The 106,709-nt window shown below is 42.7% G+C and overlaps 6 protein-coding genes and 2 long non-coding RNA genes across 11 annotated transcripts; 3 read left to right on the top strand and 5 right to left on the bottom strand.

The window, feature by feature from the left end:
• Positions 1 to 10,768: 10,768 nt before the first annotated feature.
• wu:fb55g09 (coiled-coil domain-containing glutamate-rich protein 1) lies at positions 10,769 to 12,576 on the bottom strand. The gene has a single exon (XM_053435526.1). It carries the CDS (start codon positions 12,121 to 12,123, stop codon positions 11,458 to 11,460), a length of 666 nt encoding a protein of 221 aa, XP_053291501.1. The 5' UTR covers positions 12,124 to 12,576; the 3' UTR covers positions 10,769 to 11,457.
• Positions 12,577 to 14,389: 1,813 nt separating this feature from the next.
• On the top strand, positions 14,390 to 31,035 carry nisch (nischarin). 3 transcript variants are annotated; one of them, XM_053435523.1, is made up of 28 exons: positions 14,390 to 14,600; positions 15,818 to 15,901; positions 16,273 to 16,455; positions 17,858 to 17,906; positions 18,501 to 18,664; positions 18,767 to 18,862; positions 19,150 to 19,245; positions 19,341 to 19,493; positions 19,877 to 19,945; positions 20,201 to 20,386; positions 20,631 to 20,759; positions 20,859 to 20,972; positions 22,001 to 22,193; positions 22,644 to 22,768; positions 23,022 to 23,158; positions 23,498 to 23,761; positions 23,899 to 24,191; positions 24,372 to 24,583; positions 24,703 to 25,151; positions 25,394 to 25,569; positions 25,699 to 25,756; positions 26,017 to 26,155; positions 26,398 to 26,548; positions 26,754 to 26,873; positions 27,049 to 27,210; positions 27,607 to 27,779; positions 28,020 to 28,207; positions 29,302 to 31,035. In XM_053435523.1, the coding sequence occupies exons 1-28, from the start codon at positions 14,520 to 14,522 to the stop codon at positions 29,627 to 29,629; spliced, it is 4,572 nt and encodes a 1,523-aa protein (XP_053291498.1). In that variant the 5' UTR covers positions 14,390 to 14,519; the 3' UTR covers positions 29,630 to 31,035. The 3 variants fall into 3 exon arrangements, with proteins under 3 accessions (XP_053291498.1, XP_053291499.1, XP_053291500.1); XM_053435524.1 differs by lacking the exons at positions 26,398 to 26,548; positions 26,754 to 26,873; positions 27,049 to 27,210; ... (1 more) ...; positions 28,020 to 28,207; positions 29,302 to 31,035 and having other exon boundaries at positions 25,394 to 25,609; XM_053435525.1 differs by lacking the exons at positions 23,022 to 23,158; positions 23,498 to 23,761; positions 23,899 to 24,191; ... (9 more) ...; positions 28,020 to 28,207; positions 29,302 to 31,035 and having other exon boundaries at positions 22,001 to 22,201.
• A 5,310-nt stretch (positions 31,036 to 36,345) lies between these two features.
• stab1 (stabilin 1) lies at positions 36,346 to 82,986 on the top strand. Its single transcript, XM_053411428.1, has 70 exons — positions 36,346 to 36,959; positions 39,376 to 39,503; positions 39,973 to 40,088; positions 40,921 to 41,006; positions 41,261 to 41,330; positions 41,476 to 41,571; positions 42,284 to 42,397; positions 42,763 to 42,950; positions 43,157 to 43,293; positions 43,397 to 43,524; positions 43,771 to 43,847; positions 44,851 to 44,973; positions 48,864 to 49,001; positions 49,311 to 49,382; positions 50,117 to 50,230; positions 50,508 to 50,561; positions 51,386 to 51,466; positions 51,571 to 51,729; positions 52,446 to 52,508; positions 53,211 to 53,303; positions 53,391 to 53,477; positions 53,575 to 53,686; positions 54,364 to 54,550; positions 54,777 to 54,870; positions 55,305 to 55,463; positions 55,740 to 55,835; positions 56,485 to 56,577; positions 56,721 to 56,768; positions 56,918 to 57,054; positions 57,647 to 57,758; positions 57,903 to 57,980; positions 58,127 to 58,228; positions 58,365 to 58,469; positions 58,862 to 58,996; positions 59,197 to 59,325; positions 59,842 to 59,895; positions 60,178 to 60,291; positions 61,055 to 61,250; positions 61,911 to 62,006; positions 62,195 to 62,240; positions 63,049 to 63,128; positions 63,210 to 63,335; positions 63,801 to 63,874; positions 65,181 to 65,252; positions 65,543 to 65,662; positions 65,755 to 65,802; positions 66,726 to 66,806; positions 66,985 to 67,131; positions 67,466 to 67,600; positions 67,680 to 67,739; positions 67,928 to 68,104; positions 68,263 to 68,355; positions 68,561 to 68,707; positions 69,236 to 69,292; positions 69,376 to 69,535; positions 70,099 to 70,248; positions 72,117 to 72,221; positions 72,481 to 72,597; positions 73,210 to 73,342; positions 73,439 to 73,499; positions 73,993 to 74,137; positions 75,075 to 75,208; positions 75,987 to 76,152; positions 76,642 to 76,748; positions 77,079 to 77,198; positions 77,698 to 77,832; positions 78,745 to 78,849; positions 79,745 to 79,894; positions 80,127 to 80,231; positions 82,428 to 82,986. Exons 1-70 carry the CDS (start codon positions 36,906 to 36,908, stop codon positions 82,482 to 82,484), a joined length of 7,638 nt encoding a protein of 2,545 aa, XP_053267403.1. The 5' UTR covers positions 36,346 to 36,905; the 3' UTR covers positions 82,485 to 82,986.
• LOC128424974 (nuclear factor 7, ovary-like) lies at positions 44,999 to 47,768 on the bottom strand. The gene has a single exon (XM_053411441.1). It carries the CDS (start codon positions 47,458 to 47,460, stop codon positions 46,057 to 46,059), a length of 1,404 nt encoding a protein of 467 aa, XP_053267416.1. The 5' UTR covers positions 47,461 to 47,768; the 3' UTR covers positions 44,999 to 46,056.
• On the bottom strand, positions 82,826 to 84,348 carry LOC128424981 (uncharacterized). The gene is made up of 2 exons (XR_008333075.1): positions 83,346 to 84,348; positions 82,826 to 83,255 (listed from the first exon to the last, which is right to left on the bottom strand). It is a non-coding gene; the product is annotated as an uncharacterized LOC128424981 (long non-coding RNA).
• A 1,687-nt stretch (positions 84,349 to 86,035) lies between these two features.
• ccdc71 (coiled-coil domain containing 71) lies at positions 86,036 to 97,212 on the bottom strand. Of its 2 annotated transcripts, XR_008333070.1 has the most exons (3): positions 97,087 to 97,212; positions 86,552 to 89,542; positions 86,036 to 86,510 (listed from the first exon to the last, which is right to left on the bottom strand). XR_008333070.1 is itself a non-coding variant. In XM_053411415.1 (2 exons), the coding sequence occupies exon 2, from the start codon at positions 89,530 to 89,532 to the stop codon at positions 88,471 to 88,473; it is 1,062 nt and encodes a 353-aa protein (XP_053267390.1). In that variant the 5' UTR covers positions 89,533 to 89,542; positions 97,087 to 97,212; the 3' UTR covers positions 86,036 to 88,470. The 2 variants fall into 2 exon arrangements, 1 of the variants encoding a protein (XP_053267390.1); XM_053411415.1 differs by having other exon boundaries at positions 86,036 to 89,542.
• An 812-nt stretch (positions 97,213 to 98,024) lies between these two features.
• On the top strand, positions 98,025 to 104,460 carry LOC128459184 (uncharacterized). Its single transcript, XR_008342108.1, has 3 exons — positions 98,025 to 98,503; positions 102,619 to 102,672; positions 102,996 to 104,460. It is a non-coding gene; the product is annotated as an uncharacterized LOC128459184 (long non-coding RNA).
• On the bottom strand, positions 101,770 to 106,269 carry kctd6a (potassium channel tetramerization domain containing 6a). The gene is made up of 6 exons (XM_053444274.1): positions 106,158 to 106,269; positions 105,148 to 105,262; positions 104,359 to 104,528; positions 103,469 to 103,721; positions 103,025 to 103,183; positions 101,770 to 102,373 (listed from the first exon to the last, which is right to left on the bottom strand). The coding sequence occupies exons 2-6, from the start codon at positions 105,172 to 105,174 to the stop codon at positions 102,263 to 102,265; spliced, it is 720 nt and encodes a 239-aa protein (XP_053300249.1). The 5' UTR covers positions 105,175 to 105,262; positions 106,158 to 106,269; the 3' UTR covers positions 101,770 to 102,262.
• Positions 106,270 to 106,709: the final 440 nt, after the last annotated feature.

Here is a 106,709-nt window from a genome sequence, read left to right as displayed (position 1 = left end):
AAAACAGGATTTTGGGTTCCTTAAGATTGTTCTAATGAGGAAAACATTATAGCCTGCAGAAACTAATTTATCCATTAATTAAATTACACACAAATTGTCACTGTGTGAATTAAAAAGTTGTATTTGCATCTGACAAAAAATTCTCGTCCACTGAGGAAACAACTGATTTTAATTTATCGAAGATGAGAAACATAACTTAATTCTAATGAAAAGGTTTTTTATTTCTACCTTTTCACGTGGTTAGAATAATGATGTATTTATCTTCTCGTTCTTTTCCCTGATGCAGATGTGACTGAAAAGTGGATTCAGTGTTTTCTAGTCAATTTCACTCCAAACATCAGGCCTCAGTTTTTATATGACACTGATTAACCAGAAGGGGGCGTCTGAGCGTCTTCTGTCATTTTACATCATGGACTCTCATGAATAACTTCACAAAGTTCACACCTTTAAAATAAAGTTTTCAAACGAGATGCCTTTTTCGAGACTGGAAAATTGTGTTCTGGAAAATGAAGTAAACTAGAAAGTGAGGACATTTTGGAAAGTTGGACAGTTGGAGAAGTTCCGGACAAAGTGAGGACATTTGTCCTGTCTCCACTTTGAACTGAGGGTCAGACTTTATTTAAGGATCGAATGAGTTGAGGTTGGGTTTAGGGCAGGGGGCCTGAAGTACAGGTACAAGTACAAACCTCCTGTGTGTCATCAGATCAGCTGAATACTTCCTGCAAAGCTCACCACAGAGGATATGATCGTGTGTGAGGCGTCTCGTGAGGACTGGAGTTGAACAGAGTGTCCTCGTCCCTCTGTGAGGCTGCAGAGCAGGTGTCCCTTTATCAGCCTCTGGGAGTTTTTCCACTTCAGCTCAAGGTCACAACCAAACTTACACAGAAGAAAAAAAAGACCATTTCCTAAACAGTTTGGTCTTTCTATCGTTATGCTTTATTCCATCTAATATTAAATACAAAGATGGAAACGAATATTTAGCAGCTCCAGTTTTAAGAATAGACATTGTGTTTTGCTTCAAAGTAAAGTCTGTGAGTTATCAGGGTTCCATAAAAACTACTGGATGGATTATCATGAAACTTAAGGTTCAGGAAAGAACCCATTGAATTTTGGTGCAGATCCAGGATCAGCAGGCGAATCCAGGATGTTTTCTGTCACATTGCATGATTGCTGAACATTTTCATTGGTTCCCCAGAGAACAATTCATGGATCTTGATTAAAGAAACCAGACGTGTTTAGAGGACTGATATTTATGAGTGTTTGTGCAGATCCAAATAAAAATGTGGATCTAGAGAATTTAACTGTGGCTCATAAGGAGACTGTTGGGCCTCTGTGAACTAAGTGTTCTTTTAATCCATGGATCTGTTTGTGGACTTTGGGAGGAAGTCAGACTGCACACACACACAAGGGGATCAAACTCCACACAGAAAGGCCCCACTCGTCTTGCTGTGATGGGACACTGCTAACCACTACACCACCGTGCCACCCCCACACCCCCTTCAGATAATGTATCATGTACTCAGGAACCGTGTCAGTTCCTACATTGAATACTTCTGAGGAACTGTCTGTTGATGAAGGAAACTTTGACTCAACTCTGTATCATAGAAATGAAAAACTTCTGTGTGAAAAGACGTATTGTCAGTTTGAGTCGGTGGTTTGCAGCGTCACTGTGGGCCGAGCTGTTCCTGGATCAGAGTATCACAGAACATGTTGAGACTGAACCCTCTGCTGCATTTCTCTTCACTGGAAGGTGACGACAGGAAGAGAAAGACAGAGGGCCTGTGTCGGAGGAGGAGCTCAGCCTCTCTGTGCTCTTGTGAAATTTGTCAGATCGGTGTGTGTGTGAGTCTCAGCCAATCAGAAGCTGCAGTTTCCCGTTTCACTTGCCTGTTGTGTACCCACAGGGCAGATACACACGTAGTACGAGTTCTACGTGACCTACACACAAACGCTTGTGTTGTTTGTGTTGTGAGATGTTACCTCAGAGACATTTTAATCACGGCTGGATATTAACTGTACATGTACTGCACAGCACACGTTACTGTAAAACTTATGAGTTTCTGCTTAATGCATAATAAAGATCTCCAAGCAACCAGCCAATGATGAGACGGTTAATTATGGTGCAAGTTTCGTTATAAATTCCTTTGCATCTTTCACTACTGACACTCGGCTGACTAAAACTTTGACTTTGTTTTGCTGCAGTAACTTTATTTTCCTACTGCTGATAAACTGATGTCTTTTAAAGACCTTTTAATGTATTCGTCAAATGAGTGGTTGTTGTTTACGTGTATAAAAATAGCATTTTACATTAGGTTACAATATTAAGGATATATTGATAATTTGTCACTAAGTTAAGTACACATCTCCTCCAGGGCCCAACTGTCCTCTTGTGGAAATACATTTAATTTTACTGCATCTGGAAAAACTACAGTACAGATTAACACAGAACTTGGTGGACAGATGTTCGAATGTATCAGACTGATATTATAATCTGGTTCATAACTAATTTAAATCTGGATCTAGTGAATTTAAATGTGGTGGAGCTTCACTCATTCTAGGTTTTCAGGTTGCGCCTCTGTGTGTGATTATTGATTAACTCTGCATTATGTTTCATAGAGTACACCAGGGCCACTTAGTGTTAAATATGATATCTATAGTAGACTTGACAAACACAGCAGGGTCTTTGTGAAGCATAGGGAAATAATTAGTGTGATGCTCCAACCAGCAGGAGGCGCTGTGACCTGTACCAGCTGAAACCATCAGCAGCCCCAAAGGAAGGCCTCAGAAAATGGATGAAATGAAATACACAACTAATCAGATCTTAGTGTTCTCTGTGGTAAGTTACACATAACACTCGTCTATGTCCCTCTGTCATAAATACAGAGTGTGTGTGTGTGTGTGTCTATCTCTAGTTATGAGGCCCAGGTTTGGTTCAGTACCACCATTGTGAGGACTTTGTCACTGGTCCTCACGGATTCAAACACTTGGTTTTATGCTTAGAGTAATATTATGTCAGTCCTGTGACACATTCAGCACCACGCTGCTCCAAGAGAGATAAGTTGAGCTCATGCTACCAGAATAACAACTCCCTCCCTCAGCCCCTTAACTGGGCTCCTCTGTGTGTATGTGTGTGTGTGTGTGTGTGTGTGTGTGTGTGTGTGTGTGTGTGTGTGTGTGTCAGTGTGTGTGTGTGTCAGGTCAGTGGAGCAGTATGAAACAGATCACACCGGTCGTCTGACACACTGTGCACATGAGGTCTGGAGGCCGGTTTTATCACAGTGTGTGTTTAACACGTTGTGCGTCTGTGTGTGTTTTTGTTACGTAAGAAGATCAATACCTGCTCTTCTTGCTCTTTGACATTGTTAGCCTAGCTTAGCAGGAAGATGCAGCAGGACACAGCTGACATGGAAGTTTTCACATTAAAAAAAACACAGGCACATTTAAAAGACATCTGTTAACACACTGAATATGTATTAACTTTGTGTTAAAAAAAAGTGAAGCCAATTCATCTTGATCAGTTATTTGTGGTTGGCTGTAGAATAGGCCATAAACCCAGCCTCCTCCATGTTAGCAGATAGGACATGGACCAGTCAAAATACACGTCAAAACGTAAGTTTGGTTTTAATGAGTCATTTGATGCTAGAAAAACGGGGTTAAACGCCATGATTGACAGCTGAGACTGACTCGTGATTGGTCGATCTTGTGTATCATCGGGACTTCGATGCCGCAGCTCCGCCCCCCCCCCCCCCCACGCTACCCGGAGGAAGTGAAGACGCGTCGTCCATCTTTACAAACAGTCTACAGTCTTGTCTAAAATGCGTGTAGGCATCTGCCCAGCACCCAATCTGCCTCTAGATGGAAATGTCCCGATACAGAATACTTCATTCATTTATTTATTTGTTTTCACATTTTTGTTCACACACAGATTGAATTAATAAGAAGAAGATAATGAATGGCAGCCAGAGAGCAGATAAACCTCCGGCGCAGGCCCAGTTGCACAATGTAGGAAAACAAACAAATCAACTTTGAGGTATAAAGACGTCCATAATAATACTCGGGAAATAATTTGTAACAACATGATGCACGAACATGAAACATGTGTATGTTTGAAGAGTGTTCAAAATTATTCTCATCAAGAATTACAAAGATTAAGAAAGTAAACTGTACATGTATTTTGTAAACATTGCAATGTTGTAATTTATGTCAAGATTTTAATCTCAGTGCAGCCAAAGAAAATCCAGTAATTGCATGTAAACTCATTTTTTGGTGGATTCACCGTCAGCTGATCATCAGGTTTGACTCATCATCAATGAACACAAACAGCATTTAAAAGAAAAATATATATACACATGCATTTAAATATAAAGCGATTTAAACGATTTAAATAATACCTCCCCACACTTGTAATAATGCTGATGTGTAAATGTACAAACTTTTAAAACTTTGGTAAAATCCTAAATGTTCGATTTGAATCAGTTCAGAAGCTCAGAAACTTTTCACATTAAATCTCCTGTGACTGTCGTATAGTCATAAGACTGAAGTGTGTGTGTGTGTGTGTATGTGTGTGTGTGTGTGTGTGTGTGTGTGTGTGTGTGTGGAGGCAGAGTTCAGAGCTGGAGCCTCACTGTTGGTTTGACACGGTGCTGAGCTTGGCTGTCAATCATTGTGTTTTTCTGCGCTCTGATTGGCCGGTTTGTGTTCTCAACAGAAAAATCTCCACCTCCAGAGCAGACTGCTGTACTTTTCCACTCCGAGCTCACTTCACCATCCAGCTCCAACTACTTCCTCCCTCCTTCACTTCATCTGTTCCTCACACACACACACTCAGACACACACACACACACTCAGACACACACTCAGACACACACACACCCACAAACTGAGGGAATGGAGGTTTGGTCCGTGGTTTGTTGGTTGTGTAAAGAGCCACAACTATTGTTTAAAAGTTCTGGTAGAAAAACAACAACACTGTGGTTCAGAGTGTTTTCACAATACATGATAATATTGTGTCAATCTTTTTGTTTTCTATTAGTTGTCTGACGATATTTCCTTCCTGTGAGTAAACTTAGAAAAGATCATGATTTTCATAACTGAAACTTTCCTGCTGATATAATAGTCTCAAATGTTTCCAGACGACATCAGATTCTCAATGAGTCAAACTGTTTCTCCTCGTGTGTTTCCTGTCGTTCCACCCTCAGTGTTTGGAGTTAGGTTTATTATGATCTGCTCATGAAGAAGAAATTAAAACTATAACCTTCACTCAGGAGCAGAAATCATTCTTTAAACTGGAAATAGATAATAATATAATAAATAATAATAATGTGAGTAACTGGACATCCAACACTGCAATTGCTATATATGTTTAATTATTTATGATCTTTACAAAGGCGGCTTCCGTAAAGCATAGTCGAGCACATTCATTACACTCTGTCCCGTTGTTATTAAAAACATGTCTGAATAGAAACAGAAATTATAGAATAACCAAACAGATCAAAAATGAATAATGGTAATAAAAGGTAACCTTTCTTATCTGATTATACAAAGTAAACCACATGACAAACTGTTAAGAGTCAGGTTATGCTTCAGGTCTGGAGTCTCAGGTATTTGGCATTTAACGAATGAAGATGGAATTTCCAAGCTGAAGATTAACAATGTTTGGATTTGCTGCCGTGGCTCATTTACAGATATTTGGCTCAGAAATCTTAGATGTATAAGTAACTATTCCAAAGTTTAAAATCTTAGTTTATTATACAATGCGTGATTTTACAAGATGTGTTCCTCAATAGACTGGAAATTAACCACAACATCCCCAGTTCAGATCTGTCTCCACCATGTTCCAGTCAGTGTCTGATAAAAAGTGTTGGCTGCTCCACAAATAAAATAGAATTTGAAAAGTGCAGGTTTTCAATATTTTCAGGCCTTAAAGTTAGAAACAGATTAAAACTTATATTTGTGTAGTCATGTGTCCAGCTCTCAGCTTTTCGTCTGTCTCCATAGCTTTGGTCGTGTAGTGTGAAGAAGATCAGTCACATCAACCTTATTAAACTTTATTCAAACTCACATCTTAGCATCTCACAGATTTCAACAACTAGGTCAGCTGTAATGTCAGTTTGTGGGTGTGTCAGTGATCTTTCTAACTGTCGTTCATACAGTAACTGTCTGTACTTGTTGTTGGACGGCTGCCTCCTCACCAATAATTCACAGCTGCATGTGTGTGTGTCTGTGGGGGGGGGGGGCTCTTCTTTGTCTTTGTGAGGACTCATGAGCATGAGGACGTGTTTAAAGACTGATTTAAATAGTGACATTTTCTTTGCTTCTCACTTTATCAAAAGACTTGGACTGTTTCATTTGGGTGCACAAATGTAAGAAACGTTTTAACATAGTTTTTACATATTTATATATATATAATAAAGGTTTAGGATAACAATTTGAATATTTAGTGACCGTCCTTACAAGTGTAAACACAGACAAATGTGTTTGTTTCAGCAGATTGGCGTTACTGCAGCTGGTGGGGAAGTATTTGTAGTGTGCAGATCCACCTCCTTACTGCCGTGTTTGGTGTCTGTGTGTGTGTGGTGTGTGTGTATGTATGTTGTGTGTGTGTGTGTGCGTCTTCCAGCTCACTTTCTCTTCCTGTTTGGCAGTCAGCTGTCCAATCAGAGGCAGCATTACACAACACCTCCACAGAAGCTGCTGCCTGTGGCCGCTAGCAGCAGAAAGTGAAAACTGCAGCGACAGACAGTTGCTACATGAGAGACGTGAAAGCTTTGACCTGCTACCGTGTCCCTGAGCAAGGCACTGAACACTTGGTGTGTGTGTGTGTGTGTGATTAGATAAGAAACAGTGCAAACACCCTGCGGGTCAGTGTGACCTTGTGTGACCGTATGTTAACAGGTTGGATTTCTTCTTATCGTGTGTTCTCCTTTAGATAATACTATATATGAGTTTTATTACCATTAGTTTTGATGAGGTACTCAATACAATGATGTGAGCAAATTAAATCATCCACCATTAGATTAAAAACCAGATGAAGTTGAACTCTTAGGCTTCATACACACCACTGCATTTTCATTTGAAACCTGCTGGGAATACGCCGGCATCCACACTACTCCCTGAACTGCCGGTCCAGTTTTAGTTTGAAAACTCCTGAGCTGTCTTTCAATCTGCTCGAGCAGAAACAAACATGTTTGGAAATGATGATGGAAACACAACAGCTTCCTGATTGGGTCATTTCTGTCCCAATGAGGCCTTCGCTGATTGGTCAGGCTCCTATCACATGACCCCCTTCTGGAAGAAATTACCAGCATTAATCTCAGCTACCAGTGTGGAATGTAATATGGTAAATCAATGACATGTGCTTTTTCAAAATGATGCAACTGTTTACAAGCGTAGGACACAAGCTGTTCTTCTTGTTTACAGCGACACACGTGCACACAACATGTGATCGTGAGTGATCGCGTGTCATATGTTTTCAGGCATGTTCGTGCGGATTGGGATTCAAACTCACGTGGACAGAGATTGATTTAGTTTGACGACACTGTCTTTAAACGGAAATATTATTATAATAATATAGCCAAAGCTAAATCAAACGAGCTGCACCAGGGCCCTAAAGCTGCGCCCTGCACGCTCCATGCTCCAAAGTTCATTTAATGAACCAAATTAAATATGCAGCAACTCTTGAAAAATGTCTAAAGATTTCAAACGAACCTATTCTTGGCAATGTTTGTCCACTTTCCTCTGATTGGTCAAAATCCGGAAGCCTGATGAGGGGCAGAGCAACATGTGAACGACCCTTTCAGAGAATATTTGGTTGAACAATAAGCGAGGTCACTGCCTCCCCAGTAACAAACACTGCATTACCAGGGAGCTGAAGGCCCTGCTCAACAAGAAGAAGAAGCTAATGAGTAATGAGTTGAAACCACTTTCCCAGTATGTTATACTCAGCACCCACAACCACCCACCTTAGTCACCCATCCCCCCCAGACGCTGCAACCCCCCACCAGCCAACAGAAGCACCCTGACCCCGCAGCTCAGACTCGTCAGGGCATCAGGGGAAGGTGGAGCAATCCAATTGAATCTGGGCTTGAGCTCTAAAACCCTTGTGGCAACCAGCTCTGTGCATGTTCTCCAGCACCTGTTAAACCTGAGCCTGTGGCTGAGAAGAGTTTCTGAGATGGGAACAACTTCTGCTTGGTCCCAGTCCCTTAAAAAATCAGCCTATCTGCCTTTAATGAGGACAGACCAATGTCCCTGACCTCTCAGATTATGGAGATCATGGAGAGGCTGGTCCAGGAAGATGTCAGAGCTCCCTAGTGGACTCTCTGCAAACATATACTGTCCTTTGATTTCTGGAGCATCTTCATAAGAATCGGTGCTGGAGAGGAGGTTGTGGGAGATGCAGGCCGGCTCCAGCATGATAGAATGGATCACAGACCATAAGACAGGAAGACCTCGGTCTGAGAGGCTTCAGGACTTGGTGTCACGGTCAGATTTGAGTAACAAGAGAGCTCCTGAAGGGACGGTGCTTTCTCCTTTTCTCTTTACGCTTCAGTTCCTTGAAGTAACTCAGAGTCCTGTCACTGGCAGAGGTTTCGTGTTGTTGGAGGAAGCACCTGGTGATAAATGTGGCTCAGACCAAGGAGCTGGCTGTAGACGCTGGCAGAGGAAGAACTGAACTTTCAATCCACATCCAGGGGGGAGATGGGTGTAGCTGCTTTTTAGATATCTGCTGTACAGCTGCTTATTTTCATTTAATGTCTTTGGATTAGGACGACTTTTGTCTTGTTACCATCGCCAAGGAAATTATGTATTTAGCCCAGTCTCTTTGAAGGATTTGTTGGATTGTAAATTTGTTTGTATGAAAAGGAGAAGATTTGTGAAAGGATGACAATTAGGTCAAAAAAGAAAAATGTCAACAAAATGTTGATCTAGAGAAAATTCTCTTCCCCTTTCTTTAACATTGTGAGATCAGGCGTTTATAAAATGTTGATCATTTTACTGGAGAATAATTCATGGATCTTGATAAGAATTGGACAGATTTATGTATGAATAATTAAAGAGTGTGAGCTGTCTATCTATGACTCTCTTGTCCTTGGCGGAGGAATGAATGCTAGTTTTATTCTTTGTCTGGTCCCTGATGGAGCTGCTGTAACAACACTTCATCTCAGGGATTCATAAAGTATCTCTATCATTTTCAGTACATAAAAAAAACCTCTGATCCTGAAACAGCCAACGCTCCTTTGAAATAGATTAATACATCTACAAAGACCAGCTAACATGAAGGAACTACAGCGAACAGAGAAGATTACCTCATCTAAGCTCTCAGCTTTAGCTAAATTAACATTTCTGTAATATGTTATTACAAAATATCACTATAACATCTCTGTAATGTGCTGTTATCCCTTATTACAACATGAGGCAGCGGAGAAATCAAAGTGAAAACCTGCCTGTGCCTGACTTTGACCCGTTTCCATTCTTAGTTTATGACACACAAACACAAAGAGGCTTACACCTCCCTGTCCGTCCTGAGTGGGTGTGACCAGCCCACTCCACTTTATGTAATCCATTTCACCCGCTCTGTGGAACAATGAAGCCTCCTTCTCCCTGCTCCGGTCTCCGTCTGACATTTACGAACAGACTGATATAAAGTCAACAGTACAAGCGACAGGATCATACGGCTGCGATACACACAGGAAACCCTGCTGTCGAAGAAGCAACATGCGCCTCTGGTACAAAATAAGATTTCCCATTAGAATAAATACAAGTTATTAAAGTCTATAAGATTTTGAATCATTAAAAATGGATAATAACTGCTAATAGGTTTAAGTATTAAGCTGCAGCACATGCATATGAATGCCGAGAGTAACTGGGCATGAACCAGACTATTTATAGGTGTTTGTGCAAATAAGAAACCATCAGAGGTTTGATACACACTGGGAATTCATAAACCTGCCTCTTGATCTAAACACGTTCAGTAAATCAGAGCCAGGGTGTAAAGCAGAAGCCCCAAATGAAGAGGGGAGATTAATGTTATAATATATTTGTATAATAGTTATAAAAAAATTGTCATCACACTTTTCAACATTAAGTGTTGTCCAAAGAAAGGAAAATTGAGCAGAAACCAGACACCTATGAACCCCCCCCCCCCCCCCCCCAACCCCACTTAGGACATTAAAATGTTGAAATGTGTCAAAACTATACATAATCTATGAATTGATGTACAAAATATACTGATGTAATAAATCTAAATAAAAAAAATAATGGTAATCTCATATAGGGAATAAGTACTGTATTTCTCTATAATAATATAAAAGCTCATATAAGTGAACAACGATAAGGCTAAAAATGCTAATAGATTTATAAAAACAATGAAATTAAGTAGAATAGATTAAATAAGTTAAACCATAAAAGAGTGAAAACTTATAAAAATATAGTATAATGTCACTGTATAATTGAATGATATATATAATCTGCTGAAACAGATGTCAAGAGGTGTTCAGGAACACTGTGGAATAATGAAAACTAACTGATTTTTTTTTATCTTTGTTTCAGTTTTATCTATTTGATCTGTTACATTGTTTTTTTTAAAGTATATTATATTTCTGTATTCATTTCTTGACATACACTCAGGTTTTGTTTTCTTCTCTTCCACATTTTGAGATGTTTCAACTTTTTTTATGTGCGTTTTATTTTATGGCAAAATTGAAATCCAATCAACTCATCATAATCTATTATTCATTAGTTTATAAAGACAACCACTCAGCCTGTGTAACATCAATCACATGTTTATTATTTCCGTTTTTTTTTATTTTCCAGTCTTTACAGTTAAAGGCTTTATTTTACTTTATTAATGACAGTCTGCATCAGCCAATCGAATGCACTGTAATCCAGGCAGCTTGATACTGATTGGCTGTGCGGACTCACTCCCACCACCGAGCCCATCTTCCTTTGTGTGCAACAACAACAACAGAGAAGGCAACACTTTACAGCCCCCGTACACAATGTACACGAGCAAGCATGAACCAAACAGGACATGTAAAAAAAGAAACCATTAACAAACATCCGTCCTAATAAAATCATTTAATCTTACATCAGAGTTAATGTTGTGTCTTTAACCTGGAAATAAGCCGACAGAGTGAGATAATTCCACTTCCTCTCAGAGCAGTTTCCCTTGTTTGTTCATTTAACATCAGAGCCAGAATCTAAACAAGATGAAATAAGGCAGATAACTGCAGGAATGTAAAGAAAATTACACTTGATTTAAGAGAATTTAAAAACAACTTTGCTCCTGCAGGAAACTAATGGAACGACCTCAGTCTGGCGGCAGATCCCTCAACTTTTAAGGCTAAATGACTTGATAAGGTGGACATTTATTTATTTACTTTCTGTGAACATGAAGCAGAACAAACCTGACTCCGTACAGTCAGAGCAACAAAATGGCCTCCAGAGAGTTTCCCATCAGGATGTGAGGATGTCACAGAACTCAACAAAGTCCCTCTGCATGAAGTTCTGGCTCTGCTTGAGGTCGTCCTCTGAGGGGAAATACTGCATGCTGTCCTCCTGCAGACGCAGATTGTCCTCTTCCTGCAGACGCAGACTGTCTTTGTGCAGTACCAGGAACTGACCTGGTGGTGTCGTCGTCGAGCCGCGTGGGTTGGGACTGTCCAGGAGGGCTCCTCTGGCATTCTCCAGGATGCCCAGGTATGAGTCCATGTCCGTCAGCTCCGTGTCGCTGTCGGAGCTGCTGGCGCTGTCGCTCCCCACCGAGTCGGAGCGCAGGTGCAGCATCTGGTATTTCTCGTGCATGAGAAACTGGTTGGTGTTCTTGGGGGCCCGCATCCCCCTCACTCTGTTCCCCTTGATGTTGACGGGCCGGAGCGACATCACCGACTTCTGGAGGTGTCGAGGATGATGATGATGATGACGTTGAGGGTGGTGGTGATTGCGCCCCCTTGACCACCCTCCCCCCCCTGTCCTCCGCCCCTGCAGGCGCCCCATGCAGCTCTTGGACCAGCCACGCTTCCAGCGGCTGGCAGCGTCCCTCTGTGGAGCCTCCTTTGCATCCTGCTGCTGCTGCTGCTGCTGCTGCTGGCAGCTCCTCCTGCACATCATCTCTGAGAGCATTTTCTCGTCTTTCTTGCAGTGGCCTCCCTTCCTCCCTGCTGCTCTGCTTCACATCCTCCTCCACACACGGTGGCCCACACTACAACAAAGAGAGGCTGGTGTCTGTTTTTTCTGGCTCAGATCACAAATGACCTCCTTCTCACCCAGAGTCTACCTTTTCACTATTCTGTCACTTTTTTTCTTGACCTCTGGCTTTGGCTGGTGCATCGCCTGCTCTTCCTCCCCCTGCTGCAGCAGCTTGCCTTCTCGGCTGGCTGCCTGTCACGCCCTCCTCTGTCTGCTCTACTCTCTCTTCTTCACCTCTCTAAGGTGGAGCAGCTTCTCTCAGCTCTGATTAGTGACCTGAGGTGAGCTGCTGAGGGGAGCTGAGCCTCTTGTAGCTGATTTAAAGCTGGTCTTTTTCTCAGGGCAGCAGCTGTGATGCACTCAGCTCTGACCGACACTGACTGTGGCTCTGCCCCCTTCTCAGAGCGTCTATAAAGAAATGGACGGAACCATTCACAGGGGTTTGCATGCAGAGGGGGGGCCAGTATGTTCATGATTGACCACAATCTTAAAAACAGTGTATTTGACAAATCTGTGTAGAGTATCTATTTTAAATATGGATAATAATATATGTTAGTGTGTATATTGATCTGCGGGGGCTTCAGGTTGTGTGTTGGGGTTGTTATAAGCACAAAGCTGCTCCCGCAGTGAGATGGTTCACTCCGCCTCAGTTTTAGCAGCTGAAATCTGATCCACAGCTGCTGCCCCCCCCCCTTCCTCTGACAACAGACCCACTGTTTAGAAACAACCAGCAGCAACTTTACTTCAGTTATTATGTTTTTTACAAACACAACAACCAGACCATGTAAATATGAGTAACAATAAAATCAAACTGTGGTCAGAAAAGAATCAGGTCTCCAGAAAGCAAACAAAAGAACTACAGTCAAAAAACTCTTCATTTCCACCATCTTGGTTCTGTAGGTGTCAGTGTCTGTCAGTAGGTCCAACATCGATGAGGAATATATCTTCATAAATGCAGGATGGATTCAAATGAAAAATATTTTGTGGCCCAGACAAAACAAACCGGACTCTCGACTCTTCTGGTTCATCTACATTTTATGAGGTTTGCAAAAAAAAAAAAAAAATGTCAACAACTGTTGGTGCATCAGATATTTGGTTCAGTTGCATTCCTGTTGCCGTCAGCATATATTACCACAGCGCTGCTGATCGCCTGGCTTTGCGTGCAGCGCCCCCCTCAGGTCGAAATGCAAATCAAAGGCTTCGTTGTTATATAAAGATCCAACCAAGTTATCAATGCAATGAAGTTATAATTTCCCTGTGTCTTAACCCGGTGACGTCAATCAATATCTGAATGTTAAAATAGAATGAAATAAAAAAGAAATAAAAAGAAATATATATTTTAAGATATTTAACAATATATATATATATAAGATGAAAAAAATCCACTCATCAAACGCATCATACAAATTTTTTGTTCATGTGTAATCCATTCACTGTTTGTTTTCTAAACTGTATATAATATTTATAAAATTTTTCTATATGATTTATATTTCCTTAAGCTTAAGCATTATTATCATTACACTAGTACTGCATTTTCCTTATTTTGTTATTACTATTATTATTACAGTTGTACAACAGAATGGAATTCCTATGTCAATTTGGTCTGTTTCAAAACAATATTTTTAATGAAGATAGCATTGTTTGCTCAGTCCACCCCCCCCCCCCCCCAGAACATGACATTAATACTAAGCAAGGGTGAAACATGGTCTTTTCTCATGTTTATAAAAATGTCCTCAAATGTTTGTCGTTCTCTGCTCATAAAGAACATTTTAGAACCACAACCTTCACTCAGCAGCTAAACATATCTCTGTAAACTTAAAAATAAATAATAATACTGTGACATGGTGATGAATTATTGATATTGACTCATGTGGAAATTTTATCTGGGTAATATTTGTGGCCATATCATCAAGTTTCAGGCCAAAAAAATCAAACATGTAGACAAATCACCACAATTCATGAATTCAGTTTCCACTTAGGGGATATTTGCTTGATAATAACAACAAAAAAGTTGTTTTATTCTATATTTCAGTTTTATAAGGAAATAATTGAATATGAGACCAGATTAATTTGACTTTGTATGTTCGTATGAGCCTTAAAAGATGAAAAAGAAATTAGATTTTATAAAAAAAAATGCGTTGATCGCGATGATCCCTGTAAATAAAGTTGTTTTTAAATTTAAATCAGCTGCTCCGGTCAGCATCACAACAAACATGGCGTCGGGAGGCGGCGGCTAACGGAGGGAAGACGCTGCTCATCCTCCGAACCCGTTGTACCAGGACGTGTTTCTGGGTGTTTCTGCTGCGGAGCGGGTCCCTGTCGGTCCCGGGATGGAGTCCGGGTCTTTCCCCCAGGAGCTGCCGCAGAGACAAGTGTGTGTCGTCGGCTCGGAGCTGGTGGAGAACTACACTGTAAGCCGCGTCCCGCCCGCACGTCACTTAGCCTAGCTTGGAGCTAGCCTAGCCTGGGCTGTGTCAAAGTGACCGGGAGCTAATGCCAGAGACGTGATAACACACCCGCACACACACACATTGTTGAGTTGTTAGTTGTTTATTTGCATGGCAGAATTTGTGTCTTTATCCTCCCGGAGGTGGGTGTTTACAGGAAACAGACAAGCTAACAGCTAGCTGCCGTGCTAGTGCTAACTGTGACAGAGTGTTCCCATCGTGTCCTCTGAAGTTCACACACTTCACCGCCGCGTCCTGCGTCTTTGTCCGGGAGGATATTCATCGTGTGCACGGTGACATGTTGTGTTACGGTAGATTTACACAATGTGGGTTTAAGAAAACCACACGATTGTTCAACAGGAGCGAGAGTCCAGAGTCCCACAGATAGAAAGATAGTGAGGAAAATGCAGAGAGATGAAAGTCTAACCACCAGAGCTACTACCAGCTGTCACTGGGAAGAAGTACTGTGCCAATACTAATATTTAAAGTACAAGGTGATCTGAAGACACAAGTTACCCGAGGCAGAGCATTGAAACCAAATATAAATAAATTAAAGATAAATAACTGAAGCTGTACAAAGTTGTGCTTTAGACTAACCTAGTGTTTCTGATCACAAGTTAAGAGAGAGCCTGTTTTTGTACCAGGAAAATAAAACATTTGGATTTGAAATGATTAAAAAATCAAACCACATTCTTATTTTAAAAATAAAATAAGAGTTCCATGAATAGGTTATTGATGACGGAAGTTGACATGAGATAATCATCCCTCTCTTATGAGTCTGTAGTTATTTGAGCAATCAAGATTTTTGTGAGATAATAAAAACAAGATAGAGCTTTATTAGTCCCACAGAAAGAAACTGTGCCAGTTGTTGCTCTAAAGTTACAGTAAAAAAATATCAAGCGTATAAGGAGTAAATGCAGGGAGACCAGAGCCTGATTAAATAACATAGAAGTAGGATAAGTAAGTAATTTAAGTAAAGATAATGTATTAAACATGTATTAAATGTAGCGAGTGTATGAATTCAAGATTTCTTTGATGAGTGAGGAAATAGCTGAGAGACAATCAATAAGTTCAGACACTGACTGATCTCAGAACAGATCCAACTATTTAATTCCCCCACCTTAAAAGAGGTGGGAGATGGTCTTTGGTGTTTATTGATCCTTTGCTGTTTGGTGTTTCAGGTTTACATCATTGAGGTGATGGATAGAGATCACAGATGGACTGTGAAGCACCGTTACAGTGACTTCCACGACCTGCACGAGAAAGTAAGAGACTCAAACTTCAGCCTCTTCCTCAAACTGTGTGTTCTTGTCTTGAGTTCAGTTTGACTGAGAGCACAAAACACTGAATCAAATGTATTTAAAATTTCAGAACCTCGTAGAATAATGGCGGACTTATTCTGTTAATATTATGATTATAAATCTGCCATCAGAAAAATGTGTTAATAGTGACGTAAATCAGTTTTGAGTTGTGTTTAATTTACTAAAGCCTCAACGTCTGAGTTCTGAAAATGAAACGGGAAGTAGGTGGTTCAGACTTTGGGATTAAACTTCCCAGAAATGAGCTGCGAACAAACCAGACTAGATTTACAATGAATGGTTATTTTTAATTTCTATTTAATTATTATTCCTTCCAGCTGGCGGCAGAAAAGAAGGTTGACCGACGGCTCCTTCCTCCCAAAAAGATTTTGGGAAAGAACTCAAAGAGTCTGGTGGAGCGGCGTCAGAAGGAGCTGGAGCTGTACCTGCAGACGCTGCTGCAGCAGTTCCCACAATCCACGCCCACTCCGCTCGCCTCCTTCCTTCACTTTCACCTTTATGTGAGTTTATTATTATTATCACAATCTTCTGAACATTGTACTGCAACCTGATCTCAGCCTGTTGGACTCTCTGTCATAATGCCATGTGTTTGAGTACTGCTCAGAAACTGCAGCCAGCAAGTACACCACACGGCCAAATGTATATGGACACTTTAAATTAGGATTAGTCTCCCATGCAGCTACATGATAATTAATGTGGTCCAACACTGATGTTGGGTGATACTTTCTGGCTCACAGTCGGAGTTCTGGTTCATCCCACTCAAACCAAACTGGGAAAACAACTTTTTTAATGGACCTGGATTTGTGCATGGACACGAAGACATGTTGAAACAGGAAGGGGTGTTTCTCAAACTGTTGACACAACAGTCTTTTCTTTAGAAACATGTGAGTCTCCTTATTTGGTGGAATTGAAAGTCCTTCTGTTGGTCTTGGCCTTTATAAATCGAAAAATAACAACCATTCACTTGTCAAAGCTTCCTCAATCTGATGATTGGCCTTTTTTGTGTCTAAACGAAACACATTTGCGTTTCTAATTGTTAAAGCAAGTTGAGGTGGTGAAAATGTGTTTTTCATTATATTCTGACTTTAATAGATAATACAACACTTTTTTTTTGTAATTGGAAAAGGAAAAACCTGAGTAATTTAGCTGAACTCTTATTTCTAAATAAATGTCTGATCTGGTGGTAAATACAGTAAAAAAGTTCGATTGAATAAACCTCAGTTAAGTCTTAACTCAGATTCTTCTATGAAGTGCAGCATGATAGACCTGTCAACAGTTCCAGGAACTGTCTGATGTGTTTATAGGATATAATAGAAGTGAGAGAACACTTCAAACAGGTTTATTTTAAATTCAGATATTTTTTTCCAGGCTGAGAATCTCTGTTCCAGATCTGCTGTAGATTGAGGCTGTGTGATGTCAGTGACTGATCATATGATGAAGACAGAACAACAGAGCAGTGTGTTGTCTGAGTTCACAGAAGCTGCAGCGTAAACAGCCAATAGGAAAACCTTCTCATATGATGTGAGATGATCAACACGTGAAAATCCCAGACGTTTATAGTCCAAATAATCAGAGAAACGTTGTGGTGGTTATTATTCACATGCTTCAATGCTTTAACTCTATTTAACCATAACATGGTTTTAAAGGAAATCGTTTAAGTGTTGTTCAATGTCTGAAGGGACATTCAGGCCTCTGCAGATGTTTTTAAATGTGGTTTAACTAATCACGTTATCTTTTAAACAGCGTGTTCGAAAAACATAATCATGAAAGGCAACGTCGGTAAATATTAACTATGGTTGACTCTCTGTTGAGCTGCAGAGAAAAGATGATTCAACCACAAACTTAAAAAATATATTTGTTTTAATTGAATCCAGGTTTTAACAGACTGTTTATCTCTTTCAGGAAATCAACGGCATCACAGCAGCACTGGCTGAGGAGCTGTTTCATAAAGGTTTGCTTCCTGTGGCCCATTTTCTCTCATCTAGAATTTCAAGAACTGTTAATGAAATAACTTCAGCGCAGTGGTGACGCTCCCCAAAGGCCGAGGCTCTCACTGAGAACTGTTGTACACTGTTGTTGAGTAAAGATATAAAGTGCAGGGATCCTAGATGCCCTCACACTTTACTTTATTCATCAGAGACAATACATAAATAATTATATACTTTGGGTGTATATGAAGTGGACATTAGTAAAATGGCTGACTGTCTTCCAGAAATCAAAACTGAGCTGACCTAACATACCAGATTTTATTCACAATGTTAAATACATTTTAAATCATTAAACCTTTTTTTTAAATATTTAAATAACAGTTTAAACTTGTTGGTTGTTGTAGCTGAACAAGTCTCAGCTGCATCTTTCAACTTTCCACAAAATAATTGTTAGTTTGTCATACGGTTGGTGGCCTTTACACAAATATAACAAAACAACGTATAAAAACATTGCAGGTGTTGTCAACATAACTGACTGCCCGACAGAAATATCAGTTGTTCAGATGAAACCTTGCACAGTGAGTCTAACACCTCTGTGTGTGTCTGTGTTTCTGCAGGTGAGCAGCTGCTGCAGGCTGGCGAGGTATTTTCTCTCCATCCTCTGCAGCTTTACTCCGTCACTCAGCAGCTGCGTCTGGCCAAACCAACCTGCTGCAATGGAGACGCCAAAACCGACCTGGGACACATCCTCGACTTCACGTGCAGGCTGCGATACCTCAAGGTCACACATCTCTTTACGTCATTCACATCCAAATCGTACAGTCTATCCCCACCTCTGCCGCTTTTAGTGAACGTTCTTACTGGTTTTGTCTCTGTTTATCAGATCTCTGGTACCAGTGGTCCAGTTGGAACCAGTAACATCCAGGAGAACAGTCTCCCCTTCGACCTGTCTGTTTTCAAGTCATTGCTGCAGATTGAGGTAACTGTCTGTTTGTCCTCAACATTGTACCCATGCAGGATTTCTGCCTCAAGAAACCTCATGTTTGATCTGTACAACTTAACAATTAAACAATAAAATGTTGCTACCTTCACTAGCTGCCACGAGAAATACCAGTGGGTTAAACCAATTGTTAATATTTTATTAAAGTACCATGCTGTTTAATTGTTGCATATAAGATGTAGGACAATAGATGGCTGTTCAGAAATTAATTTGTATTTTGCCAATATGTGAAGAAAATCCTAACACGTGTCTGTGTCTGACTTCAGATCAGTCAGTGCAGCTCGCAGCAGATTCAAGGTTTATCTTCTCTGAGGTCGAGTCTGGTGACCATGAGTATCCACCACTGCTCGGAGACAATGATGGTAAAGCTGAGTTTAAATAGTGCTGCATGTTTATGCAGTTTAAAGTGTGTTGTCCACTGATGCACATGTGTTATGATCTTTATGATGTCCCCCAGTCGATCCTGGTCCCGGAGGCGAGCGAGTTCTCGCAGTGGGAGCCTGAGGGGGCGGAGTCTGGTTGTCCCGTCACTGCTGTTATCCCTGTGTGGAACGACCTGACCACGCTGGACATGAGCCACAACAGCATCAGCACCATCGATAGCTCAGTGGTGAGACACGCGCAACTGAACTTGTTAAACGAAACAAGTTTGGAGTTTTTTAGATAAATGTAAAATATGAGGTTAAGTAACTTTAAATCCTGTAAATTACCAAGAAGTTGCGAGAGCTGATCAGTGGCTGTCCTGCAGTTCCAGATGATTTACATTTGCTTGTGTTCGATTAAAGAGACACATTGATACTGTGCAGACCTTTACCCGCTCCTCTGTCAACACCGATTGGTCAGAGAGATGTTATATCTGGAGGTCAGAGCACACTGTCCTGTGTCATGACACCGGGTTAAAACCTCTGGATCTGTAAATAAGCAAACAACAGAAACGTTTACGCTGCATTTTTCAGTTTCTTTGTGCTGACACTGAATTTATCTCTGCTATAGAAACTGATTCGACAGGTGGAGTTTCTGGATCTGAGTCATAATCAGCTGACCTCAGTGGAAAATCTCCAGGTATGTGAACACGTGAGCTCAGGAGAGACTCTCAGTACCATCTCTAGTTCTGAAATGAAAGATTATAGTATTTTCTCAATAAATTAAAAGAATTGTTTAGTCTGTTAAGTGTCGGATGATCGTCTCCCCCAATGAGTCCAGGGTGATGTTTCAAATGTCATGTTTTGAGTTTATGGTGCTATAAAAAAAAAGAACACCTCATTTGTTTTTTGTTCTAAAAAGGACAGTACAGAACTAGTTGTTTTGTGTTTGCAGCACCTGTACAACCTGGTCCACGTGGATCTGTCCTATAACAGCCTGCGGGTCCTTGAGGATGCTCACACCCGTCTGGGAAACATAAAGACCCTCAGCCTGGCTGGAAACCAACTGGAGCGGCTCACCGGCCTCACCAAGCTCTACTCTCTGGTCAACCTGGACCTCAGCCACAACCAACTCGCCCAGGTAACCCCACTGAGGATGTCCTGATATTCTTTTACTGTGTTTTGGCAAACTTGTGCATTCTTATAATTACAGGAACTGAAAGAAAACATGGTGTTAAATGTACTATTATAAAAAAAGAAGGAAACTGAGTATTTAATTTATCATAACCTCTATTTGATCATTTCTGTCATTGCTCTACTATAGTCTCCTGAATGCTGAGTTTAACAACTGACTCAGTGATAAGTGAATGTTTCAATGTTTTCAGTTGGAGGAGATTAGGAACATCTGCTCTCTGCCCTGTCTGGAGAAACTGAACCTGTCCAGTAATCCCATGTGCATCATCCCAGACTACAGAACCAAAGTCCTGGCCCAGTTTGGAGACAGAGCAGCAGAGGTACATGAACACCATCAACAAACTGTTCATATTACTACTGTACCACTACTATTGCAGCATCCATCTTATCCATTCATCTATCCTGTGACTGTGCGTCAGGTTTGTCTGGACAGTAACGTGACGACAGAGAAGGAGCTGGACACAGTGGAAGTGTTGAAAGCCATTCAGAAAGCCAAAGAAGTCAAAGACAGGATGAGCAGCAGCGACAAGAAGGTACACTCATTTAAAAAGGTCTCATAAAAAGAAAGAGTGGGCGTCAGCAAAACTGAAACATCTGTTTACATGGAAATATGGTCAATACATGGAAATCTGAAATGTTTAAAGAAGTGATTCCTTTGAATTCATGTATTCCGTGTAGATCAATAAAGAAAACCTGAATGTCTTAGACTGTGAAAGAGCAGCGCTAAGATGATCTCACCTCTCAGCTCAGAATTTTTAGTTTTATCACTCACACTATCAGAGGAAATTCATTCATGTTGTGCACTGCTTTGACTTTGACATTTGAATTCACATTTTTGAAACTGTGTCACATTCCATCATCATAGTTTTCAGATTGATTAACCCGGACATCTGCTGTGGTGGCTTTATGATTCTAATCTGATCCTGGACCAATCAGAGATCAGTAGATCTGGCTCCTAGTGCTTCTGACATGTTAGTCACCCACATATCTATGAAACCTGAACATGTATCACATCAGTCACCACAGCAGCTTGTATTTATCTGCTATCTGTGTGTGTTGGTGTCAGAACAGCTGCAGACCAATGATCACATCTTTTTATATTCTCACATCATCTGCACAGTTGACTTGTAATGAAACCACCACCTCTTCTATGTTTGTGGATGGGACATGGACCAAACTGAAAAGTTAGTGTTAATTTCACCAACTTTTAAGCAGTAAATGCTTTTATTTTGAAGACTGGTCCCTCTTTGTTGTACTTGGCTGTTTTTATTATTTCCTGAAGTTTTAGGACGTTGCTCAGCAGGAAATAACACTGATGACAAGTGTTTTCAATGATTTACAACATAACAATAACTTTCAGCACAAAGATGTAGCTCTTGAACTTCAGTTTGGTGTCAACAGAATCTCATTAATGTACTTGTTCTACTGGAGCAGGTCTTTATAAAGTGCGGCAGCCTGTTGCTCTGCTGCTGATGGAGTTGCAGGTTTTAGGAGGTGATCAGGTTGATGATGTAGGTGACACAGCTCTCTGAAGGCTTCCTCCTCTCTGTCCTCTCGTCAGATCAGTGAGGAGACCAGGCTGTCTGCTGCTGCACCTCCTTACCTCTCCTCCTCCTATCCCCCCTCCTCCTCCTCCTCCTCCTCCTGCTGCTCCTCTGCTCTCGCTCCTCCTGCTGTCACCTCCTCTTCCTCCTCTTCCTCTTCCACTTCCGCCTCTTCCTGTCCGGCCCAGCAGGTTGCCTGCCCCAGCCAAGGTAATCATGTATGTATCAGGCTGTGCAGGTCTGAAGGAGGGGGGTGCATATACAAGTCTATTATTATTATTATTATTATCAAGTACAGAAATATGATATTAATTATTATAATGTAGAAACCGTGTCTCTATCACATAGTTTGTCCATCAGGGAACTTGTATCAGAGCAATTACACACAGATTGAGTGGTGGATTTACAAACAGCTGTGGGACTTCAGACTAAATAATCCACGACTGATACTCACTAATGTTTCACTACAGGTCACATGACGATCTGCTAATGCTCACTACTAACCTCTACTAACTAACTACTTGATTGTGATTCATAAGATTTGGAAAAAATGTCCAAATCCTTGCAAGGATTCTGACATGAGCCCCGAGCAAAGTCACATCCCTCAACTTTCTGCAGATCATCACTGTTATTTAACCACAGTTTGGTTTCCTGTTTCAGAAGTGACGATAAGAGAAGAAGCTCCAGTTTCCCCCAGTGTTCCCCCTCCTGTGGACGCTGCACCTCCCCCCGAAAGCTTTCACACCAACACACACCTCCCGTCTGATGAACCCACCCAGGTCACTGTAAGTGAGTTTAGCTGCTCTCAGACATGCACCGAGCTCTTGAGGGGCTGCGAGCGAGCGAGGACACAAAAGTCAGTTTCTGTGGACATTTACCTAGCAGCCCCCTAGTGAAGTATCTGGAGCATGTGAGAGAGATCATTTCACATGACAATAAAACAAAAAGAATACACGATATTAAAAAGACATTCTCCTTGATTTAGTGTTTTAATGTTTGTGTTAAATGTCAACAAGGTTCTAATGTGTTTGCCTGCAGAGACAACACCCGGCTGTCTGTCTGACTGAACACACAAACTGTGGCGCTCCGTCAAGTATTACTTCCACTACCACTACTACCAGTACTACTACTACTACTACTACCGCTGCTGCTGCTGCTACTGCTGGTTCTGTCTGGTCAGTATCAAATAACATATTTCCTCCATAGTAGAAGCAAACAATTCTAAATGCAGACACTTTTGTTTAAAGCTCTTTTGGTTGATGTGTGTGTGTTGAGTCAAATTAAATTAAGACAGGACTGAATAAATGTATTTATTCAGATCTGTATGGATGTGTCTTAGTAAACTCTGATCAGATACACTTCAGATTCAAGATGGAGGCACATGTAGGTCGCTCTGTGTCCAACAGGAGACGCGGCTGCCCTCTAGTGGAGAACAGCATCAGGTTTCTCTTCTGTATTCAGGACACAACACTAAGTTTTGAATTAATCCATGTTTCCTTCTCTCTGTGCTCCAGCTGCCTCTGCTCCTCTTCCTCCTCCCGACAAGTTGAAATTAGTTGCGCGACGTGCAGCGCCACCTGGTGTCCTCTGCTTCCTTCTCACTTGCTCTCCCTCTCCTCCAACAAAGACTTCACTACTCACCTCTCTCAGTGTCTCAGTGCAACCCTGAAAGAGGAGAAGAAGAAGAGAAATGAGCAGGAGGAGAGGAAGGATGTGACAGGGTCTCAATGCAGAGAGGTTCAGTCCCAAGAGGAGAGCACAGATGTGGGCAGTTCCAGGTAATTCATCCAGAATCTTGGATTTTCAGAATTTGCACCTGGTATATGGATAAATATTCTTAAACCAGAAAGACATGAATTATTTAAAGAACTAAAGAGTGACTCCTGATTCCTTCCTTTTATTCTCATTGTTCCAGTCCCGGCTCTGGGGACGGATACTTTGAGATGGGTCTGGATGACTCTGTGGAAGAGTTGGTCTGCTCCTCCTCTATGTCGCTCACTGTTCCTTCTGCAGAGGAGCCCGGCAGCCTCCCGGGGGAGCTGTGTGCAGAGGAGCAGGAGGAGATGCACATCAGTAGGGTTCTGTGGTGCTACTGCCTTCAGGTAGAGGAGGAGGTGGAGCAGAGGGAGGCGTGCCTGGTGCTGACAGACCGACTGTTGGGAATACTGCACCTATCAAATAGTTTCTCGTGGACCAATCAGGACGCAGGTGAACACACAGTCAGCCTCAACAAACATGAAGGCTGTGCCCCTTTTTTCTATTTGTCTGCTGTTCACAAGAAGAATCTGCTGATGTGATTTAAAGAAAGATCAAATCGCATTTTGTAACATTAATGCAGGAAACCAGAACCTAAAGGTTATAAACAATGTGTCCTCCTGTTCTCCTCAGACCTAGAGCAGAATCCACCTGTGAAGGAGGTGCTGTCGAGCCTGCAGGTGGACTTCCTCCTGCCGTACTCCTCGCTCCTCCTGTCCTCCCGAGGCGAGCTCCCTGACTGCTGCCTGGCCTTGGGGCTCCGGTCCGGTCCAACCCGCTGGTACGTTTTCTCCGAGGCTGAGGAGCTCCGGCAGACCAGGACCGAGCTGACGGCGCTGATGCAGGTCAGAGATCAGGATGAGATCCAAGTCACTGCACCGGTTATACGACCCAGTTCATCCAGTAATTGGGTCAAGATGTATTTTATATTTATTGTGAAAACAAAACCTACTTGTCTTTCCAGGCTGCAGACTCCAACACTGACCCAGAGCCCCCAAATTCTCCTCAGCTCCTCCCCCGTTCGCTCCTCAACTCCTGGGAGATAGAGGAGAGTCAGGGGGCCCAGGGAGGCTACCCTGCCCACCTCCTTCCCACCTCATCCTCCTCCGACTCTTCCACCGACACGCAATCCCTCCCGTTGGACATCCTGTCCCAGAGAGACGAACCTAGCCTCCCTTCTCTCCTCTTCCTCACCCACCGCAACCTCTGGGTTCTGAAGATGGACTTCAGAGAGTTGGCAGAGAGAGAAAGGAGCAACGCTGACCTCAATCCCTCCTCCTCCTCTTCCTCCTCCTGGTGCAGACTAGTCCGTGTGCCCCTCAGCTCAGTGATGCTTCATCCCAGAGAGAGAGCTCCTCAGTTCGGGGGCAGAACCAGCTACACCTCCTGCCTCGGCCCAAACCACCACCAGAGGTACTGCGGCTGAGGGATTTATGCAATTTTGTTATTTAACAAATAATAATTAATGGCAACAATATTGTTAACATGCTAAATTATTTCATCCGTTTTATTTAAATATACCTTTTACTTTATTGATGGAATTTAACACAAAGCACTTTTGATTTCTTACACAATTTCTAATCTTATATGTATCCTTTTGTTGTGTACTTCAGTTTCCCTGCTTGTCAATCACGTGTCCATTATGTTGTGTCCAGGAAGAGTCACAGCGTGGAGCTGCTGCTGGGGAATCAGAGGCTGCTGCTGCTCTTCCCTCTGTCCCAGGACAGGAGCTCCTTCTTGGGGGAGCTGAGCCAGCAGAGAGGCTCTCTGGAGGGGCTCAAATTGTTGGCCCTGGCACAAACCTGTCCACACCAAGGAGAACATACACATGGTGAACACCAACTACCTGCTTATACACTCGGAACTACCAGGTCTCATCTCACTGAGTCATTTAGTTGTGTCTCCTCTGGTTTCTTCTCCCAGTGTGACGTCCTTGTTTGACAATTGTTTGTGTCTCCAGAACGATGCAGATCGAGAGACCAGTGCTGTTGTAGCAGGAAATCACACAACTCCAGCAGGTAGAATTTAAAACACTGTTTCTGTTAAGCAGCTGTAGAGTAGCATGCTAATATCACCGTTGTATTTTGATTAGGGTTGTACAGGGTGTCCCAGTTTGACCCTGTACCAACACTCTATGCACGGATATTATCAGGGGTCTCGTTGATGAAGAATTGATGAAATTGTGACATAAACATTCAATGGAGTCTAACAGATAATTTCCCAACCAATAGAATGAAAGGTGTAGTGATTTTTTTCCGCCCCTCCCTCCTTCCTTCAGCTGGGACTCCTCTCATCTCCAGCTGGAGGAGAACCAGCCGTCCCCTCACCTCATCACAGGTCTCTCCCCAGGACTAAAGCTCCTGGTTGGCCTCAGAGGACAGCAGCTGCTGGCCTTCTTCCACAAATATATAGCACTGGTAGGACACACACACACACAGCCAGGCAGTTGTGTTCTTTTGCTCCCTGTGTGTGTCTTGATTAATTGTTTTTTAAATCCAAAGTGATTAATTGTTAAAGAGAGTAAGAAAGAAGAGTCTTTTCTCCCACTGCATTGATCCCTTTAAACTTTGTCAACACATCAGAAGGTTGTCATGTTGTTGTGGTGTCATTTAAAATGTTCCACCTCACTTTTTCTTTTTCTTTGTGTTACTTATGTAAGTCTGAGACGGAGGAGGTGAGACAGGTCTTGTGGCTGTCTGTGGTTCTCTACAAGTCTCCAGAGGCTGAGCTCACTTGCTGTCTGCTGCTCTCCAATGACACAATCTACTTCCTGTTGGAAGACTCCGCCTCCAGCCTCGGTCATCACTCAGGTAGGATGAACACAGTCAGAAAATATTAACATATTAATTAATTTGTTTGCACTCACTAAAAAACAAGTGTTGGACACAATCAGTTTACTGTGACAATATTCACACATCAGATTCAGGTCTGTGGTGAACGTTGCAGCCTAAGAGGGTTTGAAATGTCGACTTTCAGTTTTGTTAAATGTAGTTTTCATCCCTCTGTGTCTGTCAGTGTTGGAGATAACAGACTCTGGAGATCCAGATGTATGTCTGTGCTGCTGTCTGTCCATCAGACTTTCTGAGCTGCTGTCTGTCAATGTGGGACTTTTCGACCAGTACTTCAGGGTTGTAGGTCAGTGGATACACACACAGACACACAGACACACACACACACACACACACACACACACACACACACACACACATATATTGCCCGCAGTGTCTGCAGAGCTTGTATAAGTTTGAATCATGAACGGCTGTTAAATGATTCACTCTCTTGTCTCTCTATGGTTCTGGTTTCCTTGTAGGTCATTCAGCCGATCACATCGTGTGCTGTCTCAGCAGAGACAGTTATGGGACGGGCGTCTTTCTTCAGGAGCTGATGTCAGCTCTCAGTCTGCAGCAGCAGCTTCCTCCTCCAGAGCCATCGGATCAGGACTTCTACTCCCAGTTCACCAACACAAACACAGGTAGCCAGGCTGGTACAGAGAATAGATTAAATGTATTTTTTTAAACCTCCTACCCAAAAGTCCCAGACACTAAAAGGACATTTTGCTTATTGTATTCTCAGAGTTTGACACCAGTGTTGATCTGCTGAAGGGGAAAAGTTATTTGTGTTTATCTCAAATCTGAATTTCAGAAATGTAATTTTCTTCACTGAGGGAGAAAGTCTTTTTAACAAGGCAACTTTTTGGATAAAACCAGATTAGAGACAAACTAGAATGTCACTCAGTAGATAACATACCTCCACCAAGACCCAGCAGTCCACTTTAATTCGATCAGTTGGGTTTATTGTCTTTATTATAGAATGTGTACACAGATATATTTATCAAGCTGATGACTGTTTTAAATGTCTCCTCCTGCAGGTAAGATGCAGAACTATGAGCTGGTCCACAGCAGCCGGGTGAAGTTCATTTACCCCAGTGAGGAGGAGATGGGAGACCTGACCTTCATTGTGGCAGAGAGGAAGACTCAGGGCAGTGCATCGCCTTCATCATCACGCTCCTTTAATGTCCTGCTCTATCTTCTGGTTTTCCAGGTAAGGATTTGTCTTCCTCTGTAGTTTAATACTTTGAGTTAGTTGAGGGTTATTTTCTTGCTGATGACTCAGACCCTCCATAAGCCAGATGTGGAGGGCTAAATGTTAGTTAATAATTTCACTGGTGTGTTCACAGGTTGTTTTAACTGCCCCCAAGTGGTAAAAATAATTCACTGCAGATTTAAGTGGAACGCTGATGATATCTCCTCTCTTCTCCTTCCTGTTGTTCCTTTCCCACAGGTCCAGATTCCCAGCAGTCTTCCCACCCAAGGCTCCACCCTTTCAGGGGCCTCCTCCACCTCAGGCTCAGCCCTGTCTCCCGTTCTCCAGCCCAGGACCCTGATCCTGACCAGCACCGACGTGTTCCTACTGGACGAGGACTACATCAGCCATCCTCTGCCTGACTTCGCAAAAGAACCTCCCTCCAGGTGAGCACATGTGAAGCCTTGCACCCTTCCCCATATAATCACATTTAAATATTAAATATTAACCAAAGGAGCTTTCAGACATTCACTGGACTCCGCAAATGTCTGAGTGACAGCAAAAATGAAGTAAACAAAAAGTAAACAACGTCCCAGTGAAAAAGCAGCAACACACACGTAGAAGATGTCAAGAGAGTTAATGGTGACAGGGTGTTGTAAACACGATCACATGATCTACGCAGCAGGGTCACTTCCTGCGTCTGTGCTGCAGCCGGCTGCTCAACCTCTCGCCTGAATAATGCAGAGGATTTGATGCTGTCGTGGACGCGTCTGTGCAGAAAACCTCCCGCTGTGTTGGGCATGTGTGAAGGAAACTCTGGGTAAACTCCGTAGTCAATTCTACGTATTTTACCCGGTGGTCATTTCTGAAAACAGCTCAAGTGAGTCAGTGAGAACTGGTTCCATCAAACACATAAACCAGTAAAATCGATTAAAAATAGATGATTCCCCTGGAAGAAAAACCATAAAAAAGCACGGTTCCCTCACGTGTGTGTCTGCTCGAGGAAAAGAGGAAGAAGAGGAGACAGTGACTGGCAGACGAGAATCTGAGTGTGATGTGTAGACAGTTCAGTCAGGGACCGAGAGCCCTCAGGAAAACAGAACAATTTCAAATCAATATTCACTGAAGCCTGAAAACAGAGCGTGAAGTTTGAGTCAGTCACTGGGTGGAAGAACTGCAGACTGTGGCATAGCAAGAAATAAATATTAATCAGAGCATATTTATTATTTACAAGGAACTCACTAACAGCTCCATCAGGGCTAAATCTTTCTGGTTTGACCTTTTGTTGAGACGCACTTTTTACATATAGACACGTTGGGATATTTTGATTGTTTTGCTTTGTCCTTTTGTTTAAATCATAAAAATATGGACCATTTGAGAAGGTAAATGTCTTTTATTAATGCATTAAAATTTCTCTTGTCACATTAAAGGTGATTAAGAAGAAATATAGGATAGATTGATAGACGCTGTTTCCTTTTTACTGTGATGTTTATTGACCGTCTGTCATCATCCTCATCTTCCTCATCTCGTTCACCTGCAGGGAGCGGTACCAGCTGCGTGAGGCCCGAAGGATCCGGGACCTGGACCGCGTCCTGCTGGGCTACCAGACCTACCCTCAGGCTCTGACCCTGGTGTTCGATGACCTGCCCGGTCCTGACCTGCTCTGCCATCTCACCATGGACCATTTTGCGGCAGGAGGGGAAGAAGCCCTGACCCGAGGCGGCGGAGCTGGCGGGGGGGCCGAGGGTGAGGTCCAGTGGTGCGTCTTCGTCCCAGGAGCCGACAGCAGAGAGAGGCTGATCTCGCTACTCGCTCGCCAGTGGGAGGCTCTGTGCAGCCGGGAACTTCCTGTGGAGCTCACCGGCTGATTGGCTCGACAGGGAACTGCTGGGTGACTGTTCATCATCACCTTGGTGGTTGATGGGAGCTGATAGGCATTAACAACACATGGATTCCGAGTCCCGGCTCTTACTGGTCACACTGGAAGTAGGAGTCTGATGTCATCGAGAAGCGACGAATCATTCAAAGGAAGATAAAGAAGCAAACTTTTAGAAACCGCTCCACACCGGGTCAACGTGACATGTAGAGAGGAGGAGATTGGTCTGATTTGAACCGGGATCACACCAAATACCAGTTTACACCGGCGATAAAAAGTTAAGCCATGTGCACATTCACTGAAGTCCTCACTTCATACCTCAGAAAGTCAAAGTGTAACTGCTTTAAACCGGTTTCAACGTTTACGCACGAAAGTTTAGACTCAATGAAAAGTGACACACTGTTCCGGTCATCCACTAAACTGGGTGTTAACAGTGGAAAGTTATAAAACTTAGTCTCCTCACAGTCGGCTGCTGGAAACCTGTGACAGGAGGTCGTCTCGGACGGTGTGAGAGGAACCGACAAGCGCTTTGTTTGAAGCGTACTTTAAACTTACTTCTTACAGGCTGGACAACCACCAGACTGCCATTAAAGGATGAGAGAGACCCATGATCTCACAAGGAGCTGGTATACTGGGAGCTTCTGGCACAGCCTCACCGAGCAGAATTATTTATGCATTGGATGATTTGACAGACAGATGGGTGCTGCACGGAAAGGGGGGGGGCTGCAGAGAGTCCACAGGAGTCTGATTTTATTCTTCGATACCTTAAATAAATAGTTTGTCATTTCTGGTAAATCCTCTTGTTGTGAATGTGAATCAAAAGTGTGTAAAAAAAAAAAAAAAAAAACATTGCCAACTCCAAAGCTTTTTGATTTACTTGTTCTATATGTAAAGTTGATCTTAAAACCAAAAATCTCTTTTCTAAGTTTCCATTTTTTCAGTCTGACACAAGAAGCAAGAGGATTTCCCCCAAATGTTTTACTGTTATTTTAAGCAACAGACACACACACACACACACACACACACACACACAGCTCTGCACAATCTGCTTTCAGAACGTTTTATTTCTTGCACATTATAATTGAAGCAGTATTACTAAACTGTATATTAAAGCTTTTTTATCATTACATGAGTATTATTGATGCTTTGGGAGATTTTGTACTAAGACATGAAGGTCCCTGATATTTCCAACATGAACTCTGAAATGTCTCAAATTGTACTGTTGTCGGCGCTTATTATTTTTTTGTGTTTTGTTTAATTGTCTGTCATGTTATATGTACCTTCCTGTTGACGAATGGGAAGCCGGCCCCTGTGGCCCCTCCCCATTCTTCATCCCTCTTTCATGTTCCATGTTGTTAACAGGGATTTGCCACTGAAATAAAGTGAAGCTGAAAACTCCCCATGTCACCATAGTTCCTATTTGGTTTGGTTTGGTTATCATTGCTTTATTCCTCATTTCATTTCCAAAGAAGAAACACCAGTATTGAAATAATCCAATTTCCAGGAAATTCTTGCACTGCTTAATAGTTGGTTACTTTTACCAAAACAAGTTTAAATCTCTTAAATTTAATTCAGCTACAAAAATTGCAAACACTTGTCCCCTAAATATGTCTTATTTAACTTTTCATCAAGATCCATGATTTATACTGTAAAATCTGTAAAATTCTCAAAAAAACTTCCAGGAATTTGAAAATTGTCAAACGGATGAAATGATTCAGAATTTCTCCATCGACATCTGATGGCTTTGAGGAAGTTGTTTTGGGGAAATTAAATTTTTTATGACTTTGAAAGTTCCTGGGAAATGTGAAGATATCGGCAACTCATCATGGCCTCAGCATTTTTTGACTCCCAGCACCGACACTGCTGGGAAAGATCTGTTTTTCATGGTGCACAAAAAAAAAAAAACCCGTAAAGAAAGAATTCACCAAAGGTTCTCGTCAGCAGTTTGTCGCTACCGCCGCTCAGTGAGGTTTTGATGACTCGGCAGTTCAGCGGCACGAAACGCGCGGCCACCTTTCAACTCATTCAACTTCCTCTATTTCCTGTCTGCCGGAGCTGCTGGTCGAGAAGTTTGACCGATTTCCTTTTTAGGGACACTCTCATGGGCCGGGGGCAGATATACTGTACTGGGAAATGTCTGATCAGCAAAATGTCTTATCTGACCTCTGCTTGGCATTGATGAGCTCGAGAAGGTCAACTGACCAGGGACAGATTTTCAGCCACAGCTTTCTTGGGGGGGGGGGGGGGGGGAGATAAAGACAATCATCACATTTTGAAGGTTTATCGCATGGAAACGCTGGATTTCTGTTTGGAACAAAGTGACATGACAATGCATTTTGTAGCGAAAAGGTGAAACTGTCACAGATGGGAAACTACTCTGGATACATTGTTTTGCAGTTAGCATCTAATTTATCAAACTTCTTCACGATTTAATTTGGTTTAGTGGAGAATTCACCTCGACGGGATTCAAAACAAATTTCTACATTCAAAAAAATTAAATTCGTTAAATTTAAAGGCAAATAAAAAAGTTATAAACATTTAGTTATGGTAACTTTAGCTTAATCGCAAAAAAGTCAGTTCAGGTGTGCGAATACTTCTGGTTAACAGCCATTTTGTTTGTTTACGTTATTGGCATTTGGATTTTGCAAAGTTTGGTTTATGGTTCAGTGGAACTGTTAAGTTGGTTAACGGATTAGTTTAAATTAAGGTTTGGTTAAGTCCAATTAGTTCAGTGAACAACCTTTAGTGGAAACGTGTAGCTTAGCTATTTCAAGTTAGCTAAACTCATGCTAAGCTATACCAGTTTGATACAGGTGAGCTAATCGTCCTGTTTGGCACAAATCTTTAATTCAGGTTATCTAGAAGTTTTTGTTAACATGTCGGTAGTTCAGGTAGCGTAGCATTAGCATGTTCTGGTCAGGTAAACAGGTTTAGCAGCAGATCTTTGACTCGGGTTAACTCTGTTTATTCTCGGTTCAGCTCAGCCGCTAAAACAGTTTGGTTCAAGTCAGTTACATATTTAGTTAAAAGTTAAATACATGTAATCCTGGTTCAGACTAGCTGATAATTCAGTTTAGCATGATTGCGGTTGAAAGTAATCTACAGTTTAGATTATGAGCTTTGTTCAGGTTAGAGTTCAGTTTAATAGCTAATTTATATAATAGTACAGGTTAGTTCAGTGAACAAAGTTTAGTGGAAACGTGTAGCTTAGCTTTTTCATGTTAGCTAGCAGTTCATGCTAAGCTATACCAGTTTGATACAGGTGAGCTAATCGTCCTGTTTGGCACAAATCTTTAATTCAGGTTATCTAGGAGTTTGGATTTCGGTGCTAAGTATTTGTTAACTGGTTAGTCAACATGTCGGTTGTTCAGGTAGCATTAGCATTAGCATGTTCTGGTCAGGTAAACGTTTAGCAGCAGATCTTTGACTCGGGTTAACTCTGTTTTATTCACGTTAACTAATGGTTCAGCTTAGATGCTAAAACAGTTTAATTCAAGTCAGTTACATTTTTAGTTAAAAGTTAAAAAGATGTAATCCTGGGTCAGTGTTTTTTGTCAGCAAATGGCAGGTTACTAGTTCATACATCTTTAGTAGTTAGGGTCAGATCAGTGAACGACCCAGTTGAGCAGCAGCAGATTTATATTTATATATTGTTTGCTGATTGAATGTTGAGTAAACCGTTAAAAGTTAAACAGACGTAACTCTGGTTCAGATTAGCTGAAAGTTCTGTTTAGCTTGAGAAACGCAGGTGTTCTTCTACTGATGAAGACCTTGGAGTTTCTTCTACTTCACACACCTGATGGAGCTCAGGGTAAGTCATCATCTCCATGGATGAAACACATGAATCCATCATTAGTTCCAATGCATGTTTTTTGTCTGGTAGGTCACTTAGCTGGAGAACTGGTAACCTGATGAATTTTTCACGTCAATGGTTCTCTGACTAAATAAGGACACGTTTGGTGGAACTGTCTTTTGACTAAACGTATATCTAAGTCTGTTAATATGCACCAGGATGGCATCAATTCGTAATTTTAAAAAACACGTTAAGCCGACACAATGACATACAAATGTAAATCGAGCACCTTACAGAGTCGAGGCTACGTGTCCATGACCTGCTTGACCTCTACAGCGTCTACCAGGTAATAAGTTGTGCTTTAATGTTGTGACAAGCATCAGAAGGTTGTCTCATATCCTCCATGTGATACTTTATTTACACTATATATAAATGTAGAAACAGTGAAGACCACTTGGCCCCAAACTCTCTGTGCACGGCCCTGCACGCTGGGTGTTCTTGGGGTGATGTGGTTATTCTTAACGACTGAATCCCAGAGACACCAGTGAACAACCAGAGGGATGTGACACTGAGAGTTAATCCTTCCTCACTTCCTCTCGTGGTGTTTCTTGTCTGCTTGGCTGTTTTCTGCTGATCGGAGGCCTGAGTTGAGGTTGGATGGTCACAGGGCTGAGAGACACGACCTCTGCCGCTGCCCTGTGACCTCTCTTTTAATTTCTTTAATTAGGTTTTTCTTTCTTGTCCAGGAGTCAGCAGTGTGTGTGTGTGTGTGTGTGTGTGTGTGTGTGTGTGTGTGTGTGTGTGTGTGTGTGTGTGTGGTGTGTGTGATTATGTAAAACTCAAAGGGTTTGAATTCTTAATTTGTTTCAGACTCAATCAAACCACCTCAAGGCAACACAGAGCTGTTGGAGTATATCAAAGACCACAGATAATAGTACGTCCACTGTAATGGAGAGCATCAGCCAGTCGGCAGCACGCAGACACAGATACGAGGTCAAAGTATCGGCTAAACATAAAGATCACAGTGATGTGATTTGTCTGGAGGAAATTACTTTACACTCTGGTTCTATAACCTGAGGAAGAGCTTCAGTAGGTCTGGGCTTCTTGAATTAAGCCTTGTGAAGTCAGTCTGTATCTTTTCAGTCAGTATTCACATTATGAATAAAGATTTAAACGTACATTTAGAATTGTAACTCTATGTATATCAATGTTGGTCCGTTTGATAGATCAGTTTGGTGCAGATACTGATTTTCCCCTCAAAATGAATTGCAACTAGAATGTACCTCAGGAGAGTTTTCGCACAGTTTCCAGAAATCCAATCAAACCAAAACCAAATTTACCAAAATCTTTAATACCAGTGCCCACAATCTAATGACTTCTTCTTGCTCCAAGTCCCAGCGGCAAAGTTGTTCAATAGTTTTTGCGTATTTCTGCTGACAAAGCAACAAACAAACAGACAGGATTGAAAGCGTAGGTTGTAACTCTGGTGATCTCTGAACTTTTCGTCTTGCATTCCTGCACCGTCAGCTATATTTGTGAAGGTAAACAGTTAAAAAAGTCTTCTAGACTGCTGGAGAGCCAATGAGCAAGGCAGTAAATCTCTGCAGTGGCTTACTGACAGCCCCTGAACGCCAGCCTGCTTCCTGCCATTGTTCGGCCTGTTTGCAGTTTGACCTTTAAACCCCCCCCAGCCACCCCCCCACCCCCCCCCCCTCTGGTGAGAATCACCCCGATCCGTCCGTCATCTGTTTTGTTAAAAATCAAACCGAGATAAAACAGGAAAGAAACACAGCTTTCACATTTGTCCTCGTTTCATTTGGAGAAGCCAACGAGGAGTTGTGTCAGCTGACGAGGAAATCCGTCCACATCACGCTGCCCCACTGGGACGGCCGGGAGAGAGAGTTCCGCCCGAAGCTTCCTGTCAGGAAGAGAGAGGATTTCTCTCAATCTCTCTCTCTCCGGTCTCAGATAGAGCTCGCAGTCAAAGACCAAAAACATTCTAATAAACATTCTTATAATACTTGAATCTACCTGTTAGTATAATAATTACGCAACGGCACTAAAGACAATTAAAGGCGTTTCTTTCTCTTTCTCGCTCTCACTCGACACGTATTTATATCCACTGTAGCTTCATTATCTAAAGGTTTTGTTTACAGCAGCTCCTGATCTGCCGTAAACAAAAACATGAGCTGGACAACAAGTGACAATACGATTCAGGCGGAGATACCAAGTCCTCAGATGGTCTCGTGTAAAGTAGACGACCTCAGAGAGAAAAGGATCAAATACCATAGATAAAAAGAGAAAATGCAATTTTTTCTATAACCCAGAGTCATAATAACTCCAAAGCCTTGTATTAAATCTAGAGCTGAAACTATAAGTCAATTAAGAACCAACCTAAACCAAATGACAAACTGATTAATCTAGAAATGATTTAGTAATTCTAGAAGTGAGTAGTTTTTATCTGACAAAAAAGTACTAATCTAATTTATAAAGTCATCTTAACAGTTTTAAAGTGATTCAAACTAAAGGTCAGTGTGTTTTTATTTGATTGTTGATCCTCAGGTTCAGAAACAACTCCTGAATCTAATGTGTCACTGGTACAACACCATCTCTACATTGGACCTCAGCTCTAAAGCATAAACAGGTTAACACCTTTTATGATTGTACAGTTGTACTGGATCACATTAGTACACGTGTAACTAATAAACACTGTATACAGAGAGCTACTGATGTTTATGTACAAGAGTCCAGAGCTTTTGAAGAGAGTAGTGAGTGTATATATTTATGTTACTTTTATTTTACTTCAACGATACCGGCACCGGGACTGCTGCTTCTTTCTGTATCAGTACTCCAACTGTTACTACAAGTACTGCTGCTGTTACTACGAGGGGAGTAGTAGGAGGAGATGACCTCTGCTGGGAGGTTCCAGGAGGTGCCAGTTTCTGTTTTTCTTTTTTTCCCTAGAACAGAGGAAAAGGACGGCAGCAGTCAGTCCAGCCTCTGGTCGCTCTCAACGGACACTGAGCTGAAAGTTAAGTTGTTTGCTGTTTGTTTTTCTTGGTTCCCAGATAACAGGGATTGTTGCCTCCAGGCCGAGAAAACTGCTGATAATCCCCACGCTGGTGCCTGGATCCACCCTGCACCGCTGGATTTTTTTCATATTTTCAGCTGTTTTCTCAGTTTCTCTCTCTCGAGCAACAGGTTGTTTCCAGTTTTCTTGGCCACGCTCCTGCTGGAGTCTATTGTTTTTTAATTGGTGTGTTATTCCTGCACAGAGGATGTCGTTATCTGAGTGTTTTTTCCTGTAGCTCGTACTGCAGGTTGTGCTTTGGGCTCTCTCTGCATGTGAAAGATTGAACTCTGCCGTTACACATATTCCACTTTTTCTACTGATTTTTGTTTTGTCCTACTGACTGAGGAGGACAGTGGATTGGTGGATTTATTTTTTCCTCTACTGGATGTGACACTTTGAGCCATGCTGCTGCTGCTGCTGCTGCTGCTCCGCCTGCAAACGTCACTGCAACAACCGGTAACACACTTTACACACACACCCTCACACTGAGATACTGTGACACCTGTCTGTGCCCCTTAGATTTCTCACATCTGATGGATGTCGTTACACCACAGATTGTTTTTCCTGCACAGCGTGAACTTAAAGATTGTTTGTGTTTGTTAGTACAGAATCTCTTTTGCTCACAACAAAAGTATTGGGTCATGCGGACTAAGGGTCAAAGTTAAAGGCCTAACAAAAACCTTAAACCTTAACCCAGTACTCCAGAGATTTATTCAACCTATTAACAGTATGCATCCAGAGGCTGTGGTGAAGCACAACAGGGCCTCAGGTCAGATGTTAATGTTGGTATACGAGCACTCACTCACTAGGACGATGCCAACTTGCTGAAGTTGAGCAGGTTTAACATTCTCACTATCTCGTTTTATATGTTTGGATGTTAACATTTTCTCAACAGTAACAAACACGTGCAGGAAACTGAACATTTGACACGGCTGAGGCAGCACCAGGAACAGCTAGTGGGTCACTGTCTTCCTCAGAAGCTCCTCAGCACTATCTCTGGAGGGAGTGGGGATTAAACCAGCAACCTTCTGGTTACTAGACGACCCCTCTCTCTCCTCAGCCCTGCATGGCTTTGATAGGAATGTAGTTTGGTGTTTTTTTTTGGTCATAAACCAAAGTATTGGATGAATTGAAACTTCAGATCGATAACGCTGCTTGGTGAAGAGTCAGAAGATCATAAGAGTTATTACTGTGTATCCTCAGGAGAACAGGAATGTGTGTTTTATCGTGATTACCAATAGTTTTTTAGACTTTCCACAGGATAAATGAAAACCTCTGCTCGTGGTGCAAGAGGTAAAGTCAGAGGATCACCGAGGCCACTGTGGTTCATTCATCAGGGAACATGAATACCAAATGTAAGGGAACAGTGCTGGACCTGTCAATCATAGAGCCAATGTGCCAGCTCAGCTATAAACACAGTGGTCATGGTCAAAGCAGCTGATCAGGATGTCATCATCAGGTTTATGCTCTTCACACACAGAAAACATTTTACATCTGTTCTCACAGGTTTTTGCAAACGATCCAATTCGTTTTGTTAAAATGGTTTGAATCTTATAATTTAAGGGAGTTCTCGCTGAATCGTTGTTGTTGTTGTGGACAAACGTTATCAGACATTCTGTGTGTGGAGCCCTGGGGAACTTGGCTGCTTTGCCATCTCTGTTTTCAGAACCTCACCTGGGACAAAACGCCTCGTCACACGGCGCCCTCTGTGCTGCATATAACTGTGAGCTCACTGGAGGCCCAGACCGGAGCTTAGAGAAATGAGCAGTGTGATGATGATCTGTTGAAAGAAAGCAGCAGCACAGAGAAACCACGAAGGAGCATTTACATCCCACATCAACTCTGAAAGCTCAGTGTATTTACTGACTCTGCCCTGAAGTCCCAGGTCCTTCTATCAGAGTGTGGAAGTGTTGTCTGCTCGCTCCACACGTTGGTCTGATTTGTGTACAGACATTCATGATGATGGATCTTTAAAGACTTTGGTGAATCCCTGACTTTACCTCAAGTATCACCATAGAGTTGGAAATCCATCCGTTGTTTCCTCCTCAGGATGAATTTTTGTGATCTTCTAAATTTTCATCTTCCTCCTTAATCAGGTCCATCTGTTAATCGGTCCAGCACTTCACTTTATGACTAAATAATTAACAATAACAACCTTCAGATGTCCTGGATGTTAACATTTATAGCTGCTATTTTCTAATTGTTTTTAGCAGGAATCATCTCTCTGTGTTGGGTTCATCTATAAAACACTTAACTCGTAAACTCCTTTACTGCAAGTGTTACAATTTACAAGTTTGAAACAAGTTGACTGCTCTACAGTTCAGTTCAGTTCAGGTGCGTCACACATTTACTGTTGTGGCCTGGACTGGAAACAGCCTCTCTTTAACCCACATTACTTAAACTATCCGAGAAGCTCGTCTTTACACAGCTGAACTGTGCTTTGAAAAATATTCAGTGATGAAAATTGACAAGGCACATTTACTCAAGTATTGTACCTACATAAATTACTTGCAGTATTATATAACCATATACATATTGTACATTTTATGTCACTGCATTTATTCACAACTGTGATAAAATCTGGTGCATTGGGTAGAAGTTCCCTGAAGTTTGCAGATTATTTAAAATATCTCCAAATCAACCAGCTTCATCATTAAATTACTGCTACTACCTCTGGTCCCATTACCTTTACCACACTAGTGTTACCAGTGCTTCTATGAACTGTTGGGACAGATTCCGTGGAAGTAAAATCGGGACTGAACTGACGCTGAGTTTGATCTGGACTCTGAGCAGCAGATTTGTGTCGTTCTGTAGAGAAACCCAGAGGAACACTGATGTTCAGATTGATGACAGATCTCCTGTGTTCCCTCAGACTCCTCCTCCCGGTCGATGTGACATCTCTCAGAGGCTGGACACGCAAACCTCATGCACTTCCTGTGCCGCCGTCACCACCGCTAGCTGCCCGCACGGCTTCGGGATTGTGGGCACCTTAAACTGCAGGTACTAACCTGGCAACAGGATAAAGTAACTGAGTCGATCTTCTCCGATGCTGTTCTTAAAGGTTCAGTGTTTGGGGTATAGTGGCATCTAGTGGTGAAGATGCATATTGCAACCAACTGAACACCCTCTTTCCTCACTCTCTTCCTCCGGCCACTGGGTTTCAGGTGTTTTTTTTATGTTTTCCAGAGCTTTAGGTTATATTTTCATTTTTTGTTTTGTTTCGTTTTGTTCCGTGCTTTTTAATTCCCCACGTATTCTATAAAGCAATTTGTCACATTGTTTAGAAAAATGGACTATTTTTGACTATTTATCTTCCTATGGTAATAACTGACACGTAACACTAAACATATCAGAGAAGAGAATGATTTTCTGCTCTAACACACAAACCTGAACCTGATGGGTGGATGTGGTCGTGATACGATGTGTTGATGGAGCAGCTCATTGACTTCGTGTTCTCTGTGTGCTGCAGTTACGTGGTGCAGATCGGGGGCAGCAGTGTGCCGCTGGACGGGTGTCAGCACCACTGTGCCAAGGGGGTCATGCAGCCACAGTGTTGCCCGGAGCACTGGGGAACGCTGTGTCTCCGTAAGACAGACACACAGACAAAAACAAACACACACACACACACACACACACATGGAAAGGTAAAATGGAGATGAGAATTATCTAGATTACTGTTAGATGTGGTTCAGATATGGATATTCCCCTCAAAATCAGTTGTAATGAGAATGTCACTCAGGCACCTCCAACAGTGTTTCAATCAAACTGCACCAGATGAAGCACACTCATTGATATGAGTCCAGGGAACTGTTGAACCATGTCCTGTCTCACTCTCCTGTCTCACTGTCTGTCTGTCTGTCTGTCTATCTACCTATCTGTCTATCTATCTGTCTATCTATCTGTCTGTCTGTCTGTCTGCCTGCCTGCCTGCCTGTCTGTCTGTCTGTCTGTCTGTCTATCTTTCTGTCTCTCTGTCTGTCTGTCTGTCTGTCTGTCTGTCTGTCTGTCTGTCTGTCTATCTTTCTGTCTGTCTGTCTGTCTGTCTGTCTGTCTGTCTGTCTGTCTGTCTGTCTGTCTGTCTGTCTGTCTGTCTACCTATCTATCTATCTATATATCTATCTGTCTATCTATCTGTCTATCTGTCTGTCTATCTATCTGTCTGTCTATCTGCCTGTCTGTCTGTCTGTCTGTCTGTCTGTCTATCTATCTTTCTGTCTGTCTGTCTGTCTGTCTATCGATCTTTCTGTCTCTCTGTCTGTCTGTCTGTCTATCTATCTGTCTGTCTGTCTGTCTGTCTGTCTGTCTGTCTGTCTGTCTGTCTGTCTGTCTGTCTGTCTGTCTGTATGTCTGTCTGTCTGTCTGTCTATCTATCTGCCTGCCTGTCTGTCTGCCTGTCTGTCTGTCTGTCTCTCTGCAGCCTGTCCCAGCTGGTCAGGGAAGACCTGTAACTTCCATGGACTCTGTCAGGACGGAGACCTGGGCAACGGGACCTGCGTCTGTGAGGTCAGTATCTGACGGGAGTTCACAGAGACGTTTATGTATTTGTCAGACTCTATGTTCTTACCTAAATACTGACACTGATGATGTCAGTTTACTTCACTGACATGACGTCCCCCCCCCGCCTCTGCCTCTCTAATTCTACTTTGTGTTTGCGTGTGCAGGGGAACAAGGTGTTGGGTTGTCCTTTAAAACATATTGTTGATTTTGTGGTGATATTACAACACTAATGGTGAAAATGAAAAACCTTCTCTGTTCAGGACGGCTTCTCTGGGTTCGCCTGTCAGGAGTGTAAGAACCCAAACGCTTATGGAGAAAAGTGTGATAAAGGTAAACTCTGTCTTACCTCCTCACCTCTGAGCCTCACATGAGTGAAGAATATAACCTCCCGATGTGAATATTGTGTTTGGAAGCAGCTGAAATCTCCCACAGCTGTTTGATAAACTGTCACTGCACTTTGTCTGCGTCTGTACAGAGTGTGGCTGTGTGCATGGAGTGTGCATGGCAGGTCCAGACGGGGACGGACAGTGTTTGTGTCAGCCGCCGTACACCGGGAAGATCTGTGACCAAGGTGAGACCGAGAATCCTCATGCAGCCAAACATGTCAGGATCAGACTGTATAACTACATCTCATTGGGTTTAATTAAATATCATAATTCACAAATTCTAAGTTGCTCTGATTATGTTAGGCTATTAAATCCCTGGTATTCATTTATCATCCACACTGAAAAATAAATTGACAGAGAACTTATAATGATAGACGTTTTTTTACTTTTATCTCGACTAGAAGGAGGACGGCCTTATCTCTGATTAATATTCAGCCGTGAACTTGTGGGAATAAATTGAATTTACACCTCTGAATAAGAATATGGATTAAATTATTTATTCCCCACGGAACAAACAAAGTGGAGGCTGCATGCAGACTGTCTCCTCAGGCTGCAGATCAGGCTCCGGAGGGCTCAGTGGAATGGTGGCGAAGCGCTCAGATCCAGGATAATTTGGCTTCATTTCTAGATACAAGGAGGAAGTGACGATATGATGTGCATCTTTATTTACAGTCTATGGTTCACATTAATAATTAAAGATAAATAAATTTAGACTGAAACAGACAAAAGAAGGGAACCAGAAATAATTTCAAAACGATCGAGGGGCCCACACAAACTGTCGGCCTTGTTTTCAGGAGTCAGCCACTCACGTTGTAATTACTGCTCCATGTGCATGTTTACTGTTTGTGTGATGTGTAATTGTCGCTCACACTGCTGTTGTGTTTGTGTCATTGACAGTGAACTCCAGGTGCAGCAACTGCAACCCGTACTCATTCTGCAGCGGGGAGGGAGACACCGCCAGCTGTGAATGTTTGCCCGGATACAGGAAGACACCACAGGGCAAATGCGCAAGTAAACAAGCTGCTCCATATTCAGATTTCTCCATTTTAATTTCAGCTTTTAAATTACATTTTAGTGCAAAGTGTTTGAATTCAATACTTTATGTGGTAAATATGCATTGTGACTGCCTACTACTGAATGGAATTTCAGTAGAATTTATTACCTCCTATCCTATTTGCCTCTGCCAATCGGTCAAGTTGCATCACAACATTAAGCAAACCAAAGTTCTGCCCCCAATTAACACCATAAATCAATTGTGGTTTGTGAATCAGGATTACACAAGTGTGTAATCCTGATTTCTTTTCATATTCGATAGTTAAAAATCTTTGAGTCTCATCTGGACCCTGTAAATAAATAGTCTTCATTCTCCGGTTCAGCTATTTGTTCAGCAAGAGACTGTGACGTCAACGCCGAGTGCTCCTCACAGGGGTCAAGGGTCAGCTGCGTCTGCAAGCCCGAGTACCAGGGTGATGGAAGGATCTGTGTACCCAGAAACCCTTGCTTAGAGAACAATGGAGGGTGTCCCATGAACTCCACCGTGTGCGTATTTAGAGGACCCAACAAGGTGAGAGAGCTCCAGATGACACTTCATAGAATTTCATTTTTTTTATCTGAAGTTAAGACAGGAACAAAACCATAATAATAATAGTGTCGCTTCTTCTAAACGTTATAATACAATTGTGAATACCTCAGCACTTGGTGGAAGGGTTTTCTTTAACATTGTGTTTATCTGTGTGTGTGTGTGTGTTTGTGTGTCTGTGTGTCTCTCAGTCCAGCTGTGAGTGCATGTTTGGCATGTCCCCTGTAGGTGGCAGCCCTGAGTTCGGATGTGAGCTGGTCTCTGCTTGCTCAGCAGACACGTGTGACCCCACAGCTGTGTGTCAGACTGAGCTGGATGGACAACCCCGGTCAGACTCACAAACACTGTTTTTGTCTCTGTGTCTTCGAGCTCTGTGTTTAGTTTGTATGAACGTGTTACTTAGTCGTCCCATCACCCTCTTCCTCTCTCAGGTGTGTGTGTGAGGCCGGTCAGATCGGTGATGGTCGGCGTTGCTTTGGTAACCTGATGGAGCGGCTCATTGAGCTCGGCCGGAGCGGACGCCAGAGAGAAAATCTGACTGAGGCCGTCTCCCTGTTCGGTAAACAGAACCAGAACCACTACCTCGAACCCTAATGGCTGGATTCACTGATCCAGTTTGATTTGATTCAGTTTTCCTTCAGTTATTGATTCGTCGTTTACATTTAATGTGGATCTAAAATGATGTGTTCAATAACTACGGGATAAGAATCGTTCTGCCTCTGTCACCACCTTCCTACAGTTTGGTGTCATTGTGGTGGTGGTTGTGTTCTGACCTTTGGTCTTTGTATCTGTGTGTGTGTTTCAGAGAAAGGCTGTTTTCTTCTGCTGAGTCACAACGGCCCTTTCACAGCTTTCATCCCCCTGATGAGAACACCTCTAACTGTAGGTTCACCTGTCTGTCTGTCTGTCTGTCTGTCTGTCTGTCTGTCTGTCTGTCTGTCTGTCTGTCTGTCTGTCTGTCTCTCTGTCTGTCTGTCTGTCTGTCTGTCTGTCTGTCTCTCTGTCTGTATATCTCTCTGTCTATCTGCCTGCCTATCTGTCTGTCTGTCTGTCTGTCTGTCTGTCTGTCTGTCTGTCTGTCTGTCTGTCTGTCTGTCTCTCTGTCTGTCTGTCTGTCTGTCTGTCTGTCTCTCTGTCTGTCTGTCTGTCTGTCTGTCTGTCTGTCTCTCTGTCTGTCTGTCTGTCTGTCTGTCTCTCTGTCTGTCTGTCTGTCTGTCTGTCTGTCTGTCTGTCTCTCTGTCTGTATATCTCTCTGTCTATCTGTCTATCTGCCTGTCTGCCTGTCTGTCTGTCTATCTGTCTGCCTGTCTGCCTGTCTGTCTGTCTGTCTGTCTGTCTGTATATCTCTCTGTCTATCTGTCTATCTGCCTGTCTGCCTGTCTGTCTGTCTGTCTGTCTGTCTGTCTGTCTGTCTGTCTGTCTGTCTCTCTGTCTGTATATCTCTCTGTCTATCTGTCTGTCTGCCTGTCTGTCTGTCTGTCTGTCTGTCTGTCTGTCTGTCTAACTTCCTCTTTAATGGCCTCCTCAGTTTTCCTCAGCACAGAAACATAGACTGTAAATAAAGATGGACGATAACGTCTCCATTATTCAGCACAGTAGTGATGAGCCGTGTGAAGCCGCACTCAACCAATCACGAGTTTCATTTGTCAATCATGACATTCAACCCCAGTTTATAGCATCAAATAACAGCATTTATAAATAATAATTAAAACCAAACTTGAGTCCAGCTCTACTAACATGGAGGAGGTATTTATGACGGTTACCATTTTTGATTAGAGCTACGTCCTGATCCATAAAACAAGAAACACCTCCTCTCTAGTAGGAAGGAAATGATCAATAAATAAATCCCAGATTATTGCTCTACTACCTTACACTTTGCTTACAGGGCGTTAATGAGGAGGAGGTGTGTAAAAACCACCTGATCCTGGGTCAGCACCTCTACAAGGATCTGGAGGGACGGGACGTCAACCTGTATGGAGGAGCCAGGTTCAGGAGCAAAGACAACAAGGTAATAATAATCAACCGAGACAAAATGAATTGATCCCTTTGATTTAATTTTTATTGATCCCACAATTACAATAATCCAAAGAGCAATCAGAGAAAAATCACAATGCACACGTTGTAGATTTACTTTCTGTTAAACAAAATGATTTGTACTTTTCAGTTTGGACATTCACATTTTCAACACAACATAACACAAAACATTGAAGTGTACTTCCCTTCTACTGGAGACATTAAATGAAAACACCTTTTTCCTCATCAACTGAATTTCCAACCTATTTCTAAGCATTTTATTCAAAAACACATCAACCCCACCATCCAGTGTCAAAAGAATATACATCACAAATATAAATGATACACAATCAAAGAATCTGTAAAGACATCACAGCTTTGTCAACCATCATCTCGGGATGACAGCGATGCTCAGCTCCAGCTAAAGATGAGACGCTAATATGCTAATGATGTTTTCTAATTGTTATTATTAGCATCTGAGCCAAGTAAACCTGTATCCCGTTTTTTAAAGCAACACTATGTAGCCTTCACTGAGCAACAGCGCCCTCTGCAGGCACACGTGGAAATTATCTCTGTTGGGCTCCGTGCTCTGACTGTGTCGTCCCACTCACCGAACTGAAACACCCCTCAGCTGTGGACATTACCCATAATCCCCGGCTTTCCTGAACCAGAAGAGCTGTTAAAAATCCACCAAACTCTGTTTAGAATTCGTAATGTTTCAAAAGTTTCCTGCTTCATTTTGATTTCTAAGTCTTTTTGACTGATCTACACTTCAGCCTCACTCTTCAACTTGCTGCAGTGGATTCAGACAATCGAAGCTGTGACTCTCAGTCACTTCCACATTTATCACATGAGGTCGCAACCACTCTCCAAAGTCACATCGAGCAAGAACAGGAAGGGATTTCTTCTTCTTAACTTCTAAATATGTAATTTCATTTTACAGAACAGAGATTATTCATAACATTGTAAATCTAGCATTACCCACAATTTTATAAAACGACCAAAGATAATAATCAAAATGATATCTTGGCAAATGAAAAGAAAGATTTGTGTCAATCGAGAATTTTCATCATGATCTCTAACTGGGCTGTTCCACGGTCACAGATACCTTCACTGGTAAAATCTTCACTGCCAGACGACTCTCTGTGTAAATGTATGGAAACAGGGTGTCGGTGAAAGTGTGTTTGAATGTGTGTATGTGTGTGTTGGAGTCAAGATCATAGAAAGACAGTTCTCCTTCGTCGAAGTCCAGACAAACCCTGATCCTCTGGAGCTTCTTCTTCAGAGACAGATCCTGCTCTGGGCCTGAGGTGGAGAACGCTGTCAACTTCGTATTGAAGAACATAATTCTCCACAGTCCTGCCTGCAGGCTTTTGCTCATCTGGCTGTGCTCTCCCAACACGCCCAGCTCCCAGTCCTTGTTGTCTCCGACTTCAACGTCCCAACTGTGAGTCCCTGAGTCAAATCCTTGACAGCCGAGAGCAGAGCAGGAGAATTTGGTCCTCTCCGTATTTTTCGGAAGCTGGCGCCGCTCTCCAGATCTCACACTGGTCAGATCTCCAGACACGACAAGCTCTGGGTCTGCGGTGTTGGGATCCAGAATCACATGAGTGTAGGAGACCATCTCCTTCATCTTGTTCCAGATGTTGAAGGTCAGGTTGCCCAGGTGTTTGGCCTCGTCCATCAGAGCTCCTGGGAGCAGCTGTGGATCATCCTGCAGGGGGCGCTGCTGGACTCTGTCCACTGCAGTCTTGTAGTTGAACAGGAATGATGCGTCCTCAGCTCTCAGCTCCTCCTCTGTGACTCTGACTGTGTGAGAAAGAGCTGCTATGTCTCTGCTCAGAGCCTCATTCTTCTCCTTCATCATCTGACTCTTCTGCTGCTCTTCCTCCCTCAGAGCAGTGATCCTGGCCTCCTCTTCCTTCTTTAGAAACTGGCGAAGCTTCTCAAACTGCTCCTGTATCTGCTTCTCTGTGTGTCGGGCCTGGAGCTGAATGTGCTGAGCTGTTTGGTCCCAGTTTCCTTTAACTTGTTCGAGCTGCTTCAGTTTCTCCTGCAGAGGCTTCAGGTGTTTCTGCAGCTCCTCTCTGTGATCCTGTGCAGCCTCATCAATGGGTCTGAATGTGTGGTTGGTGTGTTTCTTTGAATCTCTGCAGACGAGACACACGGCCTCCTTATGATCCAGACAGAAGAGTCTGAGCTTCTCAGCGTGCAGACTGCAGAGAACCTCAGACTTTACCGAACCTCTGCGATCTCTCTCCTTTAAGAACGCCTCACACAGGTTCTTCAAAGCCAAGTTACGAGGTGGATTGCCCGTTGACGATTTACTCTTACAGCACGGGCACAGAAGGTCCTGTTTCCCCCTCCACCATCTCTGCAGACAGGCTTTACAGAAGCTGTGGCTGCATGACAGGACGACAGGATCTTTGTAGATATCATGGCAGATGGGACAAGAGAAATCCTCGTCTGATTTGGAAGACATTTTGTCTCTCAGTAAAACTGAAAGCCCAGCAAACGGACAGCGAGGTGTGTCGGTACAAGAAGATTTACTTTCACTTTGAGTCGTGGCTCAGTCCGCAGCCTGTTGAAGTTCAGGTATTCCAGTATTCCAGTGTTTCCAGTGTTTCCAGTGTTTCCTCCAGCAGTTGTTCTCTCAGTGGATGTGGTTGTTTTTGTGTAGAGGTTTTTCTTATTGTGTTTATTTCTCTGTGTGTGTGTGCGTGTCTCCTCAGGAAGAAGGAATAATACGTTTTGCTTCCTGTTTGTCTCAGCTGAGTTAGAGTGGGTGGAGCTCTTATCAGGCATTTCTTCAGACTCCTCATGTTTATGACACCAAGTTATTACATGTCAAGGAGAGGATTTTTACGAGGTCATGGGGACACATGTATTTCCTCTATTTCATGTAGACCAATCTTAATTATTTCAAAATTCATTACTGATCTGAATCTAATGCAGGAGTAATGAGTCAATAACAGTTTAACCAAAATGTAGAGCGTGGTCTATATGTATACATTACTGCATGAATTTCCATTACCTCATATTTATATTTTTACCAGCAACAGCCAGTGGTGGGAGGCATTATGCTTTAAGGTTATCCGTCTTTCCATCAATCCTATTGTTGTGAACACAATAGCTCAAGAATTCCTTCAGGAAACTTCTTCAAATATGATTCAAACATTCTCTTTTAATGAGTTAGTAAAGATGAACTGATTATATTTTGTGGGTCAAAGGTCACGGTGAGCCTTTTTTTCCTGTGAACATGATATATCAGGAACATCTGTGTGAAATCTCATCACATCTGCTCCAAACACTCACTGAGACTCAAGGAGAAGCTGATAGTGTTCAAAGATCACTGTGACTTCACAAAAAAACTGTGTGAGCATGTTATATTAGGAACTTCTCTAGATAATCTATTTGAATTTGATGAAAAGCTTCACTTAGATTCACAGATTAATTTAGATTAGATTCCAGTGATCGAAGGTCACAGTGACCTCATGTTATTGTGAATGCAATATGTCAGTAAAACCGGGAGGGACTGAAACCCCACTGGTTGCTGGAGGGCAGTAACTGTAGTAAAGATATGATTTGCTGGTTATAATGTGAGGCGGCTGCATTTCCCTCAAATGACAAAGGCCTGTGCCTTGGACAACATTGCCTGTTTTACTGTGGGTTCGTGAAGTATCTTAAGATGTGGGTCTGCTGTAGAAATTCATCTGTTCATCCATTCAGCCCATGATTGAATAAGCAGCTTTCAGTGACCTTTTTAATGCTTTCCTGAAGAGGTCCGTCCAGTGAAGGTGTCGACTCTCTGTGGAATTCTTAATGTGACTTGTCGTCAGTTATTGTGCTCATATTTGTTAAATGCGTGTGTCCTTGTTTTTGCAGAGGTTCATCCTGATGGAAGACCCCAGCAGACCATACACTGTCCTCCAGGAGGACCTGCCAGCAGCCAATGGGATCATCCACATCATTGACCGGCCAATCACAATCCCTCTGTCTGATCGGTCACCTCGTGACGAACAGGTGAGTTCAAGAGCTATTTAACACAACGTGGAAAACTCTGTGATGACACAAATTACAACATCTACACAGAACTGATATATATCGTATTGAGACAAACAGTTCAAACTAAATGCTTCAGTAAAACTGTCAAGCCCATGTTTAATGAAACCTTTTAGTTGTGCTCAAAAGTAACACTAATCCATATGGTTCAATTACTTGACTATTTATCATCCTGTGGGAATAATCTGACTCAAAGGTCGAACCTCGTTTCTGACCCCTGGTCTGAGTGAATAGTGATTTGAATTCTTTCCTCTTTTTCCTTCTGTCCAGTTTGCTGATAAGACGATCGGAGAGATTCTGACTAAGGATGGAAAATACAACCGCTGGCTGTCTCTGGTTGATGTGAGTGTTTTGTTCAGGCTGGTAACATCGCACAGATATAAGTTTTTATCTCAACATGAGAGGAAATCAAACTTTATTGGTCAAAAGCAGTTTTCTGTATTTCTATCTCCTGCTTCTTCTGCTCCATTACAATTCAGAACAAAGAAAAACAGTAACAAGACAATTAAACATTAAATGTATCTACTCTTATGTAAGATGTTACACGTACCAAGTGTGAAGCCAATAAGACGAACAGTTCCCGAGACATGTGAGCCACAGACAGACAGAGACTTCTGGGAGGAGTTCCCACCTCCCATCAGAGCTGGGCCGTCCTTCCCTTGGGCTTGTCATCATGCTTCAGAATGAATTTGGGACAAGTCCCTGATGGTGTTGTGTGATTGCTAAGAATCTCATCATCTCAAAGTGCATAAAACCTCAGCACAGCACTGTATGCTCTCCATCATGTGCATATAAAGGACATGTTCATATTCTTGTCTTAAACAAATCAGCTGGAGACGACGTATTCAAGAAACTGTTTCTCCTGAATAAACGTTTGTTTGCTAGACATTAAAAGCTGAGATCAACATGCTGGTAAACATTTTGGATGGTAAAGCTTCTTATTACAAACTGCACATGTGAGACAAATAGAAGGTTGGCCGCCATAGCAGCAGGAACCACTAGGGAACTGGCATTAAACAGGAATCTGTGCTAAATCCGTGGTTCTAATCCGAAGTGACATGTTTGTGTGTTTGTAGAACTGCGGGTCGCCCCCTCCTCTGCGGGGTCCTGGGCCCCTGACGGTGTTTGTTCCCACCAACCAGGCGGTGGATCTGGCACGAGACGGCAGCATCCTGTACATGCTGAATGATGTAAGGACACAAGGAGAGAGTCACGTCTCATTCATTCTTCAGTTTTTAATCTATTTGTGGTTAAAGTAAATATCATCCAGGTGGATTAAAGGGTGGAGCCTGCTGATATTTAATTTTTCTCATTTTTATTCTAAATCTGAAACTTTGTCAGTTCCTGCTGAAGATGTAAATCTTTAAAAGCTGTTTCAAAATACTTAGTTTAATATTTATAACGTCTCAGTAATGTCATTATTCTATGTAAAAACCAGCCAATGATGAATTCTGTTCTTCTTTTAAGGCCAAACCTAAACTTCAGGAACTCCTCAGACACCACGTTTACTCCAAGGCTGTGGTAAGACCCCCCCGTCCAAACTCTTCCTCCAACAATCCATCGGTTCCTCTTCTGCGTCTTTCTTTCCTTTTGCCTTCTACTCAACACGATGGTTCCCAGTGAGATATCTCATCACTGCCCACATGCTTCCAAGCATCCTTTACTTTGGCATGGTGGTTATTCAATACATCCACTAGAGGGCAGCGCAGACGATGGAGGAGGTTGTGAGAATGTAGCTCTTAGGAAAAGGTTTGCTCTATTTTGCCTTTTTTGTCTCCTAATAAGGTTTCAGAGGACGTGCACAAAATATACACACAATTTATACAGATCAGGGACTTTTCAGGGAATTTTAGCACGCTGTAATAAAAGAAACCAGACTGACCTGAAACTGAGTCTAACAACACCCCGTCAGAGTTTATCTCAGCACACTCAGCCCGGCTGTGGGGAAACTCTCTCTGTCTGCAGTTTGAGAGATAACGTGGAGTTTTGACCGTCACTCCACTACCTCACCTTATCTTCAATTATGAGGAAGTGCAAAGTAATTCGTTCATATGTGTCATACTTCACAAAGGTCTTTAATTCTGTGCATTTTGGTGTTAAAAGTTCTTAAATTTAACTTGCTTAAACCTGATGAAACCGAGAGAGTCTTTTAATTAAGAAAAGGTTGTGAGCATATCCTTTAGAAAACTCTTACCTCTGCTCTTGTGCCACCTTCAGGAGAAACGTTACAGTTTTAACTCCACTAAGGGTTGTGGCTCTAACAATAATGAAGTTAACATGTTAGGATGTTGTTGTTTTTTTTGAAACCCTAAAAGTTGTATTTGATCCTTTTTGTCTCTGTGTAGCTGACCGTCGACGAGTTGTCCTCTCTTCCTAAGATTCTGACGATGGCCAATCAGATCGTCACCATTTCTGTGTCCAACAATGTAAGTGTCTCTGATTAGTTCTTCAGTTAATTGTCATGATTAATTCACAGGAGACATTCTCAGTTTCCATTGGCACTGCCTGACCCTCCTGCTTTCTCCTGCAGGGTGAGATCCTGCTGGGGGAGAAGGGCGTCCGACTTGTGACCACCAACATTGTGGCGTCCAATGGGATCATCCATATGATTGACGGGCTGCTGTACCCGCCCTCCATCCTCCCCATCCTGCCTCACCGCTGTGACATCATCGATTACAAGATCACCGTGGTGAGAAGCCCGAGGGCTCTACGTCATGCGATTATTAGATGTTGGTTCATCAAGATAACCAGTAGGTGGTGCTAACTCAACAGATGAAGGCCATTTTACCACTGCAGAAGAAGAGGGCTTGTTGAGATGAAGCCTCCACCTATGCAGCATGTTTTAACAAGCGGCTCGATGACACGGACACTACGTTTGTTTCGTTGATTCGTTTGCAGAATCCTCATTGGTCCACACACGCCTGATATTTTGTCTCCCAGAGCAAAAATAACTGTGGCATTTAAATAAGTGACATTTAAATGCCACTCAAGGCGACAATTATTCACCGAATCTGTTTCCATTGCACAAAAAGGGCGGTTTCATCGATTAAAAAAATTCATAAAATCAAGTCTAATCTCCAAAGCAGTTTTCTTTTTGCAATAAATCAAGATCTCAACTACATGTTTTTATTTATAAACACTTATAAATACAGCTGCATTACCTCACAGCTAGAGCTGCCTCGGGGTCAACTCTAGTGAACATAAAGGTCAAGGTCTGTGCTTCATATTCTGGAGCAGCGAAAGCAGGTGATGATGAAGTGAGCACATCTATCAAGGATTGTGTAACCATGTCAAAATCCTTTCAGCATCGACCAGATGTGTGATGTCTTCAAAGCTCATGCTGACGTTAAAAGGACAGATTGTGAAAGTGTTATTAACGTATGTGTGTGATTGTGTGTTTTTCAGGGTGAGTGTGTTCACTGCAGTTACCTCTATGAGACAGAATGTCCAGCTGGCAGCACAGAGATGGTAAAATACGTCATTGTTACTGCAACATCATTTCTATTCTGTTCAATTCCCCCCTGAGATCTTCGTACTGTGTATATATAGATTTATGCACCGGGTTTGGTAGTTCATGAATAAGGTGAAAGCTTGTGCTCAAGGGAACGATGTGACTGCTGGTATTAATGGTTTGTGTTAAAGGTCTGAGTGTTCGATGGAGTCACAGTGATGTCATATGCTATTTATACCCGTGAAAGCACAGATTACACTTGGCGTCATAAACATAAAACATTTTTAACGCTCGTCCTACTCTGTACTCTGCACAAAACTCAGCTACTCATAGATTTTCATTTATTAAACCCTACATTTTACATGTAAGGATCAACTTTGAGAGTATTTTAACATATAACCTCTGTGTTTTTACCCTGTCAAAAGGGTTTTCAGCAGTTTTTCTTTTCTCGTGTTGAGGGTTAAGGTCAGAGGATGTCACACCATGTTAAAGCCCTATGAGACAAATTGTGATTTGTGAATATGGGCTATACAAATCAAATTCGATTGATTGATAACAATAAGAATTGATTAACTCTTGTTTTCAGTCTATTACGTACAGAATATTGCGTCTATTATTTCGGTGGACGCCATTCCGAGCATGAAGTTGTTCACATTGTCTATTAAAACATGTATTTCCTTGTCTTTCATGCACATAATGATTTACCTCTGTATCTCCAGGACAAACATCAGACCGGCTGTTTTTACCTCGCGTCTACTCTGGCACACAAACAGAGTCTCGGCTGCGCTAAGTACTGCAACACCACCAAACAGGTGAGAGTGGAAACACCAGAACCTGCATCAGGAGCCTTATTTATACTGAACATTGTGTGTCTGTGTCTGTGTGTGTGTGTATAACAGGTAGCGGAGTGTTGTAAGGGTTTCTATGGTCCAGACTGTAAACCCTGCATTGGAGGATTCCAGAATCCCTGCTATGACAAAGGAGTGGTGAGCAACAAGCAAACAACTGGGTCACATGAGTCTTGTCTCTCAAGTGATTTTGCTTCACTTACATTTATTTGTTTATTTATTTCACCACATGCAGTGCTTTGACGGTATCCAGGGGAATGGCTCGTGCGGCTGTCAGTCAAACTTCAAGGGGCTCGCCTGCCACATCTGCTCGGATCCATCCAAGCACGGGGAGAACTGTGACGAAGGTAACAGCCGCGGGTCTCCTCGTCTTCACAGCCTGGGACTCGTGTCCACAGATCGATACTGAGCCCCTTGTGTCTTCAGAGCCCGAACCCATCAGGGATCAAATCGATGCTTCAGCTGTTCCTGGTGTTTGATTGAATGTGTAGAAATGGCTGCATTGATTTCCCCCAGTTGCTTTAATGCAGGGCTGTCCAAACTTTTTATCCTGAGGGCCACATATAGAAAAAAATACGAAGGTCTGGGCCACTCACGCCGCCACAGTCGAGTCGTGGCAGCGTTCTGAGGGACAGCTTCAATACAGTGGGCCATAGTCGGGTAATTCAGCTCCTCATGGACACATTAATGCATCCAATAGTTCTTGAGACATTTCGAATAAAACCCCAAAAGTCAACCTCATGGTGGCGCTAAAGGAAACCTGAGGAAATCACAGATGGAAATACAATTATTCCTTAGGTGACGATTGTCTGTCATGAGTAGCTGCTCCATTCTAAAGAAATCTAACATTAGTTTAACTGAATCATAATTTTCTATTATATATTGTACTGTGTTTTGCTGTCAGTTAGTTATTTAGTTATTACACTTTTTTAATGATGTATTTTGCCTTGTGTTTCATTGTTCTGCTATTGTGTGTGTTTGTGTGTGTGTGTGTGTGTGTGTGTGTGTGTGCTTGTGTCTTCAGAGTGTCGGTGTGTCCACGGCCTGTGTGATAACCGTCCAGGCAGTGGGGGTGTTTGTCGAAGAGGAACTTGTTATGAAGGATACTCTGGGGACCGCTGTGACAAGATGGCCACGCCCTGTAACTCTGACGGGCTGCAGGAGCACTGTCACATCCACGCGTACTGTACACACACAGGACTGCAAACCACGTATGTGCATTACACTGTGCAGGCACGCTTAGTCAGGTTTAGTCCCAGCACATGCCGAAGTGTCCTTGGGCAAGATGCTGAACCCCAGAATGGCCCCTCATGGATGTTGAATGCAGCAATTAGAAGCCACTTTGGATAAAAGCATGTGTTGTCGGTAGTTTCTCCTGTTGTTACCTGAACCTGATTGTGTTAGAACCAACCCATGAATCTGTGTGTGTTGCCTCAGGTGTGTGTGTAGGGATGGATACGAGGGTGACGGTCACTCCTGCTCTCCCATCAATCTTTGCCTGAAGAGCAACCGAGGAGGCTGCGACACCAATGTAAGTGTGCTGGTGTTTGTTTAAGCTCCCTGGAATTCTTAATATTTTCATCTGACCTATTCTATTTGACCTAGAAATAATATGCCCCCTTTAAGCTGGTAAAGCAGGTTCACGTGCCCTGTTTGGATGAATCACCGGCCTCTCTTGAGCTGGAGAGAAGAGGTTCTGTGTCTGTTCAGTGTTCATTCTGACATTTTTATTACAAAGTGAGAAGTTCACCTGGCATTTAGGCGTTTGTCTGCTGATGAAATTCTACGTGACGGGTGTACTTGCTGCACCTGGATCAGCTCTGTTCAGTTTAAAATGGCAGATATTGAATATCAACATTGTCAAACTGGCAGTTTGTCAAGTGTGATTTTTATACCTAAACTTGGACTTGGATTCAAAGCTGTCAAACTGCATTTCTAGCATGTCCTCTCTCTGCTTCCCTACAGGCCGACTGTGTGTACGTGGGTCCAGGTAACATGTCGTGTGTGTGTGTCGAGGGCTGGACAGGTGACGGCAAAGTGTGTGTGGAGATCGACAACTGTCAGTTGGAGAGTCGAGGCGGCTGCAGCCCCAATGCCAACTGTAACCACTTGGGACCCGGGCAGGTCAGTTCATCAAACTTAAAGTTAATACTTTTCTGTCATAATTTAAGTTTCGTACATTGTACATTGTAATTCGCTTTGTAGCTTTCTTTGAAACAGTCATTCATAAATCGTATTATTCTTATTCTTCTTATTCTTCTTCTTCTTCTTCTTCTTCTTATTGGTGGTAGTAGTATTATCTATCTAGTATGAACAATCTATGAATCAGCTTTGTGGCCGTACATTCTTTAAAGGACTGTTAAGAACTTTGTTTGTGTGTGTCTCACTGTGTGACTGTAGAGTGAGTGTGTGTGTAAAACAGGTTACATGGGCAACGGGATTGTGTGTGACCTGATCAACCCCTGTCGCAAAAACAACGGAGGCTGCCATGAATTGGTACACACACACACACACACAAATATACACACACACACACACACGCATAAAACACAGCAATTAGCTTCAAGGTTGTCTAGCTGTGAGCGACTCCGGGATCAGGACAAACTTCTGCCACAGAAACGTCTTGTGAATGATGATGTGGTGGTTTAGAGTTATAGCTTCACCATGGATTTGAAATTGAGTGCAGTAACAGGTGGGCGGGGCTTCAGCCGCCTCTGATTCGAGGATGTTGAATTTTCCAAATGTAAAAAGGTCAGAGTTGTCTCCAGCAGTTGACTCTACTGAAGCATTAGCACTGCCAGGTCCAAAATGGTTCAAAACACTGGTTGGGGTTATGAGCCCATGTCCAACCCATAAATGTAGGTTTTTATACTTTTGTCAAAAAATAAGATATTAAAACCATCATCATAAAAAAATAAAAAATAATTTAAGAGGCGTGGCAATCCATCTCTGCCACAGTTTATGGTCATTCTTCCGTAGAAGGTAGTTGTCAGTTAGTCAGTAAGTTAACTGTGATAGAAGTTAACTGTGAACTAACTCGGACAGGTTGCAAGGTTGTGATTCTGCTTCATCTTAAGATTCAGAATTTATTTCTGTAATGAGTGAAAATCCCCGGTGATCCCTCGCTGCTTTTACACCATGTCAGGCAAAGTGTAAGGCGATGAACGGCACTCGCAACTGTACCTGTCCTGAAGGCTTCGCTGGAGATGGGACCATCTGCTATGGATCGTTACTGGAGGTGACTGTTCACATCAGCGTAATGCAGGCTGAGTCGTTTTTTTGCATAATCCAGCTAACGGACAGACAAACAGCAATGAAAACATAACTTCCTTTGTGGGTTAAAATGACATTCATTACTTTAATAGCTGTGTGTGTTTGCAGGAAATGGACCTGAACCAACTGATGTTCCTTTTCCACATACGGATTATTGTGAGGAGGCACCAGACTCAAATCTTCACCACTAACAAAGCTATGATGCTAACATGCTTTTCAGGCTAATACATCTGCGAGGTTAACAAATCTACATCATTGTTAATGTGGGTGTTTGTGTGTGTGTGTGTGTGTCTGTGTGTGGTTAGTTTTGTCCTGCTGTTCTTCAGGAGCTAAGCGGTGGGAACCTGACAGTGTTGGTTCCGTCAGAACAAGCAATGAATAACATGACTTCACATGAAACCTCGTTCTGGTACAGTCGTCACCACCTGCCTCACTTCCTGCGGTAAGTCACCTCACGCACTAATATCTTGATATAATAATTTTCCTGTTTCTAATAATAATAATGATGCTTTTAAAAACTGTGTATCATAAACATCTTATGAAGAAAATGAGTCGCACTGTGGCATTCACAAAAGGTAGTTTGAAAAGATTCAGTTTGATTTGATGACACAGTGTGGAAAAACTGTGTATCATAAAAACATCTTATGAATAAAATGAGCAGTGAATGAAACATGCAAGAGAACCGAACTAAATATGCCAGTTTGAAAAGATGAGTTTCTTAGAAGAGACTTAAAAATGGAGAGAGAGTCAATGTTAAGAATGTCAGGTGGTAGAGGGTTCCAGAGTCGGGTGGCAGAGCGGCTGAAGGCTGTAGATTCCATGGTTGTTAAACGGGCAGGTGGTACAGTGAGGTGGATGGAAGAAGAAGGGTGCGGGGGGGGGGGGGGGCAATCTACAGCAGTTCAGAAAGGTATAGAGGAACTTCAAGGTGAGGAGCAGGATCTTAAAAGCAATGCAGTATTGTGGTTCAGAGGAGGTGAATCATCTTGCCGTGTGTTGTGAGTCTGTGTTCCTCTTGCTCTTCCTGGTTGCAGGGCCCACATCCTGCCAGGGATCTACTTGATGGAGGATCTGGAGGCACTGGTGGGAAGCCGGTTGCCCACTTTAAACCCTCTCACCTCCTGGGAGATCAGCAACAGCAGCGGCGTAAGAATGTGATATCTGTGTCTGACATGCAGCTAGTTTTTTACCAACTTTCATGCAAGTAACAGCACCATGTCCTCAAGCCCTCTAACGAGCCCCCATGCAACCATCTTCATAACCATAGAGCTTTGGCTTATTTTGTTCCAGGAGATTCAAATTGGAAACGCCTCCATCATCAAACGCAACCTACCGGCAACAAATGGCTACATTCACGTCATAGACCAGGTGAGTGTCACCTTCCTAACAGGAAAACTTTCACCACAGAACCAGAACTAATATGGTGGAACAGGTGTATTTCCGGACAGGGTATCTTATTTAGATGGATTCAATCTGATTATCTGCGAGGTAAAGTTTAATTTGGATGTGATCAGATACTGCGACTACCGATGTCAGGATTCCCCCCCGAGCCTCCCCCGCTGATGGGCTTCCTGAACTCCTCCACCAACTTCACTCTCTTCAGACAGTACGCTCTGGTGAGATACCTGTTGCTGCAGTCACCTGTGTGTCGATTCAAAACCTGGTTTGTTTTTAAACTGTGTGTGTGTGTGTGTGTGTGTGTGTGTGTGTGTGTGTGTGTGTGTGTGTTTGTGTGTGTGTGTGTTTTCACAGATGTACAACTTATCAGAGAGCTTAAATAAGTTAGCTAACACCATCTTGATACCCACGGACGACGCCATCAGGCGACACCTCAGCGAGACTAATTCCTCCGTCCTGGTAGGTCCAGATGATATGAGCCAGTTCAAAAACTCCTCATTCAAATGAATAAACCAGGTCAGGTGATGCTAGGTTGATGGGGGTTATTTTTGTTTTAACCAATCAACGCTGGATTTTCCCATCAACATCTTTTTTTTCTGTCAACGCAGAAGCATTAGCAAAAACAAAACCTCTCATTCACATATTTTTCTGGCTCTGACACACTAAGAGGACGTCATGCTGGGATTGGCCAGTTTTTTCCCAACAGTGGAAACAGCTGGCCCAACAAACAAAACTGGATTAATAACACAAATCAATAACACAAATCAATAACAAATCAATAACACAAATCAATAACAAATCAATAAAACAGAATCTTTTCCTTTTTGTCTGTATGTTTTGTATCTGTCCAGGACAGGGATGTGTTCAGGTACCATGTAATTCACAGCAGCGTGCTCTACCCTGACCAGCTGTCTGACGGCTTGCTCAAGAGCACTTTGTTGGGCAACGACTACCAAGTCCAGTTCCACCTAAACGAAAAAAACCAGGTAGCTTCACACCCATTACACACCCAGGGTGTTGGCTCAGTGACAACACCGTTGGTTTTTACATTCACCGGTTATCTTTTATATTGATATAAATAATTATAAATATTTCCAGATTTGAGCTCATTTGTGAAAGTCAAACCGGATGTGAATCTCGAACAGCCGGGCGGAGCAAAGAGTCTGATTTGTTTCTCATCCTCCAGACGGTGGTGAACAACGTTCCTATTGAAGGCACCTTCTATGAGACGTACAACACTGTCCTCATCGTCCTCCCGCAGGTCCTCAAAGTCCGCCGCAACAGATGCAGCAGAGAGGTCTACCTGACCAGCGATGTAAGGAAGAAGGGAGGGAGGGATGGTTCTATGAATGAATAATGTAGGAGACATAGATGGACACATGAATGGATGGATAAACAGACAACCAGTACAACCAGTAGATAGATGGACCAAAGAGCCAATAGAAGGACATGTGAATGATTGAATGGATTAACCTGATTATTTGTGTAATGCCTGCACAGCAGTGAGAAGTTCATCAGCGCTGGTTAGAGTGGATAATAAATCAGAGGTTGTAGCACAATCAATGAAGCACAAATGGCTCAAACTGAAGCATTTATTGACACTTGATGCTTCAAAGAGAAAAGCAACGAGCAATATAAATGAACACAGTGTAATACCACCCAATTTTGAAGGAGTTCCTCTTACAGGGGGTATTTAAACACATATTCATACATTTGTGAAGACCCAGTAGAGAGCACGCCTCCTCTTAGTCCCATTAAAGTCAATCAAGCTGTATTGTTTTTTGCTTCAACTCCAACCACTCCCTCTCTCTCTCTTTCTCCCTGTCTGCAGGGGAGGTGTACCGACTGCAAAGGATCACCTCGATGCGGATATGGCTTCAAACCAGTAAGAACCGTGTGTCAGTGTAAAGAGGGTGGACACAATAAAATTAATACCCAAGTACTATCATAAAAAAAATACAGGATCTACCTGTAAAAAAAATGACCTCAGAGTTTTATTAACAAAAACACTGTGGCATTCACAAAGAGAAGTTTGAAAAGATTCAGTTTGATTTGATCGCACAGTGTTGAAGTGTGCATGTTGTATATTGTATCTCTGTAGGCACCTTTCTTATTCTACAGCTCTCACTGTGTGTATCTGTTGTGTTTCTTACGCCTTCTACTACAGATCCAAGAACAGTTTCCTGCAGACATGAAGTCGAACTGTCAATACAGGAAGCGTTTTAATCGCCGGAGGAAGTGGACGCAAGGCTGTGCCATCAAATGTCTTCATTCCACCTTGGTCTGCAAATTGTATTATTGCTGTTACTGCTACTAGCCAGAATTCTATGCCGTGCATGAAGTATGATTTACTGCAGTCGTTCACGTTGAAAATTTAAAAAAGTCGCTTTAGAGGACTAGTTTCTAATTTCTCGGTCATGCACAGACCGTTCTGCCACCAGTGCCGCTCCTATCCGTTGGTGTAGCTCAGCTGATACTCTAACAAACCTGCATAGCTTACAAACCTATGTTACTAGCATGCTAGTGAGGCTGAGGAAGCAGATTGGCTCCAGGAGGAAGTTGGTGCCAGGCTGTGAAACATCATTGGTTTACAGGGCATTAGGGTTTCCCTTGGTTTGCTGATGTAACAACTATTTCTACTGCTGCTGCTACTTGTAGCTACTACCACTACCCTTCAGTGCTACAGATCAGTTTGGATATAGAGAACTCTTTTATTTTGCAATTCAATGATGGTTTCCTGGTATTTTTTGCCTTGAGGTGAAGCCATAACAAACATTTGCATAATATTACATATCATTTGGCTGACGCTTTTGTCCAAAGCGACTTACAATAAGTAAACTCAACATTTATGAGGGGCCATTTAGGGGTTCAGTATCTTGCCAAGGACACTTTGGCATACAGATGGGGAAGAGTGGGATTTGAACCGGCAACCTCCCAGATGGAGAACGACCCCTCTACCCCCTAGGCCACACCGCCCCATAATAGACACTTAATAGGCATAAAAGCCAAAATAATACTGATAATACCATTTGTCTGTCCTGCAGGATCACAGCTGTTGCCCCGGCTTCTTCGGTCACGAGTGCTTCAAGTGCCCCGGGGACGTCGGCAGCTGGTGCTCCGGTAACGGGCGGTGTAAGGACGGTGTCTTCGGCACCGGGGAGTGCAGCTGCTACGAGGGCTTCCACGGCACCGCATGCGAGGACTGTGAACCAGGAAGATTCGGAGTCAACTGCTCGTCCGGTGAGGACACTCATCCTGACAGAGACACTCCTCAACACAGAGAGAGGCCCTGAAGCCTTGTCTGCAGTGATGTGTTTCTGCCACAAGGGGGCCGTTACTTCGTTAAACTGACCACACACACACAAAAGTAGACTTCTTGAGGCTAGAGCTCTATCTGGTGCTCGTTGGATGGAAAAAAATCCAAATCATCTGTTTCTCAGAAATCTGTCAGTGGATAAGAAAGACATACAAACTGTAGGTATTTGATCTCAGACTCAGAGTCACATAATCAAGTGACTTAATGAAGACAGAGAGAAGAAAACCTCAAATACAGCTCAGCGGCCTGAGGGCAAAAAATATGCAAATAGCGGTGTTTAGCAAAAAAGGTCTGTGCATGTCTCTTCTCTGCAAAACTGAGCTAATGAGATGCAGGCTTACTGATGGAGTCTAAGAGCTGCTGCTCACTAGAGGAGGAACGGGATGATTTGAGACAAACAATCTAAAGCAGCACAACAATGTACAATTCTCACAGACCAGCAAAGCTTACAAATCTGTGAGGATAACTCTAAGAAATCTGAGATTAATAATTTTTTTACACAACAGAACATATGTATTATACATCATTGTTTAATGTGTGTGTGTGTGTGTGTGTGTGTGTGTGTGTGTGTGTATCTGTTGCAGAGTGTGTTTGTGACCATGGGAAGTGTGAGGACGGTCTAGCAGGAAGCGGCAGGTGTTTGTGTTATAAAGGCTGGAAAGGATCATCCTGCTCTGCAGGTAAGACAGACACACACACACACACACACACACACACACACACACACACACACACACCTCACTGAGTGTTTTTCTCTTCCTTGTTATCACCTGAAACCATTGTGTGTGTGTGTGTGTGTGTGTGTGTGTGTGTGTGTGTGTGTGTGTGTGTGTGTGTGTGTGTGTGTGTGTGTGTGTGTGTGTCTCAGAGATCAAGGACGACGCCTGTGGAGGTGTGTGTGACGAGAACGCCAAGTAAGTCCTCCTGTTGTGACAATGGCTGAGTTGTGTATCATCTGTTTGTGTCATTTTTTTAAATGTACCTTGAGTATCACATAACTCTGTACGACAATTAACAAAATATAGAGATATTGACACCACAAAAAATACTGTGCATCACGATGTGTTAAGAGTAAGATATACAGTCTACCTCCTAGGATGTTTTTCTTAATTTATGGAACACATGAACGTGGTCATGCCAACAATACATTACACAATTCAATGAAAATAATATAGTAATGATAAATAAATAACTGAAAATTCTATTAAGTAATAATTAAGTATTAAAGCTGCACAGTATAAATAAATAAATAAAAAAAAAAAAAAAAAAAAAGAATAAGTAAATGATGCTTTTGTAATTTGGATCAACCACCAGGGCTACACGTTTACCTTTTTTGTACAACAGGATGGAGGGGAGACGTGTCGTTGATCTTTATATACAGTTCATTGTCAAAATATACAACAGTGTGTGTTTGTGGTGATTCAATTCAGTTGTATAGCTCTAAATCACAATAACATAAATTATCTTAGGGCATTTTACATAGTAGGTAGGACGGAACGCTAACCTGGAGAAACCCAACAGTGGGCAGCAGTGTGTCCCAGTGATGCTCTATGGCACAGAGGAACAGGCTAAATCAATGTGACAGCGCTCGTCAGGCTTCACATCACTGAAGGGAACATCACCAGACTTATTACATGACGCAGCACAATGATCACAGACAACAGGAGTCGTCAGTGGCAGCTTCAGGAGGAATGAGACAAACATGTTTGTGCTCTGCTGTAGCTGCATAACAGGGCCACAGGGAGGAGCTGCTGCGTGTCTGTGTGTGGCCGGATACGAAGGCAATGGGACCTACTGCAAAGGTAAAAACAAACACACACACACACATGGACGTGCCCCGTGCATGTATCAAATCTGAATACGTTTTTCTCTCTGTCTCTCAGAGCTGGATTTGTGCAGCAGGTCTAACGGTGGATGCTCAGAGTTTGCAGTCTGTGTGAAAGTGTCTGCAGGAGTGAGGACCTGTACCTGCAAAGAGGCGTACACCGGAGACGGAGTCGTCTGCCTGGGTTTGTAGTCCTGACTCCTGACCCCTGATCTCACAGCCCCAGCCTAGAGCTCCAGTCCTCTTATCAAGAGCTGGCAAATTCTCAAAATATCCACTATCAAATTCATGCCCTTGAATGTTCCTCAAGATGATATATTTTGTGGAAAAAAGCTCTGACATGTTTGGGAATCCTGTCTTTCTCTTTCTTCTTGGATTGAGAGAAGATAACATCAGAATCAGAATCAGAAATACTTGATTGATCCCAAGGCGGGTCTGGTCCTCCTTGCAGGGGGCATCAGTGTCTTAGCCCAGTCCAGCTGAAGGTCTGTGAACCCTCCTCCTCATGTCCACAGTGTGTGTCCAGCACAGAGTGGGGGAAAAGTGCCATTCAAGCTCTATGAAAAGAAACAAATACACCTTCCAACCACTCCAAAGCTTTCTGATTCACAAGTTGTGTATTTCACAAAGAAATATTTTGTGTTCACAGAGCTGGATGGCTGTCTGGTGAACAATGGAGGCTGCCACAAGTCAGCCGACTGCATCCGAACAGGTCCCAACATTGTAAGATATCACTGTCCTGTAATTAAATCTGAGTTTCCCGTGGTGCACAGGGTTAGAAATGACCCAACGCTGGGTCAACCTGGATTTCATGGTTTAATTTCCTCCTCAGTGTCCAGAGGCGGCAGTTAAGATCAAATAGCATCTGACGGCTCTTCTTCTTCTTCTTCTTCTTCTTCTTCTTCTTCTTCTTCTTCTTCTTCTTCTTCTTCTTCTTCTTCTTCTTCTTTATGAACAGTGAAAAAGCGTTAAATTGAGACACAGCTATACAATCCAGCAATGGAGGAAAACACAACCTTTGAGATCTCTTGTTATTCTGAGTGTACAAATTTGTATTTCTTCCTAATGAAACGGTGGCATGGCAAATCAGAATACAGCGGGCTGCCACTTTCCCGGGAACTCATCGTTAACACTTTGACAGGGTGAGAGTGTCCTTGGAGCTCTCACAGGGACTTTTACTTTTTTGCTAGAAACATGGTTTGGTGTTATACATTATATACAGGGAAAACATTGTTTTCCAAAACAATGATTTCATGTTCCTGCTTTAGGGTCGTTGGCTGTGCAGCAGTTAAATTAAGAAGGACTTGTTCTGACTTCAAACTTTTTTCAGAGATAACTCATTTTAACTTCTACATAGCCCAACACACAACACAGCTGTTGGTATAAACCACTTTATGTGTTATATTTATGATCTTGTCAGAGATTTTGCATTTATACAATTTTATAACTGCGGCACAGCAGTTTGCAAATTCTGGTTGACATGTGTTTACGGGCCGTGATTAAATCACCGTGTCATACTCATTCCACTGACGACAGAAGGAGACAAATACATAAATGAGATATGGTTAATGTGACCTCATTAAAACCCAATACAGCTACAGAGAGCAGGAGGACACTGGTGGAGGGTAGAAGAGCTGGATCTGTGGCTGTGTCTTTAGCCTGTTCACAGCTCAATCTGTGGCAGGGAAATTAAGATGGTAACTTTCTGTCGTCTCTATTTTTCTCTGTGAACAAACATCTTCAATGTGGATAACCGATGATACATCACAGCTGCTGTCACTAACCTGTATTCAGGTTGTTTTAGTCAGACAGCGTCCTGAGCATGAAATGATTCAGCTCTGCCCTCCGTCCCACTTCGTACCAGATGTTTTTAATGTGAATGCCCAAAAGAGGAAGGAAAGGAAGAAAATGATCTGGCTGGATATCTCTGGATGCACGTGGATTTTAAAATGTAGACAGCTTAATGTAGACCTGATGGATGAGGTTTTTTTCTGACTGTTTAATTGACTGTTTTGCTTTTCTTTTCCAGACGGCCTGCCACTGTCGAACGGGCTTTCAAGGATCAGGCAGATATTGTTTTGCTGCCAACCCCTGTAGAACCGTACGTCTACATATCATCTGTTTCTTCATCTATTATGTTTTTGTCTTGTTTTATGGAGACAAGTCTGAAAGGTCTGAATGACTTCTTTGGAAAGATCTGGCTGTTAGCATAGGCAAATGCAACGGACACAAGGTACTGGTGGGCGGCCACACAGTCAGAGTAATGGATCAATACATAAATATGTGATAGAGATAACCAACTGGTGATACATGCAGATTGTGGATTGAAGGTGTTTTAATTTGTGTCCTCTAACAGCATTTTGGGGATTGTGTGTGTGTGTGTGTGTGCAGAATAACGGTGGCTGCAGTAGATATGCTCGTTGTGTGTACTTGGGCGAGGGCCAGAAGAACTGCACCTGCACGAGGGACCATATTGGCGACGGAGTGGATTGTCGTGGAAATACCTTCTTTGTGAGTCGCCTGACTTCTGACCTCGGACTTGCCTCTGACCTCCTATTGCCACACCTGTCCTCTTCACAGGAGTCTGTTTGTCTGTCTTACAGGAGGTGTATCGAACGCCTGAGAACCAGTACCTCCACCGAATGCTGTCTGTGAGTTGTTGTCGTTTACTTTCAAATCCATAAATGAAATACTTTACTAATTTGATGCTGTTTTGTAAACATATTGGATGGGTTGTTTAAAATTTATGCTAATTCAAGATTCAAGATCTAAGATTTTTATTATCAAATGCACAACAATTACATTAAGCAGTCGCTGGCAGTGAAATGCTTGAGTCAGAGGTTCTCTTATAGCAATGCTCAAGTTATTACAACCTAACAAATAAAATAGAAATAGTATAAAATAGAATAAAATAGAATAAAATAGAATAAAATAGAATATAAAAATTTAAAATAGAAAATAAAGTATATATATCTAAATATATATAAAAACAGCTGAAGAGAAAATAAAACAACAATAGTGCAATTTGTGCAATGGTGCAAATATGCAAATATGTCACGGATATGCAAATATGTCACGGATATGCAAATATGTCACGAATATGCAAATATGTCACGGACATTGAATTACTATGTTGAACAAAAGTGTCAACTCACTGTGACGCCATTGCTTTGTGAACTGATGTTTTAAAGCCTTGAGTTTGGAATTTTGTCCGGCGCCATCTTGGTTTTTGGTGGTAAATCTTCTCATATTAATATATGTAGTTATAAATATGTAAAAAGATGGGACACACGATATCCCCCAAATGTGAAGCGGCAACATCTTGATCGCCCCCTGTTGGCTGGCAGCAGCAAAGGTCATGGGCATTGGCCAAGCAAAAAAATTAAATAATGTCCTACTAATACATTTTTGCAAAAGAAGTTTATTTTGTGTAGTTCTTATCACACTGATGAATTATTCTGTTTGGTTTGAGTTCTTCGATTGGTTAAAAAGGACCTGATTTGATTTGCCTCATGAAACTGACCTCAGATCCATCGTCACACAAGTTCTTCTGTTATTTAAATTTTTTTCTCAGTTATCAAAAACTCGGACTCTTAATGATGGCGGACCGGTCACTGTCTTTGTTCCTGTTATGGATATTTACAATGTTACTATTGTAAGTACAGTATCTACTTTTTGCATATAATCTAATGCAACAATTGGTTTTGCCAATAAATGTATTTTCAATAAAGAATATTAAAATATACATCTATTGCTATTGCATGATATGTGTATCATTGATATCTGTGTGTGTGTGTGTGTGTGTGTGTGTGTGTGTGTGTGCGCCTGTGCAGATTGAAGAATGGAGGTTACATGGTCGTCTCCCTGACTTGACCCTTAACCACCTTGTTGCCTGTGAGAGTTTGACCTTGAGTGACCTCAAAACAACCGAGCGTGTCGTCTCATTGTCGGGACACATGCTACACTTCAGCGTGCAGCAGGTAACACACACGGTGTCTGACCGGAATGAGAGAGACTATGAATTATCAACTCAATATTAATACAAGTTTAAAAAATACGGTTTCACTGTTTGGCTTTTTTTATTCTTTTCATTTATACCAAACAGCAGCGATTCAGTCGATGCTCTGTCATACTTGCATTTAAAATAATGACATTTGGATTTAAGCGGTGGATTTGATTACAGGGAGGGCAAAGTTATTCTGTCTGTGTCTGTCCAACTGTCCCTGTCTTCACCTTTTATTGTCCATTAATCTCATCTTTGTTTGTACCTGTCTGTCTCACCCGTCCCTCTCTCCTGTCTGTCTCCCCCTGCAGGGTTCAGTCTGGATCAACAACAGATCGAGGATTGTGAAGAGTGATTACACCACAAACGACGGAATCATTCACCACATTGACACGCTCCTGACACCTTACCAGCTGCAGGACAAACCACCTCTCCAGCCCGACAGGGTTTGAGTTTAAAACTATCGATGATTGATCAGATTTAATAGACAGAGAGTGTGACCCCCCCCACCCCCTCTCTGTTTAGATGAACTTCACCACAGCAGCTGCATTTTATGGCTACAGCCGCTTCTTCAAACTCGTGGAGGTAAAACACGTTTCTCTTCTACAGCTGCATCTGCCACGCTGACAGTGTTAGGAGTTTGCAGTTGGGTGTTTTTTTCGATTCAGTTTAATATTAATATAGATACGATATCTTTACATGAACATTGGGTCAAAAAAATGTGCTGGGAAAAGTGAAAGTACTGCTAGTAATCTGTATCGTTACCACTGTAGGATGCAGGGCTACTCCCGGTGCTCAAGATGGGCGTCCACCAGCCGTTCACCATGTTCTGGCCGTCAGACCAGGCCCTCAGCTCCCTGCCGGCCGAGCAGCAGCGTCTGCTCTCCAGTCCCGACCACCGGGAAGTCCTGGCTGCCACTGTGAAGGCTCACATCATACGTAACGTAAAGGTAGGAAAAAGACACGGGTAAAATAAGATCAATTATTGTGACAATTAATATGCTAAAATAATATTGGATGTTGGACATACATGATTTCCTGTGTGTGTGTGTGTGTGTATGTGTGTGTGTGTGCGTGTGTGTGTGTATGGGCGTGTACGTATGTGCAGTTGACCTCTACCCTTCAGCTAACTAAATATCGCAAGGAGTACCGCACCATGCACGGATCCACCCTCAAATTCAGCTGTGACAAGACCCTGGTGGTGAGACAATACACACTGTTTCAAACCTGTACTGCCGCCAGCCACCAGGGGGCAATCACTATGTTGATTACAATAAAATCTAATTACAAAAATGTACCTGCACTCTCCCACTGGTTGTGTTTTAAAAATGTTATTGTGTATGTGTGTGTGTGTGTGTGTGTGTGTGTGTGTGTGTGTGTGTGTGTGTGTGTGTGTGTGTTTTCAGGGGACTATATTGATAAATGAAAATCAAGCCAAGTGGGTGGAGTCCCACCTGAACTTCATAGAGGGCGTGGCCTATGGCATTGACCATTTACTGGAGCCACCCGGCCTGGGAGCGCACTGCGACGACCTTGAAAACAGAACTTCTTACGTCAGTTATGCTTTTACTTTTATTTTTACTTTTATTAGTGCGACTGCTTTGCTGTGCGCTCACATGCTCCTCGCGTGCAGACATGACACAGTCATATTGAATCCGCTGAACTCTTATTGTATATTTCTTTGCGTATTTCACAGCAACTTTTTGCAAATTTGTTTGCAAAGTCAATGAATGTCAATGACTGTTATTAGTGACTGAGCTAATGAGCATGCTGTATAACAGAGATTTATAACTTTAATAAATGATGTAAAATATAACTGGAGCTAGCATGTTAGCCGTTAGCTCAGCAACAACAGTAGTTCACCCACTAATCCTGTCCCCATGTCACAGAACCAAATATCTCCCGATCATCTTGATTTGTGGTTTTAAAATATAATTTTTACTGGAGTGAGCGGGCTTTAATACTGCAGCTACCACAGCTGATGTTATTAGTGCCAGTGTTTCGAGTGTGACTGCTGTCGTTTTTTAAATGTCCTTCCGTTGGAATGTGGACTGAATCCGACTGTCTTTTAAATGTCTCAGGGGAGGTGTGACATGTGCCTCTTCCCACCACCCTGCCCCATCGGTCACCAAGATACGGTACGACCGGCCTGCCTCCCTGCCCAAAAATCCGGAAAATAACATTAACTGTGGAAATAAATGTAATTCATGCTTTTTTCCAGGGGAAGGTGGAGCCTTGTCCGATTCGCAACAGGCTGAACTACAGACGTTTTGGTTATTACCCGTCGAATCCTTTCAGCCGAACGGGCTGTAAGAGAGTCTGTCAGTCTCCGGTCTGGGTCGCGAAGTGCTGCAAAAACCACTACGGCCGAGACTGTCAGGGTAAGGAAGCTAAGGGAGGAGGGGATGAGGGGAGGGAGTGAGGAGGGAAGGTGGGAAGGGAGGGAGGGAGGACAGATGGGAGGAAATCTAGTGTCCTCTACACAGTTCATTCTTGGAGATTTACCGTTTGTGGGAAAAATGTAAAGATTGACCTCAGGGTGGCGCTAGTCATAATCTTTTCATCATTAAAATCCATGTTAGAGCCTCTGGAGGGCAGCACCAGGACTCAGGGCATTTCTTGTTATAATGTTTTTCAATGAATGGGGAAAACAAGTATACATCTGTTCTGTAATTCTATTTGCATCCTTGAAGACTTGAAGACCATCCTCAGTTTCTGTCAGTATGTCCATCCCCTGTAAAAAAAAAGAGTTCTTCCCCCCGGAGCGCAGGATCAGAACCATTCATTCCATTCTGCTCATCGAGACAATTTATGATGCACCATCGACCACAGACCCTCCAGCTGCTGTCAATCAAATACAGATGTGGGCACGCCTCTGCTGCCTCTTGATGGGCCCTCTGTCCAGAATGTGTTTTTGATTCTATTCTTTCCCTCTGGGTTCCAGTCTGTCCAGGTGGCGTGGAGGCCCCTTGTGGACACGGCGGGGCCTGCGACGATGGTACGCGTGGTTCAGGAACCTGCAGGTGCTCATCAGGCTTCAGCGGAAAAGCCTGTGAACGCTGCCGCACCGGCTACTTCGGCCCCAACTGCACAGGTACAGCAGAGATACACATGCAGGTGATCCTCCGAGGTTATTCACCTACTGGATCAATGCTAGAAACAGTCAAAATCATCATCTTTGGCATCATATATCAGATTTTAAAAGCTTCCCAGTTGCTGGTTAGATTTCAGTTCAGTTGTAGATTACATTACATGTCCAAAGCGACTTACAATTAGTACACTCAACATCTATGAGGGGCCATTTTTAGGGGTTCAGTATCTTGCCAAGGACACCTCGGCATGCAGATGGGGAAGAGTGGGGATTGAACCGCCATCCTTCTTGTTGGAGAACGACCACTCTACCGCCTAAGCCAAACCGCCCCCCCCCCCCCCCAGATTGATAAATATGCAGATTAACACTCCGACGCAAACACATCTCATAATCATTTCTTCTTTGAGACCAATGCAAAAAAAACATTTAGGCAGAAGCTTCTTGGATTCAGGATTACTTCAAGTTAACTTCTTTTTCAACAGTTTGAAACTCCCGCTGTGCCGTTGTTAGATGAGAACTCTCGGAAATATCCAGATTGGTATTTTCAATAATCTTCATATTCTCACTGGACAAAGAAAAGCAGTGGAGCTTCATTCTAGAAGCTGATGTCAGAGAACATTTAGAATCTGTGCTCGGATAAAAAAAACAAAAAAAACTGAAATCATCAGACAATTATCAAAGAACTGATCTTTGAAGCACTGATTTAATCCTGCACCCCCCCTACACCCACTGAACCCCATCAGTTCTCCAGCAGACTGTCGCCATAGCAACACAGCACACTCACCATCACACAGCTGGGTGTGTTTCCAGCTCCGGATGAATCCGCCAGCTGTCGTCACTCAGAGACGCCCAAACGTGAATCAGCTGCTGATCCTCCTCTGTGTGTTCGCTGGAAACAAGGAAAGGTTGTCACGCTTCAACCTGATCTGATCCAGAGTCAGAAACGTACTGATATTCAGGATAAAGGTGTTTTCGGATTTCCACAAAGTCTGCAGCTTCAGCTCGTGGATGACACAACATAATGTAAAGCTCTGATTGGCTCCTACCTGGACAAAGGTAGTGGACTTCCTGTCTTCTGGTTTTTGAGGCTTTTGCCTTTAAGCTCCTAAAAGACAACATGTGTTACAGTTGTGAGAGACTTTCATTTTCATTTATTGAGATAAAATGCAGAATAGTGGAGATGAAACACTAATCAAAAAAAGATTTAAATCCAATGACAAAATACAAGATAATATCAAAATAAATACACAAATGTAAAATAAATGTATACACAATAAAAGTTATTAGTAGCGCCCAAAGGCCATTGAAAACAAACATGTGTATAGGTTTTGTTTTAAAAAGTCAGTGAAGTGGGATCCAGCCGCTGCAAAGTCCCAGTCTCCTTAACCCCCGAGCCTCGAGTCCCAGTCATAAGCAGCTAGTTTGGGGTCTAAGAGTTTAGAATCAGATTATGCCTTAAAGAATTAGTAAAAGAGCCCTGAAGACAGTGCTCTATTTGACAGTGTGGCTGATCTTGCTGTGATCCAAACCAACCAGTCACAGTACACTGGGAATGAAGCAGAATGTTCGGGTAGATTTTTTAAAGACTTTCCCTGATAAGGTTTAGGTAACGCCCTCAAGTATCAGCTCGATGGCCAGTTATGATACACCGGCATATCATATCACTTGGGTTCATGAGAAATTCTTTGCACACTATGACGTGGTATCACTTTTATATTGATGATTAAACCCCCAAAAAATCCATTTTCTTCTTAGCCTTGGTGTGTCAAACAAAAGGAAATGAATCAGACTGTTGCTGCAGGAACTCTGCATGTCAGGAATAACTCCTCCGCAGATGGAGTCATGGTTTCTCTCCCTCTTTTCTCTCTCAGCCTGTCTCTGTGGACCGAAGGGAAGGTGTGATCAGGGCATGGAAGGTTCAGGACAGTGCACCTGCCAACCGGGCTGGAAGGGCGAGACCTGTCGGATTGACATTGGTGAGTTTCCCTCTGAATACGATCTACATGAATCCAGGATGTTTGACGAGGAAAAGTCTGTTTTCATGAAAACACCAAGACTTGTTATTTGTTCCATAATGTGTGTGTGTGTCCTTAAAATAATAAAATATCCCTAAAATTGACTTGGAGGATTGCACAGCTTTGCTCATGATCTCCTGAACTGTATTTTCTGTTCAGAGCCTTGTGTACCTTCTCACATCCTTTCCACCATTGATGAATCATCTATCTGTCTGGACAGGCTCGATCCCAGAGGAGTGCCGGGAGTGTCATGCCCAGGCCGACTGTTTTCCAGGTTCTGGGTGTCGGTGTAAACCTGGGTTTCGGGGAAACGGTACCTCCTGCAGTCCAGACCCACGTGAGTGTTCTGCAGCTCAGGAGGTTTTACCAGCCCGAGATAATGAATCTCTGCAGACTGTTGTCCACATGATGACAGTGACTCTGAATGACAGTAGCAACATGAATATAAGACGTTTCAATAAGATCAGGGGTCGGATTTATAACCGTTGTGTACGCACAAAACCGGGCCTGAAACGTGCGAACGCCACTGTTCACGCCAAAGTTACCTCAAATGAGAGAAACCATCTTGAAAAATGTATTTGACGACTACTTTGAGTTTTTTATATCGGTCCATGTCCCATCCACCAACATAGAGGAGGCAGTGCTTATGACCTATACCGCAGCCAGCCACCAGGGGACAATTACTTTATCTAAGTCCAATGTGGGACATCTAAACAGAACCCCATGTAAGATGAGAAGCGCCACAGAACAAGTTGATCACTTTGAGAATCACATTTCACATTGTGACATAATTTTCAGACATTATTACAAAAACATTGAGCGTAGCCTCTTCAAAGAAAGGTTTGGCAGATATTGCAGTTCTCTGAGGTGCAGGTGCTGCTCAGCATACTGCGTAACGATGAGGTGTAAATCTGAAGGTGTGAGATTAGTTTGATTTAACGCTCTGCAGCTCCAGACCTCTGCTCCCTGTACAACGGCGGCTGCCACCAGAGCGCCGACTGCAACCAGACGGGACTGGTCATCAACTGCACCTGTCAGAGCGACTACCGAGGGGACGGCTTCTCCTGCGAACCCATCAACAGGTCGGTGGAGCGGCGTTCACACACGGTTTCATATCAACGTGTTGTCAGATGGAGATGTGACGTCCAGCTTCTGGATTCTTTCTCTCTCTCTTCCAGGTGTGTGGAGGAGACGAACGGCGGCTGCAGCGACTTCGCCTCCTGCAAGTTCACTGGTCCGGTGGGTAAAACCAGTCCACTGGTCACTGTCTCTACAGGTCATCTGATAATAGAATTCAAACGTTGTATACATTACCTAAACTCTATTGAGATTACAAATGTAGAGGTTTAATATTAACAGAGATTGTGTATTTTATATTATTTGCCAAACATGTACCTAAATCTCTTTTCCCCTTCCTGTGAAACACTTTGATGACTCCTCCTGGACTCAGGAGCTTTTCTGCGAACATCTCGCTTCAGATCTCGGCTCAAACATTTATGGCCTCCCTCTACAATTAATCGGTTAAATCCACAACGGACTTTCCTGAAGCCTCGTCACGTCGAGCTGCTAGCTGCTTACAAACACACACGTGAAACACAATCAGTCTTATTGGCTGCTCAATGCAATCAGTTCAAACTCCCTCAAAGTGTCAGGGCGACAGGTTTACTGACCGACTGCCTCCAAACACAGACTTCCTGTTTGAACCTGGTCGCTCTCTGATTGGTTCTTGCAGAACGAGCGGGCTTGCGAGTGCCTGCCGGGCTACGTGGGGAATGGAGTCCAGTGTCTGGAGAAGCTGGCGCCCCCTGTTGACCGCTGCCTGGAACGTAACGGAGACTGCCACCCAGTGGCCTCCTGCAAGGACCTGCATTATCATGGTAACACAACTGCACTGATGTTCATCACAACAGCAACACATGATGGATCTATTACCTTGGTGACACTTGAGAAGTGCCTTGAACTCAGTGACTTGGTAACACACCACACAGATGTTTATTAGAATAGTAACACATCTGGGATGACGACCATGGGAAACAAATACACAAGTCTCTTTTACACTGGTAACACATCCTTAACATTAACTATCATCAGAGAGGCAATAACATGGTAACACAATGCTAGTAGCGTTTATTACCATGGTAACATACTTGCACTGCCCGTTATTAAAACAGAAACTCATCCATAATATCCTGTTACCACGGTAACACCTAACAATAAATCCTCCCTGTAACACTAGATATTCTTATCACCATGGCAACACAGAATCCATCCTGTAACACCAGTTAATTTGTGTTACCGTGTCGACCCCAGTTGATACCAGTGTGATCACCAGTTGTGTTGCTTCTTCGGAGCGGCGGCCATTTTGTCTCCACTGCCCTACTCAATGCAGTTGCCATGGTAACCGTAGCTTCGACAGTAGCTGACCTTTAAAGTGTTCATGTTACCATGGGGATGTTATGGGAGACCTGGTTCAGTAGTACTGGGTTTGAATTAGTGTCGTTTCCCAGTGAGCCACAAGCTCCCAGTGTGAGTACAACGGGCGACGCCCACAACTCGTTAAGACCCTGAGCTCATTAAGGCTCGTTGAGCGCTGGATGTTTTAATTGTGTCGATTCCCAGAGATCACTGGTGCTCGGTGTCAGTCGTCAGCGTGTAGTGTCTGATACCAGTGCAGAATTGTGGTGAAACAATTTTTCATATCACAATAGTGTGAGTTTTGTTTTCACTTCAACACTGAGTTGTTTCACTGAACACTACAGAAGGACAGTAATCGAAAGGGAACAGTCAAGGTAACGTTGGTTATTGTGGTCTCAGCCAACACAGCCGGAGTGTACCACCTGCGCTCTCCAGAGGGGAAGTACAAGATGAACTACAGTGAGGCCGCCGCCGCCTGCCAGGCCGAGGGCGCCGCTCTGGCCAACTTCACACAGCTGGGAGACGCACAGCAGGTAAACCACCTCCAGGGGGAGTTTGAGAGAGACAACCCACTGCTCAGTTCACCTCACACACACACAGTGTAGCTGTTAGAAAAGACGTTGAGCAGACTCTAACTCTGGCTCATTAGGAACCTCCCCTAAAAATAATCCTAAACATTCAAGCACAACCAGGGATTAATTCTGAGACGTGAGAGAAACAGGGTCGAATACACACATCTGTCGTGACCCGTGAACGACCAAACAGTGAAGAACCAGGGTTGATGAGGAGATGAGGTGCAGGTGTGAAGGCTGGTCAGCAATCAAGGAGCCAGGAAACACAAACACACACAGACAAATACACACACACACACACACACACACACACAGGGGAGCATCTGCGACACAGGAGAAAGAGAAAACTGAAGATGCAGCTGAGACTGTGATCAAAGAGTAAAATAGGAGATTGCAGAAACATTTTAGAAAATACTGATGAACACACTGACAAACACTTCAGTCAATCTGTTAATTCATTAATATCGATCTCATCATCTCACTCCTGAATCTATGAGGCCAGATTTATTTTGGACGCAGGCGATTCTCAGAAATCCAGCGGGAGATGCTTAGTTCACCTTTGGATAGAAAAGCACCTGAGGGATGTCTCGTACAGCTTCAGGGTGATTTGTGCTTTTGTAAACAACGTGTTCCAGTTAATTGTGAACACTCATTCTCATGTATCTGCTGCAGCAGTGCATTCTGGAACATGTGATCAGTCATCCATCTTGCTTCTGTCCTTCTTCTCTGGTCCTGACAGCTGGGGATGCATCTATGCGTGGCCGGCTGGATTGAGGGGGGGAGGGTGGGCTACCCGACCCGCTTCCCTTCTGTCAAATGTGGAGACAACCACGTGGGCCTGGTTATGTACAAAGAACCCGTGGACCAGAGCAGCAAGTACGACACCTACTGCTACAGGCTCAGAGGTACTGCGGCAGCACAGATCAGATCCCAGTCGACAATCTAGAGCTTGTACTGGTCTGAAAATGATTCACTGACAAATTACGTCATGATGAATCACAAAGAGTTCAATGCGTAGTTCAAAAAGCATTTTGAGGTATCTGCATGCTAAAGGACTATAAGACACATTAGTTTATGATCATGAAGAAGAATGACATCATCATGACATCACTTTAAGTCAGGAAATGATTTATATCAACTCTATTCTCTGGCAACCAATCAGATTAAAGACATGATCATATGGTATAAATGATGTCATTAGTACGCCAGAGTCCAAGTAAACCTTTTCATATCTGTGTGTGTGTGTGTGTGTGTCTGTGTGTGTGTGTGTGTGTGTGTGTGTGTGTGTGTGTGTGTGTGTGTGTGTATGTGTGTATGTGTGTATGTGTGTGTGTGTGTGTGTGTGTGTGTGTGTGTGTGTGTGTGTGTGTGTGTGTGTGTGTGTCTGTGTGCAGATGTTTCGTGTACATGTCCCACTGGTTACGTCGGAGACGGAGACTTCTGTAACGGCGTCCTGACCAACGTTCTGGCAACATATAGCAGCTTCTCCATCTTCTACAAGGTAAAAGTGACGCTTGGACCATTTAGATAATTCTGCTTCACCAAGGAGGTTATGTTTTTATTGTTGTTTGTTTGTTTGTTTGTTTGTTTGTCTTTTTGTTAGCAGGATTAGGCAAATAGAGCGTCTCTCAGAGAATAATACATGGATCTCAATGATATTTATGAATGTGTGCAATTTGGTTTCCCAATAAAAATGTGATTTTATCAGGAGACTGTTGGGCGGAGTTAAGTGCTCTTCTAGTTTATTTATGCTTTTGAGGTTACTATGGAAAAATCTTTACAGTTATGTCTCTCTCTCTCTCTCTCTCTCTCTCTCTCTCTCTCTCTCTAGTTACTGTTGGATTATAGCGACTCGACCTCAGACGGCAAACAGCTCGTTGAATTCCTCTCTCACAGGAAGTCAGAGGTCACACTGTTTGTTCCTTATAATGACGGCTTCAGCCCAAACCAGGTGATGTACAAAATCTATCATTGCTTACGAATGACTTATTTCAATAATATCACATATTTTTTACATTACTGCTTATTAAAGTGTTACTCACATCTATTAATCTGACTAAGACGAAACAATACCTACAAGACATTTTACATTTAATCAATACATTTTACAAGAACATTTAGACAAGTTCTATGAGGTTGAAATGATCAGCTATGAATACATTTTGTGAATTAGACATATTTGTAGATACTGTAACTAGTATTTTGTATTTACTCACATCTGCTCGTTCACCAGTTAAAATGAAGTGTTTTTAGTTCATTTGATTACTTTTGGTTCCAATGTTTCGTTTAGTTTTTACCTTTTGACCATTGTGCTGTGCTTCCATTTTGAAGAAGTAGTCGGCTCCACACTCTTTTTAACCTTCAGAACTGGACTTGCGTCAGAATACACAGGTTCACACTGAGCGGCTGGTGACTCCTGTTCTGTTTCTATTCTGTGTTTGTGTCCTCAGACTCTGTCTGGTAGAGATCTGGAGTATCACATCTCAACCAATCACAGCAGACGACTGTTCAAAGATCTGAGGCCTGAGGAAGTCATCACATCGAGGCTCGGGTTCAACCTGACCGTTAGCCACGGCAAGAACGAGGTCAGAGACACGTGCACACAAACACACATACACACACACACACACACACACACACACACACACACACACGCACACACATTGCTTCATTAATCAAAACAGGAAAATGTAAGAAAACATCAGACGTTCATGGTCCCACAACTTAGCATTTATTTGCAACACATGTAAGAAATGGCTTATGACACATTAATGTACATTTAAATTACTGTTGAGTATTTAAGTTAAAATGGAAAAGTCACTATTAAGAAAGACTTTAAGCTGTAATACGTAGCTTATTTAATCGTTGATTAGCAGCCACTAATAACACTTTGGGTTGCCAGGTTGTGGAAAATCCTTCTCCAGCGTGACACTTTATCAGGAAGACTTCCTAAATGACTTTGAATTAGCACAAGCTGTTTTAGGAGGAGATATTTTTAGAGATAATTATTCAACCTCAAAGTTAAAGAATTAACATTCATGTTGCACAAGCTCTTGAAATGAATAAGCAGCTGCGCCAGTCGTCTTTTCCCGAGGGTTAGGGATTTGTCCCCAGGGACAAGACAACAACAATCCCTCCTCTGGCTGTTGATGTGTTAAAAAATCCAAATTTGGCAGATGTTCCAGATGTTCTGCAGCACATTTAAATAAGGTAATAAGACAAAAGTGTCACACTGGAGAAGGATATTCCACAACCTGGCAACCCACACGTAGTCCTTATTAATGGAAACTGAACTGAACCATCGAACATGTTGTGCTCTACAGGATAAGTTCTGAATGTCCTGAAGTGTTTTCCTATATTTTCATTCATCACTGGTTTCCACAGGATGTGTTATAGTTGTTAACAGGTGCATTAAATTGTTATTGCAGCTTAGAAAATGCTAAATGAAAGTTTCCCCATGTTATTAATATGGATTTTTTGCTGTTGTTTCCCCTCAGACCTCGAAACTGGTGAACAAGCGGCTGCTGTTGGACTGGGACATTCCTGCTGTGAACGGGATCATTCACATCATCGAGAAGCCACTGTCTGCCCCCCCGCCCGCGGTGAGTGAAGATGGTTTAACCCGGAGCTGTTGACAATAGACCGTATTCACACGACGGCCATTTTCCTCCGATGCTCAGAGTGTGAAGCTCAAATGCTGCTACGGACAGAAAACTGTTTGTACTGCTGTGATCCCGGTGTTTAATTCACATAAACACAGAGAATGATCAGCAACTGAAAGACAATTAGAATCTGGAGGGACGAGAGGCCATGTTTCAAGGTTAAGCTCATTAGCTCCCATTAGACAACAAACTCAAGGTTTTAACAAACACATCTTTCTCTTTAACCACATCCTGAGTGTCAGAGTCGAGTCGCTGTGGGGGATTAACCAGGAACAGGCCTCAGGGCTCCTCCTCTGAGTGTTATCACATTATTATCACACATCTACACAAGTCACCAAGGCTCCCCCCCTCCCCCACCAACACTTCACTGCAGTCTGAACTCACATGGTTCAGTCAGGAAACGGTTGAACACTCCACTATCACAAAGATCCGTACACCAGAGACTGAACACCAGCTGCGTGAGGCTTCTCCACTTCCTCCCACGTTCTAGAAACAAAGCTGAAAAGATCTGGATACGAGTGCGGCCATCTTGCTTCTTTGGAGTCAGGGTCTGGGTTGTAGAGATCACAGAGCTGCAGTAACAACCCCCCCCCCCCCCCCCCCGATACACATGTCCGACCAATCCTAAGTCAGTCTCAGCTGTCAATCATGACCCCGTTTTTTATAGCATCACCTAACTAATTAAAACCAAGTTCACCTGAAACATCAGCACTTGAACAAACATGTGAGAAGAAGGAGTCTGTATTTATTTACGCTCAATAGGGCTCGTGTGATGTCCTAACATGTGCATTCATTGTCATCACCTGTTTGTGTTTGTTTTAACCGCCACCTCCAGATCTACTATGACGCCTCCAAAGGCCACGGCCACTCCAGCGGCACAGTGGCAGCCATCTTGGTTTCGTTGTTATTGGCGTGTGTGTTGGCTGCGCTCGGCTACTACGTCTTCAAACACAAGACCGATGCCTTCCGCTTCCAATACTTCAGGGTGAGTTTCTCCCAGTATGTTCTCATGGTGACCAGAAGGTTGAAATGGGAACGTAAAGTCTTTTCTTAGGCATTTTTAATGAGTACATGGACCACAACACAAATTTTTATCGTTGTTGAACAGATTTTAAAGCTTGAAGTGTTTGATATTTGAACAGATTTTAGGTTACTCTGTGTTTCCGTGGCTCGGTGTCGTCCTGTGAACATCTGACTGTTTGTGTCCTCTGTGACAGGACGAGGACGAGGACGCTGCAGCAGGCGGCAGCAACAAACCAGCGCTGGTCTCCATCCCCAACCCTCTGTACAGCGGCTCCAGGGCCTTCACCGAGCCGTTTGGGGTGAGTGGGCCGATCGGAACGTTTACCTGAATCACTGCTTTATAAGCAGATTTTTTAAACCAGAATCATATATCAATTAAGTTTTATTTGTAAAGCCCATATTCACAAATCACAATTCGTCTCATAGGGCTTTAACATGGTGTTACATCCTCTGTTCTTAACCCTCAGCAAGAGTAAGGAAAAACTACTAAAAACCCTTTTTAACAGGGTAAAAATACGTAGAAACATCAGAGAGAGCCACATGTGAGGGATCCCTCTCCCAGGACGGACAGAAGTGCAATAGATGCCACGTGCAGGAAAACATCATCCAGATTAAAGTTTATAGCAGCATTTGATGAGGGTAAACATCTTGAAGGATAACTTCAATACCTCTATGCCTTTTTAGACTAAACGCTTCCTATTTTATAAAATAGAACAAGTAACGTTCTGGCGCACTAATTAGCTCTAACTATAAGCTTTATCAAAAAGGAAGGTTTTGAGCCTACTCTTAAACGAACAGATGGTGTCTGCCTCCCGAACTGAAAGTGGTAGATTATTCCACAGCAGAGGGGCTTGATGGCTGAAAGCTCTGGCTCCTACTCTACTTTTAGAGACTTTAGGGACGACAAGTAGGCCTGAATTCTGGGAGCGGAGTGCTCTAGTGGGTTGATAAGGTACTAACAGCTCTTTAAGGTAAAAAGGCGCTATATTATTAAGGGCCTTGAAGGTGAGGAGGAGAATTTTAAATTCTATTCTAGATTTAACTGGAAGCCAGTGTAGCGATGCTAATACTGGAGAAATGTGCTCTCTTTTCTTTGTTCTCGTCAGGACACGTGCTGCAGCATTTTGGACAAGCTGTAGAGTCTTTAACGACTTACTGCTGGAGCCTGATAATAATAATTACAATAGTCCAGTATCGATGTAACAAAGGCGTGGACTAGTTTTTCTGCATCTTTTTGAGAAAGGACATGTCTTATTTTTGAGATATTACGCCAGTGGAAAAAGGCGGTACTAGAAATTTGTTTTAAGTGACTATTAAAGGATAAATCAGGATCGAAGATCACTCCCAAGTTTCTGACTGTTTCATTGGAAGCAAGGGCAATGTCGTCTAGCGCAGCTATATCATTAGATAAATTATCTCTAAGGTGTTTGGGGCCAAGTATTATAACCTCTGTTTTATCTGAGTTTAATAAGAGAACATTGTGGGTCATCCAGGTGTTTATGTCCTTGAGACATGCTCGAAGTTTAATTAATTGATACTTTGTTCAGGTTTTATTGACAAGTATAACTGGGAGTCATCCGCATAGCAGTGGAAATTTACCGAGTGTGTCCACAACACATTTCTATGTTTTCCCTCCTTATTGCTGGATTCAATCAGACTCTTGTGGAGCTTGAAAATAATCAGAGTGAGAGTGTGTTTCATCTGTTGTACAAATTGTGGTTTTCTTTGCCCTAGAATGGCCCTTTATATTTAAGTACTTTATATTTAAATACTTTATATTTACATCGGGAGCGGTTCCTCTCTATGGAGGCAGCCATGTTTTTTTTTACTGTAGCCCAAACTTGACAAACTAAAACTTTTGAGTTTTTATGACAACTGAAGGCTTCTCCTTCGTGTTTGGAAGGGGAGGGTGAGGGTGTTCAGCTGCAACGTGCAACTTCACCACTAGATGTCACTAAATTCTACACACTTGAACCTTTAAAGGTGATGATGCACAAAAAGATTTTTTTTAAACGACAAACATTAAATAAACGAAAAATGAGAAACAGCTTTTTCCCAACTCTGGATGTGGCTTTTGTCAACAGTTCAACAAGCCTCCTTCAATAGTCAAATTTTAATAGAAATTTGTCTATGACATACACACACTAAAAATGCCCCCATGAATTAATCTGTCTAATTAGCCAATCGAAGTCAACTTTTCCATTTCTTCAAAGCATTTGCTGCGTCACCAGCTGTGTAACTGGTTACTACTCAATGTAGGTAGGTTTTAAACATCATAAGGGATTCCTCACGTGCTGGTTTTGAACATAAAAAACAGTTGAACAGTTGAAACCCAGCAGCTGTTAGGGTTAGGGTTGTTTCTTTATGACTTCAGCCAGTTCTCACGACTCTTTACTTAAGTAACAGTTGAAAGTTATTTGTGAACGGCCCTGCGCACTGAGCAGTAATTATTAGTGTCCGCTTCCTGGTTTGATCATTTTCTCTCCTTCCTGCAGGAAACCGGTCCGGGAGAGGAACCAGCAGAACCTCCAAAGATTCTGGACCTGGACTAGCGAAACCAGTTAAAACAGAACCACTGGAGCTGTGTACAAACCACCATAACCTACTGACTGCATCGTGGTTCAGCTTTGGACAGTTCACATCCACATCCAACTAAGAATGAAAGTTGTCAGTTTCTGAAATGAAAAAGTATTTTTATATTTTAAATGATTGTGTTTCTGTGACTTGTTCAGCTCCTTGTTTTGCTTTTCGTGGCACGTGTTGTTTGTTCCGGTCTCAGCAGAGACAAATACGATGTAAAAAAACAAACAGTTTGTTTATCAACAGGATCACGTAAAAACTACTGAGCAGATTTCCATGAAAAATCGTTGGAAGGATGTTTGTATCCCGACTCACTTGGTGAGTTAGGGACTTTAATTCACGGATCCTGATGGAAACAAATATCAGGTAAATAAAAGAGACTGATATGTTCGAGTCTGCTTGTCATGCTGCTGTGTCTCTACTGGATATTGGAATAGTAAAAGTTGATCACTAGAATAAAACTATGAAAACAAACTCCATCGATCTTATAACTTATTTTCTTTATTATTAACACCATGGAGCCATTTCAACGTTCAGGCTCATTCTCCCTCTGATTGGTTCTCCACCGACTCCTGAGAAGAATATCCGGCTCCTCGGTTTCTGAGTCTCCACTTTGTTCACCAGCAAGTCTGTAAAGCTGCTTCCTCACATGAACTGAAGTCCGGACATTTTCCTGTTTACGACGCAGACGTCACAGTCGGTTGCTGCAGATCTTTTCCACAAATTGGACTGTGGGTGAGGACCTGTGAGAACACAGCAGGAAAATGTGTCGATGTGCTGTGGACAAACACACTTTGCATTCCTCAGTGGATTTACATCATGACACCTCTCACCTTGACGCTCCGGACATCTTCCCCTTGTGGTGAATGTGTCTTCACATGTCAAAGGCAAAGTCTGCACCCAATCTGGAGTTCATGTGTGAAAGCTATGAAACTCAGCTCAGAGCAGGTTTGAATTAGTGTTTTCAGGCATAAAAACAGGATGAAAAGTCAGGGTTGGCTGAGACTGACACGTGATTGGTCGAGCGTGTGTATCTGTGATATTCACGGATCTTTACCACGATCACTACAGAGCAGAGTAGTGAAGCTGAACCTACTTAACTCATGGGGGTGTTAGATTACGTACTTTTTAATCAGGATGGGAAACGATGGAGATTTCACGTTTATTTCATGGTCATCCTTCCAACTGTCAATATTTCAGTCTGGACGAATGAAAGTCAAGCTACTATCATTAATCAGCTTTTAAAGCCAAAACCTCCACATCCTCTGACCCTGCACCTGTTTGAATAAAAAAGAAATAATGATCCTTTCTTGGATTTCCTTCATTTCTTTGCTAACAAATACTTGTATCGATTATTTTAGTTTTCACGACAACCACCAAACTCCGGGTCAGTGTCCGATGTGTCCGTGTGGCGTCTGTGTCTGAAACATAGAAACGTTCAAACACAGGAAACGTGTGTTGTTGACCCAGGCAGTGTGGAGGCAGCCATGTTGTTTAGGATGGCACCTGCTTCCTCTCCTCGGCTGCTCTGATCTCACAGGATGACACGGTTGTTGTTGTTCTTCTGCGTTGAACTCTGGCTCCCGCCGACGAACCCGAATGCTCCGTCACCATGTGCCTTCGCTTTAAATAGCCCGACTTCTCTGCTGCTGACATTCAAGACACCAAACCACCGGCCTGACCTCCTCCCTCTGCCTCCATGTGAGCAGATCAACGCTAACTGGGAAACACGGAGCAGTGGGATTCTACGTATGGGCCACATCAAGAGCATCTGTGATGAGGCAACCTTTTCAAAATGGAGAACGAGCAGTTGTGGAGGTTCCGGCTGCTTCTCCACATGCCTCCCTCCCTCCCTCCCTTCCCCCCCCCAACACACAAAGAGCTGAGCTGCGGCGCTGGCGGCAGAGCAGCCGCCAGGTTGGGGGGGGGGGGGGGGGGAGCCTGGCCTCCACTGCTGCCGGCTGCCATCTTCACAGACCTCATTAAAAACAGTGACGCTGGCTCACGTCTGACCTCGTGACTCACGAAACTGATCCGATCTGAGACAAAGAGCTGGAGAAGGAACCGAGCTGCTCCTCTCAGGCAGTCGCTCGGGCTCTCGTGTCTCATGAGCCCGAGGCCTGCAGCCATGTTGGTGATTAACACGTCATTTACATACTGCGCTCTGACTGGGTAGAGATGTTCTCACCTCTCAATGCTGCCACTGGACGAGGTGGTTTCCATCTTGAGATCTTTTAATGAGTCGTTAAGGGAGGGATGTAAGGATGGATGGATGGATGGATGGATGGATGTAAGGATGGAGGGATGGATGGATGGATGGATTTAAGGATGTATGGATGGATGTAAGGATGGATGGATGGATGTAAGGATGGATGGATGGATGGATGGATTTAAGGATGGATGGATGTATGGATGGATTTAAGGATGGATGGATGGATGTAAGGATGGATGGATGGATTTATGAATGGACGTTTTTCTTATTCAAGCACTAGCGGCCTGCTCAAGTTCTACTGTAGAAAGTTGAGTAGCCATGGACTTTCCCTCCATATTTTGAAGTATTTTTGCGCAATTGACTCGTTTTAGTTCAAGTTGAATTCGGAACACGTATATGTTGAAGGTTGTTGACCTTGCACATGTGAGGGTGAAGCAGAATTAAGATGTTATGCTATGGTTATATGGTTATTTGGCGCTTTGTCGTGATGGCGATGCCAGTTATTGGCAGATGGGGAAGACTGGGATCCAGATCAAATTCTGTGGACATCCTCAAGAGTTCATGTCTGAGAACGACTTCAGGGAATTTATTGGTTCGAAGCCCTATGGCTAGTTATGGTCCACGTACTGATGCCTTGTGTTGAGGATGAAGGCCAGCATGAACCCCAGTGAGTTTGACTCATCTCTTCCCTTGTGAGATGAATCTGACGGATTAAAACAATAAACAAGCAGATTTGTTTGATGTCAACCAATTTATTATTTATCCCATTCAGGACTTGCTGGGACGTCGTTATAATTACAAGAAGTTCCTTTTGTTACCAGTGAAACATTAGTTTAATATATGAATAACTATTGTGAGGAAGTTGAGTCCGAATGAACTTTTGTACCAGATGTGAAAGGATTCCCTCGAGGTCTTTCTGGGACCTTGAACTTCAATCATTGAAATACAATCAGTTTATCCTCGTGTCCAACTGAATGAGACGTTCTTTAGATATGGGACGGATGGACGGACGACCCAATGACAAAAGGTCTTGGTCTTAATAAAAAACGGAACATTCTAAGCATGAAGCTGTAATAGTCTGCATTAGTTGAAGCTGCATGTAGCTAAAGATCTGAAACCTAAGAAGTTCTTGAACCTGAAAGCTGACGACTCTTATCATTGAAGTTTAGCTGAAAGAAAACAGCTGTTTGGAAGATTTAACAACATAAATTGATCACGTGATATCGTTCTCAGCCTGAGATCCGATTCAGCACTGTCCCTGCTGAGGCCAACATGTTCTGGAAAATGTATCTGAAAACAAAATTGTGCAAATTATTTTTAAATATTTTTATTTATTTAACAAAAGGTTTTCAAAGATCATGTAGGAAATACAATATCATACAAGTGTTGCACAAACAGGACTAACAGAAAGAAGACCTACAAAAGGGAATTGGTGGAGGACGTGGACATGGCTGCGTGAAGACAGAAGGAGACAAGGAGACCAGGAGACTCCTCCAGAACCGAGAACTCACCGGGACAGAGACGTACAAAAACCTGTTCAAGCTGAGCACCAGACGCTGATCTGGTGTCAGGTTCAACGGAGGAACTGCTTTCTTATTCAAGAAAACCTTTTTCAAAACTGAAAGCAGAAAAATTTCACCGATTTGAATCTATTCTTTGTGACCGGAATCTAAATCAATTTGATTTTGTATGGTGTCGACTTCATGAGTTTGGAAACACAATACCTTTCAAGAGTCACTGACCTAATGTGGGTTTAGTTGTTATATCTGGACATCAACAAATGTGGCTGTTGAGTAACTCAATGTTACATCAAGGTGACTTGCTGACCTTTTCCAGAGCCTTTATCTGCTTGAGATCTGTTAAGGCTCCAGAAAATGTGCACCAAGAGCTTAGATCTTTTTTTTTTTATCAAAATGTGTTTCCGATGCCAAAATCTTGAGGAATGTGGTTTTACCCAAACTTCTCAAACAAATTTTTTCAGGACAACACAGAGTTTCTCACAGATGATAACATGAATATGGGTTCAGGTGGTTCCTCCCAGTAGAAACCCTTTGGAAAACACGCGAGGAGGTTTGGCATTCTCATCTTAACCTGCAGGGGGCAGCCGAACTATCAGTCGCTCAAAGAATAATTCACAGGAAGTCGTTGCTCTTTGATGCTCCAATCTGAACCAATAGAGGAGAAACAGGAGGACATTCTAGTGCCAGTCACTTCATTCAGTACCAACATGGCAAAGTTAGCACCAGTACCAAAAACCAGTGTAGTTTCATGGAAAGTGAAACCAAATTTGAGGGAATATTTTCAACAAGTTGCGGCAAATAAAAATACTTAAGACTTTCAGAATCTGGCACAAGTGACAGTGGAATCTCTGCCACACTCACAAAGTGCTTATTTAATCTTAACAAGAGTCACAACAGTCGGATCTTCAGCCGAAGAATTCAAGAAACCATGACCTAGACTTTGTTGGCAATACTCGGCAGCAACTCTGATGGAAGACAAAACATCCATATGCTGCAGATTCAAATTAAAATGGAGAAGAAATAAAAATGACCTGAAGCTCAGGTTAACCTAATCTTACCACCGATAAATCAGCAAAACAAATGTCTCAAATCATCAGAAGTCCGACTGACCTTAGTTGCCTGTGAAGTGCAAAAACGTATCAGGAACCAGCAGCGTGTGTTTCATGTTATTCCACTTTATACTTTTGACCGAAAAGAAACAATGTGGAGAAGAAACTCTGATATAACAATCAAGATATTCTGACATCAAATAAATATTGAGAAAACAGATGCCTTTGAGATTAAAGCAAGAAATTTGTGTTTAAATAAGAACTGGTTCCTGGCATCAAATATTCCCAACAGTCTTGGCAATCTGTACTTTTTGGAAAATAAACCAAAAAAAGGAAGGACTGTGGTTCATCCAGGTATCAATCTGTGTGCCATGGGTTTGATTCCCTGCCCCGCTCGCTCCAAGAGCCTTCTCGATTTCCAGTGGAAACAACAAAAATGCAAAAAAGGAGAACAAACTACCCCTCCCCCACCCCCCACCCCTTCCTTTTAGTTAAGTTCAGTTGTTTTCCCAGAACCAACCAACCATCACATCTGCTTGTCTGAAGAGCTTGAATACCCCCCTTGTTCATCCACCAGTTATCTGGGTGTGAAGTGGGACCGTCCTATTCCTTGTTTGCTATGGAGAATTGGCCCCACAGAGCGAGAGCACTGTTGATAAGCACTGCAAGTAAAAACCCTTTGGAACAAATGGTGCTGGACTTCAACTCACTTGTTAATGCATTAATGCTCTTTGAACAAACCCAGTGCCTCGTTGAAAGAGCAGAACATTCCCCTTTGACCTAAAAGCTGTTTCCATAAAGTCATCACAAACATTGGCTAGTTGCCAGGTGACTTGGGCAGAATGATGGCTAGCTTTAGCGTTGTGTATGTCGTACACTCTAATTGTCAACACAACATATTCTGTGGACAGAGATAATGTACCAGCATTCGTCCACCTGACATTTCCCAGAAAAAGCATCATCCTAATTCAAACGCCTTTCTATCCCGGGTGCACCGGACAGGAAACAGAACTTCCACATTAAGACTAACTTCTTGACCTCCAACACTCAGCAGAGATCCCAACAACCCATGTATGATGTTTGCTATGAACACTGGGGCTCAGCCAGCTACAGGCTAATGGACTTTAAAACACTAACATCTGCTAGGACACAATGTGGATGGGTTTGGGGGGAACTGTCAGTTATTCTGGTATCTAAAGTCTCTCAAGACGTGATTGAGAGGTTGGATCTGAATCACGGGTGAAAGATTGACCTGCAGGATCTTCTGCGCTTTTCTGCGAGCGTCGGCTACCGAACGAGAGTCGTCCACCTTTATCACTTTCGATCTAAAACTGTTCTTGTCCTTCCAACCATTTCTCTGCCGGGCCGGGATGTTCAATTCCTTCGTGCCCTGACTGGTCCTGTGGAAGCCATTGCTTGTCAGCTCCGTGTGAGTCTGTGGAAACGCCACACCATTAGCGGAGAAGACTGGTGCCGAATCTCCAATGAGGGCACCATCAAGCCGGATAGGGCAGGACAGGCTCTTCTGACTAAACAAGGCCACGGCTTTGGTGGACACCCCGCCACCGTTCTGAGAAGGCTGCAAAGGTATTCCTGAAAGCATCGGAGGGTGCTGTTGCTGTGAAAAGGAAACAGAGGGTGCCTCAGAGGACGAGTTCCAGGTAGTGTGGATCTGGAGTCTAGCCGTGTGGAAGCCTGACAGGCCTTCAATGTTGGTCAGTCGGAGACAAGGCTGCACCTGCAGTGTCCGCGACGTCTCTGCAGTCTGAACGGGGGTCCTACTGCAGACAATGGTGGGATGGTCCACTAGCAGCTCTGGAGGGCGGACCCCTTGAATTATGGGGATGCTCTCCTCAGAAGTGTTCCAGGATGGGTGTACCTCTCTCTTCTTGGTCACGGGCCTCCTTCCCTTTCTCTTGGCTGTCGGTCTAACGTTCTTGTTGGGTGGCTTTAGCATGTCTACAGTCAAGAGTTGGTTCGTGCATGAGCGATATCTGTAGACGTCCTTGCTGCTCAGCACAAGGGGCTTGTGGCCCTCCTCGCTGAGCTCCTGAAGGAAGGTGACTAACTCCTCCGTGCACGAGAAGTCATGGGACATCGGACTGAGGATCTTGAGAGCGTCCAGAAGGACGTTGTGCCCTGCCGACGAGATCCGGGACCAGGAATGAACAGCCTTACGCTCTTCATTCGCATATGCCACTGGCCGGCCAACCACGGGACCTTTCCCCGCGTCAGCCATGTTTGTAGTCCTGTTAAGAGAAAACAGCATTTGGTTACTCGGGAACTGCTTTTAGATCTAAAGTATTTTTCTATGCAACCTTAAATTTGTTAGATGCCTGTTTTTGAATATGATGAAAGGAAATTGGTATTTCAAAAGTTAGTAAAGTTTTCCGGCTTTTCCAGATCAAGAACAATCAAAACAAAAAGCCCAAATCAAATGGAGACAGTTTAAAAAGGATTAAAAAGAACTTGTGCTAAACCTGCAATAGGCAGTTCTCCAGTGCAGTGCACAGCAGTGATTCATCACCCAGCAAATCAGACTGTTGTCATCAGTAGTAATAATAATCTGGGGGATTTCTTACTTACCTACTTAATTACTTAACGGATATCCAGGAAACTTGCAAGGATGGAACATAGCGTGAGAAAGAAATGTTTAATTTTGGGGTGGATGTGGAATGAGGAGAGGATTGTGTTTTTCAATTTCTCTTGAATACTGCCTGAACCTATACAAAAGCAAGTTGGTGGGAATCCAGATCTAGAAGATTTAAATGTGGTTTCATAGGAAAAACATTGCTGGCATTGATATGCGCTCTACTGAGTTCCACCTAAATGTAAACAAGTGCAAACAGGTTCTACAACAAATTAGATATTTGTCTTTTCTGATAATTTCTCTATCATCACAATCATTCAGCTGCTTCTGTCTGACCAATGACCTTCTTGCTCCTCAGTAAATGTGAAGAATGAACCTGTACTGCTGAACACACAGGGTGGAGTTTTTCATTGGGTGAAACAAGCTAGTTTGCTTCCAGCAGCCAGGTAATCAGACACCTCACATGATCAGACCAGCTGACAGCACCCAGCGAATAAAAAGAAAAGGTAAAGCTCCAAACCTCCTGAGAGAATGACCCCAGCTGGCTCATTGCTCTGAGTTGACAGCAGAAGCCACTATGGCCCTCGCTCAGTTCCCCCTTTGTGATAAATGTATAAAAGGCTTGGGCCTTTAAACCTTTAATCACAATGAGCATCATTAGCTGCCGAAGCTTCCAGGACTTTTGGGACTGGAGAAACCAAACCCTGGGATCCTCCTCCCCCAGAAGAAATCTTGACAAGGAGGTTCAATGTCTCATGCAAAGGAAAACTGCCAAATATAAAATTGTTTTTAAAGCATCCAGGTAAAAATTATTATAAAGACACAAAACTATGAAGAATAAGTGTCCTTATATCCATTTTGGAAATCACCATATAAGGTTACCAACTGCAGTCAAGCTACATGAAGAATTAGTCAATCACCAGTTACGGCACCATCACTCTGAACTCCTTTAAGCATCTGTCCGAGTCACAGCACAATAATAGGAATGTTAGATTGCTTAACATGGGTTTCAATGCTAATATTTTAGGTTAAACTAATGGTTGTTGTCATTACCAAGGTGCCGGCAGCACCACCAGTAAAAAACGGGAAATTTGTAAGATCTAATTAAAGAAAGATCTCCTCTTCATCAATGTTGCAATTTACTAAATTCAATATAGTTATTGGACCAGATAATCATCAAATGATCCTGTCTTTCTTTTCCAGAGATGATTTTTTTTTAAATCCTGTCTTTCTTTTCCAGAGATGATTTTTTTTTAAATCACGTCGCAATGTTAAAAGGTAGTGACGTGTTGAAGTCCGCCTCTGAATCATTCACAATTTTGTTTCCATTCATTTGCATGGCCATTGAAGTGCAATGGCCCTGAGGGGCTGATTACTTTATACATTTTAATCAGAATTTTCTTTTTTGACACAAGGAACACCAACAGCTGTGCCATGTCTCCTCCGAATGGGAAATCTTCGTTCTTTCTTTTATTATGGTGGGGAACATCTCAAGGATTACACAAAGATGTTGATCGAATGTGTTCAACAGATCAGACAGAATAAGATGGATATGTCAATGTTTGTCAAAAGTACAGAGAAAGCCAAGAAGGGAGGAATAAGGGAAATGACAAAGAAAGACGAGGAATAAGGAGACAGACAAGAAGGAAGATGAAAACAAAGGACAGGTTCCATGTTGCGAGTGCAAACAAGACAACTTCCCATGATTCACCATGACTGTGCAACGCTTACAGGAAGTCTCTAAATTAACAGTGACTGAAGGGGGATGCACTGCGTGGTAGAAATGTCTTCATCGGGGTCAGATAAGTGCAGACCCTCCACCGTTTGATTCAGAGTCACAAATTAACAGCGTTTTTAGTTCAAGGTGAAACAGTTTTTTACTGCAAGTTTAAAATGTACAGTAAAACCGAGCTGGTACCGAAGCGAAAGACTGAACTGTGTGTTGCTTTCACACCTGATACTGGAGTCTAAAGCTTGGTGCTGGCACAACCTTCATTAAGACAAACCAATCAAAGTTTTCTGCTCTGGACTATTGGGATAACCATAGACTGTGTAAAGATGGACGACATGAGTGTCAAATTACAAGTCAAATAAATCTCCCTCAGAGACGGTTTCTGTCATTTCAGGTAGTGCTTATATCACACTGTCCAAGTACTCATTTCAACAGCTGAGACTCACTGTTATTCAAGTGTACTTATTGGCAGGAAGTCACCAACATCCCCTAACAGCATTTACTATGTAAAGTACCATGAGATAATGCCTGTTGTGATATGCTGCTGTGCCTACATGAATCCAGATAGGGCTGATGGGATAAACTACAATATTCTGTCATTGTTGTGATTAACCAAAGCAGCAGAGACATTACAGATGACAGATTAAAGAGGAGACGTCACAATTTATAAGCTACATGCATGAGTTTCCAAGTATCCAAGAACTTCAAACAATGACATAATTTTTACCCTGACTAAGCTGACAAATGCCTGTGATTGGTCGGTTACCTTATAAACGATGAGCCGTGACACTGAGAATTACATGTTGCCAGATCCAGTCTAAGTTAATGTTTGAATTAAATTATTATTAAAATCAAAATCTCTAAATGTATGTATATTAGACATCATTGTCTAACATCATAGTTTCACCGTTAGTACAATAGGCTCCTCGGATATGAAATCTCTGGAGCTCCCACTTAAATGAATGACCTTGAAATAATGCTGTGATATACTTGAAGGTAATGCTCGTGGAGGCATAACAATTAGATTGTTCAACATTCTAGCAATCAGTTAAAAGGCTAAATTGGTAATTCTGGTTCAACTGACTGATTTCCGAGCAGTTAACATTGGCAGATTACATATCAACATCCTACCTCTGCCTCAAACTCTCTCTTTTGCCTTTATTGTGATAGGACATTTTGGACATGATGCTCCTGATGAGTCTGAGGATGTTGTCCTGGGGGATCTCCACCCAGACCCGGATCAGGGCATCAGTGAGCTCCAGAACAGTCTGTGGCAGTGCTTGGTGGCATTGGATGCACCAATATATAATGCCAAATAGGTGCTCAGTTGGATTTAAGCCTGGGGAATGTGAGAGCCAGACAATGGCCTCAATGCCTTTGTCATCCAGGAACTGCCTACACACTGTGGTCACATGAGGAGGGCATTGTTCGCAACCAGAAGGAACCCAGTACCCACTACACCAGAGAATGGTCTGGTAATCTCTGAGGGTTCCATCCCGGTACATGACAACCGTCAGGGTACCGTTGGCTATGACATGGAGGTCTGTGCCACCCTCCAAGGATATGCCTCGCCAGACCATCATTGACCCACCACCAGACCGGTCATGCTGGATGATGGAACAGGCAGCATAACGTTCAACACAGCATCTCCAGACTCTTTCAGCCCGGTCAGATGTTGTCAGTGTGAACTTGCTCTCCTTTTGAAGAGAACGGGGCTCGAGTAGCCGATCTGCCAATTCCACTGTTCCCTTAGCAAATGCCAATCAAGCTGTACGGTGCTGGGCTGTGGGCAAAGGCCTACCAGAGGATGGCCGGCCCTAGCTCTCAGACACATGCACACCAGTAGATTGCTGGAGGTCATTTTGTAGGGATCTGGCAGTGCTCCTCCTGTTCCTCCTCACATAAAGGAGCAGGAGGAGCATACCGGTCCTGCTGCTGGGTCGATGCCCTTCTACGGCCCTGTCCAGCTCTCCTTGTGTAACGGCCGGTCTCCTGATACTGTGCTGAGAGACAGCAAACCTTCTTGTGACTGCACATATGGATGTGCAATCCTGGAGGAGCTACACTACCTGTGCAACGTGATTGAGCTGCAGGGACCGCTTCATGCTACCAGTAGTGATAAGGACACTAGCAGAACACAAAACTAGAGAAGAATCAGTCAGCAAGGATAAGTAGAGAGCAGGTGTCGGTGGCTGGCAAATTGCCTTTTTGAAGGTTGTCTCGCTTTTGCTTCTCCATTGCCTCTGTAGCCTAAATTGATTCACTCTCATGAGCAGAGGATGCAATGCCAGTGTCTGCCTGCACACAGAGTATGTTCAAAATGTTATGGATGTTTTGATGAACCACTTGGCTACCGATGTGGTAGGCTACCAGCCTCGCCGATGGCCTATCTGTGACAGATAGATCACTAGGTTTGTAAGACAGAGTGCAAGAGAAGGTGAGAGCTGTACTAACCTCAACATGAAAACACCAACCACTACATTAGATATCTTTTGACAGTATTGTAAGTCTGAAAAGGAATGTCTATTCTTTACTCTTCAGTGCTGCACTGTGACCTTGACATTTAACCGCCAGGCACCAAAATCGAGTCAGTTCATCTTTGATTCCGAATGACTGTAGTACCAAGTTTGAAGACATTCCATGAAGCTGAAATCAAGTTTAAGAAAAACATCAGCATACTTCATGAGGCCACCGTGACTTTTGGCTATCAAAATTAAATCTAAGCTGGCCAAGGATTCCCCCAAGGCGTTCCGGAGTTGTCGCAAAGCAGAAAATTTGTATTTTGAGCACACACAGTGACCTTGAACTAAAAAAATCTATTCAGGTCATCCTTGAGACCAAAAGAATCTTTGTGCCAGATATAATGAAATTCACTTAAACCATTCTTGATATACTGCATTTACAACAAATCAAAATCATAGGACCATGGTCCATGACCTCTGACCACCAAAAGCAATTGTATTCATCCTTGAGTCCAAGTGAGTATTTATACCATATTTGAAGAAATCTGCTCAAGGCATTCTAAAGATATCGCTTTCACAAGAGTGGGACGGAGGGATGGACAACCGAAAGTCATAATGTCTTCTGTCATTGGCTGTCGGCCGAGCCGAGGCATATAAATATGGAGTCTTTTCAATGATGAATTGTTGCTCGGGTCCTAATAATAATTTGAGCAATCCCAATAGGGACCTTGCAGCTGTTGCTGAACGGGCCCGTAAATATAGCAGAAGAACAAACAAAATGCAAGACTGTGCACTATAGTCCACAATGTTTTTACCATCCATGCAGATAGTCAGACCTCATGGTCTCAGCTGCAGTTGTGACCTTGAATGCATTTCTCTATCTCATGCATAACTATACAGTTTTGTCCCTGAGTTAATACTGAATTATAGAGCACACGGACAAAGCCATTATTTTTTTTTACCTGTCTGTTTATGAACAACATTCGTCCTTCGTCTTTTTTTGGGAGAATATTGCTTTGTAGGGTATCTCTGAATGATTCACTGACAGGTCAAAGGTCAAGGTCAAAAAAAGACATGGTTCCCCATCTTTTGTGATGTTTTGCTGCCAGGTCAGGAAAATTCTGCTTCGTACATTGGCAGCTAACGGTTGTCTTTGAGGGCTTTAATGTCGTCTCCACAGCAGTTTTTGTGACGTTCGTCTCCACCATTTAGAAAACATTTACTCTGAAGAGGAGACGGTATCGTCAAGAGAGCAACACAGGACACAAGCTGGCCGGCTCTCACTGTTGTGGAAAACCTTGTTAAATGTTTACTCTGTGCGTGGAATGCTCTTATAAATATACCCTGTGTTAAAGATACAGTACACCCTGTACTAAAAATGCATATAGTGTAGTAACATATATACTACGTTCCAAAAACATACCAATCCAATCCAATACCCCTAAGATTCCCCAGCCGTCTGGAAGTAACCTGGACCCCCCAGAATTATTGGTGTCTAAGTAAACTCTGGACATGTCTAGGTTTGACATCAATAGAATGGGCTCATAAGGACAGGCACCATTATTTGGGGGATAAAACAATACGTTTAAACTAAAAGGAGTTGGTGAAACCCACCTGATAGGAGGCTAGCTTGGGCTATATAAGCAGGAGTACCGAGGTTTAAGTTCCGGAGCCAGCTCAGGTATATCTCTTTTTAAAGAACTTTGATCATCCCCGGGGAATTCTTCTGAACACTATTGGTACTTCTCCAGTAATTGTGATGTTTACGTATTGGTGTGAAGTCTGAACTTAGAATCTGGCCCTGAGCTGGACTTCTATTATCCAGCAACAGCGCCTTCCGGAGATGTGGGCAAAGCGTGTGCCGTGCATTAAGACAAACAGCCAACTACTCCATGATGAAATGTATTGCTAACTATTTTGTTTTTAAATTGATCAGTTGTTATAGCCCTAAAAAGTTCCTGAAAAATATTCATCTGTTGAAGATGACTCGTACAGCGCACACTGGCATTTAGTAAATTCATCCAATCACGGTGCGGCAAGGTCTTGATAGCGCCCATATAGCCTTCAACAGCGACCACACAAGATTACCAGTACAGATGCCTTCAAAACGGAACTTAAGCATTATGATTTGAGTTTGATTGGTGTACAAGGGGTTAAGTTGGCAACATTGCTGTCGGTGAGGCCGAAGAGGCTAACCATAAAGTCAGCTAGCTAGCATGTAGCGTCATGATGGAAATGCAAAGATATAATAACAGCGGATAAAACCTGAGACGTAGGATGTTTCCTCAGTCACTAGCACAATTCAGAATAAAAACTATAAGACTTAATATAACGACTTTCTATTTCACATAAAAATAACATTCCACGATTTAGTTTCTTAAAAACGTCATAGCTAGAGAACTCGCAGCTCTACGTAGAACTCACGAGTTTACGAAGTTGTGCGAATGCCACACAAGGGAGACATTCATGAGGATTGTTCTCGTGGACATGTGACTCGATTTGAACGTAGCTAAACTGACAGAACAAGCAAACTGATACGATTACTGGACTAAAGAGAACAAAGAAAACACACTTCAAGTCAACTCGTTTAAAAAATAATAATCTGACATGCTGGGAAAACGTGCTAGCAAATGAGGGTTAAGCTACAAGATGTGCGCAATCCTGAAAGGTTCGCTGGCTCTTGAGCGCCCCCACATGGACGCGCCAATAAGCCTTAAATTGCTTCCAGTTACTGTTCAACTGTAGCCAACTGAATATTCACGTAGCCTCCACGTAGAGGCTCATTTACAACTTTCATCTGTTTGGTGAAAGACGTCGCCATTTTTCTCAGGGACTTGAGAAGTGGCAGCGGCAAACACTCTGAACCTTTGCCGCGAGTTGAAGCTGCCTGCGCCGCCGCGGCCGCTCCCCCCCACCCGGCTCTCCTACGCTTCCCCTTGGGCTGGAACCGGAGGAAACCCGCGGCGAGCGACGCGAGGGAACGCGGTGAACGTGGCGGCAGAATTTTACCTTTTAACGGGGCTGTGTCGGCATCCTCCGCCCGCCGCTGCGCCGAAGGTCCACAGTAAAATGGCTGCAACAACAGTGAAGTGGAAGACGGAGCGGGGAGGAGAGGGGAGGAGAGGCGAGGGGAGGCGGAGGCTGCCGGGGAGAGAGAGGACAGGGGGCGGGCTCTGTCCGCTCCGAGGGGGGGCGAGGGGGCGGAAGATGACAACAAACTAAATCATTTCAGAAACAGAAAAAATACGAGAATGTTTCTTCATTTAAATCAGACGTTGGTGTTTATATCGGCTAGGTAAATAAACCAACGTGTGTTTGAATTTATAACAACGCCATAAATAAACCAACTTAGACTCTTCCAAAGATACTGACGTCACGGCGGGGGCGGGGCTTTTGCCAATTTTTGTGTTTGTGGCTAAATAGCTTTAGTAATTAACTAATAATATAAATATACATTATCCTAGATATCTCTCCAGATAATCGGGTTTGAGAGTCAATCTAATTTCATTTGAAATTTCAAAATTTCCCTTGAAATTCATTTGAAATTTCCCTATATACAGCACATGTCCAGGGTGTCGACACTTTCTTATATATACATATATATATATGTATATATATCTTTTATTTGATATGTATATTTATATAAGGAAGTATCGATATATATACATATATATATGCATAAATATATATATATATATATATATATATGCATATATATGACAATTTTAGCCACAAACACCATTTTTGTGTTTGTGGCTAAAGCGCTTTAGCAATTAAATCATTATATATATTGTCGAAGACAATAGATGAGGTGATGGGTGTTTAGAGGTAAAAGCCTCTGTTAATTGAATGAAATGTAAAAGTAAATTCTTAAAAGTAATAATTAATGAGGTTAAATGGAGGAGGTCAAATTAGTTCAATGTATTGTTGTCTAGTTTTTCACTCACTCTGTGTACTGGAACATTCAGTGAGATTTGCCAGCACTGCTGAATCTGCTGATGTGCCACTCTCCTGTTCCGGAAAGAGGGACAGTTCTGTGTAAAAGAGAAACTAACGTTACGCAACAGGAACCAGCGACATGGTTTGGAGCAGAGCTACTAACAAACAACACGGTGTTCCAGTAAGTGGGCGGGTCAAATATCAAAATAGGGAGATAATTAGCTACAATAGAGGTTTTGTGTTGACCGGTGAAGTCTCTTCCCAGATACAGACGAGAGAAAGAGAATGCTGTCTTCTCTGATCCTGGAGAAAGCCTCTACAGAGTAGATCTACAGCTTAGGATAATTATTCTCAATCTCAACATAGAGACAAACCAATGGAGCTGTGGATCGCGACATTACTCTGTTGACACTTTTGCCTGCTCTACCCGGCAAGTCTTGGATTTTGAGAGAGGACTTTTGGATTTTCAACAGAATTCAGACTTTTGGTAGGAAAAGAGAAGCGGCTTCGGCTGAGATGCCGCTCTCTACAAATTTCATTGTGTTTCCTCCTTTTACAGCATTTAGTCATCTTTATCTTTTATATTTTACCCTTTACTTTATATTAGATTTTAATCAACGCCCTATGCCTTGCCTCTGCTAAATGTCTGAAATAAGTATACAATAAGGATTTTTAACAACTTACTGATTCTTTAAGTAAACTATTTTTGAACAAATCCTTGGGGCTTGCAAAGGAACTAATGAATTTCATAGCAACTTCCAAGTGCATAAGAGGATAGCTTCGGCCAACAGGCTTGACTGAAAGATCATTTTTTCTCACATGGCTATTAGGAATTAATACTTTTTCAGTAGAAGCAGGGTAGATGCTTGGAGTTTAAAATTAATGTATAGTTATATGAATTTATGTTTGCTCTTGTTCTCAAATAAAAGATGTGGAAACCGGAGTGGTTTGTGTCAGGCTGTTGTTGGCAGACCCCGGTGGCAACGTCTTCTTCCACAGCCACCAAATATCCGATTCATTGGGGTGCCTACATAAGTAGGCATAACATGTGTTAATCATGTTTAAATCATGAATGGCAATCTAATTTAAATGTATTCCATATAAACTCACAAAATCCCTCTCTTCTCAAACATCTAGATAAAAAAGCGTCCAGATTTGTATTTCTTGTTTGCTATAAACACAAAGTCCAGCTGAGCCCTGTAGGTCATATATCATTTTGTTTCTTTCATGTTTGACACCTGAATGGCACAGTGGCTTCATGGTTAGCACAGTCACCTCAACCTCGAACCTGCTGGCTGATGAGGGTCTTCTATGTGGAGTTTGTGTGTTCTCCCCTTGCCAGTCAAAAGACATGCAGCCTGGGATAAGTTGTGACTCGCAAGTGGTGGTTGGTGTTAATGTGAGCAAGGTTGTTATATGGACTGGATGGTCTACGATGGACGGGCAGTCTCCCTAGAGTGTACCATGCCTCTCACCCAGAGCCAGCTGGGATGCCCCCCCGTGACCCTCAAAGGATTCTTGGTATAGATAATGGATGAATTGGCTGTGGGAACGCACTAGAATGTTTGACTCATGTGGAATTGTTGGACTGAAAACCATCTACGGCAAATGGAAGACAGTCCTTGGCGAGATATCCACTGGCTAAACCAGAAGACTAAAAATATTCTATCACCTCTGAGGCCAATTTGACAGTAGCTGATGGGTTCAAGATTATCTTCTCGTTTATAGTTATACTGTGTGATCAAGTGAACAAGAGAGTTGTCTATACGCAATTCAAGTTATGCTGTGTTTATGCACTACAGCAGTTCACAGTACCCTGGTCTTGGAGTCCCTGGGTGGGATCCTGGAAAGGGTTCTTCCTGGGGTACTTTAGGGTCCACACAGGAAAAATGTAGAAACACTAGAGGAGCATAGTTGGAAGCAGTGACCTGTCTGAATTGCGATCCAGTATGACCGTCCAGTCTACATTTTGTGTGGACCTGAAGTCATATTAGTGTGTCTGTGAGGGGGAACCTGTGAGGGTACTAGGGGAGTGGGGGATACTGGGGCTGTTGCAATGGGCCATCTAGTCCATGGATAACCTTCAAACGCATGGGGGCAGTTTGCAGCCACGTGTGATACGGTCAAGATGAGAGTCAGTCCCTCATAGTCTGAGGCCATGATTCTGTGCTGGAAAATGGTCTATTGGTGTCTCTGGGGAGGGGAGGATCAAGCGGGGGATGGTCAGATGATTGGTGTAGTGTCAGCAATAACGGGGGAGTTGTACCAGACTGTAGTTGGGAAGAAGGAGCTGAGCTTGAAGGCATAACTGTCCAATCTGCCGATCTTTGAATCCAAGGAGCCAGTTGAGGCTGACCTGGCATCTGTTTACGATGCCTCATGGGATCTGTTCAGAAATCACTGGAGAGATCATCTATCCAACTGATCTGGGAACACAAGCATCTTGCTGGTTGTAGTTGTTTTGTGTTGTGGTAAAAGTCGACTCCCTTGCAGTTTTTGCCTGTCTGTCAGGACCCCTGCTGCCTCAACACCGTGATGCCATTTCACAGTGCTGATTCACACAGTACTGCGAGGTTTTAAATTGTGGGTTTGACCAGGTAATGAAATTCAACCAGACGCCAGATGGCAAAAAAAACAGGACCTTGTATGTCCAGTCTGATTATGTAGCAAAGGCAGCCCTGTTTGTTAATTTAACTAAACTTAAACATTTGGATCAGAAGAGGAGCATATATTTATCATTTGTGAATTTAAATATGCTGTTGAGTGTCTAAAGATATATTTAAACCCCCTTTAAATAGTGATCCAGCTGTATTTTTCCAGACTTTGCTCATATCTGTTCCCTGAAGGTGGATTGAGGCAGCCATGTTCCTCCTCATTTTCAAGAACCTCTTTAAGAAACATATCTTCCTAAGAGCACCTACTCTTCTGACACCCTAACTAGCACCAAGTGTGCACTTTCAGTATTCTTATCTTCCTCTTCTCCCACACTTTGTCTCATTGAACACTTTCACAAGGTCTCCCACTGCACTAAAGCTTTAGTGTTGTCCCACAGTTTGTCACTTTGGATAAAAGCGTTTGCCAAATGAGTAAATGTGAATAGAAGAATCCCTTTCATTATGCTAACTTTGCTTGTTTACACTGAACCAAACAAGGCGTACTGCTCCCTCAGTGTGGGGTTTTTAGATAACATGCTGCTGCTCTGGAAAAATAAGTTTGACACGTAACACGACATTAAAACACGCCTGGAAAGAAAGTGAGCCTGTACTTAAGCTTGTGTGATGGAAATTTGACCTGGTGAGACTTCTGAAATAAAGAGATTCAAAACTTATAGTCTTTTGATTTTATTCCTTTCAAGGAAGGTCAGACATCAATACAGTGTGCGATGAGCATTCTGCAAGATGACAAAGAAACAGCTGCAGGCGTATGCTTTTTATGTAGATACAATGAAAAAATGTGTCTGTGTGTATGTGTGACCTATGTCAGTTGTGTGTCTGCCCATGTGAACTGTTTGTGCGAACTGAGTGAATAGTGAAATCCCAGGAGATAAGACCCAAACACGTGCTGAAGGCCTCCTCGAGGTCTTGGAGGTGGAAGACAAGCATTCTGCAGATATGTGCCTCTGAGTCTCACAGAGAAATAGTCTGCACAGGCAGAGATAATACACGCGTGATATACTGGTAACATTTTCCATTACACTTGTCTAGTAGACAAGTTGAGATCCGAAGTTTAGACTTATAAAAGAACCCAAGATGATCATTTTTCAGATTGTTTTATTTGCAATTATTATTCATTCATAGTTTTTGACAACAGATTTGTGATCGGGCTGATCTTTACTTTGGTCCATGTTCTCTCGGTTAACGTGGAGGAGGAAGGGTATAAGACCTATGTTGTAACCAGCCACCAGGGAGCGCTCAAGATATTTTGGCTTCACCTTTGGAAGCCATCTTGTCATTCGTCTTCAGACAGTCTAACCTGAAAGACCACTATTTCCTAAAACATTGTTGTATTAGCCATATGTATATACTGTATGTATGTATATAATAAAGCAAATGAGATTTATTTTACATCTTCATGATATTGTACCAAGAGCGGCTAATGTGCTAGCCTGACAGTAACTCTTCTGGGTAGACTCACAAACACACATCATGCAAAACATCAACACATATCAACAAAACCACCATGACCAACAGATGTCTGTCTCTCTGAAGACACCATGGTACAACCAGTCCATCCCTCGTGTTAAACGTCAGTCATTAACTTTCCGAACTCGTCGGCAGAACGTCCAATTGTGTTCCACAGTGTTTTCATTGGCTCGTTCACTCATGTGGTGAACACGCGTGTTGCGTATTGCGAAACCCTGGAAAATAACAAGACACAAATTAGTCATCATATAAGTGATCATTTTACTTTAGATCGTGACGTGGAAAACTCTGAATTAATCTAACAAATCAGCTTTTGAACATGTAAGACTTACTGACCTCTATAAACTGTTTAATTTTGTCCACAAGTTAAAACTGTGTCATCTCTAAGTGTTAATATCGAAGGAGCGTTTTCTGTCGAGATGATTTCTACATACTCTGTCTTATTTGAACTGTCATGCAGGTGCAGCAGAGCCAAGTGCTAAAGGACCGGCTGAAGTGGAAAGTGTATCAGGAAGTATGGTGATAAACAAATTCACCTCAAGCCCATACACACACACATTTCACATCTGAAACCAGAGGCCTCACATTTATCAGTAAATGTGTTTCCGGTTGCCACCACATAGCTGCAGGGGTTTAATGAATGGAAGGATAATATAGAATAAAGCAGCTGTGGACAACGGATTCCGTTGTTTATAGATAAATACATGTATTTTATATTTACTAACATTCCTGATTTAAATACAATAACCACATTTTATGCCAAATTTGTATCTTTAAATTGGTTGTAGAGCAACAATTTACATATGAAGCATTATTCTGTTATTGTCGCACATCTAGACTTGGAACGTCAGATAAAAGCCACGTACAGCTTTGGAGATGAAGTCGAGCAGGTGGACACGCAGGCTGATTTCCTGTTGGTGGTCACATGGTCCGAAGGTGAAGGACACCTGGTAGTCTCTGGTGTCCATCATGTGTTTGTTCCACTTTGTGAAACTGCTGGAGATGGACTGTAACACTGCATGGACCTGAAGAAGCTCAGGGAGTGATCCAAATATATTTAATTAATTATTCATATTTGATTAGTATCTTTTAAGCCGTATATTTTATTTATTATATCACATATATTAAATTGTTATACTCAATAAACAGAAACTCTCAATCAACATTAGCCTTTCCTACTCTGCTTAATGTTATATACATATGACACAGATTAATTGTATTATTATAATAAGGTGTAATAACTGTGAACAATCTTGTAATATCTACTCAACACAATATGAGACAGGCCTGACCATCCTGATCCCACTGACCTTGGTGGTGATGGTGAGTTGGGTAATGATGACTGCAACAGGGTTGGAGTATTTAGACAGTTTCCTGGTGCTGGACAGTTCCACGACCTCCTCATAAGAGTCAGTGGGGTAGTGCAGCCCGGGTCTGGGGTCTCCCAGGCACTGGATCAGGGGCTCGATCTGATAGAAGTCAGCCTCCTTCCTGAGCAGCTTCCTCTCCTTGAAGTCGCACGGCAGCGTGAGCTCCGACGTCCGCAGGAAGTTGAGGACGTAGCTGAAACAGCAGAAACAGACGGGGTCAGTCCGGACTGCTGAGCTGATGAGTCTGTAGAACTCTGAGCTGTCAGTTGACGTCGGGACCGGAGGGGAGAGAGCTGCTGTCCATTCACACAGATACTAACTCTATCAGGGCGGGAAAAAGTTTGTTTTGGATATCCTGAAAGTTTAGTTGACTCCTGTGTTAGAGAATAATGTGAGTGTTGTTCTGTTTGTCAACAAATCCTATGAAAAAAACAAAAGGATGCGTCTGTCTCTTTATACTTCTTCACTTCACTTCCTTACTACGTATGTGGCTTCAAAACCTGAGCTAAAGTTCCAACAGACGATAAATATCTTTAAAAGTAGCTTCGAAATATATAGTTTGCATTGTACATGTGGTGATTGTAGATATATCCTGATATAAAGATCTATCCTGTAATGGACTGAGGAAGGCCTCTGGTGATGAGCCTCATCAGAATGGCAAGGGTTTCCAATCTAACATTTACCGTGGTAGTTGGGTAACATGCTAATACTCATTAGCATTTAGCATGTCAAACTGTAAATGTGAATATCAAGTTTACCAGCTAGGTGTAGATTTACTGTTTCCAAAATGTGTAACCCGACCACACACAAACACACACACAAAAACAAACCGAAACAGTGGACCGTCGCGGTCGATGAAAACGTTTCCATGCGAGTCCTTCACTGTGGGGAAGTCTCCGCTGAACATGGCTCCCAACATGGATTCTGGATAACGCTGCAGCGCGGACATAGTCACGCTGTACATAGACCCGCCCACGTTCAGAGTCACTGGCGCCCCCATCTGGAGAAAACAGGAAGAACTGTCAGTCGCTTACTGATTGGGTATTTAGTCACAATGTAGCCTTAAGCTGATTGGTTCCTATCACACAAAGGTCTTCCCTGAAAATAACAATGGATATTAGCCTTGGCTACTGGCGTAGAACTCTGCATTAATAATCAATGAACAGCTTTTTCTTCTGTAGTCTTTGCCAACAGATGATGTGCAGTTAAATTCTACATCATACAACCATTTACTTGCATGGGAGACAAGCTATTATTTGAGCATCGGTAATAACTCTGCATTTAACCACCAAATGCTTTCCGTGTACACAGGCAAGTGCCACCAAAGAAACGTGAGTGGTCACGTGATGCATGTTGTCAGGTGTGTTAGTACGGACAGGAATTTAAACTGATACAGAGCTAAGACGTTTGTCTCGAGGGAGTTTGAAAATATGGTGTCATGGATGTAACCTCAGCTTCCACTACTAAGAAAAACAGAAGTAGCAGAATAAAAAAATGAATACAAAGAAAGCCTCTGTTGTGTTTCAAACATTATTCAAAGGCTGAGCTGACAGTGAGCAGCAGTTCGGGAAGTTGTCTGCAGCAAAGACACACACACACACACACAGACACACACGCACCATGTGACCCAGGTCTCCATTCTCCATCTGCAGCCCTGGAGTCGCTCACAGCCCGTGTTGGTTCTCTTCAGGTCAAATTGTCCAGAGGATCATTTCTGCGTTTTTCCACCAACACCTGCAACGAGAGGACAAGGGGGGGGGGGGGTTGAGAAGTGGTTATCATGGTGAGGAGCAGATTCAAAAACAGATGAATGAAGCTTCCTGTGGCCGATGAATGAAGCGAGCACAGCATGTCAATGAGCTGAGGCCACAACGTGCACCGGCTGCGTGTTAGAGGATGAGGAGCTTCAGGTGCTTTTATTCCTCGTTCATGGACAGTTTCAAACAGCTGATCAAACTAAATGTAGCAAACAGATAATTTGCCAATTGCGTAAAATGTCTTAGAAAGTTGTGAAACAAATGGCATCCGGGGTTTCTCAGAGCCCTTCGTGATATCTTCAATGATTTTTAAACTTGCAGTCACATACACATCTGGTTTCAGATCGAGCCACAGATTCTAAAGTCTAATCATGGAGAAGCATCTTTTATCAACTGCGGGGCTGGAACCAACTGCCTGATGGTCTTCTGCTGTGCTCATGATCCTATGACCTGCTTGTCAAGCACTTTGTAACTGGGATTATTGGTCTATATATAGTTTATATTATACTTTTTATCTCTCCTGTTTTACTTAGACTCTTCTCTTCTACTATATTTTACCTTTTATTAGGCTTGAAACTGATTTATTGTTATTGTTTCAGCACTGAAACCTGAATCAACCTGTGTCTGACTTCGGGAATCGAACTGTGCACTCCGGAGCCGCAGGTTGTTGGTGCAGCACCGAGCTGCGTCACACAGTAAACACGTGTCCGTTGTTTGTCTTCATTCAGGCGTCGATGTGAGAACGAGCTGATGAGTTGATGTTTCTCTGTGTGCATCGATAGCAGCTGCTAGTTAGCCTGTTAGCATGACGCGTCACGGAAGAGACACAGCGTCAGTGGGAAACGTGAGTTAATACAAAATAAAAATCTCACCTCTGATCCATCGCTGCTTGAGCAGGGTTCAGCCGCAGGAGACACTGAGCTGAGCCTCAGCGGCAGCAGCCATGATGATTCGTTTATTTACACTGATTCACAGGAGGCAGGGGGAGCTTTTCAAAATAAGAGTTTAAAGCTTGGGATCATAGACTGTATACAAAAGAGTTTGGAATAATAAAGTACAATATTAAAATAATAACGTCTATGAAATAAAGACTATCTCTCTATCTATCTATCTTTCTGTGTATCTATCAAACCATCTATCTATCTATCTATCTGTGTATCTATCTAACCATCTATCCATCTATCTATCTATCTATCTAGTTTCTATTGATCAGTACCAGTCATAATTTATTCATGATTATAATTAAATTCAACATGAGGATCTGAATGATTGATTTATTATTCAACCCTCATCTTAACCCCAGGATACATTGAGGGTGAGGCCTGATTTACAATGTAGTCGTGTACAGAAAATAAACAAAACAGTCCAAGACACAGAGAGAACACAAATATTAAATATATCAAAACATTTTATAGGTTGAGGTT

The sequence above is a fragment of the Pleuronectes platessa genome, chromosome 2, assembly GCF_947347685.1.
Source record: "Pleuronectes platessa chromosome 2, fPlePla1.1, whole genome shotgun sequence".
Lineage (NCBI taxonomy): Eukaryota > Metazoa > Chordata > Actinopteri > Pleuronectiformes > Pleuronectidae > Pleuronectes > Pleuronectes platessa.
The sequence above is the reverse complement of the archived record's forward strand: the minus strand, read 5'-3'. Positions and strand labels throughout refer to the sequence as shown.

Excerpts from the sequence above, each read along its gene's own strand:
- nisch (XM_053435523.1), top strand. The coding sequence starts at position 14,520 with ATGGAGTCCGGGTCTTTCCCCCAGGAGCTGCCGCAGAGACAAGTGTGT. Across the intron at positions 25,152-25,393 it reads GGCCCAAACCACCACCAGAG|GAAGAGTCACAGCGTGGAGC; the intron begins GTACTGCGGCTG and ends TGTTGTGTCCAG. Across the intron at positions 25,757-26,016 it reads AAATCACACAACTCCAGCAG|CTGGGACTCCTCTCATCTCC; the intron begins GTAGAATTTAAA and ends TCCTTCCTTCAG.
- ccdc71 (XM_053411415.1), bottom strand. The coding sequence starts at position 89,532 with ATGGCTGACGCGGGGAAAGGTCCCGTGGTTGGCCGGCCAGTGGCATAT.
- wu:fb55g09 (XM_053435526.1), bottom strand. The coding sequence starts at position 12,123 with ATGCTCTCAGAGATGATGTGCAGGAGGAGCTGCCAGCAGCAGCAGCAG.
- stab1 (XM_053411428.1), top strand. The coding sequence starts at position 36,906 with ATGCTGCTGCTGCTGCTGCTGCTGCTCCGCCTGCAAACGTCACTGCAA. Across the intron at positions 54,551-54,776 it reads CACACAGGACTGCAAACCAC|GTGTGTGTGTAGGGATGGAT; the intron begins GTATGTGCATTA and ends GTGTTGCCTCAG. Across the intron at positions 58,229-58,364 it reads TCTTCAGACAGTACGCTCTG|ATGTACAACTTATCAGAGAG; the intron begins GTGAGATACCTG and ends GTGTTTTCACAG.
- kctd6a (XM_053444274.1), bottom strand. The coding sequence starts at position 105,174 with ATGGAGAATGGAGACCTGGGTCACATG. Across the intron at positions 103,184-103,468 it reads AACTCACCATCACCACCAAG|GTCCATGCAGTGTTACAGTC; the intron begins GTCAGTGGGATC and ends GAGCTTCTTCAG. Across the intron at positions 102,374-103,024 it reads TCGACTTCATCTCCAAAGCT|GGTTTCGCAATACGCAACAC; the intron begins GTACGTGGCTTT and ends GTTATTTTCCAG.
- LOC128424974 (XM_053411441.1), bottom strand. The coding sequence starts at position 47,460 with ATGTCTTCCAAATCAGACGAGGATTTCTCTTGTCCCATCTGCCATGAT.